Consider the following 121,896-nt stretch of genomic DNA (forward strand, 5'->3'; position numbering starts at 1 on the left):
GGCAAGGGTGGGAAAGACAGAGCGCCCCAGGTGGTGACTGTTGTCTGGGAGACGCTGAAGAGGGAGGAGCTTAGAGGACCCACAGCTGGGGAATCAGGTCGCTGTAGTGACCAAGGTTACAGGGAACAAGCACAAAGGCTTGGAGAGGGATCCTTGGGGTGATGAGGAGCCCATACAGAGATCTGGGACAGCTTAGCACATGCGGTCCAAGGCTGATGGGAACAGCAGGGAAATGACACCATCCCTTCTCAGAGATGACTCCCGTGTGGCCCGCCCACACAGCCGCTTCTTGTCCACCCCATATCATTTCTCCCTCTCTCCCTTACTAACAGAATCTGTGGGATTCAGCCTGGAATAAAGTCGATATTTCCCAGCCTCCCTTGTAGCTGGTTTGAGCATGAGACTAAGGTCTGTCCAATGAGATGTAAGTAGAAGTGGTATATGGCAGCTTCCAGAAAACTCTCAAAAGACAGCTGGCATGGGCCTTTTATCTCCTGTTCCTCATTTCCTCCTTTCTGCTGGCTGGACTATGGATGTGATTGCTGGAACTCAAGCAGCCATAACAAACCATAAGGTAAATACATGTTTGAAATGGCAGAGCAGCAAGATAGAAGGAGCGTGAGTCCCCGATAATCGTGCAGCTGCCATCCTAGCTCCAGACTGTCACCTTTCTACTGCATATCTGTGAGCTAAGCCTCTGTTTTGTTTTGTTTTGTTTTGTTTTATAGTTTGTTAGCATTAGATCACATAAGCCTCTGTTTTAGGTCATTAGTATTTAGGACTTATGTCACTCTCAAGCAAATCTAGGTCTAATTTAGGCCCACTATGGTCAAGTTTATGCTCAAACAATGAGAGCCAATGTCCAGGAAGCTGGGGAAACGGAAGCTTCCTCCCTCCCTCCCTCCATTCCTTCAGTTCTTTACTCTGTCCCCAAACAGGTGTTCGGTATTTTCTGTGTTCTCCACCCTGAGCAGGCACCTTACCTGTGTTAGGTAAAAAGACGTGATTCCCAGCTCAAGCTGGGAGTTGGTAGAAATGTAAATAACATGGCAGACCAATATGCGTGTTTGTGAATCTGTGCATTCTCACAGATATTACCCAAACTTCTCCAGAAGTTACACAAATGCACCCATTTTCTCTCTCTGCTGTCACTCCTCAATGCCTGTGTGGCCGAACCCCAGCCATGCTCAGCAAAGCATGTCACTTTGGAGCCAACAGCCTCCAGGCTCCTGATCACAGCGTCTCCAGGGCTACAGCCCAAGCCTGGTCTAGACCAGGAATGGCAGGATGCCTCCAGCCTTCTCTGTCTCTCAGCAGCCCAGATTTGACTCCCCAAGGCTTGGCAAAGCTGCCCCCTGGAGATGTCTTCCCAGCTTCTTAATCTGTGAGGCTTCCGGCACCAAATAACTACGGAGAAGCCTGAGGTTCTATAGACAACAGATGATTCGCAGGGTCATCATCATCCCCATTCTACTGATGAGAAAACTGAGGCTCAGAGAGGGTAGTCACCGGGGTCATTAATGTCAGGACTGGAATTTGACCTCTGTCTTAACTCCCAGCTCTTTTCCTACAGACATACAGGCTGCATGGTGGAGACCAGGGATTCTTCTTATGCTTTTTTTTTTGAGACAGAGTCTCGCTCTGTTGCCCGGGCTAGAGTGAGTGCCTGAGTGCTGTGGCGTCAGCCTAGCTCACAGCAACCTCAAACTCCTGGGCTCAAGCAATCCTCCTGCCTCAGCCTCCCGAGTAGCTGGGACTACAGGCATGCACCACCATGCCCGGCTAATTTTATATATATATATATATATATATATATATATATATATATATATATATATATATATATATATATTTTTTTTTTTTTTTTTTTTAGCTGTCCATATAATTTCTTTCTATTTTTAGTAGAGACAGGGTCTCGCTTTTGCTCAGTCAGGCTGGGTCTTGAACTCCTGAGCTCAAACAATTCGCCCACCTCGGCCTCCCAGAGTCTTATGCTTTTTTAATAACCACTTATTAAACACTTATGTATTGAGTGTGCTAGACACTGTGCTGAATTCTTTACATAAATTGTCTCATTTGTTCCCCACAACCCTGTGAGGTTGGATTCTTCCCACTTTGTTTTATTTTGTTTTTTAGAGACAGGGTCTCACTCTGTCGCCTAGGCTGGAGTGCAGTGGCACAATCATAGCTCACTGTAAGCTCAAGCTCAAACTCCTGGCCTCAAGCGACCCCCCCGCCTCTGCCTCCCAAAGTGCTGGGATTACAGGCATGAGCCACGGCACCCAGCCTATTCCCACTTTAAAGATAAGGAGTGTCAAGGAAGACCAGCCTGCCCAAGGTCACCCAGCTTCTCCAGAGCAGATTGGGATTCACACTCCGGTGGTCTGAGCTTGAAGCCCAATGAACCCTGATGCTACAGTGCCTCCCAGGTGGGGGCAGGGTTCATTTGAGGTTCTTGAAAGGTCGCCAGGGGTTCCTTGAAACCTTTAAGAAGCACTTGGGGGTCTGTTCAGCAGTCTTTCAAAGGGACCCTAGATCCAGGAAGGCCCAGAAGCGCTGATACTGAGTAAAGCCCTTGGCCCTCTGGGTCTGAGTTGCTGTGGCCTTGGACAGGTCAGGACAGGAGCGTGAGTTTTATCTGGGAGTGTGTTGGGTGGATATTTCAGGTTATTTTGTTCATTTGTTTAGTTTTTAACATTGGCCCTTAGCCATCAACAGCCAGGGAAGGCCACACCCGCAACTCTGCCAGGGGCAGCAGTTTGGTTGTTTGATCTGGGACCCTTCAGAGCCTGGAACCATTCCTAGGGCTGGCCCTTCCCCCCCCACACACACACACTCCCACCCCAGCAAGCTGAGCCCTGTGCTCAGCAGCCAGGGCCACTGAGGCCCAGGCCCCCCTCCACCCACACCCTGGCCCCTACCAGGCTGTCCTAAGGGCCACCTAGGCCCTGGAAGGGGCCTGGCCTAGAGGACCAGACAATGACAAGGGACCCTGGAGGGGATGCTTCCTCTCAGAGGCCTCACTGGGCCTCAGCCGGCCCAGGTAAGAGCCTGGGAGTGGAGGAAGCAGAGGTGACTGAGTGACAGAGACGGAGGCTGGGCTTCCCAGTAGGAGGAACTGTCAGGGCAGCACGAGGTTGCAGGGACAAGGAACAGGGTACACAGCCCGTGGGGTGGCTGTTCTGCACCACTCCATTTACTTATGCAGACACTGAAGCTCACAGGTATCCTTGTGGGAAGCTCCACACCTGTTGCCTCATTTTTATAGGGACAGAATTAAGAGTGATGGTATCCGGGAAAGAAGAGCCTTTGCACCAAGCGCATGGGAGAGGACAACACTGCAACCCAGAGTTTGGCAGGGGGAGAAGAGGTGGGCAGGTTACCAGGGAAGCTAGAGGTGCAGTCAGCCCCCAGCCCTGTCCCCGCCCAGACCCCTGTAGGGTGGCAGGTTGTGGGAGAAAAACAGAGGGACAAAGGTGGGCGGGCAGATCAACTCAGGCAGGCTGAGCACCTGGAACCCCAGCAGGGAGGCTGCCCCCCGCCATTGGGCACATGGACACACCATCACCACCCAGCCCCTTATACTTGGGGGGTTCCCTGGATTCACCCTCCCTCCCAACACATCCCACCCCCACCTCCTTGGCACCCTGTGATCACGGATCCTTCCCTTCGATGCCCACCTGGTGCCTCTCCGTGTCTCCCAGCCACACACAGCAGCCCCAGTGTGAATCTGACCCGTGACGGAAATCCTTTGTTGGGACCAAGAGAAAATTTCCCCTTTGCCTTCTGAAAGTTTGCTGTAAAACCAACTCACAAAAGGCAGATTAATCAGAGAACAGGCATATGAATTTATTTAACATGTATACATGGGAGACTGCAGATTGAAAACCCAAAGAAACAGTGGAAATTTTCCATTTTTATGCTCAGGTTCAACAGACTATGGACAGCCGTGTAGAAATACGATTGGACAAAAAGGGTGTGGTTCGATGCTAGTGGGCTGAGCAGAGAAAACCAGCAAGGCCTGTCTAGATTCTTCCGGGACTCTACACACACAATTCTTCCCTCTGGGTGTGGGCTGGGCCCTCACTGGAATGAGGCTCTTCTGACCTTTAACAAACAAGGTGGGTCAGATAATTTCTTTTTTTTTTTTTTTTGAGACAGACTCTCGCTCTATTGCCTGGGCTTAGAGTGAGTGCCGTGGCATCAGCCTAGCTCACAGCAACCTCAAACTCTTGGGCTCAAGCAATCCTCCCGCCTCAGCCTCCCGAGTAGCTGGGACCGAGTAGCATGCACCACCATGCCCAGCTAATTTTTCTATATATTTTTTTAGCTGTCCATATAATTTCTTTCTATTTTTAGTAGAGACAGGGTCTTGCTCTTGCTCAGGCTGGTCTCAAACTCCTGACTTCGAGCGATCCTCCCGCCTTGGCCTCCCAGAGTGCTGGGATTACAGGCGTGAGCCACCTCACCCGGCCCCTCAGATAATTTTTTTATGGCCATTTTTATGCACAAAGGCAGAGGGAAAGTTAACAGTAGTATTTTCAGGTTTCATGGCTGGCTTTGAGGAAAACGGGTTTTGGTGTTTACGACCTGCCCTGGGCAGCTAGGATTCCAGTTTTTATGGCCAGCCTCCGGGGAGAGTGTGACTGAGAGGCAGGAGGCAAAAGGTCAGAGGAAAACTTGTTTCTGAGGCTGCTTCTGAGGACTTCATTTTGGGGTATTGTTCTGAGCCCCAACACCTTCAATGGCTGTGGCACCCGTGAGGCGGAAGGCAACCCGCGTACAGGCTTAAGAGGCCCAGCAGACCTCCGGCACCCCTCGCCCGCTGCCAGCGCCCCTGGCTGCTCCACCCTGTACCCCTGCAGCTGTTCCCTCTGCTGGGAGCACCGCTCCCACTGCCTCAAGGGTCATTTGCTCTAAGAGACATTCCTGGCTTCCTCCCTGACCTCCGACCTCCATGAGCGTGGCCTGCCCTCACTGCTCTGTGGGCTGAGCCCCTGGAGACCACCAAGCAGGAAGGGCCACCGGGGCCTGGTGCTGACGAGGTACACGGCAGGGCAGCTCCGCACGGTGATGAAAGCACATGCATGGATCCCCCCGCAGTGGCTGAGAGACAGTAACAGCCCACACCCCCTGGACTGCTGCGAGGGCTGTCACCACACAGCACTGTGCCTGGCACACGGTAAGTGCTCTGCATGTGTCTGCCCCCCTGTGAGCCCCTAAACACAGAGGAGCCTAACAATCACTGACACGCACACAGCTTCCCAGGGCCTGCAAATGGCAAGGCCCCCAGCCCCAAACCCTGCTGGCGTCCATGGCTCCTGGCCCCTCACCTCCACCCACCACTGGTCAGGCCTCACTGTCTTCTCCCCTCCTCAGCCCTGGACTGAGCAACTGCTGACTCCACTGATGGAGCCCTTTCTGCCAATCAGATGGTCCCAATGCGCCAGGGGGGATTCAAATCTGAAAGGAAGGTGGGGCTGGGCCCGCCCCAACAGGGCTACCTAGAGCCAAGGTTCCTACCCTGGGGTTTCCACCCTAAATGAGATCAGTTGGCACCAAGAGACCAAGTACCAAAGGCCACAGTGTATGCCAAGCTCGTGCCTGCCTGGGCCTGGAACTACATGCTGGCTCTGCATGGACTTCCCTTCCCTTGCCCTCACCACTGGCTCCTTCTCAGCTCCCGGACTGATGCTTAATGACCCCTCCTTCATTAAGTCAGGATCCCCCATGTTCTCCCTTTCAACCCCTCCCTGCTGTTCTCACAGCTCTTGGCTCAATCTGTGACTATGTCAAGAGCCCTGGTGCTCAGCAAGGCAGCAATTCAAATCAAGGAGGCAGACATGAACCAGAAAGTGTTTATTGCAAAATCTGGCTAAGGTTCCAACTGGGTGGCCCCAGCTGAGGCTAGGTTGGGCCCCTCTGCCTAGGGCCAGCAGGTGAGATGGGATCGGGCAGAGGGAGCAAGCCTGGGACTGGGGCCTCAGAGCTGCGACATGACATTAGGTGCCAAGCTGCAGGTGAGGCCTGTGCCGTCCGGTTCCACATTGAGGGTCTTCACTACACCATCTTCTACTACCATGGAGAACCTGCCGGAAAGAGAGGCGGGCCAGCTGCAGCAGCCTGGGCCTGGGGGCTGGGATGGAGACAGGAAGGGAGGCTGGAGCCAGAGTCCCAGGAGAACACCATGGAGGACCCACCACTTTTACCTCTTAAGCCGTCGATTCCCAAAGAGGGACACTAACGAGTCATCTAGTAGTAAATCTGTCTCCTACGAGGAAACACAGAGAAAAGCATCAGGAACCTCCAGAACAGGCCAAGGCCTTGCTGCCCCCCACACTGCCATGTCCCTCCAAGTCCCTGCTTCCAAGCTCTGGCAGAGGAACTGCTCTGTAGGGTGGAGGTCAAGGGCACACTCACCTTCCCAAAGGCCCCAGTAGGGTCAGCCAAGAGCCGAACCTGAGAGAGAAAGCAAAAGTCACAAGAACAATCTCCTGCCAGGCCCCAAGCCCCTGCAGGCCCCACACCTCACCTTGCCTTCCGTCTTGTGGGCTCGTCCCCACTCACCAGTCACAAAGACATCATTAACACTCAGACATGCCACCACCTGGACCCCCTTGGCCTTCAGAGCCTCAGCCTGCTCCACAAACCCCGGCAGGTGGGTCTGAGGAGGGGAAACAAAGGGTCAGAAAGGGATAACTGATCAGACAATGAGAACTGTGTAAACCATTCTATTTCATTTTTGCCTTCGCCACTAGGAAGCTCAGATCTAAACTTAATGTCCTATCGTCAAGACCATGAACATACGTGCAGGACTATGTCTTATTTACCTGAGTCCCAAGTACCTTCCACAGTGCCTGTCACTCAGCAAGACCAGTGAGGGGTATTGGATTTAACTGCAATACCCTTTCCTCCAACATTCTTGGTACTATTATTACCTTTCCAGAGCTTCTGCTTATTTTATGATCACACTGAAATGCTCTTCTAACTGTAAAATGAGCACTATGTGGAGGACTCAATACAAAAGTTCCCAATTCCTGATCCTCAGAAGAGCAGGGCCTCACCTTGGAACAGCCAGGGGTGAAAGCCCCAGGAACTCCAAACAGTACACCCTTCTTGCCCTTGAACAGCTCTGCCAGGTTCACCTTGTTTCCCGGCTCCCCTTCAAACACCTCCACTGAGGGGATGGCATCTCCCACCTAGAGGGAAGGACTCCAAGATGACCGGGGTAAGGGAGGGATGGCAAACCAGAGCCCGGGGGACAGAGAGCCTGGCAACTGAGCCTGCTGAAAACTGGGCTGAAACCCAGCAGGAAATTCCAGCCCTGTCAGAGTTTCCAAGGGTCCCTCCCTGTCCCCCCCCCATCTGGTTACCCCACATCCTCCAGTTTTCATGGTGGCCTGCTCCGCTTAAGGGCCCATTGGTGACAGAGAAATCGAGAGAAGGCCTCCCCAAGTGTCGCAAGGGGTTGCATAATATGCTGTCTAGGTTACAGGAAAAGAGTTGGATAAGTGGCCAGAGACACGGCACAGAGGAGGCCGTGACAACAAAGAGGGAGAGGATCCTGGCCAGGCCTGAGTCTCCCACCCCCACTAAGAGCAAGAGGGATGGCAGCAGCAGATGGGAAAGTTAGGGGAGGGTGTCCAGACCCCTACACCCAGGAGATGTAGAATAAAGGAATCTCCTGAAAGGGGAGAGACCCGTCCACCTGGGAGTGTGGGAGGGGGCCAGGGGAGTAGACAGGAGGGAGAGAGTCACAGGTTGGGGAGAGTCTCTGAGGAGCCCAGAGGTTGAAGGTAAAGGGGTCTAAGAAGGGATTGAGAGGGGAAGGGGGCAAGGTCCAAGGAGCTGGGGATGGTTCCAGAAGGGTGAGAATCAGCCATGAAAGGAGGGGAAAAGGTCGTGGAGTCGAATGGAGGGAAGACACCATTGGGGCTCTAAGGGACAACAACCCTTTCAGAAGTTAGGGTGAAGTGATGCCCCAGTACTATCCCAAAAGCGGGGGGGGGGGGGGGGGGGGACGGGAAGTTGAAAGGGGCTCTGCAGCAAAGGAGATAGTTCCCGAAGGTGAGGAAGACCATGGCATTCAATCGCCTGAAAATGGTGGAGACCTGTCACAGAGTGTCGCAGGGCCAATGTGAAAGGACTCAAGGGGAGAGCCCAAGGCCCCTACAATTGGCGAGAACGGTGGAGCAGCCAACGGGTCTTGCCGAGGGGATGAGTGGGACAAGGGTCTCTAGGGCGGCGAGGAGGCGTCCAGAAGCCAGGAAAAAAGGCGACACCCCCAAGACGAGCGGGAGAGGGGGCGGCCTTGAAAAGACTGAGGGAGTGGGGGAGGTCGGGGGCAACGGTCACCTTGATTGGGGCCATGGCTGCGGCGGCGCTGCTGAAACTGTGGGCCCCGCGAGGCACCCACCCTCCCGCTCCTTTCGGTTGTCGTCTTGCTGCCGCCGGTGCTGCTGTCGCTGCCACAGACTCGGCGGCCGCACCAGCGAATAAGCAGCCAGCTCGGCGACTCAGGGCCCACAGCCCCGCGACTCCCCCTACGGCCACAACCATCCCGCCCCCCAGGCCCGGACCGCCGCAGGAGGCGGGCCTGGCCCCAGGCGCAACCGCGGCGTGTAGAAAAAGGCGGAGCCTGCGCCCGGCCAGCCGCCTCCACGCCGAGGGCACAGGCGGCAGCGCGCCCGCGGAGCTTCCGGGCCCCCAGGTGCACTTGCATTGGGGGCGGGGCCACGACGCGATCACCAGTGGGGAGGGGCCTCGGCGGCGGCGCGGCGAATTTACATACGGGAAGGCGGTGCCGCGGTTTTGCGGGGCCTAATTTACAAATGGGGCGGTGCTCCTTAACTGAAAGGAGCAGAGGAAGACGGTGGCGTCGGGGCCGGTGAGGGGCAAGGCGTGTTTATTTTGCATCCCGTGAGGTCCCGCCTTGCAGCTGCCTTACATCTCACTCGCACTTTACGCACGACTGGCGGCGAGCGGAGTCTGAGCCACAGCCAGCGGGCGTGCTTCGGAGCAGTCCCCCGCCGAGACGCCTCCGCTAGCAGCGCGTGACCCCATAGGTCTTTGCCTCCGTCGGCTCCCGCAAGCACGAGAAGATCCAGCAAGGTCGCCACTTCCGGTCCCCCGGCCATCCAGTAGTATAGCAAGTGGAGCAGCCCCGGAAGTGACGTGAGCAGAGAGGCGGTCTCTTTCCGCTTCCGGCCTGGCGAAAGCACGTTTGGCGACATGAAACTGCTCACTCACAATCTGCTGAGCTCGCATGTGCGGGGGGTGGGGCCCCGTGGCTTCCCCCTGCGCCTCCAGGTAACGGCAGGGAGCGGTTTCTCCTCTCTCTCGGGTGGGGTAGGGGAGCTGGGGTCCGGTCCCCGCTAACTACACCCCCATGCCCGCAGGCCACCGAGGTCCGCATCAACCCCGTGGAGTTCAACCCCGAGTTCGTGGCGCGTATGATACCCAAGGTGGAGTGGGCGGCGCTCCTGGAGGCCGCAGATACCGTGAGGACCCTCCCCCGGCCCGTGCATGCCTTGGGAAGGGGGGCGGGCTCACCGCAGCCTCTAGTACCGCGCCTCGGAGCCCGGCCTGAGGCGGAGGGTCAGGGATGCCCAGAGATGATTTAGGTCTCTTGCCCACCCACAGTTGCACCTGGTCGAGGTGCCCAAAGAGCCGATTCAGGGATATGAGCATGATGAGAAATTTCTGAGGAAGATGCACCACGTCCTGCTGGAGGTGAGAACCGGCCGGTCGCTTCCTTACCCAGCCACCTACCTCCCACAGAGGCTGCCAGTGCTCAGCTCTGTCCCTTCCCGCCCGCAGGTGGATGTGTTGGAGGGCACCCTGCAGTGCCCGGAGTCTGGACGTCTGTTTCCCATCAGCCGTGGGATCCCCAACATGTTGCTGAGTGATGAGGAAACCGAGAGTTGATCATGCCAGACACCAGTTTTCCATTTCGTGACTGTGTGTGTCTTTGTTGATGTATGTCTTGGTTACTAGTTCTGCCATGTATGTCACCAGCTCTTGTCCTCATGACAAACTGAACACACAGTGTTCTTGAGCTTGATAGTATATATTTTTTTCTCATTAAAGGTTCAAAACCAAAAGCGGTTTCTCTTTGCAGCAAATATACATTAAAATAGAGTCTCTGTACAGCCCAGGGCTCTGGGCCCTGGCTTGCCCCATGTCCCTGCGCCTCCCTGGCCAAACCCAAAAATAAATATAGTGTTATTGCTGTGCAGGGCATAGAGGCAGTGCTCTCCCTACCCCCTGAGGAGGCTGGTTGGGAGCTGATGGGGGGCCCTGGCCACCCCAGGGGTCCAGGGGCTGGAGCCTGCTTGGAGTTATTGCTTCAAGGGGGGGGCACTAATGCCCAATGCAAATGATGAGGAAAGGAGCGAAGGGGGCAGGGGCCTTTGCTCTCCAAGTCCCCCTCTGCTCTGGAGAGGGGGTAGGATTAAGCAGCAGCAAAAGCATCACCCACTGGGAGACTCTGGCCTCCATCCCCTTCCCTCCCTGAGTTCAGGCTTCTGCCTCCCACAAATCCCCTGCAGCCCCCTATGGCTTCCGCAAGGCCCCCTACACTCTGGGGGAACATTATGGCTTGCAAGGGGCAGCACTGTGCCCAGAGCCTGGGCATAAACCTTCCCAGCTTGACACCCCTTAGGAGGGGAGGGCGTGGGGCCTGCTCCCAGGAACTGATGGCATTGCCCTGGCCCTGCCAGCAGGCTGTGGCACTGCCCAGACCCCAGCTCTGCCCCCTTGGGGCTGACTGCATGCTTGGCAGGTCCTATAGCACCCCCACCAGTCCCACCCCTGTCTCAGTCCATCATGGCCTCAAGCATCTCCAAGAACAGCTTGTGCATGGGCACCTTGCCCTCCAGCTTCACCCCATAGAAATGGGCCAAGACTTTGCCCGCTGTCTGGCGGAGGAGGGGTAGTGTGAGCAGCAGCCTTCCTGCCCGCCGCCACTCAGCACCCCCTCCAGGGCCGGCCCGGCCGGCTTCATACTCCAGCAGGGCCTCGTGCAGGGCTTCTCGCAGCTGCTCCACAGCCTCAGCATCTTCGATGTGCACAGAGTCTGCAAGGAGAGGGAAGGGAACTATTGAACTGGGCCATCTCTGGAAAGGGCAGAATCCACACCTTGCTTGGACACTGCTGGATGGGGCCTAAGGGGATGCCAGACAGATCTGCCGATAGGCTGACCTAGGGGCACCACCCAGCGCTCTGCCCATGAACCAGGGCTCACCCTTTCTCCCTCAACTGTGCCACTTCTTACCCTGCCTACTCTCCCTCCCCCTAAACTGTTTACCTTTGCATGGCACTAGGGCTCAAAATGCTGTGCAGTTCAGGGCCTGCCCTTGGCTTGCTTTTTGACTTTCAGCAAGTCATTGTTCTTCCCTAAGCCTCAGTTTTCCTTATCTGCAAAATGGGACTGTGCTACCATCACAGAGTTAAAACCTAGAAGGCCTCACGGAGAGACCTTTCAGTGCCTGCCCTGGACTCTCACCCGAATTGGCAAGGGCCAGGGCCTTCAGCAGGACGTACTCCTCTCGTTCCAGCCGTAGGGCCTGCAGTCGCCGCACCAGTTGCAGCAGGGCAGCCCCCAGTTCCCCCAAGCCAGCTGCCCGTGCCCCCTCTTCATCCAGGACCAGGTCCTCAGCAAAAGCCAGCTCATCCTGCAGTGGTAGTGAACGCTGGGCCACACCCAGCACCAGTACCTCCATCCATACGCTCTGCAGTACTGACATCTGGTCAGACAGCGACAGTGATGAGAAGCCTAGAGGGCAGTGGGGAGCAGGCCTGGCTGAGCAAGTGCACCAGAGCCAGGCATGGCCTGGCCCACTCAGGGAAGCCCGAAGTCACCTGGGCCCTTTACCTGGGATGCTCTTGGCCCAGCTGATAGTGACAACGATCTCTCGGTCAAAGAGGTCACAGAGGGTAGCCACAGCTGGGAGGTGTCCATCAGGGCCCGCCGGGTCGGGCATGGCATATAGCTTTTCAGGTTCAACCACTAGCAGGTGAGACACCAGTGCATTCACCGGGGCTGCAGCGACAGTTGGAGGACTAGAGTCAGGAGCACTCCAATCCATAAGGCCTCGGGGGCCATGCATGTTCCCAGAGTCAGTCCCCTGTGGCTTTCCTCAATAGCCACTAGTCTGCCAGGCAGGCACCTCACTGCAGGGAAGAGCGTTCACTGTCTCCCAGGGAAAGCCAGTCTATTTGTGGACAGGCTCTGAGTGTTAGAAAACCTTTCCCTGTTCCCAGTTGGACTACTTGGTGTCTGATGCAAAAAAAGGCACTTTCACATTTCTTGGGGAAATGAATAAGATAAAGAGGAAATCTGGGTCCCAGTGCTCAAGATGACCACTGTGCTGGGCGAACAATGCCAGACAGGCTTCCCATGTCCTAGCCCCACCCCAGCCCTAGAGCTGTAGGAACCCCCCGCACCCCACCTCACCTGTCTTCCGGGGGCCTCCAGCTACTGCCAGGGAGCCGGCAGGGAAGGGGCTTGAGAAGGGCAGCGGGTCCACCTCTGGCCGCCGCTTGTACTTCTGCCGTCCACCCCGGACACGGTCCAGGCGCACCCCTTGAATTGTAGGACAGGACTGTGTCTGTGGTGCTGGGAGTGGGCTGAACCATTCTCCCCAGTTCCTTCACCAGGACTTCCCAGTCCTTGCCCCCACCCAGCCCCACGCACCCGGCTCCCCCAGCCCTCGCCCAGGCCCCTGCCCAGTGCTCACCCTCCTTGAGCATGCCCACCCGCAGGCACTTGGTGAAGCGGCAGGCCTGGCAGGCCTTGCGTCTCCGCTTGGTGATCTCACACTCGTTGGAGGCCGGACAGCTGTACTCAATGCTCCCTGCCAGGAAGAGGCAGGGCTCCAGTGGCGGCCTCCCAGGGCCAGGAGGGGGCCCAGCTGACAGGAAAGCCCTGACTGGCCCAGGGCAAGCACAGGTCTGGGGGTAGGGGGAGGAAAGGGAGAGCAGGACGCCATGAGCAGGCGGGGAGGGGAAAGGCTGCTGGGCGGGGGCCCTGTCTGGACAAGGGAGGGGGTGGGACCAGGCAGCAGTCAGGCTGCACCTCTGCCCCAAGCCTCTGGTCAAGCCAGGTCTCTGGGCCACACTGCCCTCTTCTGATTCCAGCAAGGGCCACAATGACCTCTACGTTGCTAAATCCAATATTCAATTTTTGGTCCTCATCTTGTCCTAAAAGGAGCATCTACCACCACCAATCGCTTCCCACTCCTAGAAACACTTAAACACTTTCTTCTTTTGCTTCTAAGACACCACACACTCCTCCTGGTTTTCCCCCCACCTCACTGGCCACTTTGTGGTTTCTGTGAATCTCCCCGAGCTCTTCCCTTGAAGAACTCCAGGGCTGTCTGTATACCTCATTTCCACTCACTCCCAGGCAATCTGACCCGGTCATGGGGCTCTCAAGTCCGCATCTCAAGCCTGAACTCTAGACTCACATACCCAGGGGCCTCAACAGCCGGCATGTCTAGAAGGCAGCTCAAACCTAGCATGTCCTAAATGGACTCCATCTGTGCAGTTGCTCAAGCAGAAACCTAGGCAGTATCTTAGCTTCCTCTCATACCAACCCACCCACAAATTCTGGAGGGCTTTACCTCTTCCTAAGTCCAGAATCTAACTCCTGCCCCTGCAACTGACACCACCCTTGACCCGAGTCACTGTCACCTCACCCCTCACTGGCCTCCTGCTGACCCTGCCCCCTATTCCCAACACAGCAGGGTCCTATTAAACCTACATCATAAATATTAACTTTGTTCTGGAAAAAAAAAACCACATTAGATACTATCCATCCTGTGCTCAAAACTCTCCAGTTATCTCCCTTCTCACAGTACAAACCAAAGCAAACTCATGGCCTGCAAGGCCTGCACCCCTGCTCCGTCACCTTTTTGACCTCTGCTCCCTCTCTGGCCTCCACACGCCTCAAGCAGGCCTTTTTTTTTTTCTGAGACAGAGTCTCACTCTGTTGCCCGGGCTACAGTGCCATGGCGTCAGCCTAGCTCACAGCAACCTCAAACTCCTGTGTTCAAGTGATCCTCCTGCCTCAGCCTCCCAAGTAGCTGGGACTACAGGCATGCATCACCATGCCCAGCTAATTTTTTCTATATATATTTTTTTAATTGTCCAGCTAATTTCTTTCTATTTTTTTGTTTTTAGTAGAGAAAGGGTCTTGCTGTTGCTCAGGCTGGTCTTGAACTCCTGACCTTGAGCGATCCTCCCACCTCGACCTCCCAGATTGCTAGGATTACAGGCCTGAGCCACCACACCCGGCCTCAAGCAGCCCTTGCCTCAGAGCACACTGCTCCTGCCTGGAGCTCTGGTCCTGACATCTACACGGCTCCCTTACCTCTCTGCTCATAGTCACCTCAGGGAGGCCAAATCCCTCTGCATATTCCTCCTGGCCTCTGAGCCCTGCTTTATGGTTTCTCTTAAGCTTTCAGCACCATCAAACATGCTACAGATGTACTTCTTTATCTCTTTTATTATCTCTCTCCCACTTCAGTGGCAGCTCCACCAGGGCCAGGACTGTCCCCAGCACCAGTAGCAGGGCCTGGCACATAGTGGGCACTGGTGGCCCTCCCAGCCTCACAGGGTCCTGCAAGGACCAACTGAAACAACCAGCAACAGGCCATCAACACTTTCTCCTGTGCCCTATGCAGGCTTCTGCACTCAGCTCAAGACATCTTCTCAGGGAAGCCCTCCCTCCAGAACCCCAGCCCCAGCCTGCTCCCTTGGCACATACCACAGCTGTAATTGGACAATTCTGTGCAATTCATTGTTTCCTTGGTCTCCGTTTTGCTAAAATGTAGACTGCTTGAGGACCGCTCTACCTCAGTCCCAGCTATGTCCCCAGGGCCTGCAACACTGGCCAGGGCAGCAAGGCACAGGTGTGTGAAGCAACAAGGGTTCTGGCTACCGCTTACCAACTTTATGACCTTGGGCAAGTCTCATAACTAACCTCTTGGACTCAGTGTTCCCAGCAGTAAAACCGGGATGATAAAAAAAAATCATATCCACAAAAGCAGGTTGTGAGAATTAAGGGGATAATATGGGCAAGATGTTTAGCATGGTTCACGGCATTTCAATGCTCAATAAACAATTACTATTTATAGCTAGCACTAAATAAATATTTATCAACAATCAACATACAGTGACGGGTTCCAGGGTGGGTAGGAGACACCTGCACCTGGACCTGCTGCCTCACTGGTCTTCAGAGCCAGAAGGGAACACAGGGTTTTTAGACCAGTGGGTTTCAGCCAAGTCAAAACTCGCTGGAATGGCACAATCAGTCGTGAGGCATCTGTCCAAAGTTCAGTTATTAGTAATAAGCAGAGGCAGCAGTCTGGTGTTTAAGAGCTCAGCTCTGGATCTAAACTGACCCAAGTTCAAATCCTGGTTCTGCCATTTTCTACCTGTGAGATTTGAACAAAGTTTCAAAAACCTTTCTAAGCCTCAGTTATGATAATACAGATGACAACTTATAGGGTTGCTGTGGGGGAGCTAAGAACATAAAAGGGCACAAGGTAAGCTCTCAAGAAAAAAATTTTAAATTATATGTGTTACGGAAAAACACAAATAACAGGCCCATCCCAAATAACACTTCTATGAGTATCTTGATCACTCCCTTGAACTTTGATATGCTTTCCTGAGTGAGAAAAAAAATCATTGATTGTTAAGAGCAGAGATGGGTGCTAAAATTTGAGGTACCCCTCTCAGATGCCCACAAAAAGCTGCCTTGTGTTGGTGCAGCTTTGGGGAAATTGAGAAAAAGGGGGCATGTTCTATGCTGGGGGGAGGTCAGCAACTGCCAGAAGCAAGAACAAAGTTTAGGAACAGGCAGACGTTGCCTCGGAATTTTTCAGAGCCACTTGTAGAAGGTGCTGGGCCTGCACTACCCAGAAACCCAGGTGGCATCCTCAGTCCGCTCTCACATCCCACTCCAATCCACCAACACATTCTGGTGGTTTTATCTAACTTTTAAGGAACAGAGTGTTTCTGGGAGGTAAAAGGGCCTGGGAACACCAGACTGCCAACCTCAAGCAGTGCCACGGCAGTCTGGGGGCCTACTGGCACCCAGTAGTGTACCCGTTGGGTGGTGCCAGGCCCAGAGGGTACAGGGCAAAGGCAAAAGGGCACAGGAGTAGGGTAGGGGCTCACCCTGGATGGTCCTCTTGAAGAAGGCTTTGCAGGCCTCACAGGATGCCACACCATAGTGGTAGCCGGAAGCCACATCCCCACACACCAGGCAGAGGCGTTTGGGCAGGGAGCTGAGCACCAGCTTCCCACCACCTTGCTCGCCAGGCCCAGCCCCTTCCCCATCCTCCTCCTCCTTGTGGCCTGGGTGGCAGCGAGTGGGAGCTGGACCAGGCGCCAGTGCCACAGAAGGCTCAGTCTCTGTCTCCGAGGAACCCTTTGGACTGTCGGGGCTGGCTGGCTCTGCTTTGATGTAAAGAGGCTCAATGCCCACCACCTGGCTGGACATGGCGCTGGTCACCTGCAGGGAGAAACCGGTCAGTTTGCAGGAAGGCACCAGGATGGGGGATGGAGAGACACCCTGCCACATGGGTTGCCCAACCCCGGGCCTGGGGCCAGGCTTCCAGACTCAGCGAGGGGGTGGAACGGGGGACAGAGTCCAAGGAAAGGCTGCCCATGAAGAGGGCCCTCCCAGCTGTTGCCATGGGAACAGAGTCTCCAGAGCCTCCAAGGCCAGTAACTGACAGCAGGTCTTCCACTTGGGAACCTAGGGAGGCTTGGAAAGCCCCTACTCCCACCCAGGCAGGGGAACAGGGGAACTTTAGCACCCAGGCAACCTTCAACCCCACCTGGAATGCCCAGCCAGAGCAGGATACCTCCCAATTTTCTCCAGATGTTGGGAGGGAACCTTAGTAATCTCCCCTCATCTGTGTATTCTCCATTCAAGTGAGCACACTGAGGCACACAGACCCAAGGGCAGCTGATGTCCTCACACGTGTTCATATACTCCTGTTCACCTGGGTGCTCAGGTGTCCCCACATGTCCATACATGATCAGAACTTTCACACTCACACACGGCCTTTCTGAAACCCCAGTCCTCACTCCAGCTCACACTTGTCCTCACACACTCCTCCTGAAGCGCACACCCCATGAACACACTCAAACTCTCACTCTCACCAAGTCCCATGTTCACACACACAGGCACAGACTGGTGAAAATACCTTCAGATCTTTTCACACCTGACACACTGCCCCCCTCCTGCCCCAGCATGCCCAATCCCAGCCGCACCGGCGGGCGCGGCTCCACCTCCTGGCACCCCTGCCTGCACGGTCACTCTTACACTCCGGCTGCCGCAGAGTCCTCCACCTCCCGGGGCGCCCCGCCCCCCAACCTGCGCACACCTATGGGAAGTTGCCCAAAGTTGCTACGCCTCCCCCGCCAAGTCCCCGGCCCGTGGGGTACCTCTATCAGGTTATCAGGAAGTAAATGCGGAGAACCAAGGAGGAAGTTCTCCCCTGCTGGTGCGATGACCTTTGACCCAGAGAGGAGGGTGGCCCAAGGCCCCTTCGAGCGCCCCCACGTGGTCTTCAAAGCCCCTTCCCCGACTGAGAACCCTCCCCATCTCCCACCCCTGCCCGCCCCTGGGACTTCGGCGTGCTCTCAGTGCCGGATTGAACCCTCCTGCCCCTGGGCTCGACCCCAGGCCCAAGCCCGACCCAGGCCAGGACCCGTAGCCAGAGCCAGACCCTGACCCAGGCTGGCCCACCAGGACCTGAACGCCGATCCCGCCTGGACCCTGACCCCGTCTGGCCCTCGATAGGGTCCCGACCGTGACCCGGACAGGCCCCAGAGCCGGACCCCGCCTGGAGCCCGCCCTTCGCCCGCCTCCCTGCCGCGCTCGCACATGGCCCCCACAGCGGCGCTCCCCTCCGCCCCCAGACCTGGGGCTCCGGCAGGGCGGGCGGGCAGGCATGAGGGCCGAGCGGCCCGGAGTGCCGGGGTGAGCTGGGGTCCCGGGGCGGCCCCTCCTCCGCCGCCTCCTCGGGCCGCGCCGCCCCACCGCGCCGCGTCCCCTCACTCGGCGGCGCCGCTGGCTGCTTGTAGGACACAAAAGGACATCGCGGCCGCTTCCTACTCCGCTTCCTCCAGCTGACAGCGGGGGCGGGGCCGGCGGTGCGCATGCAAAGCAGGGGGCGGGGCCCGGAGCCCTATGGTAATCAGACAAGTGCGGCGGGCAGCGCCTGCGTGCCCGGAGGTGTAGGGGCGGAGCCGGCAACACCAGTGGGCGGACCTTCGCGAAGGTCCCGCCCCGCGGCCGCGGAGCCTCGGCGCCGCACAGGCGTACGCAGCCGCTGGGGGGGCGGGGCCAGAGAAGGGGGGCGCCGGGAATTAGAGCGGGAGTTGGAGGGAGGGTCAGAAGCGCTCTTTCGTAACGGAGGAGGTGGGGTGCGCTGCGTGAGAAGAGTGGACGAGGTCGCTCAGTGGCCGCAGCTGCGGAGCTGGGAGACTACATACATATGAAAATAAGAGGGCGGGAGAGGCGGAGAGGTTGGACTATCCACCTAAACTTGAGGGGCGGAGCCTAGCAAGCCCTCGCAAACGGGGAGGCGCTCCCCCTTTCTCTCTTCCCTTTCCCCCAAGGTAACGCCAACGCGGCGCTTGAGCCGTAGACCCAATGTTCTCACTAGCCTGCGGAGCCCGGGGTAGGAGAAGCAGACCTAAAACATTCAAGAAGCTCTGGATTGCAAGTCCCTGGAAGGTAGGGCCTATAGGCCCGGACGGAGAAAGCTCAAGGTCACTGCGGTGACCGAATGAAGGTCACGGGAAAGGGCGGGGCCACGTGCGTCCGCCTCACGCGGGTTTCCTTGCACTGACTCACGGACCGTGCACAGACTCTTTTATTTATCTAGGGCTCAAATTCCACGCGGACAGGGTCGGGCTTGGGTCTGGGGGCCGGGTAGGGCACAGCACGGGCTGCTGCTCGAGCCTGAGGTGGTGTTCTTAGTCTCAGATGTTCTGTCCTGTGTCCTGGCGCTTCTTGATCCCATCGATGTATCGCTGCAGCTCCTTGGTCAGGAAGTGTTCCCTGCCGATTCCTGACCGGTAGCCTAGGAGAAGGGCCAAGCTCAGCTCAGGGCAGTGGGCATCCACAAGGCTTCCCCAACCGCGAGAGCCACATGTGTGATTTGAGGTACTGCAGGTGATTTGGGGTGGCAGCAGCGAAGGGTGCTCGGATCTGTATTAGTTTGGGGAACTTTGGTCTCTAAGGTGCTGGGTATTAAGGTGGAGGGTAGATGAGGGCAAGGTTAGAGAAGATGTTGCAGGCAGTGGTAGGGAGCAGTTTTGGGACACCTTCTGGACCCCCCACTCTAAGCCAACAGCTGGCCCTTTCTCCCTGCTGGACCTTCATATCATAAGCAGAAGTTTACCCAAGTAATCCACTGTCCAAAAGGCTCCTCACAGCTCCCCCACCAACTGAGAGGGAACCAAGGCCATACTAAGACTGTCATCCCATTGGGCAGGTGGAGAAACAGCCTCAGAAAAGCCCCATCAGCTAGAAAGGGGCTGCACTAGGGCTAGATCCCAGGCTTCTGACAGTTACCTGATGCCCTCCCCACTTGGTCTTCCTGTGTTCATCCCTCAAATTTTTTTTTTTTTTTGAGACAGAGTGTCGCTCTGTTGCCCAGGCTAGAGTGAGTGCCGTGGCGTCAGCCTAGCTCACAGCAACCTCAAACTCCTGGGCTTAAGCAATCCTACTGCCTCAGCCTCCCGAGTAGCTGGGACTACAGGCATGCGCCACCATGCCCGGCTACTTTTTTTCTATATATATTTTTAGTTGGCCAGATAATTTCTTTCTATTTTTAGTAGAGACGGGGTCTCGCTCTTTCTCAGGCTGGTCTCGAACTCCTGACCTCGAGCGATCCACCCGCCTCGGCCTCCCAGAGTGCTAGGATTACAGGCATGAGCCACCGCGCCCAGCCCATCCCTCAAATTTTAACTTTTATGGGGCCCTTGGAATATTTGTGGATGCCACGGAGGTCTGATAAGACATACACATCCTGAAACCCCAACCCCACCAGGATCTCTTGTGAAAGGTTGAGGGGGACTCACTCCGGAGGGCTTTGTTGAGGATTTCCAGAGCTTCATTCTTCATGAGCTCCCTCAGGGGCAGCGGCAGCTAGAGAAGTGCAAGAGGCTCAACCCGATCCCATCTCTGCCCACAGCTGACATGCCCCACCTGCTCCCTGCAGCCCCGAGACCGCCAACCAGCCTACCTGCCCCTCCACCCTGCAATCCACTCCATCCTTTCCCTCCTTGCAATCCCCAGCTTGCCTATCCCCTACCCCACCAAAACCTCCAGTCTCCCTGGACCCTTCCAACCCTGTTCTGCTGCTCTGCCCAGTAGGCTAGATGGAGTGAGTGCGTGAAGCCTTCCACCGATGACACTGAGGAAGGTTTTTCTGAGAGAAGAGAAAAGAGGTCAGTCATCTGCAAACTCCTGCGTCCTCCCTGGAGTAGAGGAGATAGTAGGCACTCAGTAGGGGGGGAGTGGCCTTCAGAGACCAATTTCAGGTGCTACTTGGTTAGAGTCAGCATGGGACACCACCGGTTACAACCCCCGGCTTTTGAGTCCCATCCTCCTGGGTTCAGTCTGACTCCCCACTGTGTGAGACTGAGCGCCAGAGACTGAAACTTTCCAGCCCCCAAGTTCTTCATCAGTAAAACGAAGGGTGTGAAGTTTAAAGGTGATAGGCAAGGGAAGCCCCATGCCTGGCACGCAGCGAGCGCTCAATGCCTGGCTATTGTTAGATTGTTATGGGTTCCATTCCCTGTGAAGGGCGGGAAGGGGGAAGCAAGTGCCAAACAGCGCCCTGAATATAGAAAGGGCTTAAAAATTGTAACCAGTGACTAAATGAAGGGCAGACACCCCCTCAACCAAGGCGAATCCTCAGGCAGGGAATTAACACCCTTCCGTCAGCTGGCGGGATGATTCCATTACCGGCTGCCTTTGCGTGCCTTCCCCGCCTGGGCGTGCCACGGCCGGAAGGCCTGCTATGACGCCTGCCCGGTAGGGGGCGCGCCAAGAATGCCTGGTTGATTCAAAACGCAGAAGATTCGCCCTGGTGCTGGTCCCTGGGAGTCCTAGAAACTTGGATCCCCCAATCAGGTTCCCCCATTTTACAGCAACGGAAATTGGGGCCCTGGCCAGCCCCCGCCCTGTGAGCGTCCACGGCCTGGCGAGGCCACACTAACCGGCCTTGATCTTGGAATCGTCTCCCTTCTCCCCTACATGGGGCTCCGTGGAGCTGCCTTGGTGCGGTTCCTGCTCCGGCAAGGTTTGCTCGTCCAGTTCCTCTGGGTAGCTGTTGCCCTCGTCCTCTTTATCATCCTCCCAGCTGCCGTTACGTCTGTACCACTGAGTCTTGTCCACGCAGATGCCCTCTTCGTCGAAGTTCTCGCAGACCTCGGACAGCGGCAGGTTCAGCTGTGACTCCGACAGTGTGGCGGTGGTCCACAGATCCCGAATGTCGCTGGACGGGTTCACCTTGCCTGAGCCACGGTGGTCCGAAGACTCGGGCAACACCTGTGGGCCACATACAACGAGGGAAGCCAGGGGTCGCGGGGAGCTGGGGCGGGAAGGAAGAGCAGGCTGGGGGCGGGTGTCCTGAGCCAGGCCGGGGTGGGGACTCTGTCGAGCGTGGGGATTGGTGGGAGCCGCGGGAAGCCAAGGCTCAGTGAGAAGTCATGCCAAGGGCCCAGGTCGAACCTAGGATGAGTCTGGGGGCCGACCGTAAGGGGACCTGGGAAGAGTTCTTACTTTGCTAAGCTTTTCCTCCATCGTTCTGCCCCCAACGGACCCAGCCCGCCACAGGCCTCGGGGCTAGGAGTTGGGGGGGGGGGGTGTCAACGCTCCAGGAAGGGGGGAGGGGCAGGATCTCCCAAGTGGTGATCGGGCCGGTGGTGATGGGGCTCTCGCGCCGGTAGAGTTCAGACTACAGCCCTCCACACCAGATGCTCTTCTCTCTCCCCCATCCCTCTCTCCCTCCACCCCTCCCGCCAATATCTGCTGAGGGTGGAGACACGCAGCCCATCTTGGACGATTCTGAAGCCAGACCCTACCCAGTCGCCTCCAGGCAGAGAGGCGGGCCTCGGTACCGCGGAGAGGGCCACGGCTCCCTCCGCCTGGGGGTCAGGGAAGGCCCGACGTGCCCCTGCGGTGGCCGGAGGAAAGCACTCCAACACCCACTCGCGCTCACGCCCGCGGCGGTGCAGACTGTTTTCGTTTATTAATGCAGGCTTTGAGGCACAGTCGTGAGGTATTGTGAGGGACCAGCCTGGCCAGGGCAGCGAGACAGAAAGCCTTGGGGGGTCTGGAAATGGACGGAAGTGAGGATGGGGGTGTAGGGGGTAGCGGAGTGGCAACCAGTAGCCTCCTCCCCAGGCTTCAATCACATCGACAGAGGGCTCTTTGGTTAAACAAGCCAAGCATGCCGGGGAAAGAGGAGGAACGAGGCCCGGCCGGGGATCCTGCCCCTACACGGGCACGCCTTTTTCTCGGGGACGCCCGGGGCCTCGGGGCCGCGCAGGCTTCCTGGCGGGGTTGGGGCGGCGGCGACCTGGCGGCGCACGGGGCAGCGCGCAGCTGCGCTCGCTCTGTGTGTCCGAGGACTCATCGATGAAGGCCAGGTTCTCGCTGGGGTAATCCAGGGCCGAGGCCGTGGGCGGGGAAGGCGGCTCGACCTTCTCTGGGGGCGCGGGGGATCGGGGCCTGCCGACCGGCTGCACGGGACAGGGCGGTGGAGGCAGGAGTGGCCGCTCCTTCTGTGGAGGCGGTGCGGTGGGCCCAGCTCGCTGGGTCACCCGCGCAGTCACTGTGCCGGTCCAGCTGGCAGCCTGCGCGGTGAGGCCGCCCATCTGCGCGGGGAAGAAAGGCAGCCCTCGACCAGGAGTCCTTGACCGACTCCGCAACCCCAGGAACCTCCCCCTTCACCAATTAATTAGGCATCAACTCTCTTTTCCGCGGCTTCCAGCCTCAGCGGGCGCAGACGCAAGGGTTCCTCACGCCGGCGGCAGGCTCTCCCCCATCCACACCAAAGCACCCCCTTCTCCAGGGTCCTTTCTAGAAATACTCAGTTTTATTTCAGCTCTCCCTCTGGTGCTCCAAGACCTTGCACCTTTATCTGGTTCCTCAACTGGGTGCTTCAAGTAGGGTGGCAAAACACAGGTAGCTCAGTTAAGTGTCAATTTCAGATAAGCAACCAATAAAATTTTAGCGTAAGTATGTCCCGAATTAAATGTGCATTTCAGATAAGCAACGACTAAAACTTTAGTATTATAAGTATGTCCCTGAGAAAAAGAAGGCATTGCTTATCTGAAATTCACAGTTAACTAAGCTTTTTGCATTTTTTTTTTCTGACTCTGGCAACCCTATCCATAAGGGCAGAGGTGGTGGAGTCACTCCCCAACCTATCTGAGCTTACCACTCTGTTCCTGGTGGGGTACACAGAGGGGCTTACTCAGTCCCTGCCTCGAGGAGCCCACATTCTGGAAGGGAGACAGACTGGTCAACCAGCTGCTAGGGTACAGCGCATTAGTGCCACAGTGCACGCTGCGCCAACTCAGGGGCCCATACCTCTGCCCGTGTGCGGCGGGACACTACTCGCAGCCAGTTCCCGATGGTGGTGAGCACCGAGGCGAAGTAGGCCAGGCCAAGCAGGATCCAGAACCACACCAGCGGCTGGTAGGCTGGATAGTCCTGCTTGGGGTCAGCACCTGGGATACCATGAAGGAAGGCAGAAAGAATTTGATTGTGGGGCAAGCCTGTGAGCTGCTGGCTCACTGCCCTTCTTCCCAGCTCATTGAGAAGGCTTGCCCTCCCCAGGTCCTAGAGTGTCCAAATGCATGCAGGAAGATGAGTGTGATGAGTTGAAGGTGTGCAAGATAAGAGCATGCAAGAGGGGGGCTCACCTGCAAGGATGTGATGCATATGAGAGGTGCACTTAATGTGTGTGTGAGCATGCATGAGACGCAGGCATGCAAGAATGTAAGTGCATGAGGTGTTGCATTCATGCAAGAGTGTAATGGTGCATTCCATGATAGCTGTAGGGGTTGGAGCGATCACATGTAAGTGCAGAAAGGCCACATGGAATTTGGAGGGAGGGGTGAGAGTGTGGACTCCCTGGACAGGAATAAGGAAAGTAGATAGGGAGGTGCAGTGCAAGAAGGGCAGCCTCACCAGCCACATAGTCACCGAAGCCCACGGTAGTGAGCGTCACTATGACAAAGTAGATGGCCTCCAGCTTGCTCCAGTCCTCCATATAGCAGAACACGAACGTGGGCGTGAGGACAAAGAGCAGGCAGCCAATCAGCAGGAAGAGCATCGCTGATAGCACTCGCACCAGCTCCGGTGGCACGTGCCACTTCTGCGGGGAGGAGCGGTAGGCAGGACCGAGGAGACACCAACAACTTCCACTCCCATACTCCCCACTCCCACCCCAGGGGCCTGCAGGAGAGGCTTGTGCAGTGTAGGGGCGCGCGCTCACGTGCCAGGGACAGAGACAAGGGTATCCAGAGCCCAGCACAAGGGCGTGCAGGGCATGGAGCAGCTCACCAAGAAGATGGCTTCGATGTGACCGATGCCACGGCGCAGGGAGGAGCCCAGCCGGTCCCCGACCCCTGCCAGCAGGATCCCAAACAGCGGGATCCCCACCAGTGCATAAAAGATGCAGAAGAGGCGCCCAGCATCTGTGCGCAGGGCCACATTGCCATAGCCTGAGCAGAGGGGTGATGCAGGAAGTCTAGGGGCCACCTGGCATCCCCTACCTCTCCCTGCACCTGCCCCCTTGAGAAAGCTCCTTGCCCCTTACCCCCCTCCACATGCCCCATCCCCTCCCCCACCGATGGTGGTGATGATGGTCCCTGAGAAAAAGAAGGCGCTGCCCAGGTCCCAGGTTGAGTGGCTGCTGTTACTGGTCGAGTTGGTTTCTGGGTTCGCACCCCCTCCCAGGGCATCAGCCACCTCCTGCAGGACAAGGTGCAGAAGGAGGAACCTCAGTTCTTCCCTCCTGTCCTGGTCAGCTCCCTGCCCCTCCAGTCTCTAGGGTGGTCCCTTCCCTGCCCCTCTCAGCTCACCCCTTTCCTCTGTCTCCCAGAAGGTAGTCCCTTACAACAGAGGATGGAAATCAGGTAACCTAATCCACCTTTGGGCAAGTTTGTTTGATCTCCACAATGCTTTAGAAACATTTGAGCTATCTGCCCCCTAATTTCAGACAAGGACCAGACTGCCTGGGTTGCAATTTTGATGCTACGTGACCTTGGGCAAATTAATACTCTGTGCCCTGGGTTCTACATCTATAAGATGTGGATGATGGTAATAGCACGTACTTCATAGATTTGTCGTGAAGAGTTAAAGTATATGCAACAAAGTAAGCACTGTGTGTCTGTTAAATAAGTTTTCACCCAGTGATCATAACCTGTGATTTCCACAGACCCTGCCACTCCCATTGCCACTATGGAAACTGAGTTTCAATCCTTTGCCTTAGAAAGTCTAATGAAAGTTAGGGACTTCCCCTCCAAGAAGGTTCATATACCACCAAATTTCACATCCAATTGTAGGAGGGTCTCACACACACACACACACACTGTCCTGAGGAAGTCCAAGCCAAACCCTCTGCTGCATAGTAGGTGCTCAATAATTATTATTACATGAATGAAATGTCCATGTGTCTGCCCCTCTTGCCAGCCTGCAGGTCCCTCGATGGCAGGATCTGTATTTTATTGTTTTCATTATTATTATTAACATTATTTTAGAGACAGGATCTCCCTCTATCAACCAGGCTGGAATGCAGGGGCATGATCATAGCTCACTGCAGCCTTGAACTCCTGGGCTCAAACAATCATCCTGCCTCAAGTCTCCTGAGTAACTGGGACTACAGGTGCACACCACCACATCCAGCTAATTTTTCTTATTTTTTGTAGAGATGTGGTTTCGCTATGTTGTCCAGGCTGGATTCAAACTCCTGGGCTCAAGCGATCCTCCTGCCTCAGTCTCCCAAATAGGCCGGCTCGGCCGGGCGCGGTGGCTCACGCCTGTAATCCTAGCTCTGGGAGGCCGAGGCGGGTGGATCGCTCAAGGTCAGGAGTTCGAGACCAGCCTGAGCAAGAGTGAGACCCCGTCTCTTCTAAAACTAGAAAGAAATTATCTGGCCAACTAAAAATATATATACAAAAAAATTAGCCGGGCATGGTGGCTCATGCCTGTAGTCCCAGCTACTCGGAAGGCTGAGGCAGTAGGATCGCTTAAGCCCAGGAGTCTGAGGTTGCTGTGAGCTAGGCTGATGCCACGGCACTCACTCTAGCCCGGGCAACAAAGTGAGACTCTGTCTCAAAAAAAAAAAAACCCAAATAGGCCAGCTAGGGTCTGTATTATGAGAGTGCTTGCCCTAAGTGATAGGAGGTCAGAGGAGCTGTGCCCCAAGGAACACAGAGGCAAGGCACAAGGCCAGGGTCTATGGGAATATCACAAGCCACCTCTTTCCTCCTGACTATAATTCATTAGCAGGACCCACTCCAAATTAATCTTCCTAAAGTGACTACTCAAAACCCTCCATGGCTCCCTGCTGTCTGCAAAAGCATCTAAACTCCCCAGCCCAGCATTCAATCCCTTTTCCAAACCGGTCCCAACCTCCCTTTCCCCAGTCTTCTCTCCTGCGACTTTAATTTGGCACCCCATGTTACAGCAATCTTTCCCTCAGATTTTCTGAGACAATTCCATTTCCCATAATAATTTTTAATAAGGGCAAGAAGTGAAATATCTGATTCAAAGTGATTTAATTTGTATTTTGCAACACTTTTTCCAATAAATTCACTACTCAGGGGAAAAAATCCTTTGTCATCCTGTGTGTTCTAATTTTTGCTTCAAATGACTAGGCATCTGCTAACTCCATGTTCTGCAAAACACTCCGGAGCTTTCCAGCTTCCACAGCTTTGTCCATGCTGTTCCTCTGCATGGGAGTCCCTTGCCCTCAATCCCTAAACTCTACCCCTTTCGCCTGGCTCATTTCAATTACCAGCTCTCCCCAAAGACCCCTGGCATTTCCCTTCTTGGCCCCAGCAACTAGCTCAGCACATATAGGTGCTTAATGGAGAAGGAAGGAAAGCTTCCTTTCCACTGCATCCTACAGTGATCTGTCACCTCGCCTAAATTTGACATTTTCCAGGGCAGAGTCTGCATCTGCTCCACCCCAATATTCCCATCCCATGGCATATAACACTACAGCACCTAGCACACAGTAGGTGCACGATTGATGCACAACTAATTCAGGGACTGAATCTTACTGTGGAAGAGAAATAAAGCAGCTGTCACCCATCCTTCTGGGTCCTGCCCCTCCTTTTCTTATTTTTTCTTAAGAAAAAAGCTATTCCATTGTGAGGATAAAATAGGTCAGATTCCTTCCCTCCCTCTGCCCTGTGGTCAGGCCGGACACACCCTCTGTCCAGGCCTCTCTGAGCCACCTCCAGCATTGTGAAAGTGTCAGAGATAATGTTGGGTGACCTTGTCCTGGCTCCACCCCACACTCATCTCTGCCCGGGGTCCTGCTGCCTTGGGAATCAGGTGGAACACTGAGGCTTCCATGCCATTGGCCCCCTCCCTCCACAAAGAACAGGCAGGGAACAAGGGGTACTCTTCAATCAAGTAATAAACATTAATTTATTACAGTTAAATCTTTTTTTATGACAGTGGTTTGTAAATCAGAGAAAGCAACAGAGGTGCTCTCCTGGTCTCCTTACTGCACCCCAGAAGGCTGAAGCTCCAGCACTTTCTGCAGTCCCCAGTGGAGGCTGACCAAAAGTGCCTCCAGGAAGCCTGTCTCTGACTGGCCCACTCTCCTTCCTCCCAAGGTAAAGATGTGTCCTGGGGGAAAGGGGTGCCTAACCTGGCATCTATGGGATCCTGGAACCCTGTACATGTTAATATGCACACTTTTCCAGGGCAGAAGGAGAATGTTCACAGTGTTTGGGGGCTTTTCTAAGGCATCATGATTCCATAAAAGTATAGGAACCAGTGTAGGCAGGATTACCGGATTTAGCAAATAAAAATATTGCATGAGACATACTTATATTAAAAGGGCATTTGTGGTTTAGCTGAAATTCACAGTTAACTGGGCATCCCAAATTTGATCTGGCAAGCTAAACCTGTGAGTTAGACCTGTGCAGAGGTAACATATCCCATGTACCACAGCCATTCATTCATTCATTTTTCCTTCATTCAACCACCATCACATATTGAAGGAGACACTCTAGAAGCACAGTTCTGTGCCACCACATGGCAAGGAAAACTAATGGCCCCATGGCTGCCATATTGAAAATATAGAGACCTGGATTCCAGCCTCTGCCCCACAGCACCCAGCTGCACCGGGTCCTCAGGGGTATCTGTCAGAAAGCAGCACTCCAGCATAGGGCTTCACTGGCATGCAGCTACCACCAGGGGGTCATAGGTGACTGCTGAAGGGGCTCTGGCCCACCCACGCACCTTGATGAAGAGCCCCAACTCCTGGTCGCTCACACACGGATGGGCCCTCAGGAACTTCTCTCGGACCTCCCCCAGCTCCCACTGGGCCTGCTGCTCGTGGGGCTGCTCCAGGGCCTGGAACACCAGGGCACCAGACACCAAGTAGAGCAAGACCAGCGCCAGCAGGGCCAGTAGCGTGGTGCTGCGCATGGCGCGGCCCGGTGCCGGGCCAACTCCACTGCTCGCCTGGAGAGGCCGGGCGGGGGCCTCCTGGGGAGCTGTGGTCACTGCGGGCAAAACCATGGATGCTGGGGTCAATGAGATGGCCTGACACCCATGCCCTCCTCCTGGATCCCCTACACACCCAAAGATCCCTGCTGCCCCCTGCCCTGCTTTGCACAGATGACCCCCATAGTCCTCTCGCTGGACACTTGGTACCAGGGCACACCCAGACCCCCCACCTCGGGCCTCCCCCTTACCTCCCCTGCCCGGCCCCGTTGGGGTTGGGGACTCCCGGGTGTGAGAAGAGTAGAGGGCACCGGGAAAGGAAAGGAAGGCGAGAGAGACTGAGCCTGCCTAGGGAGAAGCAGGGCGGCGAAGCCGCGTGGGGGACCTGAAGGGAGCTTGGGGAACCGGCCCTCGAGGAGGGGGCCGAGGGGGCGCAAAGGGAAAGCAGGAGGAGAGGCCGGACCGCGCAGGGCGGGGACGCGTGGTGGCGGGTCCGGCTCCCCGGCTGGGGCTGTGGCAGCATCCTCGCGGCTTCTCCCTCCCCTCTCATCTCTCTGTGCTCCCGGCTAGTCGCGATAGGTCTGACGCGGAGCCTCAAGGGTCCCCCTGCGCCCCGCCGGGCTTTCGAGGAACCCAGGGGCGGGTCCTGGCCGCTGTGCAGAAGCGAGGACCGGAGGGAGGGAGGGGGAACTCCCGGTTCCGGGAAGGAGTGGGGCGGGGGTCGTCAAGGGCCAGAGCAGTGACAGCTGTCAGTCCCCGGGACAGCGGGCGGCGGCGCCCACGCGCACACACGCCCTGACACGCGCCGCCACGCGCGGGCACCCAGACTTGCGCGCCCACGCTCCACCCTGCGGCCCCAGCCGCCCGCGCCGCCCAGGCTGCCTGCTCGCGCCGCACCCGCAAGCTCCCGCAGACTCCCGGCACCCGACCCCCATGGGCGTGCCGGCCGTGCACACGCCAGACCACAGGGCCGCCGCGTCCGCCGCCTCCCCCCGTCCTCACGCCGACGCCTCGGAGCGTGACGGGCGGCTGGATGCACGGTGACACCACTCCCCGAGGCGCCCACACGCGAGAGGTGGGCGCTCCGACCAGTCCGTCGCCCCCCGGGCGCCCCTGCCAGGGAGTCCTGCCCGCGTCCCCGCGCCCGCCCTGCACTTACTGTCGGCCCCGCTGCGGCAGCGGCTGCAGCCCGGGCTCCCACACGGCCTCGCCGGTGCCGGTGCCGGCTGGGCCGCGGAGGCGGCAGGGGCGGAGCGGGCGGCCGCTGGGGCTGGGACCCCCCCTCCCGCCACTAGGAGCCCCCCTCCTCCCTAGTTTAACCCACCCATCGCCGCGCCTCCCTCCGTTCAGCGCCCTCGCCGCAGGCGCCACCCTCAAACCTTTACCTGCCGCCGCCCGGCTCCCCAATGCGGGGGGGTGGCAGTGGAGCCAGAGAGGGGTTGCAACTGAGTGCAACCTTCTAGTCTCGGACCGCAGCCCAGTGGCGTGGCCAGCGGCACGGCCCTGACCTGGGCATCAACTGGTCCACCTCTTCGGACAGGCATCACACTAATCTCCTGGCATCTCCCAGGCCCATTACTGGATTGGGAAGGGCCCTCTTATCTCCGCCCCTGGGGACAGCCTGGCCCTTGGGCTCAGCACTCAAGGGAGCCCCCCCCCACAGCCAAGGGTTGGGGGGTATCTCGCTGAGGCCACCTGGAATAGGCAGATGTGGGGGTTGGGACCAAGCTTTGGAAAGTCACTGCTGGGGCACCTCCTGTCCCCACTCCCATATCCCCAGCTTTTGGTCCTCACCTCTGTGCCCAGGGATCAGCCCCAGCGGCCTGGGCTAGAGCTGCCTGCCAATCCCAGCAAGGAACTGTAGTCAGCTTTCTCTCTCCCACTGTCTGAACAGCCAAAGCCCTGGTGGGTCCTGAACCCACCCTTCCCTGCTCTCACCCACTTCTTTACAATCTCTGATCTCTCCAAAGACCCTCTTGCTTCCTGGGGTCCTTGGCTCTCATGGTGGGTGGTTTTAAGCCTGAGCTTTAAGGCTGACCACCCCTACCAGTAGGGGACCTGGACAGGTTACCAAACTGGAGTCTCCCTGTTCCCACTTACAGAAAAGGGATGATTAATCATCACTTCAGGGTGCTGTTCTGACGATTAAAGAGGTCAGTGTTTATAAACGTTGAAAACAGAGCCTGGCTTGCACAATACAGTGCCCTACAAATGCAAGCAATTTTCCTTTCAACAAAAAATGATCGCCCAGCTTCAAGCTGATTGTCTGTGATGCCTTCTCTAGAGGCCCCGCAGGTCTGGTGCCCAAGATGATCCCAAATGAAAGGTGTCAAGGCAGGCCCAGCGCTAAGCCCAGGGAACTCTGAGGAGCTGGGCCAGCCAGGTTATGTGCACAGGAGACAGACCCTCTAATAAATGACTCCCAGGCATAGGACAGATCTCTCAGAGCTGTAGGAGCAGAAGGCAGTGATAGTGCTACTGGAGGCAGTTGGAGAAGGGGCCCCCAGGACCACCAGGCAGACTCAGCATGGTGGCCACTTGCTCACCTGAGCAAACCACACCCTGGGAGGGAGATAGGGGCTCATCAGTCACAGCAACAATTCCTTTGCAGGCCTCAGACTAACCCTGGGCACCTGGAGACCAGGTCAGGGCGGTGACAGGGATACAGGGCCTCCAGAAAGCCCAATCCAATGGGGTTAAGACTCACAAGAGCCACCTAACCATGGTGCTGTGGAACTGAACCCAGGACAGGGGCCACGGTTCCCTGACCAGGAGGCAGACGACTTCATCAAGGTGACGTATGAAGCAGGTCTTAAGGACAAAGTAGAAACTGCTGGAGTGGGTAGGGGTCTGGAGTGAGTGGGGCTACCCTGGGCCTTTGTGGTCTCCCTTCCCTGGCAGACTGCAGGCCCCTCCGTCTCTTGGCTCACCAGCTTTGACGGGCATAAGTGGCCCTTGCCCAGACCAGCAGCCGCTTCAAGGGCAGTGTCTGGTCAGCCTTGGGCTACATAGACAAAGAGGAGGGGAACACAAAGCATATGACCAACAGACAGGTGGCTGGACGTGGGGCACAGACAGTTTATTGAGTGGCAGGCACAGGAGAGGTAGCTGACTCCGGTGTGGAAGCGGAGGTGGCAGGTCATGCCAGGGTGCTGTGGGCATCTGGCGGCTAGGGCCATGCCCCCTATCCTAGGGGGATGGCACAAGCTCACTACAACAGGAGCAGCAAGGAGCCGGCCAGAGGAGGGGTCGGCCATGTCCCTCAGGACCCTGGGCAAGAAGCGGCAGATGAACTTGGCACAGGGGCCTGGGGTGAGGGGGGCTAGGGTGTGGGTATTTGGGAGGAAGGTTGGGGAATCACGTCTGTGGGGTGGAGTAGAGACTGTGGTGGTGGCCGCCTGGTCCTGGCACCTGGGAGAAGAGCAGAGGAGTGGTCCTCGTCTGGCTGCCCTCACACCAGCCCGGCTCGCGCCCGATGGCACCATACCAGCTGCCAGAGCCTATGCTGCCCGACATGCTGCAGGCAGAGAAACAAGATCAGTCCTATGGCAGTGACCAGAGCCTCAGTCCCAAGAGTTGGGGGAGGAAGACGGGCTTAGAACAAAGCCCCTGTGACCTGGATATCCTGGGCAAGGGGTAGGGGCTTTAGCACTAGGAACCCAGAGGAGATCTCATCTAGTACAGACAAGGAAATGGAGGCCATGGAGGAGACAGGGGGCGGGGGCAGCAAGACCTGGCTCTTGGTCCCCCATGGCTAGAAGGAGCCAGGGGGCCCAGGGGTCCTAAGGTGGGGCCAGGTCTCCTACCTGGTGCTCTCGCCCCGGCTGTGCTCCCAGGAGCAGCCCTCGTCCTCACAGTGCCCAGCCCGGTCGAAGAAGTAGGAACGGGAGCCAAAGACCTGCCCATTGAGGATGTGGCTGGTGCTCTGGGGGGAGGAAGCTGCCATCGGTGCTTTCTCCTGCCCCCCACTGACCTCCCACAATCCAGATCCCAGACCTGATTCCCAGTGTCCACCCCTCTCCAGAGGACCCACAGAGGAGGGTGGAAGCCCTCACCAGGTCCTGTGGGGGCCGGTGCACCCGGAAGAAGCCCACCAGCAGAGTGGTAGGCAGCAGCTCCCACACGAAGAGGATGAGGCCAAACACCAAGTAGCCTTTGTTTCCCAGGTCATTTACCAGGTCCGCCTGTGGGAAGGCAGGGGCTTATGCCAGTCTGCAGTCATGCTAATGGGGCATGTGGACAGGACCCAGGCCAGCTAGGGGATAGGCATCATGGCTACTAAGGGGGTGGGAGACATGCCAAATGCCCACCTGGTCAGATACATTGTACCAGTCGTAATCGAAGGCATCTAGCCGGCTCCGGGGGGCCAAGGCCAGGGCTGCCAGGTTGTAGCAGGCCCGGCTGGCATAGAGCAGGACCATGGCACCACCCATTGCAGCTGCCTGGCACACACTGGTCCCCTGGCACAAATGACAACAGAGGATCCTCAGGGAAGGAAGGCTCCCAGCTTCCTCTATACCCTGAAGACTGATGCCCAAAGCTCCCAAAGGACACCTGGGCAACAGGGCTTGTGGCCCTACCTTGGCTTCCAGGTAGATGCTAGTGGAGGGGGCCCGCCGGGCGACAAGGCAGAGGCAGGCGGCAAGAGAGAGTGCGCAGATGACGAAGAGGGAGTCGCTCACCAGGACTCGAACCAGCAGTAGGGCCCAGGGCTGTGCCCGGCGCCGGCGGGAGAGCACAGCACACAGCACATTCACCAGCAGAAAGAGCAGCGAGGCCCCCACAAAGGCCCCTCGGACGGCCAACCTAGAGCCCACAGCACAGTCAGCCCCAGACCACTGACTGCCCTTGGCACTCCCCAACCACCCTACCTCCCCCAGGAGACCCAGTGTCAATCAGAACTCAGATTATCCAGTCTGAACTCTGTTCCTCCCGTCTTGCAGATGGGGAAACTGAGGCCCAAAGAGGTCAGAAGGTGACTGACAGCTGTGGTACTTTGGAAAGAGCACCAGATTGGGAGTCAGAAATCTGGGTTTTAGCCCTAGCTCTGTCTTCTTCCAGCTGTGTGACCTTGAACATGTTGCTTTAGCTTGCGGGAGCTCAGTTTCTTCACCTCTCAAGTGAGGATAATATAACAGCCTCTCAGGTAAATTGTAAAAATTAAAGATGTTTGTGAAAGCTCTTTATAAACTGTAAGACACTGTACAAATGTCAAGGGTATTGCTCCCCTAGGTCACCCAAAAGTGCAGTTTGGCTTTGGTGCTTCCATGGGCTGGAGCCTCCAGCTCTTTCTCCATCATGGATGACACTAGTGCCCTCTCCCCTCATAGTGTCACGACTACTGCTATTATTGTTGCCCTTCATACATGCAACGCCTCTGCTGAGCCATCTGCACCAGGGGCTTTAACTTTTCCAAGCTTTTCCACAAACATTCCCTGGGTTGTTCTTGCCTCAGCCCTGAGAGATGGGAAGGGATATCTACACGGGGCTGCTCCCCGCCCCTGACCTGGGGACTGAGCCCATCATTGTCCTGAGTACTCACAAGCCTCGGCTCATCTCTGGCCGACGCTTCGCCTTGGCCTTGAACACCACCTAGGAGCAGAGATGCCCATGACTCCCTTGGGTCTTTGGAGCTTGCCACCCCCACCCCCCTACCCATTACCATGGTTACCTGGGCAAAGTAGAGGTTCATAAGCGTCAGGGTGAAGAACTGCAGGCAGACAGGGCAGCAGTAGAGAAGCCAAAAGGGCAAGGGCCCCAGGCGGTTGGCTCGGGAAGTATCTCGGAAGTAGAAGGAGAAGAGGGTGGTACGCAAGGCAGCCCAGAGCAGACAGAGTGCCAGGAACACCGTCTGATAGCTGAGACGCTTGTGCCCATACAGGAGCACCAGCCAGAGCTGGGCATAGACGGAGAAGAAGAGCAGGGCATACAGGGTGGTGTAGGCCGCGGTCAGTCCCAGGGTCACCGCGGGTGGCAGCGCAGGCACCAACCCGGCAGCAGGCACCAGGCCAGACAGGTTACTCTCCATGTCAGGAAGGGAGGCCTGAATCCCAGAAACAGAGATGGAGGGGCTGGCAGGGTGCCAGGGAAATAAATACTGAGGGGTGGGAATTGCACGGTGCAGAGACAGAGATGGGGAGCTCAAAAGGAAAGAAGTTGTGGCTGCCAGGCCCCTCCTCCTCGACAGAGAGAGACCCTTGCCCTTGGGGAGCACGGGCAGCCTGGGCCTCCAGCCCTTCACTCAGGGGAGTGGAAGGGCAGTTTCTCCTCTCCTGGGCAGACAGGGTGGGAGTTGGGGGGTGTCTCCTCTCTGGGCCGACCCCAGTGCCAGGGGTGGGGAGGGTGCAGAGGCCAAAGGAGAGGAATCTGTGGCCTTGTTCGCTCGTGTCGTCCTGGCAGGAGGGGGAGAGCCGACCGATGCCCGTAGGCTAGGGCAGCGGCCTCAGCGGGGGGCGCCCAACGCCCCGCTCTCCCCCTCCTCAAGCAGAGGGGGCTCTCTCCCCAACAATAATCCTGATGGGGAGCCTCTGCCTTCTGTCCTCGGGATTGCGGACGCCGGCCCCACCCTACCCCCACCGCATCCACTCTCCAGCCGCAAGGGGCAAGAGGAGGCCGATGCCTGGTCCTCAGGCCGCAGCTGGGGGAGCCGGCTCCGGCCGCCGGGACCCGGGGCTCCGGCTCCCCAGCTCCGGCTGCTCTCGCTGCTCCGCCCCCTCCTGCGCCTGCGCGGGTGCGGTTAGCTACGCAAATTGCGCAGGGGCCGGCCTGGCTCCGCAGCCCAGCGCCGCACCCGGCGTGGGGTTGTTCGAGAATTGGCGCGAGCTGCGCAGCCGGCGGGCGCCCAGTGTTACGCTAGGCTGCAAGTGGCCGAGTTGCGAGGGGCCGTGCGGCAGCCAGCCAGCGACAGGGTGGGCTGTGCCCGGGCCGCCGACCCTCGTTTGTTCGGGAGGCCGCCAGTTCCCACGCTTCTCTCCCCCATCTCCGAACCGGGATCGCGTCGCCCGGCTGGGGGCGGCAACGACTTCCCCTCACTCGGTCTCTGAAGGAAACTTCCGCCCATAGCCAAGATGGTCTCCGGGCCCCGCCCCCTGGGCCTTAACCCGCGGCCGAGTCCCGGGGCGCGTCCCCCGCCGCTCCCGCTCACCTGAGCGCGCCGCCCGCCGGGCGCCAATGCCCGCCAGTGCTACGGTCCGCCCTCGCAGGGGCCCCCGTCCTTTCTCCCTCGCTCGGCGGTCATCCTACGCCAGGGAGGAGCCTCCTTTCTTATCTCCAGTGCCCCCGAGATGGCGCGGGGAGATGTCCCTGATGCGGGCGGCGCAAAGCCTCCACCTCGGGGAGGAGGAGGAAGCGGGACTTCCCGACCGGGTCACCCGGCCCGGGCGGAGCAGTAACAATAACAACAATAATTGTATCCGACGGCTGAGCTTCAGTTGCGGCTTTGCAAAGTGCTTTCACCCACAGTAATCATTTCTTTTACAAAGTTTTCACTGGCTCACAAGGGAAGTGTCATAATCCCCATTTTACAGGCGGGGAAACTAAGGCACAGAGGGGCTGAAGAACTAGACAGAAGAAGCGAGCCAGGTTCCAAATGGGGACCCTCGAGAAACCCTCACCTGCCCCCGCACAAGTCCAAGGCGTGAGGAAGCCGAGAACTGAGCCGCGGGAGACGAGGGAGGGACAGAGGAGAAAGGTGATGGGCGCGCAGTAGGTCCGACGGCGAGGGCGGGCCGGGCCTGCGGCGGCCCCGCCTCCAGGCCAACCCGAGTGACATTTCGAGAGCTGATTGGGCCGGATCGGTGACAGTTCCCGTTACCCAGGTAACTAGGGCTGGGCGCCCTCAGTACCGGAGGGAGGCGGCGGGCCGGGTCAGGGGCCTCGAGATCGGGCTTGGGGTGAGACCTGGGTGCCGTCACCACCGGCGGGGCGGGCCAGGGCGTGCCGGGGCCTGGGTAGGAGGCTGGGTCTTCCCCATAGCACAAGGGCTCTGAGGGGATATTTAGGTTCTGGGCGGACAACCTGAGTTCCCTACTGGGCCAGACTCAGCAGGGAGATGAGGGCCTGTGAGGCCTGGGGGCACTAGGGTGGGAGAGGGAGCCAGGGACACCTGCCTCTGCCTCCGACAGCCACCGTTTGCCCCAGTTGTGCCCTGAACTACCTATCATCTTGTCCGCACAGCCCAGAGCATGTTCCAGATCCCAGAGTTTGAGCCGAGTGAGCAGGAAGACTCCAGCTCTACAGATAGGGGCCTGGGCCCCAGTCCCTCAGGGGACCGGCCCCCAGGCCCCGGCAAGCATCCCTGCTCGGCTCCAAGCTTCCTGCGGGACGCCAGTCACCAGCAGGGGCAGCCCAGCAGCAGCAGCCACCATGGAGGTAAGTACCCCCAACCTGCCTGTCCACCTTATCCCCAGCCCATTAGCTCTCTCCACCTCAGCTGCATCCACACCCACTGACGGCTTTGGGTAAGAACCTAGCCTCTCTGACCCTCTGTCTCCTTCCTGTAAAACAGACCGATTACTCACCACCATTACAGGACTTTTGGGTTAATTAGCATGAATATATAGGAAGCACTTGATTATAGAGCTGGTGCCTGGTAAGTGCTCAAAAAAGCTAGCTGTTATTGTGGGACCAGGACATAAATAAGAGGCAGGCAATGATCGAGAAAGGAAAAGTGACTTGCCTAAGGTCACATTTGCTTGGCATTGCCTTTCTGAGGAGGCAGGGCTGGAAGAGTCCTTGGTGCCCTGCCCCAGGCTACATACGTTCCCTGGGATTGGGCCTTCCAGCCCCTGGGTGTGTTCTTTCTCACCCTGTGGTTTACACCCACAGCAGGACTGTCCTTGCTCAGTTTCCAGGAGCAGGTGACCCTAAGGGGCAGACAGCCCTCCCAGGTCACAGGCCTGTGGGGGGGCGGGAGGCACAGGCACCAGCATGGAAGGACTGGCATGGAAAGGCAGTGGCCATTTCTCAGTAATATCCACCTCCCCCATGCCCAGCACCAGCCTCAGCACCTGGAACAACCACAGAGATCTTCTGAGAACAAAAATCAGGTCATGTCACTTGACCCCTGAAGCTGTCCCCCCTCCCCATTTTCAGGAGTGGGAAGGCTTACCCCATCCTTCCCTTACACACTCTGCTCTCCCAGACTGGACCCCCCCAGCTTTACCTTCCAGATCTTGCACTTGCTGTTTTTCTGCTCACAACCCCCACCTGTTCTCCCTGCCGCCTGGCTGTTCTGACCCACCTGGTGCTCACTTCCTCCACACAGTGAGTACTTGTAATTTGCTGCGGGCCGAAAGGAGTCAGGAATCCTTGCCCCTGCGGAGCTTACATGCTAGTGAGGTGGGAGACAGGCCAGGAGCAAACAAACAAAAAAGTACATTCTATAATGTGACAGAAGGTGACATGCGCTGGGGTGGTGGGCAAGACGGTACAGAGAATCCAGAGTCGTGGGGGCTGGGGAGCGATCTTAACCGAGGTGGCCAGGGCCAGCCTAGGTAAGAAGCGACACTGGAGCCAAGGCGAGAGGGGAAGAGTTCCAGGCAGAGGGAAGGGCAAATCCAAAGCACTGGGGCAACACCTGTCCCAGGCCAGTGTGGGCTGAGTAGAGAAGGGGAAGAGTAGTTGGGGACCTGAAGTTGAATATCATTGTAAGGACTTTGGCTCTGGCTTTGAGTGAAAAGCAGGGAAGGCTTTGAGCAGAGATGGCATGGTCTGACTTAGGCACGCCGGGGATCATGAGGGAGGTGGTGAGAAGGAGCTGGACACTGGGCTGAGTGTGCCGGGAGGGCTGGCAGGACTTGCCGACTGACTGGGTATGGGGTGCGAGGGAGAGAGGAGTCCAGCCTGAGCACCCTGAAGGATGAGCTTGCCCTTAACAGAGATGGAACACTGAGGGCTGGGGGAAGATCCAGAACCCCATTTGGGCCATGTCAGGCTAGAGGTACCTTTTAGGCTTCTAGGTGGGATTTCCAGTAGGGTCCTGGTGGGAGCTGGCAGGGCAGTGGAGTCCACCAGGGCCATGCTTGTCTCAACCCAGTGTGGGGCCAGGGCTGGAGCAGGTGTGGGAGGGAGGGGCAATGGGGGGTGCAGGCTGGCTAGGGGTGAGGAGAACAGCAGGCCGTGGGAATCCACGCCATCACTGGAGTTGGGGTATTGAGGGGTGATCTGGACAGATAGAAGGCAGTGGTCAGCCCGTGGGCGTTATTTGGTGGTGACAAGGTCTAGGTTGTGGCCATGGGGACGAGAATCTGAGGGGAAGGCACAGAAAAGCTAGGAGGTGGAGGACCACTCAGGTCCGGTGGCAAAGACAGGACTGGTGGTGGACAGAGCGGCAGAGAACAGGAGTAACGTGTCTCAAAAGCAAGTGATTTCCTATAAAAGTTCTGCAAGTGCCAATGACTTGCCAGAGCCGCAAGGCCTCTGCCACCTATGTGGGCAGGCAACTCACTCTTCGTACTCCCTGCCACCAGGCCCTGCTGGACTGTAAGCGTCCCTGGGGCAGGGACTGCAGCCCAGTGCCTAGGATGGGCATGGGTGGTGGAAAGGGGAAAAGGACTGTCGGTAGGCCAGACTGCAGGGTTCAAAGGCAGCTCTGCCCTTTAAGAGCAGGTTGAACTTGAGCAGGTTAATTAACTCAATGTGCCTTAGTTTGCTTATCTGTAAGATAAGAATAGAAGTAGTCCCACCTCATAGGGTTGTAGTGAGGACCTGATGAGTTAATATAGGAAAAGTGCTTAGAAACAGTGCCTGGCACAGAGGAAGGGCTGTGTAAGTGTTTGCTAGTCTTACTGTTACTGTGGTCGTTATTATTGTTACTATGAGTTGGCCCAGGCTCTGAGCAGACCCGGAGGTGCTCACGCTTAGCTCCTAGGGGCCATTCACCCAGTGGGAGTAGAGACATGAATATCAGTGCTCTCCTGATGGTGGACAAGTGAAATACAGGTTAGAATTGGAACATTAGGGCCTTGAAGGCCACACCAAGGGTTTGGACTTTATCTTGTAAGCAAATAGGGAAGGAACCATTGAAGGTTTAAGGTAGAGGACAGACACACATAGTTGGGTCTTAGACCAAAGGTTGGCAAACTATGCTGCAGGCTAAATCCCTCTGTTTTTGTACAGCTCCTGAGCTAAGAATGGTTTTTATAGTTTTAAATGGTTGAGGCCAGGTGTGGTGGCTCCTGCCTATAATCCCCATACTTCTGGAAGGTCAAGGTGGGAGGATGAATTGAGGCCAAGAGCAGGACCAGCGAGAGAGAGAAAAATTAGCCAGGCATGATGGCGAGTGCCTGTCGTCTAAGCTACTCTTTTTCTTTTCAAAGAAGAAAAATAAAATGGTTGATAAAAATCAAAAGAACAATATTTTGTAACACATGAAATTCAAATTTCAGTGTCCCTAAATAAAGTGTTAGTAGAACACTAAATACAGTGTGTTCATTTACATATTGTTTATGGCTTCTTTCAAGCTATGATCACAAAGTTAAGTAGTTGTCACAGACACGTGTGGCCCACTGAACCTAAAATATTTACTGTCTGGCCTTTTACAAAAAATGAAAATATTTTCACCCCATTTTAGAGGTTTTTAGAGACAGGGTCTCACTCTATCACCCAGGCTAGAGTGCAGTGGAATGATTGTAGCTCACTGTAACCTCCAACTCCTGGACTCAAGTGATTCTCCTGCCTCAGCCTCCAAAGTAGCTGAGACTACTGGTGCATGCCAACACACCTGACTAATTTTTAAAACTTTTTTGTAGAGACAGGGTCTCACTGTGTTGCCCAGGCTGGTCTCAAATTCCTGGCCTCAAGCGATCCTCCCAAAGTGCTAGGATTACAGGTGGGAGCAATGCACTGAGCCAGAGTGTTTTCTGATTTCATCAGCTCTGAGCAAGTTGGGGTGTGTTCTAAACTGGCCTGCCAAGGGACTTGTGTACTGAAACGCTTTAGTCGGCGGCGAGGCCTGCAGGCGCTAGAAACTGACAGGCAGTGAATGCCTCTGGGGCCGCGGTAGCATGGGCCTCCCTGATGGTCTGCCAGCAGAGTTTGCGTAGCCTGCATGTGGCAGAGGCAGGATACAAACCTAGCCCTGCCTCCTGGCACAGCTTCACTGCTTTGAATGCTAGAACACCACTGTTTTAATTAAGTGTGCAAAGATGTTCATGGAAGCATAAACGGGAATGTGTTCAGCCCCATCCATTCACCTGGAAGCCCAGTGAGTAAAGAACTTAAAGCTGGAGGTGCGCTGCTGGGGCCTGGGCACACACACCCCTATCCCCACCCCCAGCCCCAGGCCAGACTCTGGGAGGATAGCTGGAGTGGGTAGGCCTGGGCACCCACCCCTGCTCATACCCAGATGGGAGCCACACCCTTTCTCTTCCCCAGAAAGGGGAGAGTCTGGCCCAGGCCCTGCCCCACCCATCCCCTTAGCCCAGGGAGTTCACAGAACCTCCACTCTTGGGTGTTTTCCAGTAAATAGGATACTTTTTAAAATTCAGTTTAACACAAATGGGTGTCATTTTAATGATGGCTTGCTAAATCCATGGCTTTGGTAAGAATGCCCCACCCCACAGGAGGGGCTCTTAGCAGAGCCCACGCTAGCAGGAGGCCCAAGGGGGTATTCCTTAACCTAGGCCCCCAAGGAGGCCCGTGGTGCAGCTGCAGGGCGCCTGGAGCGTGAGGGTTAAGTACGAACCCCCTGGAGCCAGATTGGTTGGACTTGGATGCCAGCTCTGCCATCTATCTACTGGCCCTGTGACCTTGGGTGAATTACCCTTTCTGCCTTAGTTTCCTCCTCTGTAAAACGGTGACCATGAGGAACCTCCCTGATAGGGTGTGGTGAGGACTAAACAAATAAACACACAGGAGCGCCTCCAACCTGATCTGGCCAGTAGTACTCTTTTACTTGTTCTGATTCCTGCCAGGGGTGGTGCCCAGGCCAAATGTCCACCTGCAGGTCACCCACCCTCCAACTGTGGGCCTTGCATCTGTCCAGTGCGGTGGTCCTGTGGCCTTACTGAGAACTAGTAGAGAAGAACAGCTGCCTTTTCCTCAGCACTTAAGTGGCCAGGCAGGGTGTACCATCTATGTGACCTCAGGCAAGTTTCCGGCCTCATGGTGCCTCTGTTTCCCCATGTATAAAAGAGGGAGAACTTGGTATCCGCCTCCCTGGGAAGCTGAGAGGCCCCAGGATGGGAAAGGGGTAGGGCAGGGTGCTCTCCTGGTTTCATTTGTTCTCGAGGTGGTCCTGGGAGATGGCTGACTGCCCCCATTTCACAGAAGACACTGATGCACCCAAGGGGTTGGAGACTGGGCCCACCTAGCTACTGACCCCTGCTCCACTGTCCAAGCCCCACGGGACTGCAAAGTGCTCTGCAGACAACAGGCCCGTTCCCATCAGGGCTCTATCTATTCCTGGCTCTCCAGCCTGGATCCCCCAGCCTGACTCCCCACTCCCACCCACGCTACTCCTCCAGGGCCTTGAGGTATCCCTACATTCCCCGCCTGACCTCAGGATGAGTCTGGGCTTTGGTAAAGCTCAGAACGGCCAGGTACTCTGATCACACACTCTTAGCCTAGGCCTTGTGGGATCCTCTCGTTCCCTTCCTGGCTTCTCAGTTACTGGCCCACAGTGCTCTGCCGAAGGTCCTTTCAGGGAGGAGGCAACCTGCTGTTTGTTATCCTCAGCTTCAGTTCCTGGTCTGTATCCTACCTCCTCCAAAAAGTCTTCCCTAACAGACACACCTTGCCGTGAACACTGAGCATGTTCTCCTGTTCTGCCTGTCTCTGTTACTTAGCTCTGGGCTGTCTGCTCCTGGGAGTGGTTCTCGGTCTTTGTTGGTCTGGGTACAGTTGGCAGGAATCAGGGGATGGTACACAGATAAAACAGACCACAGTAGAGGTGCCTCTAAATAATACCCATAGACAGGGCACTTGCAGCCTACAAAGCACTTTCAAACTTTTTTTTTTTTTTTTTTTTTGAGACACAGTCTCACTCTTGCTGGGGCTAGAGTGTCATGGCATCAGCCTAGCTCACAGCAACCTCAAACTCCTGGGCTCAAGCAATCCTGCCTCAGTCTCCCAAGTAGCTGGGACTACAGGCACATGCCACCATGCCTGGCTAATTTTTTCTATATGTTTTTAGTTGTCCAACTAATTTCTTTCTATTTTTAGTAGAGACAGCGTCTCAGCTCCTGCTCAGGCTGGTCCCAAACTCCTGAGCTCAAGCGATCCTCCCGCCTCGGCCTCCCAGAGTGCTAGGATTACGGGTGTGAGCCACTGCACCCAGCCACTTTGAAACTCTTTATTTTATGTGACCTTTTACACTGACTAGTAAGGGCTAGTCAGAGTTGAAAGGTTGGTTGGACAAGGGAAGAGGTGCGTGGCTCAAGGGAAAGTTGCTGGACTCTGGATTCCACCAAACTTCTAGGGACTTCCAGTTTCAGGCCCTCGCAACTGTGTGACCCTGAGCAAGTCAAACTCCCTAAGCCTCTGTCTTCTCATCTGTAAAGTGGAGGCAATGTTAGTATCTACCTCCTAGAGTGGTTAGGAGGCTAATGAGGGACTATCAAGGCCTACCACATAGTAAATGCTCCATAAATGTTACCTAAAAAAGTCAACAGACAATTCCAGACATTTTCTCCAAAGCAGGTTCTGTGGGGGATGCAGACACATAAGCTGACAAATGTTCTCCAGGGGCCCCTACGGGTCCCTTGCAGAGCTGTTCAGTCCTGCCGGCTTGGGCAGGATGCCTCCCTATCCAGAGAATTGGTTCTTCTGTACAATGGAGATGATGAAATAGCTACCTACCCAGCGCTTGCTGGGAGGCCCCATGACGGTCTTGCACAAATAATTATAGTCACTATTTCTTATGCCCTTATTTTGTGCCAGGCACAGTGGAAGTTCATTTTATACTCTAAGGGTCTCATCCATTATTGGCACTCAATAAGGATTTGTAGAATTAATAAGTGAATTTGAATCTTCACAAAAACGCCTGAGCTTCCCTCGATTTCTGTATGAGTGAACCTGGGGCTCTGAAAGTTAGAAGTGCCCACGAAGACATTAGCGGGCCAGCGGCGCAGAGGAGCTTAGAGTCTGGTCGCCCACCAACCGCTGACCCTCTCTGCAGGAGCTGGGTCTGTGGAGACCCGGAGTCGCCACAGCTCGTACCCTGCGGGATCAGAGGAGGATGAAGGCATGGAGGAGGAGCCCAGCCGCTTTCGGGGCCGCTCACGCTCGGCGCCCCCCAACCTCTGGGCTGCACAGCGCTATGGCCGCGAGCTCCGGAGGATGAGCGACGAGTTCGAGGACTCCTTCAAGGTGAGCGTCGATTCTAGGCCGCTTCCCACCGGTCGGTCCCTTCCGGATCCCAGGACCCTTCCCCTACCACCGGTGAGTCCCAGGATCCCGCCCCTCCCACGGGCCTGTTTCCTCCGAGTCTCAGAGCATGCCGGGATCGGTAGATTCAGGCTCCACCCAGCTTGTCTCGTCTGTGTCCCAGGGCGTGCCGGGACTTGTAGTTTCAGACCCTCCTCCCGCCCCACCAAGTTGTCCCGTCTGTGTCCCAGGACGCCCCACCTCCTCCGCTTGTTTTATTCATGCCCCAGGGCACGCCAGGAGTGTAGTCCAGATCCCGCTCCAAGCCAAAGGCCCCGCGTTCCTGGGCTCTAACCAGGCCCCACTCCTGAAGGCCCAAGCGTCCTGTCTCGCTTCCCTGACCACACATGTGAAGCAAGCTGTGACCTCACAGGTGGGGCCTGGCTCTAGCCGCCAGGGTAATCTAACGCAGTTAACCCTTTCGCTCTCCATCCCAAAGGGACTTCCTCGCCCGAAGAGCGCGGGCACAGCGACGCAGATACGGCAGAGTTCCAGCTGGACACGCGTCATTCAGTCCTGGTGGGATCGGAACGTGGGCAGGGGAGGCTCTGCCCCCTCCCAGTGACCGTCCATGCATTCCCTAAACTCCGCCCGCTGCCGGCGCTGTTGGCGGCCATCTTGGGTGTGGGCGGAAGTCTTTTCCGCAACTTTTATGCAAAGCGGATCCACTCTCTCTCTTCCGAAGGGAGGTTTTCTGACCCAGATTCCCTTCCGGTGCGTGCGAGAGCCACGGGCGGTTTGGCCCCATCGGAAGTTTTGAAGTTTTCTAGCCCGTAGCCGCCGGAAGTGGCTTCGTGGCCCCGCCCTGTGGCTCTGGGCTGCCCCGAGGCGCCTGCGCCAAGTCGCGATCGGGGGTTAACCGTTGCGTCACCAGAGCCCGTTCCGGCGCGTTTCCCCTCGGGCTGGCGGGTAAACGTGCTAATAAAGTCCACGTCTGTGCCCCCGAGTCTCGTCTGTCCGTCCGGTGGGTAGCGCGATCACTGGTAGTTTCCAAAGAAATCTCCGCTTTACGCATATGGGGAACAGGCTCTGAGTGGCACCAGCCGCGGAGACCGGGAAGGGCTGGGAGCGGCAAGCGGAGCCGGGGCTGCTCGGCCTCCGGGAGGCGGAGCGTCGCCGGGCCCCAGGGCGCCAGCTCTTTATCTCTAATGCGGTAATTGGGAGCCGCGGCCCGGCTGGCTGCCGGAATTCCGCACTCTGCAAACCGTGCCGCGGCTCCCCGGGGAGGGTCATTTGTTCCTATTTAGGTCAGTCTTTGCGAGCAGCTACTGTGTGGCCGGCTTGGGGCCAGCGCTGCTCAGGGACCTGGCAGGACACGCGGGCGAGGGCGGCGGAAGGCTCTGCTGAGGGCTTCACATGAGGACCCGGCGCGGGGCTCGGGCTCAGCTCGAAAGAGATTTATTGGCGCCCAATGTAGCCCCGGCCCGGGCTTCGTGGTGCGCGTACAGAGATGAATTGCGCCACAGCCTCGCTCGGAGAAGCTTTCCGGCGAGGATGGAGAGCTAGAACAGAGGGCCCCGACCTAGGTGAGAGAGGCTCTCTCCGGCGGGGAAGTCAGGGAGGGCTTCAGGGAGGAGGCGAGTTAGAGCTTCGACCAGAAGGTGAGGTGAGGGATGGGGCCGTCACTCCCAGCATGGGGGACAGTGGACCCATGGAAGGACCAGAGGGAGCAGCAGAGTCCAGGCTTCAGAAGGGCTGGAATGTCACCCCCAGGAGTTGGGAGCTTAGCTGGTTTTTGAGGACCCGGAGGCCCACATGGAGTGTTTCCGCAAATGGAGGGGAGTCAGGTCAGGAAGGTGGACGTTGACTGCTGTGGGGCCTGGACACGGAGTATAGGAGGGTGGGCGGATTTGGGGCTAGGGCAGAAGCACGTAAGGCTTGGGCAGTAGTATTGACCCTGAGGGAGAAGGGCCCAGGGCAGAGGTCGAGCCCCAAGAAAGTCCTGCTCTGGATGAGTTTCTCTGGCCTCCCCACCCCATCTGTTTGCCTGAGGCTGCAGCAAAAACAAAGCAAAGCAAACACTCAATTGGCAGGAGATAAGCCAAGATAAGAGGCTGCCTTCCTCTGGAGGGGGGAGTCCGTCAGCCCTGGACAGCCAGGAAGCTGGGAGAGGCCTTGAAGAGGTGCCAGCCTGACCCTGCTGCCGGGGGCCCTGCCACGCCCTGGAGCCCTGGCTGTGGGTTCTCCATGGCTCTGCGCTGTCCTGAGGCATGGAGCAGGTTCACCAGGCTGGCCGGAGACAATCTGCCACAGAGGGTCCTGGCCTGCCCTGCCTCCAGGTCAGGACATCTTAGCTGTGGCCTGGCACACGTGACATCGCTCTGGGCTTCCATTTCCTCATCTGTAAAACAGGCATAACATCTCCCTCACAGGGATGAGGGGGATGCTGGGCATCCCAGCCCCTGCGAGTGTCTGCGACGCTCAGTTTCCCTTGCTCCCAGGGGTCACCGGCAGGCTCACTTCCCACCTATCTCTGAAAGGCCAGGTCCCTTGGTGTCGGGCAGGTTCAGAGCTGCCCAGCTCCACCCCAGCCGTCCATCCCAAGATACAGAGTAGGCCATCTGTGGGGGCCCGGAGCAGCCCCGGCAGAAGATGCTGGGTGTTTGGGTCATATCAGGCAACAGGAAGGGGGGCAGGGAGGCTTCCTGAAGCAGAGGCCTGAGCCTCTGTGAAGGGAGGATGGGGAGAGCCTAGGAGGGAGGAAAGCAATGGGTTGGGGGGTGGGGTGGGGACCAGGAGCCACAGCCAGGGGTACAGGGACACAGTGAGGAAGGTTGCTGGGAAAACCTGCAGGCCCTGGGTGAGGCTGTCTCAAGTTCAAATCCAGCAGCCCCTCGCTGGGGGGCTGACCTCAACCCCACCAATGCCCACAGCTCATTTTATAGATGAGGAAACAGAGGCCCCAGGGAAAGTGGCAGAGCCAGAGCCAGGGCCCAGTGCCTCTTACCTCAAACCACACTGCACACAGGGTCCCTGAAATCCACTTTTTATTCATGTAAAAAAAATATCCCCAAAGAATAGAGAAAGAACGTGACCCCGACTTCCCAGAGCTCCACGTCTCCAGCCAGTGCTCCACTGGGAAGTGCGGGAGATGCCACCCACTCTGGTGTGTGGGTGGCAGGGGGGGCAAGGCCCGGCCCAGGCCCTTACCTAGGACTGAGGGCAGGAAGGAGGGCTGGGGGCTAAAGGGGCACCAGGAGGATGAAGGAAAGGGGTTAGTGTGGGATAGTCGTCCCAGGTTTAAAAAAATAAAATTTCTAAAGATAAAAAGTTAAAAAAAAAAAAAGCATTAGTGTCTTCACCTCCTGCCCTCTGCCCACTGCCCACCCTGGCCCTGCGGCCACCTCTTGCTCAGAAGTTCAGAGCTGCGTGTTCTCCTCCTGGCTCTCCGAGTCAGCACCAGACAGGTGCCCGCTGCTCTGGGGTGTGTGACCGTTGCTGGCACAGGCCACCAGAGGCCCGTCCCCTAGCCCCTCCGGCGTCTCGCCCAGCAGGCTCCGGCGGACCTCCTGCGGCAGCCTTGCCCGCTGCTCCTGGCACTCCTGGGCCAGCTGGGCCAGCAGCTGTGGAGGAGGACGGGGATCACAGCGAGGCCAGGCCGCCCAGCACCTGCCTGCCCGCCGGCCTCACCACGGCCTTACCTGGGGCTCCTCTTCCGCCAGCTGCTGTAGGACCTGCTGCTGCCCCGCCACAAGGCGGTCATGTCGCTGCTTCTGGGCCTCCTCCAGCTATGGGGGTGGGCAAGGGCTCAGCTGAGGAGCCCTGAGGGAGGGGCCAGGGCCCTGGGGTTCTGGCTGGGCACAGAAATCAGGTGGGTGAAGGCTCCTAGGACTGTGTGGCCAGGGTTGTGAGATGGCTAGGCCCAAGGACTCCAAAGCCAAGGGTACTGTCACAGATGGTTGGCTTTGAATATAATGTGGGCACCAGGGGGCTGTCGGGCCTGTGGAAAGGCTCTAGAAGCCCCTTGAGGGTAATGTGGCACCAGGCCAGGCACCAAGGAGATGGGTGTCTGATGAAGGAAGGAAGGGGGTGGGGCTAGGGTGGCCCATGAGCCTCTCTCACCCGACGGATGGAGTTGACTGACTCAGTGATGTGCCGACGGTTAATCTCTGTCAGTTCCCTGTGCAGGAGCAAGGCAGGATGGGCTCGGTGCCCAGGCGCCCGCCTTGCCTCCCCAGCACCCAAATGGCTCCCGGTCCCAATGCCCTTACGCCTCCTTCTTGTGTTTCTCCCTTGTCTTGGCCTCCGAGATACTGTTGTGGCGCTTCCTGTCTAGGATCTTCTGCAGCTCCTTCTTCTCCCTGGAGAAGCCAGCAGGGGCAGAGCAGGGGTCGGCGGCAGGACCGGGGACTCCCCCTCCTCTGGTACCAGGGAGTCCCCTCCCCCCCCACAAGATCCTCTGCCTTCACCTCTCATTCATCTCCTTCAGCCGCTTCAACTGAGCCGCGTGTGTCTCCAGGACGATCTCCCTGAGCCGCTGCTGAGCCTGTGGACACAAGTAGCCAACAGGTGACACAGGGCTGATGCCAAGCAGACCCTCCCTCACCGCCGAATGCCCCCCTCACCTGTCTCAGGTGCTCCAGCCTCCGCTCAGCCTCTGTGTCTGCCTGGGCCTCCTTCAGCTCCAGCAGACATTGCACTTGTCTGTTCTGGAACTCTTGGTACCGCTTCACCTCTTCCTCCTCCTCCTTCATGTCCTCCACGTCAGTGGCCCCACCCCTGCGGGGAGACCCCTCTGGGCTGATGCTCAGGTCTGCCACCTGGACTTGGGCTGGGGGCGGGGAGTAGGGCACATCCCAGCAGGCAATGGTAGGTGCCACCCCATGGGGCCAGGTCTGTTATGTAAACCAGGAGGCCCAGTTAGCTCCGCCTGAATGATGGGAGCCTGTTTGGACAACAAGCTCTTCATGGGGGACATCCAAAGAGGTGTCACTCCCTGGGGGAAGAGTGGACCCTGGTACGGGAAGCCTCCTCTATCTTCCTTGCACCCCACCCTCCCCCCCCAGGGGATCAATGAGCAGCCCTGCCATCTCCCTGCCCACCTGGCATGGAAACCCACGTGCACACGCCCCTCACATTCACAGCACCCACAGCACACAGGCAGGCTGGACACTCACCGGACACCTGGCCGGTGGTGGCACCTGCTCTCAGCCCGGGCCTGGGCCAAGGCGTCCAGCACGCGGCGGGTGAGGGGCACGGCCTTCCGCTGATGCTTCTTGCGCAGCTCTCGCAGGTCTCGCTCGTGCCGGCTGCGGAGCTTCACCAGAGCCTTGTGGCTTCGGAGCTCATCCAGGGGGGTGGCGGCCACCTCTGGGAGCAGCAGAGCAAAGGTGGGCAGGGTGGGCCAACCTGCAGCCCCACTCCCACCAGGCGGCCCCACCCCGTACCTGAGAGGATGCTGGCGATGAGGTCATCCCGCTGCCCTGGAGAGCAGAGGCCGCCTGTGAGAAGCTGGAGAGGGTGGCACGAGCCACTCCCCTCAGCCCACCCGGGCCCAGGCCGCTCCCTACCTGGGCTGCTGAGGGAGGTGCTGGTGGGGGAGGTGGTGGGGCCTGGGGGCCGGCGGGGAGAGGTGTCCAGTGGGCTAGGTGTGGGGCCCAAGGGCAGCTGAGACCCCAGCTGCTGAGACTGGCTCTCCTGGCACATCTCTGGGCCAGCCTGAGCCTGTGGGGAGAAAGCAGAATGCCGTTCCCCCCAGGCCCTCTGTCCTCCGCAACCTCCCAGGGCTCCCCAGCACCCTGGTCAGCCTCCGTCAGCCTGTGTGGCTGCTGGACTCATCTGTAACACGGGGCTGTCTGGACACCTGCATGAGAAATAAGAGCTATACAAAGTAAGCCTTTCTAAACCCCTGTTCCACATGGGGTGTGGGGACGACGGTGTAATGCCAGGCCAATTACATGTGCTCAAGAACTCCCAGATTGTTCTGAAAAGGCCTGAGCCAGCCCCAGGTCTCCTCCCCTCTCCGCGTCCCCCCACCCTTGCCCACAGTTGCTCATCTTCCTTGTTGCTCAGCTCCTGATTAAATCAACGAAGGCAGCGACCGCAGAGTGGGCACCAGCCTCTCCCGCTAACAGCTCTGAGCAGCCCTAATTGCAGTCATCTCTCCCCCGCCCGCCGCAGGCCCCGCAGGGACTGGGCCTGGCTGTGCTGGTGAACCTCTACTCCTGACCCCTCCCCACGGAAGCCACTGCCCTCCGCAGAGCTCCCAGGACCCCACATTTTAAAAGCTTCTGTGGCTTCACACCAGCCTAGTGAAGTGGCCAGGAACGCCTGCAGCCCAGTTTGTGCTGCTTGCAGCTGGGGGAATTCTAGCCCAGGTCTGACCCGACAGCCTCTCAAATGCAAATGGGTGGTTTCCATCGCTTCAAAATCCCAAAGCTGCTATGCCTACTGAGCTTGAGACCAGAGCCCCTGCCCTGCATGCCGTGGGAGTAAGGCTCAGCGCTGGCGGCACAGAGATGCAGGGTCCAGGCCTGGGCCAGGCCATTTTTGGGCTGAGCGATCTTACACAAGCAACTCAGGGCCTCAGTGTGCCCATGTCTACATCGGGGATGGCAGCCCCAAACTCAGGGGGTCGGGGGCTTAAATGAGCCAAGGAAGTGAAAAGGCACACACCAGGTCTGGCAGAAAGCCGGCGCTCAGCATTAGCTTGGTTTTATGTTCTGGTTTGGATGGGACAAGAATCCAGAAAGGGGAACAGGCTCCCCTGGCAGAGGGCACGGGCGTGTGAATGTGTGAGGCTGGGGTCTGCAGTAAGGCCCTGAACAGCCCAGCCCGGGGGAGCCAGGCGGGGAGGCGGGGAGCTGGCCGGGACAGCACAGCGGGCACCAGGGCCTTCCCCACCAGGGCTGGGCCCAGAGTCAGCCCACACCCCCCCCACTCCCACAGCAGTCGTGTCCCTCGGTCCCCAGGGTCACAGCAAGCCCGAGCCCTGCCCAGCCAGGCCTGCTCACGGCGCTGCCTGGCTCACCTCGCTCTCCCCGATGAGGGCAGCCAGCTGCGTGGCCCTCTGGTCCATCAGGCTGACGTGCTTAATGGGGTTGATCAGGGCCTCGGCGTAGTCTGAGGGGAGGCAGAGAGAAGGGTCCCAGAAACAGAGCCCCTGTGCCACACTGTCCTTGCCAGCTCTGTTCTCAATGAGGGACTGAAGAACCTGTGCTCAGGTCTGTTCACACCCTGAACTGGGGCCACCTGGCTCAGCCACACCCAGGCCCTGGTGGCAGCATTGTCCCCCGACCTTCCCTGGCCTGCCCACCCTCAGCTCACCCTGGTGGTCGTCTGGAATGTAATCAGAGGCCTCCGTGTAGATGAGCAGGGCCGGCAGGCACAGTGGCTGGTTGGCCTCGTTCCGCAGGCAGACGTAGTGGTACCCTGGAGGGGGAGGGCAGGGTCACTGGGCCCGGCCAGGTCCCCACATACCACCCGCTGTGCTTCCCAGAGTCCAGCAAAGCCTCACCTGAGCGGATGGCAGCGACAGGCAGGACGCGGTGCCCTACAAATTTGCCGCCTTCTTCGAAGGCTGCGATGCGAAGTGAAGCCAGCGTGGGCAGCACCACCTGCGGGCCCACACTGGTGCTGAGCCATGGAGCTGACCCACTGCCACCATGGCCACTGCCACAGCTGACCACAGCCACCAAGGCCGAAACACTCAGAGCAGACCCTCGGGTGAGCTGACCAACAACTGACCATCAGTCACCATCACCACTGAGCTGACTGCTGACTCACACCTCTGTGGCCTGGCCCATGGATGACCAGCGGCCATCAGGGTCCTGACCCAAGAGGACAGGCAGACAGACCCCCTCAGGGCCACCGTGGGCAGGTCTGGTCACTGCCAGCTTAGAAACTGCAGAGTGAGCCGGGAGCCTGGACTGAGAACACCCCAGCCCAGGTCAGGAGCAGAGGCCCTGGCGCGTAGGACTGTGAGTGGCCTGGAAGAGCCCGCGGGAGCCTGGGGTTGTGATCTCAGGCCAGTCCCTCCTGCTGGGAGAAGGGCAGGTTGTGTCCACTCCTCACAGGGGCCTACAAGACCTCCTGCTGGAATCTGCCTCCCTTTCTGGGACATGCAGGGCTGGGGAGGTCCCTCGGCACCCCAACTTCTTATCCTGGTCACCACCAGTGTGCCTGGTTCCTGCCTCCCATCTGAGCCCGGGCAGGTCTGGGCTGGATCTGCCTGCGCCAGGTGGGCACGGGGCCAGGCTCACCTTAGGGAAGTCGAAGGGCTCCTCATCCCACACAGGGTTGAACGAATTCCCCTGAGAGGTCCGAGTGCGGTACTTGCGCCGGGTGTCCACAGGGAGACCAAACATGTCCACCTCCACATAGATGCCCACCTTCCTGTCAGACAGGAACTGCCCGGAGATCACCTGGGGGGCAAAGAGGGAAAGGTGGCTGCTGAGATTCCTGTTCCTTGGACACCCCAGCCTGAGCCTTCCAGGGCCTCACCTTGACCCGCAAGGCATTGGCCACGATGCCGTCCACGATGACCTCAGTGAAGGGATCAAAGGACTTGTCTGGGCGCCGCATGAACTCGGGCTTGAGCAGGTACCCGCTGCGCCCATTATACTCGAATACACCCGCGTTGAGCTGCATCGCCACATCTGGGGGTGCCAAGGGGAGGGCAAGAGTCAAGCAGGACAGTGCCATGGGGGGGACCAGGGGTTGTCAGGGGTCAGTGGAGTCCAGGGTCCAGGCTCGGGGTGGGACCAAATGGCACCAGGGTCCAGATTCAGGAAAGATCAGACAGGTGAGGGGCTGGAGTCGGTCAAGGCTGGGAGCTGGGGTTAGCCAAGGTCTGGGTTAGGCCAGGGGACCTGGGATCAGATAGGGTCAGAGGTCCGTTCAGGCAGGACTAGTAGGATCACGGGTCAGAAGGCAGTAAGACAGGGGGCCGGGCTCACCCAGGGTCTGGAAGTTGAGAGCAACGAGCTGGCAGCCCACGTTCCAGAAGAGCTGGGGCATGTAGTTGGAGGAGTCCACGCGGGTACCCTTGGGGTAGATGCGGCTCAGCTGCTGCTTGTTGTATCTGAGGTTGGCGGTCAGGGGCCACGCATGTACCAGTGTCCAGCCTTCTGCCAGCCTCCACCTCCAGCCAGGCCCACCCCTCCCGTGACTCTCACCCCTTTTGGCCGGCCTCTGCTTCTCCCCTGGAGACTGTCCGGACCTGCCCCGGCCCCAGGTGGGGGTGTGAGAGGGCCAGGACCCTGCCCAGGTGGCGAAAGTGGGAGCAGAACATCTGAGCCAGCCCCTGAGCATCCCGCCCTGGCCTGCCTGCCCACAGCACCTCAGAAGGATACTCCACAAATTCCATGGGACTCTTGGTCAGCTGCTCCATGGCCTTGGTCTCCACGAAGGATGACATTTCAAAGCACTTGTTCCTCTCTGGGGAGTGGGCAGTGAGGGAGTCAGGCCTGGCAGGAGCCCGCAGGCCAGATCCCACCCCTGCCGCCCACCCCCACTCACTTCGAGCAGCCTCAAAGGACTTGAACTTGACAGGCTCAATATAGTTGACTAGCGTCGACATCTCCTCAGTGGCGTTGACTTCGCTGCTGGCCGTGCCCTGAGGCCCCAAACCCAGATCATCAGTGATGCCCCCGGCACCAGCAAGAAGTTCCCTCGCCTGCCCCCTCAGGACAGAGCCACTGACCCTCTGCCAGCCCTGCAATCACGCTACCTCAGCACGGCCCAACAGCCTCCTCTCTGGGGCCTCTCTGACACACCCAGGAGGACCCCTCCACAGCCAGTTCACCTGCTGCCTCCTGATCACTCCCCTCTTCCCTGGTCCTCAGACGCTGGAACCCCTCACCCAAACCTAGGGGTTCAACTGCCCACATGCATGTGAGCCCCAGATTTCATTCCAGCCATTCGTTTCAATCACCTTGCCATCCCCTCCTGGTGGCTCAGGAGCCTGGAACCCTGCCCACAGCCTCCTCCACTCTGGGCCCCTCTCAAATTTGACCTCGTAGGACAGCCAGATTGGCCTTTTCTGTGCCACTCCTCACAACTCCTCAACGCTCCCCATGGCAACACTCCCCCGTCTTGCCCTGGCCCTTCCTCCTGCACACTCTGGCCCTGGGTCCTTGCACCTGCTGTTCCCGCTTCCTCAGGCCTGTCTGCCCCAACCTCCCTGCCCAGGTCCCCATCCTCCCCCAGTTCTGCTCCCCAATTCACCCCTCCCCAGCCCATATCACGAGCACAACCGTACACTTGTTTCCCTGCCTGTTCACCTAAGACCCCTCCTCCCAGCGTCACACACAGACACCGAACCCCAGGAGGGCAGGGATGATGTCCACGGCCAGACCAGCACCCGGGGCCTGAGCACAGTGGGTGCTAGCAACCACCCTCACCTTCCCACCTATGGGCCTGACCTCATCTGTGGTTGGCTTTTTGGGGTCTGTCTGCTCCTCCTCGTCCTCATCTTCCTCCTCATCCTCACGGTCAGCCGGTCCAAAAGCATCGGGGCCCCGGTTCAGGCCCTCCTCGCCCAAAGACTTCCGAGGCTCTAGGCTGAGCTTCTCCAGCCCTAGCTCCTCCCCGTTGCTCAGGCCCGGGCAGCTGTCTGAGCTGGGAGACCCTGCAGAGGACAGGGCCACCAGGGGTCAGGGGTCAAGACCACACACCGATGTTCACGAAGCCCAGAAGGGTTATTCCCAGTGTGTGTGGAGGTAACTTAGTGGGGAGTCAAGGGCAGTGTGTACTCTCAGGGCAATGTGGCTTGGGGAGAGGCCAGAGGTCAGATGGTATTAAACTCAGTGGGAGTTCAGAGGGGTCACAGGTGGAAGGTGAATGTCTGGAGTTATATGGAGCAGGGAGGTAGGTAGGGTCATTCAAAGGGGTGAGAAATCCTTAACAGTGGGGGTAAAGGATGACATGGTGGGGTTACAGGTCAGGGGTCAGTCAGAGACATAGTCAGTGAAGAGGCTTAGTGAAATGAGCAGTCAGGCATCAGGTCCAAGAGGGACCTCAATAAAGTAAGGTCAAAAGTTAGTTGAGATTATAACCAATGTGGCAGGGGCCACAGGACAGGGGTTGAGGTCTTAAGGACACACCCAAAGTAGGGGATGTGGGTCACTGAGGTCAGAAGTCAGAATTTGGAGCAGTAACCTGGTTGTGGGAGGCTCTGTGAGGCGGGACTGAGCAGCCAGGAGTTGGGGCGTGGCTCAATGAGGTGTGTGCCTGGGGTCAGGGGTCAGAGGTCCCTTACACAGCTGAGAGGTGGTGAATGGCTTAAAGGGAGGGGCTGGGGGTTGGGGCTCAGCGAGGTGGGAGGGTTGGGTGAGAGGCCGGGCACAGCCGAAGGTCAGGCCATACCGAGCTGGGGGGAGGAGGGCTCGGTGGTGGCGGAGCTCTCGCTCAGGGCCGAGTTGCTCTGCTCCAGCGGCCGCTTGCGCACGGAGCTGCTGGGCGCGCTTGTGCTGGGCCGGTGCCGCTTCTTGTTCTTCACCAGGATGCGGCCCATCAGGTCCTGGGGGCTGGGCAGTGGGATGCCCGGGGCCAGCTGGGCAGGCACGGCAGGTCAGGGTCTGCAGGCACCCCCATCCCCGCGTCCCCGCCCCGGCTCTAGGCCCCCATACCGGGTACTTGTCCAGTGGGTCGATGAGCAACGCGTCTCCAAAGATGGAGCGGCAGTACTCAGCCATCTTGGCCTGCTGCTTTGCCCTGTGGGGCCAAGATCAGAGGTCAGAGGTTCCTGGGGGGAGCTGGGATCCATGGGGCAGGTCAGAGGTCACAGGGTCAGTGGCGATTCCCAGGGTTGGAGGTCATCAGAGCAGTTCCACAGAGCCATGGTAGGAGTGCTGTCCCTGGGTCCATCGGGTCTCCAAGCCAGGGTCCCACTCACGAGTCCACGTGGTTCTCGAAGGAGAGGATGACAGGGTAGGGTGAGGTCTTGAAGGCGGTCTCTGCGATGGCCTCGAGCACGTCACGCAGGGGCACCTCCGTGGTCATGGTGAAGCCGTGTGTAATGAAGGGCTCCTCCTCGGGCGGCCGCCCCTTCCACACGTCCAACTCCACGCAGCGGCAGCCCCACAGCAGCGCCTGGCGGTACATCTCTACCGACGAGGTCCCCGCCAGCTGTCCCGCTGGGGGTGAGGCTCCATCACCATGGCCGCCCGCCAGCCCGGCTCCACACAGAACCAGGCCATGCTGGGGAGGCAAGGGCCCCTGCGGCAGCCCAGTCCAGCCCCGACGCACTCTGTCTAGCCAGCCCTAATCACTCTTTAATTCACTGTGGAACCAGCACCATTTTCCCCAAAGTCCCCCAGGGCAGGCCTATGTGCCGCCCCCAGCCCCTGGTGCCCACCCTAAGTAGGCACAGAGCAGGCATCTGCCAGTGCTCTGCCAGGTGGGTTCCTCCTCCAGGGATCACCCTCTCTCAGACAAACACCCACCACCCACCCATCCCACCAGCCTGAACCGGGGGAGTCACCCCCAGCACCCACTATAGCTCCCCAGGACCCTGCTGATCTCTCCCTCTCCTCACTCCCTCTGCCCACCTCTGCCTTGGCACAGCCTCCACCGCCTCCCCGCTGGAGGACCGTGGGCCCTCCCTGCCTCCAATCCAATCTCTACAGAGCACATCACCTCCTCTGCTTCAGACCCTCCCCAAAGCCCTTCCCTCCCACTCAGAATAAACCCAGAAGCCGTCCATGCCCCTGCCACCCCTCTCACCGTGCCTCAGCCCACTCCCCATCCCACCCGGCCTCCTTTTTGCTTCTTCAAATCACCAAACAGTCCTGCTCCAGGCCCTCCCACAGGCCCCCCTCGCGGCCAGCTCTTGCAGGCCCCAGCCCTTCCCCAGGGAAGCTTCCTGAGTACCGAGACAGGCCAAGAAGCCCCGCTCCTCGGGGGTGGCTGGCTGCTCCCTGCCTGCTTACAAGCAAATGAGCTGAAAGAATTGCACCCCAAGAGGAAGAGGGGCAAGCCAGAGGGCAGAGGTCACAGGCACCACCCTCTCCGCGCTCACCTGTGAGATAGGTATTGTGCGAGGAGTTGATGAAGTATGAGCTCAGCGGCTGGGTCATGTCTGCACTCAGATCCAGGGCTTCCAGGGGCAAGATGCTGTTCTCCTCACCTCCGAGGTAGCGGCTGAAGCCCTCCATGGACATCTGGTCTGGGGTTGGGGGGAGGCAGGGTCAGCTGGGGCACCTCCCACCCACCTCACCACCTGCACCCGCACCGCTGCTGGCCTCTTACCTCGCTCCAGGAACTGCTGGTTGGGCTCATACTTCTCAATGAGCAGCCGGGCCTGCGAAGGCCGCAGGGGCGGGTACAGCACTTCGTTGAGTCTTGGGTCCCGCTGCTTCTGGTTGATGAAGTCCATGAGCTGCTCCAGTGTCAGGTATGGCTTGCCCTTGGCACCTCTGGAGGGGCCGGAAGCCAGGCTGGAGCCTCAGCATTCCCCACCCCCACACCAAGCCCTCACCTGGGTCAGGGCGTCAGAAAGCCTGCTCCCGGCTCTGGCACCCACTGAGTAGGACTTGGGGCAAGTCACTGCCCTCTCTGGGCCTCAGTTTCCCCTGCACTGACAATGCTAGCTACTCGGCATTGTCAAGGCAGCAGACAGAAGTGGCACTGGCGTAAGCAAGGGCTTTGGAAGCTGCCAAGTGCTCAGCCCATGACCCTGTGCTTCCAAACCCCAGACCCAATCTCAGCTCTAGCCCTCACTGGCTGTGTGAGGTCAGGCAGGTCCCACAGCACGTCTGAGCCTCGGTTCTCATCAGCAGACGGGGCTGATTAAACCAGCCCTGGCAAAAGCTTGGCCCAGAGCCGTCCGTAACAGCTGCAGAAACGGTGGCTGTGAGCAAGAGCACATCAGCGACAGGCTCTCCACCCGCCCCACCCCACCCTGGCGCTCTGAGATCCGGCCACCAGCTCCTCTCCTCCTCACTGGGCTACAAGGCATACTAAGCAGAGGCCAGACAGGGGCATGGGAGCTGGGAGGGGGCCCGGCCCTGCTCACATCTCCAGTAGGATCTTGTCAATGTCTGGCCGAAGACACAACTTGTTAAGGAACCGCTCGAAGATTTCCAAGGAAAACTCATCGGGCCGGATGGACTCACTCTGGGGGCCAAGGAATGTGGGGTGAGACCCCAGAAGCAGGAAGCCCCAGAAGGATGGGTGCCCACCACGATGCCCCACCCGCCCCTGCCCCCACCCCACATACCCGGTTGAAATTGAGGCCACAGGATTCCAGCGCCGTCTCCACCCGCTTCTTGTCAGCTGAGAACATCTTCAGGATGCTGATGCAGGCAAGCGGGCAGAGTCAGTGGAGGGGCAAAGGCTACCAAGGTCGGGGCAGGACAGAGGTGCTGAGGGGAAGGGGTGCTCACTTCTTGACCGGGATTCGTCCGTCCTGGTTCACTTGCAGCTTCAGCTTTGTGTATCTGGGGAGGCGGGTGAAGGGGTCACACCCTGGGAAATGCCACCTGAACCCCCGACAACCCCCCAGGGCAGCCCGGGGCTCACGCTTTGCGCAGAAAGGTGTTCCGGGAGGCGTTCTGAGCCAGGATGTTCATAGCTAGCTTGAATAGCTCCTCGGACCAGACCTGGGGGGTAGCACACATGGAGAGGGGTGAGTAGGGGACGCAGCAGGCTGGCCTGGCCACAGCCCAAGCCCAGACCTGGGTCTGATACACAGTAAGTCAGAGAGCAGCCCAGTAAACAACAGATGCTCAGTAAGTGATGGCCAATTGAGCAAATGAGGCAGTGACCCCTGGCCATCTCCTCGGCCCAAGCCCACCTTGGCCGTGTCGTCCTGCACAGCCATGAAGTTCAAGAATACTGTGTTCACTGGGTCTGGCCCAGCCACCACTGTCATCAGCTTCTCCTCCAGCCGGGCATCAGGGCCCCCAAAGCCTAGCACTTCCCGGATCTTGGGGTCCTGCATAGGTGAAAGCCAAGAGTTAGGAAGGGTATCCAAGTCCCCATGCCTTGATCTGGTCCTTAGACTTGGGCTCCATCACTCACCTTGGGTAAGCGGGCATAACGGCCCGTCCGTGTGTCCCGGATGGAACTGATGTCCAGTGTATCTACCTCCTGGGGAAACCAGATGCCAGGGTGGGTCTGAGAGGCTGCAGGCTGAGCCCCCAAGCTCCCCACCCAGGCCAGGGAGTGCCCCCTCCACCCCCCGGCTGCAGCCCCAGCTTCAGCCCCTGTCCTTAGCACTTCCTGTCTGGGAAGCCATGGGAGAGTTCGGCCAGCAGCTGGGCCCCATGGGCAGGGAAGGGGCGTGGGGCAGGCACGTGGGGCAGGGCCCTTGGCCTGAGCAAGCTGTACCAGTGCCTGCCCTCACCATGTTGGGTCCTGTCCAGTACAAGAAGAAGCCATTGGAGTCCACACGCAGAGTCACCAGGTTCCGACTGGAGGTCTCCTGGGGACAGCACAAGATAGCAGGGGTCAGGGAGTGAGGGCTGCAGCCCAGGCTTGGGCCTGAGACCCCTTTAGTCCTCCACCCAGTGTTCCTGCCAGTGAGCTAAGACAAAGCTTTATCTAGCCCCCAGGTCCTCCGCAGCTGCCTACAGCCCTCAGGACAAAGCCAACGCCCTCAGTGTGACATTCTGCGTCTGCAAGTTCTGGTCCCAATGCCTCTCCCAGCCTCACCTCCCACTTGCCCTAAGATTCTGCCACATGGATGACTACCTGTCCTCTCCCCATCTCCCAGCCCTTGCCTCACTGTCCCCTTTGCTAGGATGTCCTTTCCTTCCTTCTGTACCCATGAAATCTGACCCACCTCCTGGGAAGCCTCCCCAGGCTCAGTTTCCCCAGAAGCTCCGTGATGGCTGGAGCCCCCACAGCCGCCCAGTTAGCCCACTGCAGAATGTTTATGGGACGAAAGTACAGGGTTCAGAAGTCTGACCCCCATGGCCCTTCTGCGTCCCTTGGGATACCATGATGACTGGCCACCTCTCTGTCTGCCCCAAGGTCCATTGTCACTGTCCTGCACCTCCTGGGATCCTCTCGGCCTCAAGACTCAGCCCCACTTCACAGAGGCACAGAGGCCCTCAGCAGGGACTCCTCCTGGCCTCAGGACTGGGCAGCGAGCTCTGTCCTCCTCAAACAGCCCTGCAGCTGGCAGGGGCAGGGAAGTGTGTGCCAGCCCCATTTTCTGAGGAGAGTCCGGTCCCTGGCACACTCCCAGGGCCACCCCTGTGACTCGGGAAGCAGCCAGAGGGGGTGTCAAGGGCTTAGACTAGGGCCTGAGTAACCAGGTGACCACAGGTAGAATTCTCCTGCCTCAGGCTCCTCCAGCCATAAGAGGACCCCACCTCATCCTGAATGCCACCCCCAAACTGCTACTGTCTGGTGGCCAGTACTGTCATCATTAACACAACTCACACACACACGTGCTGCCCTACTGTGTGCCAGGTACAGTTCTAAGCACGGAACATGTATGAGCCCACTTAGGCCTCCTAACAACCCTACAAGGTAAGTGTTGTCATCATGCCCATTTTACAGACAACGAAAGTGAGGATGCTCCATAGCTTGCCCAAGGTCAAGAAGAGGAGCCAGAACGTGCATGTGGGCAGTGTGGGTCCAGCGTCCTGTGACCTGGGAAGTGGGGAAGCAAGACTCCTGCCAGTCTCCTGGCTCCTGGCCTCAGCCACACCCCACTGTGGGGCCAGGGTAAGTCTCCACTTTCTAGACCTCAGTTTCCTCTTCTGGAGAATGGGGATTGCACCAGCCCCACCCATTGCAGGCTTTGCTTACAAAGGATGGGAGTTGATCTGGGGACAGAAGGGACAGGAAGCCCCCAGACCCACTTCAGTGTGCTGATGCCCATCCCCAGCCCCTCTGGGTATTCCCCACCCTGCCCTGGGTCTGAGGCCCCCCAAGAGTGAGAGGAGAGGGGAGTTTTGTGGGCACTGCCCCCAGGGTCCCTCCCTCCCCAGGGGTCTGGCCTTCAAAAACAGCCCAGCCCCTCTCTCCAGCCCCAAGCCTTTGTCAGCACCCCCACCCCACCCCAGGGCCCTCTCCCTGTTCCCACTTCCTTATTTGGGTTTATCACACTCAAAGGAAAAGGAGAAACTTTTCCCTTCAGGCCCGCCTGTGGGGAGGGGTCTCCCCTAGTCCCTGGGGTGCCCAGGCACCCCTCCTCACACACCTGCCACTTCAGGCCACGCCCCCAGCCCCTCCCCCCAGCTCCCACGCCTACCCGCCCCACCCAGCCGGAAAGGAGCCCAGAGTCTTCCAGGCCTGTGGCCTGACTGGGAAGGAGCTGCGAGGAAGCTCTGGCAGGCCTGGTGGAGGCCCCGGGGAAAGAGGGGCCCAGGGGGCAGAGGAGGGGGACAGGATAGGCATGGGAAGCCACAGGTGGGGGCCCCAGCACCTAGGATACACCAGGGTCAGAACAGGTAGAAAGTGGGGGACACAGGATTTATTGGGGTTCAAAGTCCCAGGCTAAGGAGTGGGGAGCAAAGTTCCCAGCGATGGAGGAACTTGGGGGGCAAAGTCTCCACTAGGGTGTGAGTTGGTGGTCCCATCTGAGCAGGGAGCTGGGCTGGGATTCAGAAGCAGGACGAAGGGGTGCAGCCAGAACAGGGTGAGAAAGTGATGAATGGAAGAGGATTGTTCAGGCTGGAGCGCCGGCGAGAGCAGGGTCCCAGCGGCACCCACCCAGAACGAGGATGCCCTGAGCCAGGCTGGCGGCCGGAGTCCTCCAGCCAGGGAGCGCAGTGCCCGGCAGGGGTCTGGGGACCAGGCCAGAATCGGAGAACCAGAATTAGCCTAGCAGGGAGTGGTGTGAGGGGCGAGTGCAAAAGGGGGGGGGCGGGATTATTGGGGTTCAAAGTCTCCGCGCCAAGGAGTGGAGAGCCAAATTTTCCAGAGCTGAGGAACTGGGGAGGACAAAGTCTTCATTACCGGGAGGACTAGGGACTCAAGTTTCCGGAGCGCGGCCAGGCTGGGATGGGGGCCGCCATGGTCAGGCGAGGCTGGGGGGGGGGTCCCCGGCGTCTAGTCGAGCTTGATTGAGGAGTCCCCGGATCCGGGCGGAGCGGGGGCCGCGGCGCTTACCTCGTCCCATTTGATGAACTTACTCCCGCGCCGCAGGGTCTCCACTACGGTGGGCGGCTCCAGCTGCAGCGTGTGGACACCGGGCCTGGCGCCCGCCATTGCCAGGCCAGGGGCGGGTCGGGGTCCCACGGAGCCCCGACGGGGACCGACGGCACCGCTGCTCCCACCGCGCGCTCCCGCGCGGCCCGCTCCGACCCCCCGGCGTCAGCGCCCGCCGGCCAGTCTGTCCCGGACCGACCGGAGACTCGGCGGGGCCCGGGCGGGGCGGGGCCCGGGCGGGGCCGCGGGCAGCCCCGCCCCCTCCCACCGCGTCGGTCCCGCCCGCCCCGCGTCGGCTCCCTCTGGCGGCCGGGGCGGCGACTGCAGCCGGGGGGATTGGGACAGGGGTACCTGGACGAGTAGGAGGCTTTGCAGGGGGTTCAGCAGCACCTGATTCTTGGGGCCTGGGGGGGGGGGGTTGGGGAAGGGGGTGTTGCGGGGGTGCAGCTGGAGGGAGTGGGTGTAAAGTGCGCTGCTTAAGGCGGACCGGGGTCAGCTCGCTGAGATTTCTGAGAGACTGGGTCTGGGGTACTAGTGGAGGGCAGAACTTGGGCAGGGGGTCGCGGAGCCTGTGCTCCTCCCCGCTACTGTCTCACTAGCTGAGTACAGGAAAGGCCACTCCCACCCCCCATCTGCCCTCACTTCGCCTCACTGTCTCCCGCAGCAGCGCTATCCCCCTCCCTGGGAGCACTTAGCCGGCTAATGGGCCTCCCGCCGGCAGGCGCCCCTCCCCCGTCCCTAGCCCTCGGAGGCCGTGCGCCTGCTACCTCCTTTGAGGACCCAGGCATGCTGGCCTTCCAGAGCGGACTCTAGAACAGCCCACTTCTTGTGCCAGAGACCCTCATAACTGGAGCCCGTCTATGTGAGCCTCTTGGCTGAAAACTGCGGAGGGAACGCTGGTTGTCTGCCCAGAGGGGTCAGAAGCCTCGTGGGTGTCCCCAAAGGAGAAGGGTTGAGGAGGGGCTCTGCGGTGCCTGGCCCACAGCAGGTGCCCTGAAATCTGTGTTCCAGGGATGGGAGGAGGGGAAGGCGCATGGGCACTGGGATGGGTGGGGGCTGCAGCCCCTCCCGCAGGGCTTGGCTGTGGGGGGGGTTCCTGCCTGGGGGCCCCTGTGGGAGCCCCCCCAATACAGAGGCAGTAGCAGCAGCAAGTTTAAAGTAGAACTCATCCAGAGGGGCCAGCCGAGTCACCTAGAAACCCAGAAAGAGATGGAGCCCGTTCTGGGGGAGGAGGGTCAGGCAAGGAGGAGCTGCCCTGCAGGCCCCTTTACCCCAGGCACTCAGACCCCCAGAGGGAGCCCTGCCAGGCCCTGGCCTTCCTCCAAATCCCCACCCACCGTGTTGGCCACCAGCTCTAACCTAGTGAATCTCCTTGCCTTTGGTGGTGGCCCTGTGAGGTGTGATTATTATCTCCATTTGGGGCCCAGAGAGGGGAAGGGACTTGCCCAAGGTCACACAGCTCTGTAGGAGGATTTCAACCCTCCAACTTCCTGCCTCCACTCCCTGCCCTTGAGGAGACAAAAAAAGGGGGACAAGACGTATGATCATCTGATCCTCCTCCTCTCCCACCAGGCAACAGAGCCATACCCCTCAGAAACCTAGGGACCAGACCTTATTGGGAGAACAGAGCCCTGCAGGGCAGAGATTGGCCTCTGCTCCCACAGACCTGGGTTCAAGTCCAGCTCTTGCTAGTGGCAGAACCTAGTCCCTCTGTGCCTCAGTCACCTTGTCCAGAAGTTAGAGGTTGTCAGAGAATAAATAAGCAAATGGGTGGGAGATGATACCCCCTCTTCAAGCAGCTGGGTGCATGTGGGCACATTAGGGAGGAAGGAAAAAAGGGCATAGGTCAGCTCTGGGGCAAGGGATCCTGCCAACCTGCACCAGGGCTAGCAGAGCCTGGAGCCAGGGCCTGAGCTTAGGGGGTCCGAGGGCAGGGGTATTTCACAGAAGCATTGGGCAGCAGGCTGTTCGGAAAAAAACAGGATGGAAGCCTGTTTCCTGGGCCAGAGCCTCTTCTCTCCACCACCCTTGTGTCTCCAGAGGCCAGGACAGCCCCCATTAGAGGGCTCCTTCCTTCTCACTTCCTTCCAGCCTTAGTAATGGTAATAGGGTTTCTCAGCAAGCAGTAATGGTGGAAGGAAGGCTGCCTTTCTGGCCTCTACCCTCGATTAAGGGAGCAGTCTTGGCCCACAGGACCCTCCCCAGGGCCTTTGCTTCAGGGATGCACTCTGGTGGAATGGGGGTGAGACCTGGGAGGGGTGAGGGTGGGAGGGCACAGCACAGCCTGAGCCTGGGAGGATGAGGAGCAAGCACACTCCACTCAAGAAGGGCTCAGGCAGGAGGTCTCTGGCTGGGCACAGGCCCCAGAGCACTGAGCTCTTTCCCCCATCCACCGGGAGGTCAGGATCATCAGCCTCCCGGAAGAGGTTCAGGGCAGGTGAGTAACTTGCCCACAGCCTCTCAGCCTACTGGGCAGGACCAGGACTTGAACCAATTTCTTCCAGTCCAAGGCTAAGGTTCTGTGCAGGGCAGCTAAGTCTCCAGGAAGGCTGCAAGTCAGCGTGGCCATTTCCACCGGCTATTCTTGGGGTGGGTGGCCATGGGAAGGGATGGAAGGAACAGGAATTTGGGTGTGCCCTGGGAGTGGAGGAGGTGGAGAGAGGAAGAGTCAGGAAGAACACCCTGTCCAGGGAACCCTCAGAGGGGTACCCTGACATTTGGACATGACTAGAGACCTTTACACCAACCCTGAGGGGAGGAGGGACAGGAAGGTCTAGATCAGGGTCAGGATCACAGTATCTTGGAGGCAGAGCTGGGGCTGGAGGTCTTCATGGCCTGCAGGCCCCGCTCCCACAGCAGTTGTTGGGCATTAGGAGCTGTTGAGTGTGAGTGTGTCTCCCCTCTAATCCCAAGACCCAAATGAATGCTTGGATTCAGAGAGAGCTGACTTGCCCTTTGGACCTGTGTAAAGTGAACCTTCCATGAAGCCAGGCTTGGAGCAAGAGGACAGGGCTCCTAGTGGAGAGGGTGAGTTCTGCCTAATCGCAGAAGCAAGGGTCAGCCCTTCCCTGGCCCCCAGGCTGGCTGAAGGAAGGCTAAGCCCAGAGGAGGGGCCAGAGAGGGAGGAGGCATCAGCTCACTCTACCCCCTCCTGGACTGGGCCCTGTGAGCCCACTCCCCACCAATGCTGTCAGTGACAAGCCCACCTCACCCCTCATTCCCAGCATCTGTCTTCTCTTCGATTCTTCTCCCTGCTATAGGGTAAAGGAGGAGCCTAAAGTCCTGGGTTCCAGTTTGGATGCAGCACCAGATGTGCCACCCTGGGACAATCCCAACCCTTCTCTGAACCCCACCTGCTGCAGATGGCTTCTCCCACCAGCATCAAAAGAGAGGGTGTCTATGAGAGGCTGGAAAGGAAGCACTGCCTTTCAGACCCCGAGACCCTGTTTGGAACCTGTGAGCCTGCTGTCCATGGAGACATCCCAGGGAGAGCTGCACCACCTTGCTGGGTGGTGTCCACAGGAAGTGGGGGGATGAGTAGAGACTTTTTGTCAGGGGTTTGAGTCACACAGCCTAGGTTCAATACACGTGGGTTTGAAGACCAGGCAGACTCAAGCCTGGGCATCAGCAGCAAACAAGGTTCACACAGATCTCTGCCCCATGGAGCTCACAATCTAGAAGCAGGAGACATACAGTAAACAATGAGTGAGAAAATTTAAAGATGCAGAAAATCAAATAGAGTGAGGGAATGGGATGCACAGTCGGCTTAAGAGAGGTGGGCCAGTGTGGTGTGAAGGACAGAGGAGCTGCAGGGCGAGGATCTGTGGGAGATCCAGTGCGGTGTCCTCAAGGTGGAACCTACTGGGTGGGGGTCCCGATAAACGCTCATTATGGGCCAGCTGTTATTATCACCTTTATTATAAGGAGTCCCGGCTCCCTCACTTCCCAGATCTTTGTACACACAGGGGTTGCGGGGCGCGGAGGGCCGCACCCACTGGTGGCTAGCCCTGGGAGGGCGCCCCAACAAGTTTGCGCTTCCGGGCTCGGACTCCGCCGCGGGGGAGGGGCGGCCATGCGGGGCCGGACCCACGAACTACATTTCCCACAATCCCGCTTCCCGCGCCATCTTGGCCAGTGGGCGGTGGTTGCCTCGGGTCTAGCCCTTCAGGCCGACCGGCTGGCTCAGCTCACCCCCAACTCGTGGGGGGCGTGGGACCCCGCCAACTAGGGCGTCTGGGGACCTGGGCAGCTCCTGCCCGCCTTTTGCACTCCTCCATCCCCGGGAGCCTGGTCCACGTGTTGGTCCGTGCGAAGCCCGTTCGCCCCTTGCTGACCAAGGGCGGGAGGACCCAAACATCGGGGGCCCCCATGTGTCCTCACCAGACCCTCTCCTTACACGTAGTGTCCACTCTCCTCCATTCTCAGATGGCTCCTATTCCTGCCTCAATGAGGACAGAATGAGGAAGGGTCCAATGAGGACTAGGCTGCAGGTGGGAGCGCAAATTCTGGTACTTGGCCCTTAGAATGCCTGGGTTCGGGGCTGGAAGGTTATTTAGGGGGGTGCGGACTGCAAGACCCAAACCCCTGCGGACTAAACCCCCTCCTAGTCCTTTCTTGGGGGCGGGGTGGGGGTGAGGGGCCGGTAGCGGGGCTGGCCCTTTAAGGGGGTGTGGTCGGGGGGCGGAGGAAGAGAGCGAGACAGAGAAAGCGGCTTCGGTGGCGGCGGCTCGGGCGGCGGCCGCGGGGGACAAAGGGCGGGCGGATCGGCGGGGAGGGGGCGGGGCGCGGCCAGGCCAGGCCCGGGGGCTCCGCATGCTGCAGCTGCCCCCGGGCGCCCCCGCCGCCGCCCTCGCCGCGGAGCCGCGCGGAGCCGAGCCCCTGAGCTAACCCGAGCCAGCCGCCCGGAGCCAGCCGGCGGGCGTCCCGGAGGCGGCGGCGCAGGGAGGGGCCCGACGCGCGCACGTGGCCCCGGCGGCCGCCATGGCGGACAGCGGCCCTGCGGGGGGCGCGGCGTTGGCGGCCCCGGCCCCCGGGCCGGGCAGTGGCGGCCCAGGGCCCCGCGTGTACTTTCAGAGCCCCCCTGGGGCTGCAGGTGAGGGCCCTGGCGGTGCGGACGATGAGGGCCCAGTGAGGCGCCAAGGGAAGGTCACCGTCAAGTACGACCGCAAGGAGCTACGGAAGCGCCTCAACCTGGAGGAGTGGATTCTGGAGCAGCTCACGCGCCTCTACGACTGCCAGGTGTGTTTCCCACCCAGCGCCGACACCATAAAATCGGTCCCGGGTCGGTCCGCCCAGGAACCCCACTGTGAGCCCTCCTGTCACCGGAGTCCATGGGCGCTCCTCCTCTGCGCGCTCCCCTCTGCACTCCCCGCCCCCAATGTATGCTCTTTCTTGTCTGACCTAAGTCACTTCTATCTTCTTCACTGCCACAGACCCTGTTTCCCTCATGTCACTCTCCAAGTCAAGCTTGGTGTCCTCCAGAAGTGTCTAGGGATAGTCTGGACCTTGGGCAGGAGGCAGGGGGCTAGCCTGGGCTGGCAATGAAAGGAGGTCTAACCTGCCTAGTGCCAGTGAGCTTAGATCTTGGTTGGAAGGCGCTAGTCTGGTTGGTGGGGGCTGTAAAGGGTCGTGGCTGTTCTAATGAGCTAGCCCGAAGTTCCACCTTAGCATGTGGGCAGGCTAACCGGCTCTCTGGGCTCTGGTTCTCCACCCCATGACTCCCCGGTTGCTCAGATGGTGACTCAGGCCCCGGGGGGCAGGGTGGAAGAGTGGGCTTGCCCTGTGCTGCCTACCCTAGCCCAGCCCTGGAATGTAGCTGGCTCCAAACAGGGTAGCAGCGTCCCTGGGGGGCGGGGTGGTGGGCACCCCCTCCCTCGCCAAAGCATGGGCTCTTTGTTTCCCCTTTACCAGGCCTGGGTCCTTCCCACTGACCCCTCACCCTTCACTTCCTCCTCACTCCCGGGAAGCTGTGACAGGTGTTTGGGGGAGGAGGGGGGGTGTGATGAGCTGGGACAGCTGGTTTCACCGGTGCTCATCTCACTGGTGAGATGGGGGGCCCGGATGTTGGGGAGACATATCTGCTGGGTTCCCAGCCCTGGCGGCTGTCTGGCCTTGTCTGGCACCCCGGGTGCCCACTGGCAGGGACAGGAAGCTCCCCCCACACTGGGCAATTTGCCTTGGCACGAGCCTGATCTGTTTTCTTCCTCAGAGCAGCTGCCGTTGTCTGCTGGGCAAAGAGGGCTGGGCTCGTCCTGAGGTAGGCAGGGACCTCAACCCAAGAGCCCCACTCACACCCTCTCTCCCAACTCAGGCCCTTGTCTCTCCCTCCTCCCCCACCCCCACCCCAGGAAGAGGAGATCCCAGAACTGGAGATTGATGTGGATGAGCTCCTGGACATGGAGAGTGACGATACCCGGGCTGCCAGGGTCAAAGTAAGAGAGGGGCTGAGGTGTACCTTGGTTGCAGGGCTGCCTGGAGACACTGCCCTTGGGAAGCAAGGCTCTAGAGCATGGCCTTCTTTGGTCTGAGTCAGCCAGCTCTGTGGCCATGAGCCTCAGTTTCTGCCTCTGGCAAATGGGGCTAATGCTACTTGCCTAGCCATGTGGCTGTGGCATCTACTGTGCCTTAGGGTGGCCCCAGTCCCTTGGAAGTGGGTATAGGTAAAGTCTATGCTCCCTTCCTGAGAACTCACTGTATACTCATCCCTCCTCTCCCTCTCCCCAATGCCCCACTAGGAGCTGCTGGTTGACTGTTACAAACCCACTGAGGTAAGTGGTTCCCCCAGAATGTGGGGTAGGGGAGCCCAGGCTCCTGTCATCTTGGGGTCTGGTCTCCCTAACGTCCACCCTCCTGTCCAGGCCTTCATCTCTGGCCTGCTGGACAAGATCCGGGGCATGCAGAAGCTGAGCACACCCCAGAAGAAGTAAGGGTCCCTGACCCAGGTGAACGGTGGCTCCCACAGGACAATCGCAGCCCCCCAACCTCGTAGCAACAGCAATACCGGGGACCCTGCGGCCAGGCCTGGTGCCATGAGCAGGGCTCCTCGTGCCCCTGGCCCAGGGGCCTCTTCCCCTGCACCCTCAGTTTTCCATTTTTGGGGTTTTTTATTGTTATTAAACTGATGGGACTTTTTGTGTTTTTATATTGACTCTGCAGCGCGGGCCCTTTAATAAACCTAGGATATGCCTTTGGTGCAGCTAACAGGCTTGGCTGGTCTCTTTTAGGGGGGACACACTGCTCTACTACTGCTGCCAGCTCAGCTTCTCCCCAGGTGACCACAAGCCTTCCTGAGGGCCACGTAGTCATGGCGATAGCCCAGTGCTGGCTCCCAGACCAGGAGCTGGAAGAGGCTGGGGAGCTGTGGGGGATGGGAGAACAGTGTTGCTGTTGGCAGGCAGGAACACTCCTCTCTGGGCAAGGCCCACCATGCCATTGAGCCTAGACTCCTAAGGCTCTGCAGTCAGGAAAGGAGAAGGGGCTGAGGGGTGTGCCAAAGGAGAGGGAAAGCAGGAGCTCCAGTCTGAGTCTCAGGGCCCACAAACACACACAGGCTCATTTCTTGGGCTTTTAAAGAGTTTTTTGTTTTTTGTTTTTTTGAACAGTCTGGTCCCTGATGGGGGCCTCTCCCCTCTTGCTCCTCCCCAGTCTGGCTACAGTTCTGAACGTCGCTCGATTTTGAGCAGCTCCACCTCGAACACCAGCGTTGCGCCACCTGTGGGGGAGAAGTGAAGTCAGAATGGGAACCAGGGCCACAGGGAGATGGGATGGCTGCGGGAGGTGAGGCAAGAAGGTATAATATTACCTGGAATCTTTGGGGGAGCTCCCCGCTCTCCATACCCTGTTGAAGATACGTGAAGAAACAGTCAGCTATGGCCAGGCTCCCTTCTAGCTCAGGCAAAGCAGGGGGGCCGGGGGAGGGTGTTCTATAGGCAGCCAGGCTTCTGTCCCCCTCAGCAAGAAGGCCAGAAACAGAGAAGGTGTCATGGACATGGGAAGGTGATGCCAAAGGCCTGGTACAGGGCAGAGGATGGGCACTACAGCCGAGTACCCCAAGGGTCTTGCCCTGTCCTCGCTGGCATCATCAGACTTGGAAGACACAGATATTGTGATAAATGAGTGGGGCGGAGGCCAATGAGAGGCTGAAGCAGTCCTTCACTCTTCCCAATCACACCATAACCCCTACACACCTCAGGCAAGGACTCTTACCCAGCTCTGATGGGATCACCAGCTTCCGCTTTTCCCCCTCACACATCCTGCAGGATAACACATGCTCAGCAAGTGGGAGCCCCCAGGCTCCCTGCCCTGCCTCTGGGGCTTGCCTCCCACAGCTCACCTCTTGGACCATGGCCACACACACCCCTCCCACCCCACCCCGGCCCGGCCCCAGACTCACCCCAGCAGCCCCTGGTCCCAGCCCTTGATGACCTGGCCCGTGCCAAGGGAGAAGACAAAGGGCTGGTTCTGGGGCAGGCTGCTGTCAAACTCCGTCCCATCTTCCAGCTTCCCCTGTGGGACCATGGGAAGGCCAGTGAGGAGCAGAGGACCACCCCAACCCCCCTCAGTTGCTCTCCCCATCAAGCTGGCCCCCATAGCACTGATGGTCATAGTCCTTGAAGAGGACAGAGCCTTGGACAGCTCAAGGGATACTGTCACAGCCTGCTGATGCCCACCTGGAGAGTAGACAGTGAAGGGCAAGGTGGAAGCATGGAAACTAGCTTAGAGAGAGGGGAATGGCCCAAGGTCACCCACCTGGTTGGTGGAGGAATCAGACTTCCAAGTCCTTTCTGGTCCCCAGGAGCCCCACCCACTTCCCAAAGCTCCACCCCCATCACTCACCGTGTAGTGCATGTGTAGAACATCCCCTTTTCTAGATTTGATGGGACAGTGGTCCACCCGTTTCTTGACCCCAATCTGCAGTTTCCGTTTGCCTTCTGCCCCTGTAGCCGTGGCCAGGGCACTCAGGCAGATGGACAGTACTGTCAGGACCCAGCTCAGCCTCATGTCTCTGCAGGCACAGACCCTGACGGACCGACTGACCAGGAGGAGGGCAGGGAAGGCATGGAACGTGGGCAGGTTCCAGGATTCCACCCCACCGTACCTTGCCTGCCCCTGGGGATTCCCTCTTCCCGGGTCACCGCCCTCTCCCCTGGGCTCCACGGCCACACTTACCAGTCCAGAGAGAAGGGGGCTTGGCCGAGGACCCCAGCAGCGGGGGTAGGGGGTCAGGGGAGGCCACAGCAGCCAGGGCCCCGCCCCTTCACTCACCCCCATACCTTCCCTCCCTCCCGGTTCCCACCTCCCCTTTTCAGTTCCCACCCGTTCCTTTACGCAAAGTCCAGACCCTATCTGATTGCGCAGCAGTTGCCCCGACTGGGCGGCCCCACTCACGCCACACCCAGCTGCCCCCGGCCCAAGACACCCACACCTCTGCGGCCGCTGCAGGGGGTCGGCCCCGAGGCACCCACACATCCCCGCTGGGTGGCTCCGAAGAGCCCCGGTCCTCTGCAGGTACCCCCCCAGCCCGGCCCTGTGCCTCCGTCCGGGGCGCCGCCCCAGCTCTGAGCCCTCGGGGGTCTCCGGGGCACCCAGACTGGCCCTGTGTCTGCCGGTCGCCGGGCCCGCTCCACCCATACCACCTCTCCGGGAGGAGTTCTTGGCCTACCGCGTCCCCAGGCCCGACCACCACGGAGGCCGCCCCCGCGTGGACGCCCGGGGCCATTACTTGGGCTTAGCTCTTCGCTTGGCTCCTTGGCCCCGCCCTTTACTGCGCGTGGTTCCGCCCCTGGCCCTGCGGCCCCGCCCCCGACAGAGCTAGACCCCTCTTCCGGAACCGTAGCCACGCCACTCACCGGCTGAGGGCCCGCCCCCAGCGCCTGCGCTCCGTCCCCTTCTGTCGCCAAACCCGAGACTCCGCCTTCCACAGGCTCCAGCTCCTCCTTCTCGAGCCAGGCACCGCCCCCCAACCCTTCTAGCCCCGGCCCCAGCCGCCGGGCTCCGCCTTCCACTGGCGCGGGCTCGGAGGTCCCACCCGTCTCTGTTCCTCGTCCCGCCCCGAGTCCCAGGGCTCCGCCCCGTGCGGTGTGAGAACCCTCCCCCTGCGGCATCTCCAGACAGCTCCGACCCCCACCGCCAATTTCCTCGTCACCTAGCTCTCGTTGACACTCGGAGCCCCGGCCCGCTTCTGCCCGGTCTGATCCAGCCTGCCCTCTTGCACCCCGGGTCCCCCTAGCCCGGGCTGTGGCCCCCTCTCACCTCCTCGCCGCGCCCCCGGAGTCAGCCCCGGTCGTGCTGCCGCCTCTGCGCAGGCGCGTCCTCGTCGCTACCAGGCCGGGCCACGCCGCCCTCCCTCATTGGACCGTGCAAAACCCACGGCTGCACGCCCGCTGGCGCGGCTTCTTCCCTAGCTCCGCCTTCCGTACCGCCACGTGACTTGCGTCACTTCTGGCGGAGAGGGAGTGTGTAGCGGAGACGTCCGAAAAGGCCGAAGGTACTTCCGGCCGAAATGACATTAAGGTCAGATGGGCTTGGATTCCTGGAGGTGGTCTCCAGGCGGCATTTTCCGTCGCCCCCAGCCTCTCCCACGGCGCTCTGGCTGGCCCCTGGCCTCCTCATGGCCCACAGCCCTCAGTGATTCGCTGTGGGAAGATCCTGGGCTTCTCGGAGAAACCTAGGTTTGAATTCCAGGTTTGCCACTAATTGGCTATGTCACCTTGGTAGAATTTTGTGTCCAACACGGGTCTGGTAACACCCACCCCACAGGCCCCGCGTAGGACCGAGATAATGTGCGGCGCCTGGCCCTGGCCTACAGCGGACGCTCCTGCCCGCTGCCCTCCCTGGCAGCCAGGCCTACCTCCACCTGCGACTGCGCGGCAGGACTGGAACGGTCTGCCTCCGCCCATCCCCTCGCCAGACTGTTTTCTGGCCCGCCAGCTCCCACGAAACATCTGTCAGCTGAAATAATGAACCTGCAGTTGAGAGGCAGCTAAGCCTAGGCTGAGGGTTAAGGAGACTGCCTACAGATCCCCAGGCCAGATATCCCTTATGACTGTTTCCTCAATTGGAAAAGGAAGACAGGGTGCTGGCCTCAGAATTGAGGAAGCAAAGGGGTGCAGGTGAAGCACTGTGCATGTCTGGCATTGCTCTCATCTGCCTCACTCCAATTGGCCCAGGGTGCGATCAGTGACATCATGGCTGAGAAAATGGCTGGAAAGTATTAATACTGTCAGGAACTGTGTCTTTTGGTTTAACCTGCTCCCTCCAACCCAACACCTCAGAGAAAGCCTCCAGTAGGGTGGCGGTGTTGAGTTAGCTCTACCTCTGAATGTCCTGCCACAGCCGGGCAAAGCCTTGGTGCCAAGGTTGGCCTGTCCACCATGTCAACACTCAGCCCTGGGCACTGGAGTGCAGGGAGAAGGGTGGACACTGAGCTTGGGCTGGGTGGGACAAGCCAGAGGTCTCAAGCAGCAGCTGAAGAGGGGACAGCACGAAGGAGGTGAATGCAAGGTAGACTGTTGGGCTGGGATGAGGGAACCCTGTCTCCCAAACCAGGCCTGCTGGCCACAGACGCTTGGTGCTTCCCTTTGGGAGGTAGGACTGAGGTGTGTGGCTTTAGTGTTAAGCTATCGGGAGCAAAAAGCAGCAAACACTGAAAGTGCCGCCCAGCAGGGAAAACAGGTGTTTTTTTCTATTACGTAAAGAAAATCTTAAATTTCTCTGGAGCCCAAGGTCCCCAACCACAGCAGTCATGTGTTCCCTCCATGTGCACATGTGGAAAAAGGCTCAGAGAGACAGGGGCAATGACAACCAAGGTCACTCAGCTGATCTGAGTCCCACATCAAGTGCACTGGCCTAGGAGGCCATCTCCTTCCAGCAAGGAGGAGCTGGCCTTGTGATGAGCAGGCGCAGGCCCCCTGCATTGCCTGGGCCCTCCCTGCCCCCAGTGCCTGGCAATAACAGCATGAAAGTGAGGAGTCCAGGATTCTGGATGCCTGGGCTCTGCTGTGGGCCTTGGACCTCACTTCCTCCATCTGCATGAGGGATTAAGACGAGCTCTGGTCTCAAAGGCGGTGATGCCCAAACCAGCCAGCCTGGACAGTGACAAATGACACAGGCAGGGACATCTCCTTTCATGTCTTTTATCAGGGTTGGGGGGGGTCCACAGTTCTTGTACCAAAGCCCAAATCCCATTGTTTGCAGAGGTTTGAGGTCTTCTTAGTGAGGGGAGCGGGGAGCTAGTTGTAAGCTGTTCACTTGTACAGGATGGTTAAAAACTGAGACAGTACCCCATTCTCCCCTAAGCTGGGATATGACCCCTCTTGCTGCCTCCAAGTCTCCTCCTCCAACTCTGCCTACCCTGTTAGATGACAGCCTCGGGGAGACAAGGGATGGCAGGGGAGCCCTCTGAAAGGCCCAGGTCGTGGAGCAGCTTCTGCCTGGGCTGAGATCTTGGGGGCTGGACTATTCTCACCAGGCTCCCCTCTCTTCCCCCACTGGGGTGTGGCCTATGAGGCAAGTGGCCCCGCTGAGTCTAAAAAGCAATGTGTCACCTTCGCGGCTTCCGGCACCTGAGGAGAGGAAGGAGTCCGTTTGTGCTGGTTGGAGCTAGGCCCCGGTTCCTCTTGCTTTACTCCCTCCTTAGCTCTGTGAGCCCCGTTCTCTCCTGATGCTCCTAGGAAGCCCCCACTGGCCTGGCCTCACCATGGGATGCAGGGGTAGCAAGAAGCACCACAGACAAGGGTTCCACTATGCCCCCTCACCTCTCGGAGCTCATAAGGTAGAGCAAATGTCTATCGCAGGGGTAGACATTTCCTTTGCAAATTGGAAAAGCTGTCTCCCTCTGTTCTATTCCAGGCAGATGTCACTTCCTCCAAAGATCTCTGACCTCTCAAAGATGAGGTCAGGTGCCCCTCACCACAGCCCTGAACGTCCTCTGCTGGCACCACCTCCCTTCTTGTCCGACTCTGTGTTAGAATGTGAGCCTTGTTCCTGCTGAGCCCAGTGCCAGCAGACGCTTGGTAAATATTTGTCCAACACATTCAACAGCTTCCTCTTCTCTGGCCCTCCTCCCACTGGCAGGCTCACCCTGGACGTGCTCCAGGACAGGGCCTTCATGCCTTCCCAAACAAATGCCATCCCGTAGACTCCTCACCTGCAGGTGTCTGGGTTGAGCTCTAAGCCCCGCCCCTGGCAACGGAGGTAGCTGTGGTGTCGGCAGCGGCAGCGGCAGGTCCGGGGGTCAGGGCGCTGGCGGCGCTGGGTGCAGCGTGGGCAGAGGGGCCTGGGGCTGGAGTGGGATGGGTGATGTCAGCTGGGGAGGGTGCTCCAGGGACAGGGTCCCAGCCCGGAACAGAACGGGGCTGGGGACGGTGGTGGGGAGTGGCAGCCCTAGGAGGAGAAGCAACATGTCTGGGGTGGGAAAGAAGAGTCTTCCAGGAGCTGGGGTCAGGGCAGAGCACACAGACTTGGGGAGCAGAAGAAAAAGGGAAAGAGATAGGTGAGAAGAGGAGGAGGGGAGGGGACCACAACTTCCTGACTCAACTGGTACACCCCCTGTTCCCTCCTCAGTTGGAGTCGAGAGACTCACCTGTCTGGCTTCACAGCACTGTCTTTTTTTTTTGGTCTGAAAAATAAGAGACAGACAGCGACAAAGAGGAGGAGGATCAGGAAATCCAAGCATCCTACTCTCTTGCCCCAGAGCTGAAGCCTACCCCCTGGCTCTATTCTTAGAAACCTGGTCCCCACTGCAGTGAACCACCATACCCGACACCCCCCAAGCTTGGATTCTGCGAGCTCAGAAGTTGGGCCTGGCTGGCACCTGCATTCACATTGGCTGTGTTCTTCCAGGGACATCTCCCCCAGCTGACTGCTCGGGTACCGGATCATGAGGATCTGTGCTCAGGAGAATGAGGAGAAAGAGAGTGAGGGAGAGGGAGAGAGAGAAAGGGGACGCTCCAAGGCTGGAGGAAGAGAAGCTTACCCACCAGCCAGGACCCTGGCCACTGACCCCTCAGCCTCCTGTGCCTCAGTCTCTGGGCTGGCCCAGCCCCCAGAGTGCCAACATGCATCCCAGCCTGTGGCTCCACCTGCCCCAGTACCTGCATCCGGACCTGGTGCTGCCCAGTGGGCACACACTCCAGGCCATCGTCAGGGCAGCAGCCACCGCAGCGCTGCACTGTCACACAGCTGGGCACCAGTTGTTTGGCCACAGTGCCCATAAGTTCCACAGTCAGGGGCACCACCACCTCCCGTGGCTGACAGGTAGCACGAGCATACACGTCTATCCATGATACCACTAGGGGCAGATGGGAAAGGGTTAAGTCCACAGTGGGTCTCCCGCAGCTGCTCCCAGCAGCTGTCCTCCTCAGTCCCCTCCACTAGCCCTCCTGCATCTCCCTTCTGCCCTCCCAACCTGGCTTCCCCTGTCCTGTTTATCCAGAACCCAGTAGCCCCACTGCCTCAATTTCCTCCTCTGTAAAATGGGCAGAATAATAGTTTCCTCTGTGGGAGAGTTGTATTTACACAAGACGATGGAACAAGGAGCCTGGAATCAGGGCACGTGGCAAACCCTCTTACTGCTGGCTAGCGCCAAGTTACTGTGTAACCATTACCTTTCTTCTGGTGGCCAGGGGCATCAGGCTGGGAGAGAGGGGCCTGTGGGAGAGAAGAGACCTGGACCCAAGGTGCCCTCCAGGAGGGGCTAGCCCTGTCGCTGTCCCCAGGGCTCTGCCCTCACATCCGGAGGCTTCACCACCTCTCTGACATCTTTCCAGATTGCTCTGTTCCTGGGCCACTGCTCTAGCTTTACCAGTCCTCTCCCGGGCACCTGGGACCTGCCCTGGCCCAACACCCGACAGACGTGCTCTGCTGGCGGTGTCAAATCTCCAAGCCTCGGGGCCAGGCTTGTTCTGGGGGCAGCAGGTCAGGAGCGGGCACAGTGGGCGCCGAACCGGGTCCTGCGGGCACTGAGGCAGCTCCGCCCCCGGCGGCGCCCAGAGGACGGGGTGGGGCGGAGGAGTGGCCCCGGAGCTGGGCTGGCGGGCCGGCGGGGAGGGGCACCTCCCAGGGGATGCCTGGGCCGGGCCCGCGAGGTGCTTGCATTGGAGGCCGGGCCCCGCGGATCCCCTCTGCCGACGGCGCTCAACGCCTCCCTATTTCCGCCAACCTTGAGAGAGGGCACCGCGGGAGGGCGGGATGTCGGGACTCGCGTACCTGGGCGGGGGCCAGCTGCAGGAGCGCGGCGAGCAGCAGGCGGCGGAGCAGGGGCCTCATGGTGCCCGCGGGGGCAGCGCGCCGGGGCCGCCGGCATCGCCCTAGCCCGGCGGCGCGGGGGGCGGCGGCAGCCAGAGCCCCATGGCACGGGCCCGGGCGCGGCGGGCGGGGGCCGGGCGCGGGGGGCGGCTCCTCCGCGGCCCCCTCCCGAGCCCTGGGCGCAGGCAGCGCAGCGCAGCGCAGCGGCGGCGGCCGGAGGAGCCAGGCGGGCGGGCGGCCGGTGGCAGCGGGCGGCGGCGGGGGCGGCGGGGACGGCGGGGGGCCGGGCCCGGGCTGGCGGGCGGGCGGCTCATGTGACCCAGACACGCGCTCCCCACCGGGCCGTGGGGCGGGGGCGGGGCGGCGGGGGGGGGCGAGGCCGCCGGCGGGGCCCGCCCCTCCACACACCCCCTCCCGTCACTGCGGGGGAAAGGGGACGCACCGCCCAGGGGGCCGGGCTCCCAGGTCGCCGCCGCAAGTACCCGGAGGTCGGGGCGCTGCCCCAAGGCGAGGCCAGAGCGAGGGGCGCTGGGCCTGAAGGAGGGAGCCGGACATGAGCTCTGAAAATCACTTTATTGCACTCGTTTTGGGGAGTAGGGAGTCCTGGGAAGGAAGCAAGGAGGGAGCACAGAGCAGGCCCCACCCAGGTGAGCTCCTCAGGGGCTGGTGCCGGGGGTCACAATCCCAGGGCCTTGGAGAGGTCCGGGTGGAGGCGGCTGCTTCTGCAGTTGCTCCTTCTGGAGCCTGGCTCTGTTGGCCCTGGAGGAGAGAGAACCTGGGAGGTTGGGACAGGGATCCCAGAGGGTGGTGCCAGGACAGGGAGCAGGGGCCAGAATAGAGGAGGGACAGACCTTGCCTGAGCCCGAGTGTCATTGTAGATGGCTGTGATGATCCGATCCTTCTCATCCATAAAGCTACGGTGTATCTGTTCCAACTTCCTGCAAGGGGGTCACAGTTAACCCTGGGACTCCAGTCCCTCCTGTCCCTCAAGTCCTATCCCACCCCACCCCACTCTAGGGTCTCACAGCTTTACATCTGTGGGGACCTCAGCCCAACCCTGTCTGGGATAGGTGGAGACACAGAGTGGCCTGGCTTGTCCAGGGCCCAGTGGCACCCCAAGTCCCTGAATGTCCTGCCAAAGGTGGTGACAGCAGCTGTGAACATGGCAGTGCTCCTCCCAGGAGACTAGAAAGGGTTGTACCTACATCTAACTCTATCTCTGAACTAGGCAGCTGCTAGCGGTGGGCACTGGCCTTTAGGTATCTTTGCTGTAGAAAATCCACTTCATGGATGGGGTGAGAGAGTGGTGGGGAGACTGCCAAATGAATGAAGACGGTTGCTAGAGAGGCCCAGTTCCAACACATTTGCTTCTTGTACGTGATTTTGGTTGGCTGCAGCATTCTCTGGCAGCCAGCAGCAAAGATTTACATTCAAATGATGAAAAACTGAAAATGACAACATTAGCCCTTCATGCGGTGCTGCCTTTACCGAGTAAGGGGAAGCTCCAGAGACTGATTTCATGCAGTTTTTAGCCTGAGAAACACAAGAGTGCAGGCCATAGAGTGCTGTGGATAGATGGCGGACCAAACTGGGATTCACCCACCCTCCTACCCTAGGCCCATCACCCCAGGGGAGGACAGGGATACACCTGAAGGCGACATAATGCAGGCCCATGCCTGCCAGCATGAGCAGGAGACAATACCCCACCACTCGTTGGTTGAGTTTATGTTGCTGCTGCCTCGATTCAGGCCCCTGTGGCCTCACGCCATGAAACTGGGCCCAGTATTGTGCGTTGGGGGGTGCCCAGGAGCTGCTAGGAGGCAGAGGAAGGGATGGTGTGGGGATAAGCCTCCTCAGGAGACCTGGGGCTGGGAACAAGCTGGGGGCAGGACTACTGTACCTGTGTGTTTGGTGGGCAGACTTAGGGTGGGCTGTGTTTCCTCGAGACTTTGGGGGGCTGGCTGAGGAGAGCTGGTGGTCATAGCTGCGGCGGCTCTGCTCATGGCTGAGCACATGGTATGCCTCACTCAGCTCCACAAAGCGGCTGTGGAGGGTCGGGTTCCCAGGGTCCCGGTCGGGGTGCAGCTGGGGTGGAGCAGGACTCCCCTTATCTCCCTTTCCCAGGACCCGTCCACCAATAAGGGCTCCAATCATTCCCAGAGGCCCTGCCTGGCCAGTGACTCTCACTCTCAGGCCTTCCCACCCCTCCAGAAGGCCAGAGAGTCAGAAAGCACAGACCTCTGCCCCCTCCTCACCTGTCAGCCCCCTGCTCTGATCATATGCCCTGGCCCAGAGTCCTCAAGAGCAGGCAGGTCAAGAAAACCAAGCCCACCCCAGCAGACAGGACCCCTGGCTCCTGCCCCCAGCCTTTCCTCCCACCTGGCCAGACCCCTGCCCCTTGAGTGCCTCCCACTCCCTATGCAGGATGAAGGGATGTGGCACCAGCCAGAGTCACAGGTCTACTCCTGGGAACTTGGGCTCATATTTCCTTTCCCCTCTACCCATCTTAAGGGCACTGGTACCTCTTTGGACTTGGTGAAAAAAGCTCGTTTAACTTCTTCAGTGCTGGCACCAGGATGCACCCCCAACAGTTCATAATAATTACTGGGGCTGGACCTGTGGAGAGAGTCCCAAACCTCTAGGGGCTGAGGGAACCCAGAGGATATCCCTGCCCTGCCCCTCCCAGCCTCCTTGGACCACACTCTTCAATTTAGCCACCAGAAGCTGAGGGCTAAGACAGGTCCCAGGACAGATCTGCAGATAGCTCCTGTCTTTTGCAGTGTTTCAGGCATAGTGCAGATCAGGACCTCTCAAAGTGTAGTCCTCAGATCCCTAGCATCAGAAACACCCGAAAAACTTGTTCAAAAAAACAGATTCCTGAGCCCCACCCACCTCATTCCTCCAGTTCAGAATGTCCAGAGCAAGGCCCAGGAAACTGCATTTTTGTACCCCCCGCCCCCCCCCCGCAGTGAGTTATGCACAGTGATGCTTGACAACCACTAGAGTTGTGGAAAGAGCATTGCGTTTGACCTGGGCTCAAATTCCTGATCTGCCACTTAAATCGCTGTATGATCTTGGGGGTGGTCTCTTTACCTCTGATTCTCAGTGTCCTCCGCAGTTAGGGTGAAGGTTACCTGAGACAAGGCTGTAAAGCACGCTGTAAGGCACCGGACACAGAGTAGAAACCACAACGGTCTCAGTATATAGGGGAGTCCGTAACAGAAACCACTGAACCACTGGCCCCGGTCCCCAGAGCCCAACTCACCGCTGCCCGGCGGCCTCTCCGAGGAGCCGAGTGGGAGGGTTGCGGGGCCACAGACGGCACAGGCGCAGGGGCGGCATGGTGGTGGGCGGGCAGCTGGAGAAAGGAGGCCACCAAGAGTGCACTGAGACCAGGGTGGGGCCAGACTTCAGGTACCCCGAGGGCAGAGGGAAAGGGCTTGGCTCCGTTTTCTTGCGAAGGAAGATTGAAGTAGGCCCGGGGAGGCCCTCTTGCTCAGGAGCAGACCCTCGTGTCCTGGACTCGCCCCCGCCTCTGACTGGGGCGCCCGGGGCCCTTCCCCGCACTGGCCTCGGTATCTGCACAACCAGTCCGGGACGCAGCGACCCCCATACCAGCCTAGGGAGGCTGGGGATGGGTGAAGGAGGAGCTACAACCAAGCCCCGCCCCCGTCGCGCTCGGACGCCATTTCCGGCGCCCAGCCAGGCACCGCCTCCGCACCCTCATTGGCTTAGGTGCTGTGGCCACGCCCAATAGGTGGGAAGGCGTGGCGACCCCGCCCCCGTGCAGCTATTGGCTTTTGACGCCTCAGACCCACCCACCGAAGTCGAGGCCTGCGGCCTTGCGGACCTGCGCGGGCGCCCACCTGGGAAGCGACCGAACTGAGCCTAGCCGTCTGGGAGACTGTCGGCCCAGCCGCCATCCCTCCGTTCAGCGGACGTGGCTGTTGCTCTGCTCTGCAGCTAGGCCCATTTCACAAAGGCGCTTCCACCCCATAGTCGTACTGGAGCCTGGCAACAGCCTTCCCAAGTTGGGGTGCAGTGGCGTCCTCATAGCTCACTGCAACCTCCAACTCCCAGGCTCAAGCGATCGCCCTTCCGCAGCCTCCTGAGTGGCTGGGACTACAGGCATGTGTCACCATGCCCTAATTTTTGTTTTTCATTTTTTTTGTAGAGACGGGATCTCGCTATGTTTCCCAAGCTGGTCTCCAGCTCCTGGGCTCAAGGGATCCTCCAGCCTCCAAAGTGCTAGGATTACAGGCGAGAGCCACAGCGCCCTGTGTATGTGTGTGTTGGGGGGGGGTCGTGTCACTTGTCCTGTCTGTCTTACACACCCAGGGCTCTCCCAGCGTCCCCTCTGTCTCACGAAATAGCAGATGCCAACAGAATCAAAGAATAAAGTCTTTTATTGTCTTCAGAGCATTAGTGGTAGGGCTGGGGACACTAGGGCCACTCAGATTGGACTTCCATGGACCAGTTGTAGAGGAGGATAGCGCCTTTGGCGGAGGGGCAGAGCTCAGCCCACATCTCGGTCTCCTGCAATCTCTGCACATTCTGTGGGTAGACAATGAGACCCAGAGATCCAGCCTTTATCACATTTCCTGTGGGTACACAGAATTCCTGAGCCTCAGAGCCCTCTGCACTGCACTATCCCTAGGGAGACATGCTGAGTCGCTGAACAGGCCTGGACCTTTCCCTTGGGCTGAGGGCAAATCTGTGACTCTGAAGGAAACTCTGAGAGACTGGGGAGTCCCCTGTCCAACTCAGCCACTTCCTCCCCCAAAACATGCATCACCAGGACTCTTTGTGGAGCCCAACCCTGGCATCCAAGCAAGATGCAGTTTGCCTCCCCGCACCTGTGTCTCCACAAAGAGGATTCCTGTAGACTCATGGGCCTCAGGTCCCCCACTCAGGTAGTGCTTCCTCACCTGCTCAGAAGTCAGGCTGCACCTGGACAAGAACATGAGGGGGGCTTGATGGGTGACCAGCCCCTATAGGGACCCTGTGGAGCCCCAGGTGCTTCAGCCACCCACCTCCCCAAGACCCAGGATCACATGCCCCAGAGCCCACTCACTGGACGTAGAACTCAGCACTGGCTCGGCCGGCACTGGTCTCGTTGCGTGCGATGCCCAACAGCAGGGGCTGGCTCAGGGTGAGCAATGGCAGGTTCACCTGGGCCAGAGGGTCCCATTTGTCAGTGCCCACTGCCCACATCTCTGACCGTCTCAATGGAAAATAGCCTGTTGACCTTGTCCAGCATTTTACAGTTTTTTTTTTTTTTTTTTTTTGAGACAGAGTCTTGCTCTTTTGCCCTGGCTAGAGTGCTGTGGCGTCAGCCTAGCTCACAGCAACCTCAAACTCCTGGGCTTACACAATCCTCCTGCCTCAGCCTCCCGAGTAGTTGGGACCACAGGCATGTGCCAACATGCCCGGCTAATTTTTTTCTATATATATTTTTAGTTGTCCAGATCATTTCTTTCAATTTTTAGCAGAGTCAGGGGTCTCGCTCTTGCTCAGGCTGGTCTCGAACTCCTGACCTTAGCAATCCTCCCGCCTTGGCCTCCCAGAGTGCTAGGATTACAGGTGTGAGCCACCATGCCTGGCCACATTTTATAGTTTGTAGGTCAAGCACCCAGCACCACAGAATGTCAGATCTTAGGCATATTCATTTTGCAGATGAGAAAGTTGAAACTGGAGAGATTGAACAAGTTACCCAGGGTCACCCAAATAAAGTCAGTTTAGTAACTGGGACTTTTACTCCTTTTTCAACAAACTTGGGGAACAGGCAAGACATTTATCATTGTCTCCATTGTAAAGACGAAGAACCTGAGGCATAGGGCATTGAGGGCTAGAATTCCCTTCCTAGTGTGCCTAGCTGCAAACCAAGCTCTTCCCTAATGCCAGCCAGATGCCTGCAGACCCTCCTGCCAGCCCAGACCTCTGGAATTCTGGCAAGTTCTATTCCCTCCCTTCATGCCCACAACTCTGTCTAGGTCACTCTCACTCACCTCATCACAGATCTCCCGCAGGACACTGGAGAAGAGTTCACGTACCACCAATTCCCTAGGGAGGTCCTTGTGCTGGGGGCTGTCACCAGGGCACAGGGCCTGCAAGAGGTCAGGCTCAGCCCCTGCTCCCCACCTTCTCCTGCCCTGTGTTCCCCCATACTTGCTAGCTCTGAGGACGTGGCATGGGCATGGTGTAAGTCTTGGTGATACCCTAACCCAGGCCTTCCTTTTCCAAGTGGACAACCAGAGGTCCAGCTAGGAAGGGGTCACATGGGGCATTGGAGGTGGGATGGGATATCTTTTTCCTCTGCCCACCTCCCCCCTCCCCCGTCTCCCATCCCCCACCCTGTTTCCTAGCTTCCCACAGGCCTGGGGTAGGGGTCAGTGGGGAGGCTGCAGGGCTGCCCTGAACAAACTTTCAGAGAAACACCAGGCCAATTTTCCCCTTAAAGGATGAGGAAACCACAGCTGGGAGGGCTGAGAGACAAAGCTCCCGGAGCTGTCTGGGTCTTTGTGCCTTTGTCCCCAGCCTAGCACCTCACCTGAGGCTCAGGGTGCCCACCAGGCACGTCCACCAGCCCAGGGGCCTCAGCCACCTGCCGAGAGCGGCGCAGGAAGACAAGGAAGTCATCCGCAGTGGCCAGCGCAGCGCCTACCCCCAGTGGGTCTGCTAGATAGGCTTGCCTGTCACCCCAATCAGTGGCCCCCTGCTGTCGCAGCCAGGCAGCTGAGCTGGCCCAGTTGGTGCCCAGGAAGTCTCTGTAGGAAGTAAGGCCCAGGCGCAGGAGCAGCCGTGGCTTCTGTGAGCCAATGGGCACCAGGGTGGCTGAGTGCAGGCGGAACTTGGGGGCGTTGAAGAGCCAGGGTTGGGCCTGTAGCCGGGTCTCCCAGATGGCAGTGATGGCCTTGTCCCCACCTGGTAGTGGGCGACGGTCGTAGGCTGGGCTCAGCTCGGCCTGTATCTGCTCCTGGGGCAGCCCCCCCGGAGGGCACTGCAGCAGCAGGGACACCTCAGGGTCCATGGTCTGGACAGGGCAGCTCTGGGGGAGGACACAGCCAGGCCTGTCAGCCAAGGGGGCCACAGTCACCCTTGGGCGAACATCTGGCTCCCTCTGTCACAGATCTTCTGAGGGTACCCTCAACCCTTCTACATCCCCCTGACCACTCTTTGGGCAGTAACGTGTCCGACCATCCCCGCAAGAGCCCCGAGTCCCGCTGGGTACCCGGGACTCCTGTTGCTAGAAATCCCAGAGATCCCGGGTTCCACCCCCAAATGGCCATGTGCCCCACACCCAGGGGTCCTGCCTCCAACTCGTACGCGCCGGGACCCCCCCCTCCCAGGGTCCGGAAGCTCCCGCCTCCAGCAGGCACTGCCGCTCTCCGGCTCCGTCCCGCAGGCTCCGCCCCGTTCCCAAAGCGGAAGTGCCCGCCCCCTCCTTCCGCGGCTTCTCATTGGCCCGGCTGGGTCGGTGAGCCTGCTCGTGGGTCCCGCCCCTGACGCTTCCGCCCAGTCTTGCTGCGCGCCTGGGCGGGCTTTGCGCAGCACACCGGCCAGCCTGGAGCGGCAGGATCTCGGCTTCCCTGGCCTCCGTGGCTGACAGTGTGACCTTGGGCAAGTGTTGCCAGCTGAGCCTTAGTCTCCCTATCTGCACCAGGGATGTGGGGGTGGGAAGCGAATTTAGTTAGCTGTGTATCCGCCTCCCAGCTCTCTCATCCTGAGGCTTTGTGGCTTTCTAGGCAAGGTGGGAATATGGGATGGTCCTTAAAGGAGTCCCCACACGGCAGTGCTCCCCACAGGTCTTGGCCATGAACTCCTCTGGAGAAGGGAGGCAGGAAGCAGCAGGGCCCAGGGGCAGAAGGGCTCACAGACCCCGGGAACAGGTGTGTCCCTCCCCAGCCCTCCCACCCCTATGGTGGGAGGACGAGGGAGGAGGACTCTGAGCCCAGGCTTCCCGGGAAAGGCTGGTGGGGTGGGGGTGGAGGGCTGATGGTAATATTATTCTGGGAGATCACTGGGACTCTTCCCTCTGGTCTCCCTTGGCTGTCAGTCTCGGGTTTGGTGTGGACAGCAGGATAGGGTCACCATGGAGACCAGGGCCATCTCTGGGCTTTTTCAGGACCGAGATGTGCAGCTGTCCAAGGCTCTGTCCTATGCCCTGCGACATGGGGCCTTGAAGCTGGGACTTCCTATGGGGGCCGGTAAGTGAAGGTCTTAGAGACTGGGTGGGAAGTGGTTTGCACCCGGGGAGCAATGTGAGCCTGTCTGTGACGTCTCCCCCATGGTTTCCACCACTGCCCCATGAGGAAGGCACAAAGGGCACATGCTCCCCATGCACAGAGAAGACCTAGGCCCAGAGCCCTGTATCATGTCCATGGCAGACTGGGAGAGGAGCCTTTGTCTGGGCCAGGCCTGGTGATGCCCCCTCTAGCCAAATGGCTCCATAAACACTTATCCCAATGGTGTGCACTGGTGGGTATTGGCATCTGATGTTATTGAGTGTCCGCTCTAGGCCAGGTGCTGTGCTAAACACTTTATCTTTGTGCCCTTCATGAGGCAGGTCCACTTTCCACATAAGTTGAAAACACTGAGGCCCGGAAAGGGGAGACTTTCTAAAGGTCACAAAGATGAATCCCATGTGATCCCCAAGCTGAGGCTTTGTTGTTCCAGTTGCCCGTGGCTCTCCCTGTTAACCCTGGCCCAGGCCAGAGCAAAGTTGTCTTCTGAACACCCTGTCTGCCCACAGATGGCTTCGTGCCCATGGGTGCCCTCCTGCAGCTGCCCCAGTTCCGCAGCTTCTCAGCTGAAGATGTGCAGCGTGTGGTGGACACCAATGGGAAGCAGCGGTTTGCCCTGCAGCCGGGGGATCCCAGTACAGGCCCTCTCATCCGAGCCAATCAGGGACACTCTCTGCAGGTGGGAGGTGAGGGGACAAGTGGGAAAGACACATGCGACCCCTGCCTATGAAGGAGGTCTCACTGCTGCCCGTTCAACCAGGTACCTGAGTTGGAGCTGATGCCTCTGGAGACGCCGCAGGCCCTGCCCCTGATGCTAGTCCATGGTACATTTTGGAAGCACTGGCCATCCATCCTGCTAAAGGGCCTGTCCTGCCGGGGAAGGACGCACATCCACCTGGCCCCAGGACTGCCTGGGGACCCTGGTGTCATAAGTGGTCAGTGCCTCCCTGCCAGCTATTCCCATCCACAGTGCCCTCCCAAGTCCCTTCCGAAGGTCAGAGCCTCCCTTGTCTGAGGTCCCCCTATGCCCTGCATGGAGCAGCACCCCCTGCCTCCCAGCCCAGGATCCCAGCCTGCCCAGGTTTGCTGACTGCTTCTCAGGTGCCCCAGGCCCCAGCTTCAGTTGTCTCTGCAGGCATACGGCCAAACTGTGAAATAGCTGTGTTCATCAATGGACCCCTGGCCCTGGCAGGTGAGTCTGGACACAGTAGGGACTGCCCTAGGCCTTTAAGGGCATGAGTCACATCTCTAGCTCCGTCAGCAGATGGAATACCCTTCTTCCGCTCTGCCAATGGGGTGATCCTGACTCCAGGGAATGCTGATGGCTTCCTGCTTCCCAAGTACTTCAAAGAGGCCCTGCAGCTCTGCCCCACCCGTGAGAACTGCTCCCCACCCCCATTTTTTGTGCCCAAAGCCTGTGCCCTTCTGCCCTAACTTCTTTCTCAGCCTCTACCCCCAGGCTGACTTAGGTCTCCCTTTCTGTCTCTCAGGAAAGCCCCTCTCCTTGGCTGGTGATAAAGAGACAGAGGATCAGAGTGGCCCCAAGCAGAGCCCCAGAGGAAAGAGGATGATCCAACAATAAAATATTAATTTATAAAGAAGAAATTTTAAAAAGTAACAAGAAAGAAACTCGTTTGAAACCATGATTCATCATCCGGTAGCTACATCTGGTCTTCCGTGTGTGCTCAGGGACTACAGATAGGTCAGGGGTGTTGACCTCAGCCACTCAGACAAGGGAAGGGGGGATGCTGCACAAGCTCAGGGCCCCTTGTCCCTAGCCTGGGTGATGGCAGAGTCTAGCACAGCCAGGTCCCTGACCTGCACAAAGCTGGTGACAGCAGGTGAATGTGCCCAGCTTCAGTGCCTGCCTGGAGCAGGTATGGGGCAGTGAGTCCCAGTGAGTGTGGGCTTGGGAGTGGCCATGGCATGTGGTGAGCAGGGCAGGGCAGTCAGACAGCCCTTAGAAGGCCTCATGGCCCCCCGTGAGTTGCAGGAAGAGGTCCTCATCCAGCTCCTCCCCACGGGCACGTTCCCGAGTCGACAGGAAAATGTAGCCCCCAATATACTCGTGCACAATGCGGCAGCTGGCAGACACACAGCTAAAGGCCACGTTGATGTGCTCATCAAACTCGATGGCCACCTGCAGGGTGGGCAGTCAGAGGGGATATGGTGGGTGGGATAAGGGAGCAGCCCCTGCCCTGGCTGGATCTGGCCCAGCCACCTGTCCCCATCCCTACCCTCACTCTGAGCCCACCTGCCGGATGTCCCAGTTGACATTCCACTGGCGCATGTTGCTGAAGCGCCAGGTCTTGACCACATCACCCACGGCCAAGTCGATCCGGATCAGCCGGTTGTTGGCGATGCCCAGGATTTCATCTTTCCTGCTGCCCTTGAACCTGGTCTCCAGGAGGAGAGAAAGTGAGCAAGTGCTCCACCCTGCGTGGTCTGGAGCCCACCCAGAGCATGGCACTGTGCTCCAGAGCCAGCACGACGGAGTAAGAGCTGCGTCCCTTTCCCAGCTCTGCAGCTCCCCAGCTGTGCAACCCTGAGCACGCCATTTAGGTCCCCTCATCTGGAAAATGAGGGTTAATTGATATAATCACTATAACAGCATTTAGCAGCATCAGACAAACAGTCCATGCCTTTAAATAATAACTTTTTTGAGGTTTTGGTATCATCAGCATCAGCTATTGCCTCGCTCATGTCTTTGCAGTTTGGGAACTGAAGAATCAAAGGGGGCCCCTGTCTGGAACAGCATCCGCCGTTAGCCCTGTCCTGCAGACCAGCTAATGGGCCCAGAGAGTGAACGGTCCGTGGCACGGTGGGGCAGGAGCTGCGTCTCCTTTCCTGGCCTGAGCTCTGTTTCTTGTGTTTGCTGTGGGGGTGCAGAATGGGGGACCCCACGGGCGGCCCTCAGTAAGGTCTGCCCACAGAGGACAAGGGAAGGGAGGCTTTGGGGTGCCTGCCCAGGACTCACTCTTGGGATGTGGGTGTGAAGCCGCCAGGCAGCAGCTGAGGGCAGAGTCAGTGCTGGGCGGGGCAGGGCGGGGCTGAGGATCGCACCTGACCATGACATAGGAGATGCCGAAGTCGGGCAAGGACTGCCAGGCCTGGATGAAGCGCAGCTGGGCCTCGGTCAGCGAGAGCTGGGCCACGTTCTGGTGGGCTTCCAGGATCCGAGGGGTGAGCTGTGGGACCATACTGGTGAGGGGCTGCCTGGCTCTCTTCCCCTCCCCCAAAGTCCCTGGGACAACCCTCCCTGTCCCGCCCACCTGCCCCAGTCAGGGAGACAGGATGCTGAGCCTGGGAGGGGACAGTGTCCCATGTGGGGCTGTGAAAATGCAACCTCTCCCACTTGGCAAGGGTGGGCTGAGTCGGGCTCTGAGGTGGATGTGGGCACTGGACCGTGACCCCTCCCAGAAGTTGGGGACCAGCCGCACAGTCTCAGGGACACAGTCGGAGAAGGAATGAGTGAGCACGGCTTTCCCGAGGAAGGCTCAGTGAAGATCCAAGGGTCAAGGGTGGCTGGGTAAATGCTGTGGTCATTCCCAACCCCCCACTCCCTCTGGCACCTGCTTGGCCTTGAACTTTCGCTGGAAGCGGGGGGCAACAAGGCCATAGGGGTTGAGGCCCTCGGGAGAGGCGTCAGAGCCCTGGGGGTGGTTGCCCGAGCCCCCGCCGCCTGTCCGCTGCAGGCTGAGGAAGGCCAGGATGGCCTGCACCTCGCTGGTGTAGCTGCTGTCCGCCATGGTGCGGCCCTTGGAGGCCAGTCGGCAGCCGGCCATCCAGCGGGCGTACTGCTGCTCCTGGGCAGGAGGGACAGAGGAGGGGGTGCTCGCCAAGCTCTGGTCCCCCCCGCCATCCTTAGTGCCCTTCAGCCCTGGTGCCAGCCCCTGCCCCAGCACCCGCCTTCATCCCTGCTACGGCCCCCTGCCCAGCTCTCACTCACGTCCTGGCACCGCAGGTAGATCTCACTCATGCCCTCAGGTGAGGGCACTAGGAGTTTGATGCAGAACTTCTGGCCCGAGACATTGACATCAGGGACCACCTCACAGCCTGGAGGGAGAGGAAGGGGTGGGCTAGGAGGCTGGGGAGGGGGACAGCTGCCTGAGCGGTCCCTGTGTGCATGCAAGCCCCACACAGCCCCCTCAGGACAGAGGGCATCTTCCCTGGTCCCCAGGAAGAAGCTGAGGCCAGGTGGGAGCACTCACCTGCCCAGCCCATAGGCCGGCCAGGTGGGCCCCCCACCAGCCCCTGCCCTGTTAACTCACCCTTGAGGTTGAGCTGCTGAATGGGGTCCCCTGGGGCCTCGTCCTGGTTCTTGTAGTAGGACAGTGTGGTCTCCTTGAACACCACCCAGTACTGGCGGTAGCCCTTCAGGGTCAGCTTCCGGGGCCTGAGGAGCAGGGGGTAGGTTGGTGAAAGGCCACGCTCCTCCTTCCTTCCTTCCCCCCGCCCAGACTGGCTTCTCCAGCAGGGCTACCAACTCTATGCCTCACTCACCGGAAGATTCGGAGATGGTCCTTGAGCTCTGGGATGGCGGTGAGGCTGTCCTGTGGCAGGAGAGGAGTCAGAGGGAACCTGGGTCCCAGTGCTTGGCCCTGTCCCTGCACCTGTCCCAAGTCCCTCCTCACCAGCACATCCGTGGGCGCTGATCCTTCCAGCTTCACCTCCAGGTTGCTCAGGGCTGCATCCAGGTCGTCCAGGCCTAGGTCTGTGCCAGCCGGTTCGCCCACCTCCCCACTCTGGGACAGCTTGTTGACGTGGTACTGGGTGGGGCACGTGGCCAGGGACGGCTGAGTCTGGCAGCCCAGTCGCCCAACAGTGCCCCCTAAGCTGAGCTGCCCCGGAGACTGGCACCACTCTGGAAGGCCCTTCCTGCCCTGGGACTGGCCCGCACCCCAGCCGCCCCGAGACGCCCAGGCCCGCCTGGCACCTGCAGGGCTGCGAACACCATCATCTCTTCCTCGGTGCAATCGATCTCCTCCAGCAACAGGTCCCACCGAGCCTGCTCGTACAGCTGGGTCAGCCGCACAGGGTCTGTCTGCAGCCACGGGGTCGGGGAGGGGGCTGGTCAGATGCCCGCTGCCTGGACAGCACTTGCCTAGCCCCTGCAAGCCCCGGCCCTTGGCCCTGGGCAGCAGACCCCTACCCCTGCCTGTACAGCCTGCCAGCTCCCTGCTGCCCAGGCAAGTGGTGCTGTTTTCCCACTAAACCTTTGCTCTGTTGTACAGATGTTTGCTGTGCGCTAGCACACTGCCAGGGGCACATGAGTAAACCAATCAGTAAGTAAAGTAATTCACAAGTGTGATAAACACTATCGAGGAAATAGCTTCTACAGAGAAGCTCACTCATGCCCTCGGTCAAGGGCACCAAAAGTTTGATGGTGACAAGAGAGAATGGAACATGGGGAAGCATTCCGGGAAGGCTTCCTTGAGGAGGTGTCATGCAGAGCAGAGAAGGAAGGATGACAACGGGCCACTAAAGGGAAGAGAGAAGGAAGAGGATTCCAGAGAGAGGAAACAGGGAGGGCAGAGACCCAAGGGGCATCCCAGTTACCGACAGAACCAGCGCTCTCTTGAAACCCAACCAAGTTGATAGCAAGGGCATAAAGGTAAACCCAACAGGCCAAATGAGACAGGGCCTAAGCAGGCGATGTGTCAACAAAAACTTGGAAGATGGGAAGCAAACCGTAAAAGGGACCTGGGTTGCAGACAGAGCTGGGATTACACGCCTTTTTCCTTCGCCTGTTCTCTGGCAAAGCCACCAGTGAGTTTTGAGAGCAGGCAGGAAGAGCACAGATCTGCACGAAGGCATCAGCTCTCTCGGCAGCCCCTGGACAGGCCCTGCGGGATGAGAGCTGAGCATGAGGACTGTAGAAAGTCCATGAAGGAGCAGGGCCCTCCCCAGTTCCTCGCTGCCAAGTGACAGCAAGCTGGAACCTGGAGGAAGCCTGGAGACTTGCTCTCTGGGGATGCCTGAACCAGAGGTGCCCCTACATTTGGTACCCCAGGCACAGCTGGGTAGGGGGTGGCACTGTACTGAAAACAGGTGAACTCTTTTTTACTTTTTTTTTTTTTTTAAATATAGAGACAGGCTCTCGCCCTTGCTTAGGCTGGTCTTGAACTCCTGAGCTCAAGTGATCCTCCTGCCTCGGCCTCCCAGAGTGCTAGGATTACAGGTGTGAGCCACCACGCCTGGCCCAGATGTAGTTTTTAAAGTTGGCATTCTGAAGGGTGAGACACCCCAGCCCAGCTTTTCCCACCGCAACATTGGCAGAGAGCCTTCGATCCCCGGTGAAAGATTAGAGGGTTGGCCACTGAGAAGCTAAGCAGCCGGAGAGAAAGACCCAAAAAGAGCAGCAGCCCAATTGCATCACCCCGAGGAGGCCCCCACTATGCCAAGCCCTGTTCACACACTCAGGGTGTCCAATCGGCTTCTTAGGGCTTCACTTCTAAACATGAGTGACCCGCAAGGACTGCCCGCACGTGAGGACGGCTGCTGGCATCAGCCACAGAGGCCAAGGCGAACGAGAAAGGAAAAGCTCAGAGGAAATAAAGACACGATGGGGACAGAGGAGAACCTCGAACCCAGTCGGAATCCCTGTAGAGATGAAGCACTGCACCTGCAGAACAAGACCAGGATGTCATTTTTTAAAGGAATATAACTATAAAGCTATAGGAATGAAGGCTGTGTGGCGTTGGCAAAGAGAGACAAAGTGACCGACAGAAGTGAAGAGAGTTGGAGAAAGATGTTCACCTGACCTAGGACAAAGGTCACACTGCAGGTCACTGGGGAAAGGACGCTCTTTTCAGTAAGAGACACTAGGTCAACCGGATAGCTGTGTAGAAGAGAATCTACATCCCAGCACGTACAAACATGGATTCCAGAGGGATTGCAGGTCCACATAGGAAAGTTAAAAGAATACGGCTTTTAGAGAAAAACATAGGGCTGCATCTTTGTGATCTTAGAGTAGAAAAGATTTCTTAAACAAGACACAAAATGTGTTAAATCATAAAAGAAAAAACATAAATTGGGTTATATTAAAATTAAGAAGTGCAGAGAGAGTGAGTGGGTGAGCAAGAAAAAAAGAAGTGCTCGTTGTCAAAAGAAACCATTAAGAGATGAAAAGGCAAAGCTCAGAGTGGGGAAATATACTGAGAATATATTTATCTCACGAAGTGCTCATGCCCAGAATATATAAAGAAGTCCTACGAATCAATAAAGACAAACAACTCAATGTAAAAATTGTCAATAAACTTGAACAGAAACCTCACAAAAGAGGATATCCTAGTGGCTACTAGCCATGTGAAACATTGTTCAACTTTATTAGTCATCAGAGAAATGGTTTTTTGGTTGGTTTTTTTCTTTTTTTTAACTATTCAGTCCCCGTAGGGACCGTCAAAATTGCCAATGCCGACTGTATTGCAAGTCGTCATGGCAGGGTACTAGGAAAAGTTTACAATTACCAATAATCACACCTTGGATAAACCTCGTTGGCTACGATACTGCCACTGCGCAAGCTTCAGGGAAAGGTAAATTAAAATTACATGAAAAAATAGATCCGTGGTTGTCTGGGGTTGGATGTGGGAGGAGGAATGACAGCAAATGTGCGATAGTGAACTTTCTGAGGCAGTGGGAACATTCTAAAACTGGATTGTGGTGATGGTTGCCCAACTGTATACAGTTACTAAAAATAATCAAACTTACAATGCTTACAACGGGTGATTTTTATGGTAAGTGCTATCTCAATTAAGCTATTTAAACAAACAAAACTATGTGAGATACCATTACACACCTATCAGAATTGCCACAAAAGAAAAAATAGAAAATAACAAATGTTGGTGAAGTTGTGGAACAGCTGAAATGCTCACACACTGTTGATCGGGGTGTAAAATTGGTACAACCACTTTGGAAAGCTGTGTAACCATTACCTACGACGGCTAAACTAATGCCTGCTCCATGACACAGCAGTTCCACCTCTGGGTACATGCCCTACAGAAACATGTACATATGTTCACCAAAATACCTATATTGGCATGTTCATAGCAGCTCTATTCATATTAACCCCAATATGGAAATTGTACAGTGTCCATCAACAGCAGAATGAATAAATTCATTGTGGTATATTGGCATAATGAAACTTACACTAATGAGAAAGAATTTACTACAACCATGTGCCACAAGGATGAGTCATACAAACATAATGTTGAAAGACGCAGACATAAAAGAATATAGACTGTATGACTTCGTTATGTAAATTTCCACGGCAAAACTAAACTCTAGTGTTAGAAGTAAAGTTAGTGGTTAGCTCCTGTGGGAGATATTGCCTGGAAGGTCTATAAGGGGGGCTTCTGTGAAACAGTAGTTTTGTTGCTTGATGTGTTAGTTACAGTTGTGCATTTTTCTAAATGTATGTCATACTTAAAAACCTAAAAAGAACACTCAAAAAACAAGAGCTTTTAGAACTTGAGACCAGCCTAGGAAACATAGCAAGACCCCGTCTCTTAAAAAAAATAAGAAAAATTAGCCAGGTGCGGTGGTGCACACCTGTAGTCCCAGCTACTTGGGAGGCTGAGACAGGAGGATCCCTCAAGCTCAGGAGTTCGAGGCTGCAGTGAGCTATGATCATGCTACTGTACTCTAGCCTGGGTGAGGGAGTAAGACTCTGTCTCTAAGAACAAACAAACAAACAAATATACATATACATATACAGTTGCAGAAATTAAAAATTCAATAGATATTTGGGAAAATAAGGAACTCCCCAGAAAGTAGAACACAAAAAGACAAGAGCTGAAAAATAAGAAAGAAAAGAAAAATGTCTATTTTTTTCTTTGAAGAATCAATCCAGGAAGTCTAATATCTACACAATGGAGTTCCAGAAAGAAGGAACAGAAAAACAGATGCAAGGAAATTTTTAAAGAGATTATACAGGGCATTTGTCCAGACCTGAAGGACCTGGTTTCTGACGTTAAAGGGCCCAGAAAGCAAGCAAGCCAATGAGTGAAGACAGACGCATACTAGGACATATTGTTGAAAGATTTTTGGAACACGGGGGGATACGGAGAAGATTCTAAAAGCTTCTAGTACCTCCCCTTCCGCTTCAAGAAAAAAATGAAAGGGTCACATATGGAAGGATTGAAAATAAACTTCTCAAGAGCAACACTGGAAACCAGATGACAGTGGGAAGATGGCTCCAAAATTTTGCAAGAAAATGCCTCCAACTAAGAATTCTACACCTAGCCAAACTGTCATGCAGGTGAGAGTAGAACTTTTCAGACATGCAGGATTTCAAAACCATTCAGATCTCATGTACATTTTAGAGGAAGCTGTTGAAATATGAGCTCCATCAAAATGAGGGGGTCAGTGAAGGAACAGGGTCATAAGGCTCCAAGAACAAAAAGTCCAATGGAGGAATTCCCAGGAAAATAGTGAAGGGAAGTCTTAGACCACAGTCACCTCTAGAGTGTGAGCGATTCATGGTTTGGAGAACGAAGTAACACTGATCAATATCCCAATGTGATCAAGCATTTTGAAAGGAGTGTTGTGGTTGGGGACATGGAGGGGCTTGGTGCGGGAACATCCCTCCTGATCACTGTACGACCCTCACGGGTAAGCCATAGCCCCACAGAGAGTGTCCAGATAGCCTTTTGGGGTCCCTCTTGTCATTGTGGACAATTAATATAAAAATAAGTAAATAAAAATACAGCATTTATGAACAATTTATAATAAAAATTTTGACCCAAGAAAGGAAACATAATTATAGTTACACTGCAGCTTAGCTAAGAACACTATTTTTATGTGTTACTATTTACAACCATAATCATGTTGTTTTAACCAAACACTATAAATACCACTGGCTTACAAAGTTGCAAGGAAGGATGTGTCGCGTGGGAGGGGAGAGAACAGAAGGCAATGAAAGCTTTATCTTTTGTACGAAGTCAGTGGTAACGTGTGAGATGGCAAAATCGAGAAACAGACATGTAAGCATGTCGTATGGAGGTAAATACTAGAATGAAAAGCTACAGTCAAAATTCACATTCTCCAGGAGTTGGAGATCTGGGATAAGGAGAGGTGGGCGGGGAACTGCTTTGTTGCTGTTACAAACTTGCTGGGACTATTTAACTCTTTAAGCCATCATATATTACCTCATCTAAAAATACATTTTAATTTAAAAACCACAAAGAGAAAAGAAAATAAAAACCATAGAGAACAACAAAGACCACATGGTTTTTAGATCTTGGACAGCAGACTGCACACGGCAGTGACCCCTGAGGGAAGGGAAAAAAGGTAAAAGATGCCCCAGCTCACTGCCTGGAGAGAGTCCCCGGGCTGCAGCACAGGGAAGGGGAACCCAGAGCCCAGAATATTCCTCCAGGTGAGGCGGTGGAGTGGAGAATCTGGGGGAGTCCAAGGCAGCTAGAGTTCACAGGACGGAGCACCGAGAGGAGAGAGCTGCACAGAGGGAAAGTGCTGGAGATGAGGGGGGGCTTCTTCTTGGGTCTTCAGCTGAGCATTGGCCAGGATTTGTCTGTCAGGAAACTGCCCACGGCTGGAGACCAGAACCCGGGAAAGGAGGAGGTGGAAGATTTGTGGGAGCTCATGCAAGGTGGGAACAGTTCACATTTCCAACAGCGGGAGGAGAGGAACCTCACAGCGCATGGGGTATCAGAGAGAGTGCTCAGAAGGAAACTGGCTCTGTAACGGAGTCAGTTAGCCCTAGATTAGGGGATGCTCTAGTCCTGCCTAATTCACGTTAAAAGCAAGTCTGGAAAGGATCAAACTGTTTCCAAGTATCTTGACTTCATCCCCACAAGATTTAAAAATATTTCCAAGGCACGGTGGCTCGCGCCTGTAATCCCACTACATTGGCAGGCCAAGGTGGGAGGATTGCTTGAGGCCAGGAGTTCAAGACCAGCCTGGGCAACAGAGTTTCACAAAATAAAGAAAAACCAGCTTAACCAGACATGTGGCACACACCTGCAGTCCCAGCTACTTGGGAGACTGAGGCAGGAGGATCACTTGAACCTAGGAATTTGAGGCTGCAGTGAGCTATGATTTCACAACTGCACTGCAGCCAGGAAAGCAGAGCAAGACCCTGTCTCAAAAAAAAAAAAAAAAAAATTTAAAGGACTCTCAAAAAAAATCCAGCACCCAAGAACATAAAAATTTCAGTGTCTGTCATCAAGTAAAAACTTACTAGGCATGAAAACAAGCAGAGAAACACAACTCATAATGAGGAGATAGTTAATAAAAATAAATCCAGAAATGACACAGATGATAGAATTAGTGGACAAAAACATGAAGAACTGTTATGACTTATAAGGATCACTTGAGCCCAGGAGTTTGAGGTTGCAGTGAGCTATTATGTTGCCACTGCACTCTAGCCTGGGTGACACAGTGATACCCTGTCTCAAAAAAAAAAAAAAAAAGAAACAAACAAATAAAAGAAAATATAGCAATAGAAACCATAAAAATGAAACACATAGAAAAGTAAGACTAAAAAAAAATGTACACAGCATCAGTGAGTTGTAGGACAATTTTAAGCAGTCCAATAGTCATGTAATTTGAGTACCAAAAGGGGGCAAGGGCAGAAAAAAATTTTTTTTTAAAGTAATGGCCCCCAAGGCCGGGCGCGGTGGCTCACGCCTGTAATCCTAGCTCTGGGAGGCCGAGGCGGGTGGATCGCTCGAGGTCAGGAGTTCGAGACCAGCCTGAGCAAGAGTGAGACCCCGTCTCTACTAAAAATAGAAAGAAATTATCTGGCCAACTAAAAATATATATATACAAAAAAAATTAGCCGGGCATGGTGGCTCATGCCTGTAGTCCCAGCTACTCGGGAGGCTGAGGCAGTAGGATCGCTTAAGCCCAGGAGTCTGAGGTTGCTGTGAGCTAGGCTGACGCCACAGCACTCACTCTAGCCCGGGCAACAAAGTGAGACTCTGTCTCAAAAAAAAAAAAAAAAAAAAAGTAATGGCCCCCAAATTTTCCAAGTTTGATGAAAACTACAAACTCCCAGATTCAAGAACCTCAATAAACCCCAAACATAGAAAATCTGAAGCAAACCAAGGCACATGATAATCAATTTGTTTAAAACCAAAGATAAAGATGTAAAAGCAGCCAGTAAAAAAGACAGCTTGCGTGCGGATGAACAAAGAACGACAGCAGCCCTCTCACCGGGAGCAGCGTGAGCAAGAAGATTGCGGAGCAACATCTTTAAAGCACAAGAAAAAACCTGTCAACCAAGCATTCAGTAGCCAGTAAAAATATCTCTCAAAATCGATGGCAAAAGAAAACTTATACAGACATACAAACGCTGGAAGCATTCATCACCAGGAGATCAGCACTGCAAGAAACGTTAAGGGAAGTCCTTCAGGGGGGCAGAAAATGATACCAGTGAGCAATCCAGCCCTCCACACAGGAATAAAGGGCACAGGAAATGGTAAGTGTAAGGGCAAATATAAAAGACTTTTTCCATATTTTAAAAATGTCTTTAAAAGGTAATTGGGGCTGGGCATGGTGGCTGACGCCCATAATCCCAGCACTGTGGGAGGCCAGGAGTTCTAGACCATCCTGAGCAACACAGCAAGACCTGTCTCTATAAGAAATTGAAAAATTAGCCCAGTGTGGTGGCGCACACCTGTAGTCCCAGCTACTCAGGAGGCTGAGGCGCGAGGATTACTTAATCCCAGGAGTTTGAGGCTGCAGTGAGCTATGATGATGCCACTGCACTCTAGCCTGGGTGACAAAGGGAGACCCTCTCTCAGAACAAGCAAACAAAAACTGGTAACTGGCCCATGGAACTGTTCTGTATCTTGACGACGTCAACGTCAATACACTGGCTGTGATGCTACTGTTGGGGACCGGGTCAAGGTGATCCAGGTGTCCAGGATCTTTGCGTCTTGCTCCTTACAACTGTCTGGGAATCTACATCGTCTCAAAATAAAAAGTGTAACAAAAAATAATTGACTGGTTAAAGCAAAAACGTAAGGACAATGGTGACTGAACACGTACATGTGTATTCATAGAAGCATTATTCATAATAGCCAAAGCATGGAGAAAAAACCCAAATGTCAACAACCGATGAACGGATAATTAACATGCGGCATGTCCATACAATGGAATATCATTCAGCGATAGAAGGGAATGAAGCATGTACACATGCCACAACGTGCGTGAGACTTGAAACTATCGTGCTGAATGAAAGGGGCCGGTCACAAAAGCCACATGTTGAAGGATCCAGTTCGTATGCAGTGTCTGGAACAGGCAAGTCCATAGAGACAGAAAGCAGATTAGGGGCTGCTGGGGGCAAAGGAGCGACTGCTGATGGGTGTGGGGGTCGTTCTAGCGCGATGAGAGCGTTGTAGAGCTCTGTGGTGACAGCTGCCCAGCTCTGTGAATACACTAAAAACCACTGCATTGTACCCTTTAAACGGGTGCACTGTATGGTATGCGAATGGTTTCTCAGCAAAGCTGTCATAGCAATAACAACAGCGACGACGACAACGTATTGTAGCTTTGACACAGTTAGAAGAAAAGAGCACAGGGACTGGGGAGGGGAGAGGGAAGTATCTTGTTGTAAGGTCCTTAAACTTCAAGAGAAGTCGGGTGATGTTACCTGATGGCGATGTTACCTGTGTGCTGTAACCCCTAAAGCAACCACTGAGGATGGAAGAAGTAGACCTAATAAGGTCATATGAAGGACATAACGTGGAATCCCAAAAAATATTCAACCCAAAGAAGGGTGGAAAGAGAGGGAAAAGGGAACAGCAGAGTCCCAGGAGGGAAGCGGCACAGGACACGAAAAAGCAGACAGCAGGAAGGGGTGAGCAGGGACAGAGGGGTGCCCAGGCCCAAAGCAGGCCAGGCCTGCGAGCCCTGGATGGGGGGGACCTTTTGTAGTGTCCATTCCAAGGTGGGGGAGGCCAAGGGGAGAGGGGACCTGGAGGAGGAGGCCACAGTGACCACTCGAGAGGTGCCTGGGGCTTGGACCAGGACAGATGAAGGCACAGAGAAAAATGGGTGATTCAAGATCTTCGTTGGAGGGAGGATCAACGGGACGCGATGAGGGATTGGGTGGGAGAGAAAGCGAAGGGTCCAGAGTGGCTTCAGTGCGGGGCTTTTGCAATGAATCGGCGGGAGGAGCCCGTGGACAGGCTGCGCCATCAGGAGTCTGTTTCAGGTAGGAGAAGTTTGAGGTGCACCCCTTGACCCGAGGCCAGGCCCTACGTCCACAGCTTAGGGGAGAGGCCTGTGGGCTGGAGCTGACACACTGGGAGACACAAAGAGCACGCAGAGGGGGTTGGAATCCACGAGACTGGAGATTACTGGAAGAAACAGTGAAGAGAGGACGGGGACCAGGGTGGAGCCCCGGGGCTCGCCCACGCCAGGAGGCTGTGGAGAGGAGGAGGGAGGTGAGGCACCTGGACGGAGAGGCTCACGGGGAGGAGACACCTGAGCAGCAGACCCCTGGCGCTGCAACGGGGAAGATCCTTCCAGAGGGAGGGTGGGTGGTTGTGTCTGTGCCACAAGTGGATGCCAAGGGACTGCAGGGCGGCATGGAGGCGGGGTCACCTCGCCAGCTGCAGCACTTCTTGTGTGCAGATGGGGCAGAAGACACCAGAATAGCCGCAGCTGAGGCGCAAGAGAGGGTCAAGGGGTGCCCACGGAAAGCTTGCAAACAGGAGGCAGGATTCTGGGAGCAAGTGTTCTGTAGGCAACTGTGACGTCTTGCAGGGGAGCAGAGAGGTGGGGTCACAGATAGAGCAGCCTGTGAGCCCCTGGGAAGCTTTTGAGACGGACACAGGGAACACATGGGTCACCATCAGGGATGTAGGCAGGGAGGGAGAGTGGACGGGGCACCCTGGGGCCAGCCTGCAAAGCCTCCTTCCTCGCCTGCCCCAGTCTCTGTAGGCCCAAGTGCTGCCTCCTCCAGGAAGACTTCCCTGAGTTTGCAGCCGGGGCCTCTCCCACCTGAGCCCCAGACTTCCCAGGGGCGCCCACCGCTGGCTACGTCGGCCTGTGGTCATTAGCTCCCCGACAGCTCCTTGAGAAACAGGCCCGAGACCTGTTAGTCTCTAATCTGCCCAGGGCCCAGCACTCTGTGGAGTCAGTAAACAGAGGCACAGACGGGCAAATAGGCAGAGGACAGGCCCCTACAAGTCACTAACATCCCAGAGCCCAGGCCTCTGACCTGGGTGCCATGTCTATGGACCCCACAGCCCCACTTCTCCCCGACCGTGGCCCACCTTGGGATCCAAGTCGAAGAAGCTGTAGTACTTAAAGCGCAGCCAGAGCATGTCCCCGGCCTTGACGCCCTGCTGCATGAGGCACCGCGACGAGTCCAGCCACCTGGGCCGCAACAGAGGCAGGAGTCAGGGCTCCGCCAGAGACACCCGGGGCTGGGGTAGGGGGCTGGGTGGGGGCGGGGCAGGCGCACACACGGGCAAGGTGCAAGGACACGGGGCGGGGGTGGGCCCCGGTGGAGAGCCCGACACGGGGGCCGCGGCGCACCTGCTGTGGAGCTGGGTCTTGTCCACCAGGGAGCTGGGCCGCGGTAGGTGCTGCAGCAGGAGGGGGTCGGGCGGCGGCTGGGGCCGGCTCAGCATGTGGTAGCAGGCCTCGGTCTGGGCACTGTCTGAGAAGTGAGCTGGCATCCCCCGGAACAGCACAGGTGCCACGCCTGGAGTGCAGGGTGGGAGTCACCAGGCCCATCCCCAGGCCCCGGGCCCAACAGGCCTGGCCCTGCCCCGGCCCTGCCCGCCCCAGCCTGTGCTCACCCCCAGCCAGGACCACCTGGGTCAAGTCATACACCTCCTCCTCCGGCTCCTTCTCCTTCTTTTTCTTCTTCTTCTCCGGAGCCCGCAGCAGGGACAACTCCTCAGGGTGCCGGATGCCTGAGAAGAGCTGGGGTCTCAACGAGGCTGGGGTCGAGGTCCTGCCCGGAGCCTCCCCACCTCATGCAGGGTGGGAACAAGACAGCAAGGACAGTATGACAGTGGCTGGGCTGGGCAGGGCGGGGACCTGCCCCTTGCAGCAGCCTTGGGGGCCGGCGGAGGGGCCCAGCCGGGCAACTCACTGAGGAGGCGGCAGATGGCGGCCACGGCCTGGAAGAGGGGCTTGGAGAAGCTGGCGCGGAGGCGCAGGGCGCGGCGGTTGGGCAGCCGCAGGATCACCGGCCGGTGCTGGGGCCCGAAGAAGAGGCGCGCGTCAGCCAGGATGCCGTACTTGTCCAGCGTCCAGTGCGTCTGCAGCAGCCATTGCCTTTTCTGTTCCCACCAAATGGCGTGGTCTGACCAGTCCTGCTTGCGATCTGTGGGGCAGGGTTGCACGTCGGCGTGGCAGGCCCTACCCAGCCTTCCTCCTGCTGCCCCCAACCCTGAGCACAAGCCCAGGATCAGAGGCCTGTGCTGACCACCTCCCGCCCCGCCCAAGCTCCCACGGTGCTGGCAGAACGGCTCTTCCAGGCTGGGCCCTGCTCGTCCTTCTGGGCTCAGTTGCTACATCACTTCCCAGAGGAGCCCCCCAAACCAGAGTCTGGGTGCCCAATCTCAGTGCCCCCACCTCCTGCACTCCAGCACTAGGCACCTCTTCTGTCCTGGCTTAACGACCTCTCTCTTGCACTCCCGGGAGCTCCAGGGGGAAGAGACTATGTCTATCTTTCTGCTGTAGGTCCTCAGGGCCTGGGACTGTGCCTAGCACCGAGCAGGACGTTCTCTCTCAAAATTTATTGAATACTAGCTGTGTGACCTTGAGCAAGGCACTTAACATCTCTGGGCTTCAGTTTTCTTTTCCTCATTTGTAAGACGTAATAACTATCCTGACCCCATGGACATGGAACAGTGCCTGCTGCATGGTAGGTGCAGAGTGTTTGTGGCACACTCATGCATGCACACGACTATCCACCGGTGAGCATTCAGTTAGACATATGTCCCTTGTCAGCCAGCTAGGAACCGGGGACACAGTAATGGAAGACACAAGGTCTCCTGGCCTCTCTCCAGGAGCATGAACTGGCGGGAGATAGCGCAGGGACAAAGGGAGACTGACGGCCACTGCGGCTCGGCCCTCTGAGGTGTACAAAGCCCTGTTCCTTGGGTTCCTCCCCGTCCTCCTGGTGAGTCGTCTGATTCCCGTTCCCACCTCGCACTCGTGCCCCGCCCTCCCCAGCGTCACCAGTGCTGCCAAAGCCCAGAGAACCTTCTCCCTTTTCATCTCCTCTGACCTCCCTGGGGCTGGGCCCTCCGCTCTTGGCATCCTCACTCTGTCCTTGGCTCTGTGCCACCCACTTCCCCTTCTTCCCTTGACTCTGCTCTTTTTTTGTCCAATGTGGTCCCCTCCCCTGACCTGCCCCTCCCCTGTCCTTTCCCGGGTTTGGTCCGGGACCCTCTTCTCCCTCCTCGGCCATGCCCTCTCCCTGGGATCTCCCAGTTCTCTGGCTTCAGATGCCACCTCCTGCCGACCCGCAGGCGGGGCCTTCTGACCCAGACCCTGCCCAGAGCCCAGGCCAGCACCCTACGTGCCCCCGTCTGAGGCATGTCACTGGCTTCCTTCCTTCGAGAAACTTCTGTTCACATGGCCATGTGCCCGGCACTGGGACCATAAATGCAGTTACCCCCCAGCCCCGGCTTTGAGGTGCTCAGCTTAAACTTGCTCTGCACAGAGGTGTCCCCGTCCCCCGCTCCAGCTCCTCCATGTCTCGGGGCTGGGTGACCAGGACTCTCCACCACGCATCCCATTCACTTTAGTCATCACCTCCCAAACCCACCCTCCTCTCCATCCTTCCTGCCCAAACTTGGGGCCTTGCCACCTCCCTGGGATGGGGTCTCCTGCTTCTGGGCTCCCCACATGGCAGCCTTAGCACGACAGCCTCTGCCGAAGACCTTTGCTGGCTACTCTTCACGTCCAGGGCGAAGTCCAGACCCCCTGGAGGCCTTCAGGACCGTGTGGAGCTAGCCAGGGACAGCCCAGCCTCATTTCCTCTCACGCTCCAGGCATCCTCCCGGCCAAGAGGCTCTAATTCAGAGCACCCCCATGTCCTCACCAGCACTGCCCTGCTCCCCCAACTGCAGCCACCGCTCAGGACTCATGTTAGGTGGCTTCTCCCGGGAAGTCTCCCTGTCCCGGGCCAGGGGCAGCCCTGTCTTTGGCTCCAGGCCCCAGGAAAGCTCTCCCTGTGCAGCTCAGCCCAGAGGGTCGGTCTCACCTGCTGCAGGAGGCCGGGATTGGCCAGGGGCCAGCTTGGCTAAGTATCATAGATGTCTGAGCAGGAGTGGGAGAGGTGGGGACACCATCCTGCTCGCAGGGGACATAGAGTGGAAGAGACTTGCTGTGGGGGCCCAGCTGTGGGTGGAGCAGCGGTGTGCCTGTCTGTCTGACTCCATGTCAAGGCCTCTTGCATTTCCCGCGTGCCCTGTCCTGGGGCCCTCAGGTCTTCATGCCCCTCTCAGACCCAGTCTGACACTCAGTCTCCTGCTTTCACAGCCTCTTTGGGCCCTGCCTCCGGAAGCTCCCTTCGCTGCCTCAGCCTGGTGGCCGGGCCATCCTGGGCCGTCCTGTCCACAGACGGACCTTTCCCCTGCGCTGCACGTGCCGCGTTGGCTGGGTCTGAGGAAGCCTCCCCACCCCCACTCCGGGCAGCCGAGGCCCCAGGCTGGGACTCACAGGCCTGCCTTCCGCTCTGGCTATCAGGGTCCTCCTGCTGCCCTCCCGGGAAGGGGCAGTCCCCACCCCCGCAGGGAAGGACGATGAGAAGCCCCCATGTCACTGGCCTCGCGACTCCCCAGGACTAATACCACAGGCTGCCCTGCTGTAACTTCCTGTTGGGGGCAGGGCCTCCCCCCCCACCCCCAGGCTGGGCCTGTCACCAGCCTGCTGAGAGCTTCCGCAGGGGGATGGTGTGTGGGAGCAGGCCCCCAGGTCACCAGGAGCCCCCGGCCACCCTTCGGACCTCAGGAACATAACTTGTGCCTCACTGGGCCCAGGCAAGGCCACCCCTTCTGCCCCTAGAAGGGGATGAACAGGGGACTGTGGCCCAGTCTCATCCTTAGGGACTCAGCAGAACCAGCTGGAGTGGGAGGAAGGGAGGGAAGACAGTGGGTGGGAGGGGAAGTTGGGGAAATGTCTTTTTTGAGCCAAACGATTAAGCTGGTGCCTGAGTCACTGTGACACCATTATCGCAAGCTGCGCAGCAGGGTGGCCCGGAAGTGCCAAGAGTTAGGCAGATGGGGGCAGTGGGGCACTCACTGATCTCCTCCACGATCTTCAGGAGCACCCCGCCAATGTGTGACTCCCCGGTGACCCGGAGGGTGACCGACTCGGCCTCGGGGTCCTCCTCTCCCACAAACACACGCAGCTCCCAGGACGAGTCAATGTAGTCCCCGGAGGCCGTCTTCATCCCCGCCATGGCTGCGGCTGCTTCTACAGAGAGGGTGGCAGGAGACAAGGGGGCAGGGCGCTGGGGACTGAGGGGCTCCCGTGTTGGGGCAGAGGGAGCTGGGTGCCTTGCAAGGCTGGGCAGGCAGGGAGCAAACCCGCAGGCCAGGATGCCCATGACAGCACATGTCATGGGGCACTGAGTTGTCCCAGGCCAACCTTCATGGGGGTTGAGCTGAAAAAGCGCGCTCAGGGACCACGTTGTCAAACCCACTCCCATCCTGCAGATGGGAAGACTGAGGCCCGGTGACTAGGTGCTCTCAAGATCACTCTGCTCAATGCTAGAGCTGGGCACAAGCCCAGGGCTGCTTTCCCAGCCCACAGCTCATGCCCCAGGCCCACATGGGCAGCTGCCCACCCTGGCAATGGCTGTGTACTCAGGGTAGGAAGTAATAATCCTTCCAATCCTCGCTCACAGCTCAGATCCAAACATCCCAAACCAGCCAAAACCTCTCTGGGGTGGTTGAAAGTTCAGGATGCCGCGTGAGAGAGGCGCGTTGGGCAGAGGCTGTAGGGTTCTTGGGTCTCAGCCCCCGGCCCCAGCTTACCTTGCCAGCAAAGGGTCGGGGGCTGCAGGTGGGCCTGGGCTACACACCTGCTGGCGCTGTGCTTCCTGCCTCTGCTTTCTCTTTGGAGCTTCCTCCAGAGGGCAGCCCTCAGCGCCTTATCACCAGGAGGGCGGGCTCGGCCCCTCCCCAGGGCGGGCTGGCGCTGGGTGCAGGAAGCACACTGCCAGCCCGCAGAGGGTTCCAGTGGGGCCCCCGCCTTTGTCCCCAGAGAACACAGGAAGCAAAGGACTGACGGGCTTGTGGACCTAACACCACAAAAAGTCCCCCTTATTTGGGGGGAAGCTCAGTTCAAACTAGAGAAGCCCCGGGTTCAGTTCAAGGCTAGGTCTGCCTCTGCAGGAAACGTCTCCCATTGCCAACCAGTCATGACGTGGGGACTTAGGGCCACAGAACATCACTGGGGTGCCAGACGGAGAGCAGAGAGCTGAAGGACTGGATCCAGGTTATGTAAGAACAAGCGCAGGCTGTCCCATCAACCAAAGATCCCTGAGGGCTCCGAGAGAAAAGAGTTCCTTTTAAAGTTGTTCCTACCCCCAAACAGAGATATTTCCAAACTTGTCAACCTCAGAGCTGTCCAGGTGAGCCCGTGAACAGAACTGGCCCTGATCATTCGCAACCTCGCTACCCCACCCCCAGGTCTCCCGGCCTCGAGCACGGCACCTCCACTCTGTCCCTCCACTAGCAACGTTGTTTCCTGAAAACCCACGAGGCTCACTCCTATCAAGTCCATGCTCAGGGTCACCTCAGAGGATCTCTGGGGCCACCTTCCTGCCCACCACCTGCCCGAGGATGCAGCTCCAGTAGAGCTGGCAGCTGTGCACAGCAGTTGGCCTTTCCGGTGCACACTGGGTGCTGGAGGCAACAGAGCCTCAGAAGACAACAGCAACAGAACCAGAACCCCTGTGGCTGTCTCAGCCAGGCCACCCAGGTGGGGGAGGGGCCTGCCGGGGGTTCCCAGAGGAAAGCCTGGCTTATGAAACTCAAGAGGCAGAGGAAGTCCAGCCAGCTGCAGTCTCAGGGCCCTCCTAGCCCAGAAAGCAGCACTCTGGGAGCAAATAAGGAAGTTTTACTCCTGCCCCAGAAGCGTCCTCAGTGCAGGAAGAGTTTTACAAGTCTGTTGCAATCATCGAAAAGTGTAATTATTATTTATCCTTATATTTTAAGACAAAGTCTGGCTCTGTTGCCTGGATTAGAGTGCAGTGGCACCACCATAGTTCACTGCAAAAATTCCTGGGCTCAAGTGACCCTTCTGCCTCAGCTTCTTCAGTAGCTAGACTATATAGATAGGCGTGTGCAAAACGCCATCTAATTTTTCTATTTTTTGTGGAGATGTTGTCCAGGTTGGTCTCGAACTCCTGGGTTCAAAGGATCCTCCTGCCTAGGCCTCCCAAAGTGTTAGGATTACAGGCGTCACCTGGCTGAAAAGTGTCACTAAAGCTTAGTCCTTTAATCTCTGACTAAGTCCTTTAAGATGAGCCGTGAAACCATGATGCAACTCCTAAACCCGACACAGCAGCTGACAGTAGGAGTGACCTCCCCCAAGATGTCTGAACATCTCTCACATCCTTTTTGGTTCCTGGGATGGACCTAGTGTTCTCTGGATCTACCTAGTTTCCGATTTTAAGATTAGAGTGTGGAGAATTAACACAGGGATCACCTCAAATCTCCCAACCTCTTTGGTGCCGCTGGCCCTAGGGGAGCCTCCAGGTTCCCTCTCAGCTGTTCACTGAGTGACAGCACCATCTAGCGGCCGCCTTGGACAAAGCCGCGGAGTCTAGCGTTGACGATGATCCAACCTACTTCAGAACTGGAAGAAACAGCCAGGCTCAGGTTCCCAGGCTGGTCAGGCCACAGTCACACCTCTCCCAGTTCAGGGCACCATCTCTGCAGGGTAGTCTTTTGGCAAAAAAAATCACTCAAGACCAAAGTAACATGTAACCACGCCCGACAGGCTTGTTTTATTGGAGAAGGGGCCCTGGAGTTAACAATGTGAAGACAGCTGGACCTGAGGCTGGGAAGAACACCCTCCCCTCCCACACATGCCCACTGCCCCAAATAAAAAATAACCAACTATGGGAGAGCAGCCACTGAGGGGCAGGGAAAAGACATGGAACTCGAGGGCAGCAGTGAAGAGACCATGCGTGTGCTGGGAGGGCCCAGAGGCAGCGGCTGCACGAATGATGCGAGTACAAGTCTCTGGATCTTCCGCGTAGGTATGTATAAATATATAGAGATAAGCTGTTCTCTCCCCCTTCTCTCCCTTCTGCTCCGCGCTGCTGGCCGCGGTCCCAGCCCTCTTTCCACACAAGGGTGAAGGGAAGGGGGGGATGACCAAGTCATCACCGAATGGCGATCAGACCCACATCCATCAGCTTCTGGATCTTCTGTGCTATTACAGGATTCTTTAAGTGTCTGAGGACAAAGAGGCAGTTACTTGAAATGAGACTTAACCTTGCTCTCAGAGCAAGCCCCAATTCACAACCGCCCCGGAGGCACCAGGGTCACGGAGTCCGTGGAGGCGCTGCAAGGCCTTCTCCTCCACACAGAACTGCGCCACCCTCCTTCAAGCCCATGCACACGGTTTGAAGCCAAGACTTTTCTCCCAGCAAAACAGGGATGTGGCTTTTCCAAATGACCATTTAAGCTATCACGACTAACATGCAGACGAAGCCCTTCCAGCTCGCCACCCACTGCCACCCTTTAAGCTGTTCAATCCCACCCAGACTGATCATGCCCCCACCTGCCTTCTCATCTAACTGCTTTTCCTCCCGCTTCCCTGCAAGGCTGTCTCCCCCAACTCTACTTACTCGCTGAGTGCCTGGGGGTCCTTCTGCATCTGCTCCAGGATGAGCCGCATGGCCGGGTCACTCATTATCTGCTGCACCTCAGGGTCGGCCATAGCCCGCCGCTTCACATCTTCCGGGTTGTCGTGTCGGTTGTACTGGGCCATCATGCAGCGCTGGTAACCGTCTGCCGCCTCCTGCAGTGCAGAAAAGACAGAGGGGAAGGACATCAGCACTGCCTGGCTCAGTGCCTCAGAAGGTCCAAGATGCCAAAGGTAACTGAGAAGGGAAAAGAGCGCACAAGAGAGAAATTGACATGAAGAGAAATGGGGGTGACAGGGAAGATGAGTGAGTGAACGTGGAAAAGACCCAAAGGAAAACAGAGACAGGGAGAGCCCATGGGAGGCCAGAAGCAGCCCCACCTTACAGTTGGCATCCAGGTCTAGTGCCTTCTGGTACACATCCATGGCTTTTGTGTAATCCTTCATCGCTTCTAGGGCAGCTGCTTTCCGTGTATAACCCTTGACTGCAAACAGGACAGGTGAGGCATTATCCAAACACAGCCTCGCAGGTGCTTCTCACATCTCTCCGACTGTGCACCAACACCCCTCACCTCTGCTCATGCTGGTCCCAGATGCTACAAGCCCCCAAGAACATGCAGATGGACAAAGACTTGCCCTTTCCTTCTCTAATCTTTTGGCCAGAGGCAGGGGACAGGGGAGAGGCAGCAGAAAGGCACTTACTGAAGGTTGGCTCCAGCTGGATACATTCCTCACAGTCCTAGGAGAAAGCAGCAAAAAAGCATTAGGCTCCCTGCGTTAGAGAAGCGCCTCGGCAGCTCAGTCGGGGAGAATTCCCACTCTCACTGCCCCAGCACCACCACAGAGGACTCTGCTTTTGCCTCTGGTGCTCCTCAGTTCTGCCACCTGGGTTACTGAATAGGTTAAGCAGGATGACGACACAGGAGAAAGTGAGGCAACGCCACCAGAAGAGACAACTTCAGATGATGGACCATCTCACATAAGACAAATGGCCTGGACTCTGCAACAGGCTGATGTTATCAAAAGCACAAAAAGGCAGGGATACTTCTAGTCTGACAAACTAAAGAGAAAATGACAAGCAGATGAAATGCAGGCACCCTGCTACTAAGAGGTTTAACACATTGACTGCCACACTAGAAAAAAAAAATTTTCCCCTGGGGCCTCAGTGTTTTTATCAGAACAAAACCATCCTTTCTAATTTGTCAGTTTTATTGTTTTCTGTGCATGAGTTATATGCAACACAATCCATGCTTTTCAAATTAAACTGTCAATATTAATTTTAACAATAAGCAACATTAACAAGATATTCATGAACCAACTGCAGGGTTTTGCTTCACGCAGCACCGCGCTCAAAACTAGCTTAAGTGAAATTCAACTCATATGTGTTAAAATGTGGTTGTGGACCAGTGGAGAAATCTGAATGTGACAGAGAGAAGAAAGCATTAGCTCTGAGGTTACCAGGTGTGCTTGACAGCATTGTGACTAGATAGGGAAAGTCATTTCAGAAGATGCATGCACAAGAATTCAGAGGTCTAATTCCAAGTGCCAAAACACATAACCAATTTCCTTTCACAAATGGTTCGGCGAAGATGTGTTGATATTTAATTGTTCAACAGAGGTGGAGAATACACCAGGCATTCACTGTTAATTCTTCATAAGAATTATGAAGAAAAAGAATGCTATGCAATAGAGTAAGCACACCTGGGCCTAATCCCAACTCTTCCAAGAAGCTGTGAAACCACCAGTGATTGCAGCCATTCTTCTTCCCAAGTGCATAACTGGCAAAGAGCCATCCTGCCTCCCACGTGACAACCTCTATGCTTTGCTTCACAAACCAATATGCTTTTGACATTACCCCTGTACAATTCTACCAGCAGCAGTGGTGTCTCTAGGTCAGCTCCAGATCCAGAAGACAGTCACATCAAAGAGGAAAACCAACATGGACCTGGGTATGGGTGTCTCTAGACAGGTCACATTTGGTCCCCTTCCCACAACATGGTCTAGGCATATCTATCTGCTAGAAAACAGCTAAATTGCTGACAGACACAGTGGCTCATATTTAAGAGAATGATCACGACAACTCACCCACAGTGTCAAGCACAATCATATGTTACCACACACGATGTGACTGAGAACTACCTAGCTAAACTGAAAAAGCATGAGGAAGGATGGTGTGGCTGCTGCAGTAAACAGTATGGTGGTTCCTCAAAAAGTTAAACACAGATACCACATGACTGAGCATCGCCACTTCTGGGCACATACCCAGAAGAACTGAAAGTAGGGACTTCAACAGGTATTTGTACACCCGCGTTCACAGCAGCATTATTCACAGTAAGTAAAAGGCAGAAACAAAACAGTGTCCATGGACGGATAGATAGAGACAAAACGAGGCGTATACAAGTGAGAGATGATACAGCCTTAAACAGGAAGAAAATTCTGATACATGCTCCAACATGGATAAAACTTCAACACGTTATGCTAAGTGAAGAAAAGTCACAAAGACAAATATTGCAGGATTCCACCTGTAGTGGTACCTAAGTAGTCAAATTCATAGAAACAAAAAAAATAGGGGTTACCAGGGGATCCGGGATGGGGTAATAGGTAATCAGCGTCTAATGGGTACAGAGTTTCAATCTGGGAAGATGAAAAAGTTCTGGAGAAGGATGGTGCTGATGGCTGCATAATAACGTGAATGAACTTAATGCCACTAACTGTATCTAAAAATGGTGGAAAAGGCAAAACAAAAAAAACGAGAGGAAGGATAATGGGGAGGGAAAAGGATCAAGGTTCAAGGAAGGTGGAGAGGACCCACTTTCCCAAGAACTCCCAACCTCTTATAACTCCCAGGGCCAGCACCAGGTAAATACATGTCCCCTATTTTACATATATGCGCAACACCATGATGCGATCAAAGTTGATGAGAACAGGAAGAGGGAAAACACGTTCCACGCCCAGGTTTACAATCATGGCTGCCCCCATTTCCAGATCTCACCTTGAGCGCGAGCTGAAACTCCAGGAGTTTGGTGTAGCAGGCAGCTCGATTGCTGTACAATTTGGCATCTCGTGGATTCCTTTTAATGGCTTCTGTATAATGCTTCATGGCCTGGGGATAGTCCCCTGGGTAGGGAAAATAAGGACTATTTTTTAAAAAGCAAAAAACCACTATCTCCCATCAGGCCCTATTTCCCCCACAGTCAGGCATAGGAAGCACCACTCTTACCAACAACCCCACCCCAATCTGAGCTGCGGGTAATACCTTTCTGAAAACATTCATTGCCTTTGTTCTTCTCTTCCAAAGCCAAGTCAGGGTTTATGTAGGCCAGCCGCTCTTGTTCCTTCAGGATTTTCTCTGCCTAAGGAAAATAATTCCTGGGATAGTTTTAAATTCCCCTAAACATATAAATACCAGTCTAAAAAGCCTGACTAGGATTTCAATTTTTAAAGAGTACTGCTGTCAAGGTGTAACATACATCACTTTGGTTGTAGAAAAACAAGAGAATATTAGGTTACAGTAAGAACCATAACACTGCACTAGTCCACAATATTAACAAGTTTAAGGATGAAATCTTAGCTAATAAAAACAAGAACTGCAAAAAAGCTTGATCATTTCCTACATGTTGTCAACATTAAATGACAGTAGCAGGCTGAGTATGGTGGCTCACGCCTGTAATCCCAGGATTTTGGGAGGCTGACGCGGGAGGATCGATTGGGTCCAGGAGTTCAAGACTAGCCTGAGCAACGTACTAAGACCCAGTCTCTAAAAAAAATAGAAAAATTAGCCAGGCATGGTGGTGTGCACCTGTAGCCCCAGCTACTCGGGAGGCTGAGGCAGGAGGATCACTCAAGCCCAGGAGTTTGAGGTTGCTGTGAGCTACGGTGACACCACTGCACTCTAGCCTGGGCAACAGAGACAGATCCTGTCTCAAAAAAATAACAAGAGCAGAATCATATGAGATGACCAAAGTTACTACCTAAAAAAATTTAAGGCTCATGATTAAATAATGATTACAACAGCAAATGAAAGAATAAAGAACAATACTCAATTACTAAGAAAGAACAAAACACTCCTTATTCTTTTCATACCCACCTGCTGGCATTTCTTGAGCACATCTGGGGTTCGGTGCTCTGCCAGAGACTTGTTATAGAAATGGATGGCATCCTTGTACTTTTCCTCTTTGAAGTAGGAGTTGCCAATTCGGGCATAAGCTCTGGAAAGACAAGAGGGAAAAATTATTTGCTGAGGACAAGGCCAGAGACAGGATTAGACCCTGTAAAGAAAATGCACCTGCAACTGAAAACAAGGCCCACATCACTGCTAGGGCACTGTGGCCTTTAAATATCTCTTATCTGGGCTCCTGTGACCTCCTTTGCAACCCCTTCTTAACACAGCAGGCTCTGTAGCCAGCACCCCTCCTCCCCATGCAGGAAAACGTAAGTCTTGGACAGCAAACTCTCCATGCTACTCAAGGTATTGCAAGGTGGAGCATACTTGGCAATCTGTCGATAGTCTTCTCGGTTTTCTCTCCCCACTTCGATGGCCTTCTCACAAAGCTCCCGGCACTTATTGTAGTCGCCCTTTTCAAAGTATACCGCTGCCGGGCAGGATGGTGAAGAAGAACAGTCAGTCCTTGCTTCTTCCCTCAGGAACACCCAGCAACTCTCTTGCCCCTTGTTTCCGGGCCTCACCTGCTTGGTTGGTAATGTACGTCATGTTGGTGGGGTCCAGTTCCTTGGCTCTGTCGTAATGCTTCAAAGCTGTGTCAAAGTCTTTCTTCTTGTAGGCATCATTCCCCAACTCTTTCTCCTTCAGTGCCTAGACAGGGTTTGGGAGAAGTGAGCGCTGAGCAAATCTAACCCAGATGACAAAGCAAGTTTATGAATTGTCATGGGTACTGAAATGCCACATGCAACTATCGTATGGAAGCAAGTTCTCCATACCCAAAGGCCTCATCAATCAGCTACAGACTTAGCACAGTCAAGAATTAACTTATTTCATTTTTGCTTCCTCTGAAATTCCCCTCTTCCCACCTACTCTCCTGTTATCTTTGGCAGAAAGTAGAGGGCTTCTTTAGGGGAGAGGAAACCCCTTCAAAATGAAGCAACTGGTGGGGACAGTACAGTTCTGGACCAGGCTTTATTCAGAGAGGCTGCAGCAAGTAGTTTCTGTCATGTGGCTGTCTCAGGGCCGTCTTAGTTATCAGAGAACAGCAGCAGACGGGGTGGTGAGAGGATTAGGAGAAGGGGCTGTAATGGTGGCAGGAGTCTTCAGCAGAGCTCGCAACCACCCACACTGTAGGGCCTTTTTCCAGTTTTGAGACACCCTGAGCAACCAACGCTCACCCATTTAAAGGTGCTAAATTTGGCAACAATCTGCTGCTCCCGTTTACAAGAAGGGAAATAAAATCGTTTAGGCACATGCCTCCTGCTCTGGAACAATGTTGCTAAATGGACAACATTCAACTACATGCCACATCCAGCCAGGAGGCAAAAGCCCAAGGACTGATGCAGACAACGTTCTTCTGGGTCACGACAAGGACACACAACTTTACTGACTTGTCCTGACCAAGATCCAGGCTGGCAGCAATGCAGCAGCTATGGTGACTATGGAAGAGTAGCTCCCATTGCTAGAAATCCTTGAAATACATGATTCCTAGAAAATCATCTGTGAACTTGGTCTTTTAACATATCGACCATTCTAATTAATAACAGCAAGAAGCTAACATGTACTAAGCACTCAAAAATAATTATAGCCATCCAAAGTCTACAAATGTCGTTATATGGATTTCTCGTTGACTTGTTTCTTATAAATATAAGACAAGGAAGAGAAAAGAAAATGAGACCTGCTTCTTATTCTCTGGAAGATCTTCTTCCATAGGCTCTGGCTTGGTCTCCTTTTTGGGGGGAGGAGGAGGAGGTGGTGTTGCAACCTCTTCTTCCTCATCCATACTGCCCAGATCGACTCCAAGGAGGACACTGAGAGTAGTCATGACACGAGGATCTTGTAGTTTCCTAGTACAGATTGTTTTTAAAAAGAGAAAGAAATCAGCAATTATTCTTCCTCACAACCTATCTTAAACTCTCATTTACGGCCGGGCAGTGGCTCATGCCTGTATTCCTAACATTTTGGGAGGTTGAGGCAGGAGGAAGACTTGAGACCAGGAGTTCCAAACCAGCCTGGGCAATAGTGAGACCTCATCTCTACAAAAAAATTTAAAAAATTAGCTAGGCCTGTAGTCTCAGCTACTGGGAATGCTGAGGCAGGAAGATTGCTTGAGCCTAGGAGTTTGAGGTTGCAGTGGGCTATGATGAAGCCACTGCACTCTAGCCTGGGTGATAGAGTGAGACTCTGTCTCCAAAAAAAAAACGCATTCCATCTGAAATGAAGTCCCAGAGATCAAATTCATTCCTTGAGGCCAGCAGATACAAAGAGATGAGTTATTATACATATGCATCCCAATCTCATCTCAGGAGCCAGGGGATTCAGACAGAGACAGATACCAGTACAAAGTTTACAGACACATCTTTACATATCTGATGTTCTTTTCAACCTTGTTTCTACTCCAATATACCAAGAGAGACAGCAGGGCCTATGAGTATGGAAAGCAGGGGGCTGAAACACAAATAGCGAGGTGGCTTATGCCTGTAATCCCAACTACTCAGAAGGCCAAGGCAGTAGAATTGCTTGAGGCTAGAAGTTTAAGATCGGGCCTGGGCCCATCTCTAAAAGAATGGGGAAAAAAAAATAGCCAGGTGTGGTGGTACACGCGTGTAGTCCCAGCTACTCAGGAGGCTAAGGCGAGAGGATCACTTGAGCCCAGGATTTCAAGGTTACAATGAGCTATGATTGCACCACTGCACACCAGCCTGAGAGACAGAGCGAAAACTGTCTCTTTAAGAAAAAAAAAAAAATTACACGCACATATATATACAAAACAACCAACCAAACCTCTACTGTTCTTTGGAGAAAAAGCAAAGGCAGAATCTAGACCAGGAAACCCTTACCCTCTGCCACAGGGTTCCAGGAAGACAGCATAAGGTTCTCGCCAATTTCTAAAGAGTCACCACGCTATCTCTACTTACGTGCCCAAGTCAGATGGCTTATTTCGTAGTTGCTCTATCAGTTCCCGGTAGGTAGGATCACTGAGCAGTGTCCTTGTCCTAGGATCATTCTCCAATTTCTGATACAGATTGGGCGTGTTGAAAGGGTTCATGAATTTCCTCTCTGTCCAAATAAAGGAAAGCACATCACTATGAAATCGGTTCACTCATATTATTGTGCTCCCAGACCCTAGTAGACTGACATTGGGAGAGGGGGCTCAAAATTAGTCCCATTAAGAAAATAACAATAAAAATGAAAGAAGACAGTGTGTGTGGCGCCTACCTGCCAACCTGGCCTCCATGTTCTGTAAACCCTCTTTGAGCTGAGGGTTATTTGCTTCATGTTTTAAACCCTCCTCATAGGTTCGTTTGGCTTCTTCGAATCGGTTTAAGAACTCAAGAGCTGCTGCTTTTCGCGAATAGCCCTGAAATCAGCAAAGGAAGATACAAAATATGATAAAGGACACCTACAGGTAAATCCAGACGATGAACTCAAACCCCCCCCCCCCCCCCCAAAAAACCACCACCACCACCACCACCAACAACAAAAAAACTATTCCACATTTTTAGGCCAGGCAAGGTGGCTCACGCCTGTAATCCTAGCACTCTGGGAGGCCAAGGTGGGAGGATCACTCAAGGTCAGGAGTTTGAGACCAGCCTGAGCAAGAAGGAGACCCCATCTCTACTAAAAAATAGGAAGAAATTAGCTGGACAACTAAAAATATATAGAAGAAATTAGCCGGGCATGGTGGTGCATGCCTGTAGTCCCAGCTACTTGGGAGGCTGAGGCAGGAGGATCGCTTAAGCCCAGGAGTCTGAGGTTGCTCTGAGCTAGGCTAACGCCACAGCACTCTAGCCTGGGCAACAGAGTGAGACTCTGTCTAAAAAAAAAAAAAATTTACATTTTATGGAACAAAATGGATATTCACATGAAGGCCAATGAGAAAAAAGGGAGAGGAGTAGAATACAATGCCAACTTCAAGATATTTTAAGAGTTGAGCCAAAGAGCAAAGATGCACACCCTTCCTGCCCCAATTCATATTTGACCAAGTGTTGTCAGTTTCTTTGGCACCATTTTCTTCCTTAGTAGTACAACAAATAGAGCCTATATTACAGCGTGTCTTAGATCTGATGAAACATGCCGCTTTTCTGAGGAACATACTCTAATAGGGAGGTGGTAGGTGGGTGATAAACTACCAGTCTACTGGACAAACAACCAGGAAACTCAGGAGGCCTGCATGCCTCAGACTACCAAAAGACGTTTCTGGGGAAGGTCTGAAGATTCCCATCTCCCCCACAGCTTACCTTGCCCCAGTCAGGCTTCAAGTCAACTGTCTTGCAGCCGTCCTCGTAAGCCTTCTGGTAGTCTCCTTTCTTGGCATAAGCTGCAGAACGATTGCTGTAGAGCACATGGTTCTGGGGATCCAACTTAATGGCTTCGGAGTAGCACTGTAAGGCGTCGTCAATGTTGCCAGCACTCAGGGCCTTGTTGCCCTTCTCTTTTAGCTCATTGACCTAAGGAGAAAAGGAGCCCACATAGTTTCTCTATGATATGCCTATTTTGTCCCAAGTTTTTAGATGACACTCAGTCTTTTCTGTCATTAACAAATACATTACTTTATAGATAACAAGAGAGAAACTACAGGTTAATTTATTTACATTTCCCACACTTTGGGAGCCAGCAAAGAAAAAATAAGCAGGAGCAAAAAACCCATCTCTCTACTCTCCATCAGCTCCTGTGTGGATTAGTAACAACTCCAGGCTGGGCGTGGTGGCACATGTAGTCCCAATTACTCAGGAGGCTAAGGCAGGAGGATCACTTGAGCCCAGGAGTTCAAGGCTGCAATGAGCTATGATGAAACCTCTGCTCTCTAGCCAGGGCAACAGAGCAAGATCCTGTCCCTCACCCCTCCCAAAAAGGGAGAGAACTCTAAAGCTCCAGGACATATGCACAAGTTCCTCTCATTTAAAAGTAAACTCAATCACCACAGATTTACAAAGCTTTCAAATGATAAACTGAGCAAAGGCCTAGCTACTCCTGACAGGAATAAAGTGGACTGGGTGTGCACTGACACTTTCCAGTGACCCAAAGGCTTTAGGATGGCAAGATGCTCACCCGTGGCTACCACTTCCTCCCACCAGAGGAGAACCATTCTCCCATTTATCGATGTGGTAATACGTCACCATGTGGTAGATCAATGTTGTTCCTTAACGGGTAAAAGTAAAGCCGGTCCCTCCCAATCGGTTCTTGCCATGCTTAAATATTACAAAGGTGATGGAGAAGGATAAAGAAACAGGACTGTGATTTAATCTCCATCCTCTCAAACGTTCTGCATGGAAGAAGTAGGAACATAACAAAATGTTTAAAAAAGTGAAGTGGGCTTGGGCCCTATCAGAACAAGGTCCTCACTGGGGATAGCAGGCAAAAGGTCAGGTGCCCCACAGCAGCCCACCCGAGGGCCACACCTCAAAAGCTCCGAATGCGTCGATGATGCAAACACATTCTGTGAGATTCAACTACATCATTCAAGTTACTAAATCCTTCTTTCTTTATAGCTCTCATCCACCCAAAACCCAGTACATAGATGAAAGGAAGAATTTTGAGAGAAGTGATTTTTGAACCCAGAGATACACCAAAATCAGGAACTTCCATCAACCAGAGAGATCTTAGAAAGTCTCAAAGGATGAAGAAAGAAAAGGCAAAAGAAAACTGCCAAATTAAGGAAGGGATGAAAACCTTAGAGACCAAAAGGCAAAAAGTTACAAAACTCAACTGGTGTCAAGAGGCAGCTGAGAAACTGAGAAACAGCTTCAAGTTCTTACCTATTCTTTAGAAAAGCATTTTTCAGAATACTGACCTGCAGTGAGTGGGTGAGGAAATCCATTCTCTAGGTTATGATCAACATTTTAAAAGATCAAGTAGAACAGAAACTACCAACACCCAGTGTACATGATAGTAAATACTATTTTGTTAAATGTTATACAGTTGCATGTATGTACTCGGTTAAATGTAAAAAGCGTTATCACTGTGGGATTCATTTGAAAGGCCCCTATTGAAAAAAAACACAATTCTCGGACACTCAAATTTGTCCAACTTGAGTATTTCCTAAACTAGAATATGGATCTCAACAGTTCAAAATGAAAACAAAAGGTACAGAAGTCACATGTTTATTTTCTGGAATGGGTTCAAAACAGTGGATTCTAACACACCTGGGGTTAAATGCCAGGTCATCTGTACAACTGTGATGTAAATCTGCAGTCAGATGTTCACAGACTGAGCATATACTTGTAAAATACAACTTCTACAATGGGTAGTGTGATTTTTTTTAAAAACTATTTTTGTAACAGCAGTAACAGACCCTTCCTTAAATGTAAAAGACCCGTGTTTTATTCCACCTATACTATACCTATTTAATCTCAGATACAATTTATTACAAAGCACAAAAAGTTTATTAACCTCTCCATTTTCACTCTTTTTTAACTAAGTAAAAAGGTCCCAGCTTTGCCTAAAAGAGCCATTGCTATACTACAGCAAAAGGCTCAACTTTGTAAAGATCACACCAAAAAAAGTAAGTTGTTTTCTCTTTTTTTCCGATGAATCATTACAGCTCAATGACAGCTTCCAATGAAACAAAACCTCTCTAGGCCTTTCACAACTACAGGCCACTAAGAACACAACAAAATCACTGAAAACAGCAGCTTCAAACTTGGCCCCCTCAAAACGCTGAGCGGAGGCACTTAACTTCTTGCTGCTCATCTACAGAATCTAAACTGTTTGAAGTCACTAAGTCCTCCCCGTGTAACCAGAAACCGACCTTTTGGCAGCGTCGGTCCTCAGTCACTCCACAATCACACAGACACACGAGGGGAGGGCCGCACACATTTGTAAACCACTGGTAGAGATGGAATCCGTTCCAAGGACTTCTGAGGCACCCTCCCCTCTTCTGCATCAGGCACAGTCGGCCTGCTGCTCGTCAAACCTGCACTCAACACTCTCCCACCCCGACCTCCTCAGACGCAGAAAAGTAGTATTTAGCACAACCGGGTCCCGGGCTCCTAAGATCCTCAGCTACTCGCGGTGTATTACCGCCCCCACTCCCTCAATTCCTCCAAGTTAATCGTGGCCAAGTCCCGGGTGGCTTCTCCTCGGCGGTCTCAGATCCCCCAAATTGCCACTTCTCCGGTGACTCCGGTCCCTCGCCCACCTCCACCCCTCCCGGTGCGGCCGCACCATCCCCCCGCTTAGCCTGCCGCCACCTCTCGGGTACCTCCCGGGCCCGGCCACGGCCCGTCTTCCCGCCCGGCAGACTCTCCCCAAACTGGGGCCTCCTCGCCGAGGAGGAGACGATGGGCGCTGCCCGAGGCCGGGCCTCACGACAGACCCCTCCTGCCCGCCGGCCGCGGCCTCACGCTCTCGCCTCCCCACCGCAGCTCCGTCCGGCCCCGGCACCCCGCCCAGGCTCCCCCGATCGGGCGCCCGCCCCGCCCCTCTACCGCGGCCTGGCCCGGCCCGGTCCCGGAGCAGCGCCCGCGCCTCAGCCCGCCCCTCCCCCTTCACCTGCTCCATAGCCCGGCCCGGAACCCCGTTGAATCGAATCCGTCCGATCCGCGTTCCCAACTGCACGCGCCGCCTTCTGGAACCTACTAGAAGCTGCCGGGACCCCGGCTCCCGCCCCTTCCTCGCCTCCTCACTGGTCGAACTTTTCTGGGGGACTCTCTGTGCTCCTCTACTATTGGCTTGAAGTGCAGCCTATCACGTTTGCTTCCCTCTCATTGGACATCGGAGAGTAATTCCTTCAATCCTGCCTCCTCCGCACCTCGGGATTGGGAGCCCGTCAATAAGCCCCGCCTAGATCAGGCTGTCCGAATGGAGCGAAGAGCAGACTTCTGCGACACGGATTGGTCGCTTGGTCCGCCAATCGTAACCGAGCTGGCCGCGCCCATTGGTCCTGTTCTTTCTGGAAATTTCCACCTCTCCCATTGGGCTGCTGGACACCATGTCGGAACTTCCCTCAGAATAAAAGGAATTTCAATTGGGCGGAGAGTTGCCAACACTGTGCGCTGATAGGCTTAAACTGCTGCCCTTCAAAGGCGGGTTAGTCCTGCCAGTGGTTTATGGAAGTCCGGGCTGCAGGCGTTCTCTGTCGCTGTGCTTCCCGCAGGTGCGGGTCCCGGCGTAGCTTCCCGCCGCGCCATGCCGCGAGTTCCAGCCCACGCGATCCTTTCCTCACCGGCGGGAGGGCCGGGCCTGGCCTGGCAGTCGGCCTTGGGGTCCCAGCCGGTGGGTGACCGTCTCGGCCAGCCTCAGGAGCCCTTGGCCCTTGACCGCTAGGTGCCCGCGCTGTCCGGCGCCCCGGCCTCGGCCCTGGCCCTCCCCGCATCCCGGCTGTTGGGTTCTGCGTGTTCCACAAATGCCGCGCGGCTGTGAAGGCGCGGAGGCTTGGGCTGGACAGGCCCGGGATCCCATCGCGGCGGGGCGGGCTGGGCTGCTGGGTGTCCTCAGTGGAGCCGCACGCCCTCTCTGAGCCCTTGGGGAAATAGTTTGGTAATGTAGGGCCCAGGGGGGGTTCTTGCGGGAAGCACTTTATGAAAGAGACTTCCCTCCCCCCGTTATTCTAGCGTAAAAGGGGCAAAGGAAACAAAGAGCCAAATGAGGTACTTGACCACCTACTGCCTTGAATCCCAGCCACAAATGTCAGAGGCAGGGCCGGCAGAGAGGTGGAAAGGCGCCAAAATAGATGGGCTTGCAGGATTAAAATGCTGCATCTGCTTCTGGGGTCAGCGTGTGGTTCGTGGATAAAGGACCCCCATAACTGGGGTTTGGTGGGGGTCTTGGGCCCTGCCGTGTCATTCTGCCCCATCTCCGTAATGCTGTCTAACAGGGTTTAAAGTGCCCTCTATGCCAGTAGCTCGTCTCCGCAGCTTCCTCTTTTATCCCAGATGTATCTTTTTCATGTTGCACACTGCAACCAAGTGACAGCCCATCCGCATACCTGGTAATCCTCGTATAGGAAGGACCCTTCTAGGCTGTAGGATGGGGCTCAGGACCTGTCTTAACGTGGCGGGCCTGCTTTTCTCACCTTTCCTCAGACCCCCGGTGTCCGCACCAAACTCCAGCCACACTGACATCTCTTCCTTGAACTAGGCGGGCTCTTTCACTCTGTTCCCTCTGCTGGCGTCCCTCTTCCACCAACTCTCCCACCGTCCAGGCTGAAATGTGCTATCAAGCTTCCTTGACAACCTGCCCAAATAAGCACCCTAATTTCTGTCCACTTGTTATTTGCTTTCATAGCACTGTGAGCTCTGCATGTATCCAGTTACAAATTAAAT

General features: G+C 56.8%; 16 protein-coding genes, 1 long non-coding RNA gene and 1 other non-coding gene across 54 annotated transcripts; 5 read left to right on the forward strand and 13 right to left on the reverse strand.

The window, feature by feature from the left end:
* Positions 1–5,844: 5,844 nt before the first annotated feature.
* PRDX5 (peroxiredoxin 5) lies at positions 5,845–8,772 on the reverse strand. 2 transcript variants are annotated; one of them, XM_045556177.1, is made up of 6 exons: positions 8,356–8,772; positions 7,065–7,199; positions 6,533–6,664; positions 6,421–6,459; positions 6,210–6,271; positions 5,845–6,089 (listed from the first exon to the last, which is right to left on the reverse strand). In XM_045556177.1, the coding sequence occupies exons 1-6, from the start codon at positions 8,557–8,559 to the stop codon at positions 5,984–5,986; spliced, it is 678 nt and encodes a 225-aa protein (XP_045412133.1). In that variant the 5' UTR covers positions 8,560–8,772; the 3' UTR covers positions 5,845–5,983. The 2 variants fall into 2 exon arrangements, with proteins under 2 accessions (XP_045412133.1, XP_045412132.1); XM_045556176.1 differs by lacking the exon at positions 7,065–7,199 and having other exon boundaries at positions 8,356–8,685.
* Positions 8,773–8,842: 70 nt separating this feature from the next.
* TRMT112 (tRNA methyltransferase activator subunit 11-2) lies at positions 8,843–10,103 on the forward strand. Of its 2 annotated transcripts, none has more exons than XM_045556180.1 (4): positions 8,843–9,309; positions 9,399–9,464; positions 9,643–9,732; positions 9,820–10,103. In XM_045556180.1, exons 1-4 carry the CDS (start codon positions 9,232–9,234, stop codon positions 9,925–9,927), a joined length of 342 nt encoding a protein of 113 aa, XP_045412136.1. In that variant the 5' UTR covers positions 8,843–9,231; the 3' UTR covers positions 9,928–10,103. The 2 variants fall into 2 exon arrangements, with proteins under 2 accessions (XP_045412136.1, XP_045412134.1); XM_045556178.1 differs by having other exon boundaries at positions 8,848–9,309; positions 9,399–9,500.
* Positions 10,054–18,156, reverse strand: ESRRA (estrogen related receptor alpha). Its single transcript, XM_045556175.1, has 7 exons — positions 17,943–18,156; positions 16,186–16,522; positions 12,741–12,857; positions 12,458–12,586; positions 11,876–12,043; positions 11,507–11,776; positions 10,054–11,077 (listed from the first exon to the last, which is right to left on the reverse strand). The coding sequence occupies exons 2-7, from the start codon at positions 16,508–16,510 to the stop codon at positions 10,818–10,820; spliced, it is 1,269 nt and encodes a 422-aa protein (XP_045412131.1). The 5' UTR covers positions 16,511–16,522; positions 17,943–18,156; the 3' UTR covers positions 10,054–10,817.
* Positions 18,157–18,886: 730 nt separating this feature from the next.
* On the reverse strand, positions 18,887–21,913 carry CATSPERZ (catsper channel auxiliary subunit zeta). The gene is made up of 5 exons (XM_045556187.1): positions 21,821–21,913; positions 21,256–21,586; positions 20,383–20,462; positions 20,113–20,179; positions 18,887–19,109 (listed from the first exon to the last, which is right to left on the reverse strand). The coding sequence occupies exons 1-5, from the start codon at positions 21,839–21,841 to the stop codon at positions 19,009–19,011; spliced, it is 600 nt and encodes a 199-aa protein (XP_045412143.1). The 5' UTR covers positions 21,842–21,913; the 3' UTR covers positions 18,887–19,008.
* A 357-nt stretch (positions 21,914–22,270) lies between these two features.
* KCNK4 (potassium two pore domain channel subfamily K member 4) lies at positions 22,271–30,383 on the reverse strand. 2 transcript variants are annotated; one of them, XM_045556185.1, is made up of 7 exons: positions 30,127–30,383; positions 28,535–28,800; positions 24,901–25,024; positions 24,614–24,774; positions 24,239–24,425; positions 23,636–23,775; positions 22,271–22,917 (listed from the first exon to the last, which is right to left on the reverse strand). In XM_045556185.1, the coding sequence occupies exons 2-7, from the start codon at positions 28,721–28,723 to the stop codon at positions 22,537–22,539; spliced, it is 1,182 nt and encodes a 393-aa protein (XP_045412141.1). In that variant the 5' UTR covers positions 28,724–28,800; positions 30,127–30,383; the 3' UTR covers positions 22,271–22,536. The 2 variants fall into 2 exon arrangements, with proteins under 2 accessions (XP_045412141.1, XP_045412142.1); XM_045556186.1 differs by lacking the exon at positions 30,127–30,383 and having other exon boundaries at positions 28,535–29,073.
* A 1,416-nt stretch (positions 30,384–31,799) lies between these two features.
* On the reverse strand, positions 31,800–36,439 carry GPR137 (G protein-coupled receptor 137). Of its 4 annotated transcripts, none has more exons than XM_045556182.1 (8): positions 35,886–36,439; positions 34,413–34,784; positions 34,284–34,333; positions 33,322–33,547; positions 33,052–33,201; positions 32,797–32,925; positions 32,548–32,666; positions 31,800–32,258 (listed from the first exon to the last, which is right to left on the reverse strand). In XM_045556182.1, exons 2-8 carry the CDS (start codon positions 34,767–34,769, stop codon positions 32,099–32,101), a joined length of 1,191 nt encoding a protein of 396 aa, XP_045412138.1. In that variant the 5' UTR covers positions 34,770–34,784; positions 35,886–36,439; the 3' UTR covers positions 31,800–32,098. The 4 variants fall into 4 exon arrangements, with proteins under 4 accessions (XP_045412138.1, XP_045412137.1, XP_045412139.1 ...); XM_045556181.1 differs by having other exon boundaries at positions 34,413–34,812; XM_045556183.1 differs by having other exon boundaries at positions 36,355–36,376.
* A 109-nt stretch (positions 36,440–36,548) lies between these two features.
* Positions 36,549–45,053, forward strand: BAD (BCL2 associated agonist of cell death). Of its 3 annotated transcripts, none has more exons than XM_045556188.1 (4): positions 36,549–36,633; positions 36,917–37,111; positions 43,860–44,122; positions 44,547–45,053. In XM_045556188.1, the coding sequence occupies exons 2-4, from the start codon at positions 36,925–36,927 to the stop codon at positions 44,670–44,672; spliced, it is 576 nt and encodes a 191-aa protein (XP_045412144.1). In that variant the 5' UTR covers positions 36,549–36,633; positions 36,917–36,924; the 3' UTR covers positions 44,673–45,053. The 3 variants fall into 3 exon arrangements, with proteins under 3 accessions (XP_045412144.1, XP_045412146.1, XP_045412145.1); XM_045556190.1 differs by having other exon boundaries at positions 36,576–36,633; positions 43,860–44,050; XM_045556189.1 differs by having other exon boundaries at positions 36,624–36,690.
* Positions 45,054–45,489: 436 nt separating this feature from the next.
* On the reverse strand, positions 45,490–62,393 carry PLCB3 (phospholipase C beta 3). Of its 4 annotated transcripts, none has more exons than XM_045556193.1 (32): positions 62,117–62,393; positions 59,397–59,474; positions 59,072–59,140; positions 58,845–58,985; positions 58,571–58,650; positions 58,435–58,488; positions 58,269–58,344; positions 58,065–58,165; positions 57,299–57,465; positions 57,069–57,215; positions 55,944–56,184; positions 55,678–55,762; positions 55,415–55,601; positions 54,472–54,677; positions 53,567–53,663; positions 53,401–53,485; positions 53,005–53,129; positions 52,550–52,704; positions 52,309–52,470; positions 51,564–51,663; positions 51,374–51,478; positions 51,078–51,169; positions 49,618–49,771; positions 49,495–49,530; positions 49,225–49,417; positions 48,673–48,826; positions 48,517–48,593; positions 48,319–48,408; positions 48,170–48,227; positions 47,749–47,835; positions 47,452–47,670; positions 45,490–46,448 (listed from the first exon to the last, which is right to left on the reverse strand). In XM_045556193.1, the coding sequence occupies exons 1-31, from the start codon at positions 62,213–62,215 to the stop codon at positions 47,467–47,469; spliced, it is 3,705 nt and encodes a 1,234-aa protein (XP_045412149.1). In that variant the 5' UTR covers positions 62,216–62,393; the 3' UTR covers positions 45,490–46,448; positions 47,452–47,466. The 4 variants fall into 4 exon arrangements, with proteins under 4 accessions (XP_045412149.1, XP_045412150.1, XP_045412147.1 ...); XM_045556194.1 differs by lacking the exon at positions 45,490–46,448 and adding an exon at positions 47,078–47,364 and having other exon boundaries at positions 62,117–62,328; XM_045556191.1 differs by lacking the exon at positions 45,490–46,448 and having other exon boundaries at positions 47,078–47,670.
* Positions 62,394–66,967: 4,574 nt separating this feature from the next.
* PPP1R14B (protein phosphatase 1 regulatory inhibitor subunit 14B) lies at positions 66,968–69,355 on the forward strand. Its single transcript, XM_045556196.1, is given in 6 exon segments — positions 66,968–67,001; positions 67,004–67,110; positions 67,112–67,393; positions 68,503–68,586; positions 68,890–68,922; positions 69,013–69,355. Coding segments are annotated over 6 exon segments (609 nt in total). The 3' UTR covers positions 69,082–69,355.
* A 358-nt stretch (positions 69,356–69,713) lies between these two features.
* On the reverse strand, positions 69,714–72,513 carry FKBP2 (FKBP prolyl isomerase 2). Of its 5 annotated transcripts, none has more exons than XM_045556204.1 (6): positions 72,407–72,513; positions 70,991–71,186; positions 70,548–70,660; positions 70,361–70,407; positions 69,957–69,992; positions 69,714–69,866 (listed from the first exon to the last, which is right to left on the reverse strand). In XM_045556204.1, exons 2-6 carry the CDS (start codon positions 71,153–71,155, stop codon positions 69,805–69,807), a joined length of 423 nt encoding a protein of 140 aa, XP_045412160.1. In that variant the 5' UTR covers positions 71,156–71,186; positions 72,407–72,513; the 3' UTR covers positions 69,714–69,804. The 5 variants fall into 5 exon arrangements, with proteins under 5 accessions (XP_045412160.1, XP_045412159.1, XP_045412161.1 ...); XM_045556203.1 differs by having other exon boundaries at positions 70,991–71,159; positions 72,407–72,509; XM_045556205.1 differs by having other exon boundaries at positions 70,991–71,174; positions 72,407–72,503.
* An 84-nt stretch (positions 72,514–72,597) lies between these two features.
* On the forward strand, positions 72,598–75,188 carry LOC123641435. The gene is made up of 2 exons (XR_006736295.1): positions 72,598–72,667; positions 75,005–75,188. It is a non-coding gene; the product is annotated as an uncharacterized LOC123641435 (long non-coding RNA).
* On the reverse strand, positions 74,276–77,678 carry VEGFB (vascular endothelial growth factor B). Of its 5 annotated transcripts, XM_045556199.1 has the most exons (7): positions 77,363–77,678; positions 76,762–76,804; positions 76,249–76,445; positions 75,969–76,042; positions 75,738–75,773; positions 75,303–75,437; positions 74,276–74,718 (listed from the first exon to the last, which is right to left on the reverse strand). In XM_045556199.1, exons 1-7 carry the CDS (start codon positions 77,420–77,422, stop codon positions 74,697–74,699), a joined length of 567 nt encoding a protein of 188 aa, XP_045412155.1. In that variant the 5' UTR covers positions 77,423–77,678; the 3' UTR covers positions 74,276–74,696. The 5 variants fall into 5 exon arrangements, with proteins under 5 accessions (XP_045412155.1, XP_045412157.1, XP_045412154.1 ...); XM_045556201.1 differs by lacking the exon at positions 75,738–75,773 and having other exon boundaries at positions 77,363–77,473; XM_045556198.1 differs by lacking the exon at positions 74,276–74,718 and having other exon boundaries at positions 75,303–75,538; positions 77,363–77,672.
* Positions 77,679–77,955: 277 nt separating this feature from the next.
* On the reverse strand, positions 77,956–81,062 carry DNAJC4 (DnaJ heat shock protein family (Hsp40) member C4). 6 transcript variants are annotated; one of them, XM_045556212.1, is made up of 6 exons: positions 80,667–81,057; positions 79,924–80,017; positions 79,302–79,486; positions 79,050–79,211; positions 78,253–78,339; positions 77,956–78,160 (listed from the first exon to the last, which is right to left on the reverse strand). In XM_045556212.1, the coding sequence occupies exons 1-6, from the start codon at positions 80,741–80,743 to the stop codon at positions 78,058–78,060; spliced, it is 708 nt and encodes a 235-aa protein (XP_045412168.1). In that variant the 5' UTR covers positions 80,744–81,057; the 3' UTR covers positions 77,956–78,057. The 6 variants fall into 6 exon arrangements, with proteins under 6 accessions (XP_045412168.1, XP_045412169.1, XP_045412167.1 ...); XM_045556213.1 differs by having other exon boundaries at positions 79,104–79,214; XM_045556211.1 differs by having other exon boundaries at positions 79,050–79,214.
* A 589-nt stretch (positions 81,063–81,651) lies between these two features.
* On the forward strand, positions 81,652–87,269 carry TRPT1 (tRNA phosphotransferase 1). Of its 6 annotated transcripts, none has more exons than XM_045556225.1 (8): positions 81,665–81,682; positions 85,207–85,290; positions 85,527–85,608; positions 86,154–86,323; positions 86,405–86,579; positions 86,780–86,836; positions 86,906–87,019; positions 87,135–87,269. In XM_045556225.1, the coding sequence occupies exons 2-8, from the start codon at positions 85,216–85,218 to the stop codon at positions 87,224–87,226; spliced, it is 765 nt and encodes a 254-aa protein (XP_045412181.1). In that variant the 5' UTR covers positions 81,665–81,682; positions 85,207–85,215; the 3' UTR covers positions 87,227–87,269. The 6 variants fall into 6 exon arrangements, with proteins under 6 accessions (XP_045412183.1, XP_045412181.1, XP_045412180.1 ...); XM_045556224.1 differs by lacking the exon at positions 81,665–81,682 and adding an exon at positions 84,920–85,021; XM_045556222.1 differs by lacking the exon at positions 81,665–81,682 and adding an exon at positions 84,921–85,021 and having other exon boundaries at positions 85,147–85,290.
* NUDT22 (nudix hydrolase 22) lies at positions 81,790–84,829 on the reverse strand. 4 transcript variants are annotated; one of them, XM_045556218.1, is made up of 6 exons: positions 84,728–84,828; positions 83,952–84,449; positions 83,410–83,508; positions 82,476–82,573; positions 82,258–82,351; positions 81,790–81,955 (listed from the first exon to the last, which is right to left on the reverse strand). In XM_045556218.1, exons 2-6 carry the CDS (start codon positions 84,429–84,431, stop codon positions 81,845–81,847), a joined length of 882 nt encoding a protein of 293 aa, XP_045412174.1. In that variant the 5' UTR covers positions 84,432–84,449; positions 84,728–84,828; the 3' UTR covers positions 81,790–81,844. The 4 variants fall into 4 exon arrangements, with proteins under 4 accessions (XP_045412174.1, XP_045412176.1, XP_045412177.1 ...); XM_045556220.1 differs by having other exon boundaries at positions 84,715–84,811; XM_045556221.1 differs by lacking the exon at positions 84,728–84,828 and adding an exon at positions 84,633–84,659.
* Positions 87,216–105,756, reverse strand: FERMT3 (FERM domain containing kindlin 3). 4 transcript variants are annotated; one of them, XM_045556214.1, is made up of 15 exons: positions 105,624–105,756; positions 104,887–105,060; positions 101,723–101,956; positions 101,424–101,540; positions 101,158–101,326; positions 100,893–100,995; positions 90,581–90,688; positions 90,279–90,413; positions 90,148–90,197; positions 89,916–90,040; positions 89,594–89,700; positions 89,217–89,450; positions 88,708–88,832; positions 87,899–88,040; positions 87,216–87,784 (listed from the first exon to the last, which is right to left on the reverse strand). In XM_045556214.1, exons 2-15 carry the CDS (start codon positions 105,044–105,046, stop codon positions 87,605–87,607), a joined length of 1,989 nt encoding a protein of 662 aa, XP_045412170.1. In that variant the 5' UTR covers positions 105,047–105,060; positions 105,624–105,756; the 3' UTR covers positions 87,216–87,604. The 4 variants fall into 4 exon arrangements, with proteins under 4 accessions (XP_045412170.1, XP_045412171.1, XP_045412173.1 ...); XM_045556215.1 differs by having other exon boundaries at positions 105,671–105,716; XM_045556216.1 differs by lacking the exon at positions 87,216–87,784 and having other exon boundaries at positions 87,947–88,519; positions 105,624–105,728.
* Positions 93,031–93,170, reverse strand: LOC123643021. The gene has a single exon (XR_006736599.1). It is a non-coding gene; the product is annotated as a U4 spliceosomal RNA (small nuclear RNA).
* Positions 105,757–107,572: 1,816 nt separating the features above from the next.
* Positions 107,573–120,267, reverse strand: STIP1 (stress induced phosphoprotein 1). 2 transcript variants are annotated; one of them, XM_045556228.1, is made up of 14 exons: positions 120,125–120,267; positions 116,872–117,081; positions 115,850–115,991; positions 115,549–115,690; positions 114,309–114,477; positions 113,155–113,281; positions 112,958–113,060; positions 112,556–112,676; positions 111,725–111,821; positions 111,461–111,585; positions 109,171–109,207; positions 108,850–108,953; positions 108,452–108,624; positions 107,573–108,056 (listed from the first exon to the last, which is right to left on the reverse strand). In XM_045556228.1, the coding sequence occupies exons 1-14, from the start codon at positions 120,131–120,133 to the stop codon at positions 107,984–107,986; spliced, it is 1,632 nt and encodes a 543-aa protein (XP_045412184.1). In that variant the 5' UTR covers positions 120,134–120,267; the 3' UTR covers positions 107,573–107,983. The 2 variants fall into 2 exon arrangements, with proteins under 2 accessions (XP_045412184.1, XP_045412185.1); XM_045556229.1 differs by lacking the exon at positions 120,125–120,267 and adding an exon at positions 117,751–118,061.
* Between the last annotated feature and the right edge of the window lie 1,629 nt (positions 120,268–121,896).

The sequence above is a fragment of the Lemur catta genome, chromosome 7 (genome assembly GCF_020740605.2).
Source record: "Lemur catta isolate mLemCat1 chromosome 7, mLemCat1.pri, whole genome shotgun sequence".
In the NCBI taxonomy this organism is placed as follows: Eukaryota; Metazoa; Chordata; class Mammalia; order Primates; family Lemuridae; genus Lemur; species Lemur catta.

What these genes read in the sequence shown, in the direction of transcription:
- VEGFB (XM_045556198.1), bottom strand. Translation starts at nt 77,422, where the DNA reads ATGAGGCCCCTGCTCCGCCGCCTGCTGCTCGCCGCGCTCCTGCAGCTG. An exon ending in CACAGCCAATGTGAATGCAG is followed by an intron (nt 75,774 to 75,968) that starts GTGCCAGCCAGG and finishes CTTATTTTTCAG; the next exon opens with ACCAAAAAAAAAAGACAGTG. An exon ending in AGTGCTGTGAAGCCAGACAG is followed by an intron (nt 75,539 to 75,737) that starts GTGAGTCTCTCG and finishes TTCTCCTCCTAG; the next exon opens with GGCTGCCACTCCCCACCACC.
- CATSPERZ (XM_045556187.1), bottom strand. Translation starts at nt 21,841, where the DNA reads ATGGAGGAAAAGCTTAGCAAA. An exon ending in CGATTCCAAGATCAAGGCCG is followed by an intron (nt 20,463 to 21,255) that starts GTTAGTGTGGCC and finishes CTCTTCTCTCAG; the next exon opens with AAAAACCTTCCTCAGTGTCA. An exon ending in CCTCAACAAAGCCCTCCGGA is followed by an intron (nt 19,110 to 20,112) that starts GTGAGTCCCCCT and finishes CCCTTCTCCTAG; the next exon opens with GCTACCGGTCAGGAATCGGC.
- PRDX5 (XM_045556177.1), bottom strand. Translation starts at nt 8,559, where the DNA reads ATGGTTGTGGCCGTAGGGGGAGTCGCGGGGCTGTGGGCCCTGAGTCGC. An exon ending in CAGCCATGGCCCCAATCAAG is followed by an intron (nt 7,200 to 8,355) that starts GTGACCGTTGCC and finishes CCTTCCCTCTAG; the next exon opens with GTGGGAGATGCCATCCCCTC. An exon ending in CCCACAAGACGGAAGGCAAG is followed by an intron (nt 6,460 to 6,532) that starts GTGAGGTGTGGG and finishes TTTCTCTCTCAG; the next exon opens with GTTCGGCTCTTGGCTGACCC.
- FERMT3 (XM_045556214.1), bottom strand. Translation starts at nt 105,046, where the DNA reads ATGGCGGGGATGAAGACGGCCTCCGGGGACTACATTGACTCGTCCTGG. An exon ending in CGCCATCTGCCGCCTCCTCA is followed by an intron (nt 101,541 to 101,722) that starts GTGAGTTGCCCG and finishes AGCTCTTCTCAG; the next exon opens with GCATCCGGCACCCTGAGGAG. An exon ending in TCAACTGGGACATCCGGCAG is followed by an intron (nt 87,785 to 87,898) that starts GTGGGCTCAGAG and finishes CCCACCCTGCAG; the next exon opens with GTGGCCATCGAGTTTGATGA.
- GPR137 (XM_045556182.1), bottom strand. Translation starts at nt 34,769, where the DNA reads ATGGAGAGTAACCTGTCTGGCCTGGTGCCTGCTGCCGGGTTGGTGCCT. An exon ending in TGAACCTCTACTTTGCCCAG is followed by an intron (nt 34,334 to 34,412) that starts GTAACCATGGTA and finishes CTCTGCTCCTAG; the next exon opens with GTGGTGTTCAAGGCCAAGGC. An exon ending in GCATCTACCTGGAAGCCAAG is followed by an intron (nt 33,202 to 33,321) that starts GTAGGGCCACAA and finishes CATTTGTGCCAG; the next exon opens with GGGACCAGTGTGTGCCAGGC.
- NUDT22 (XM_045556218.1), bottom strand. Translation starts at nt 84,431, where the DNA reads ATGGACCCTGAGGTGTCCCTGCTGCTGCAGTGCCCTCCGGGGGGGCTG. An exon ending in GTGGGCACCCTGAGCCTCAG is followed by an intron (nt 83,509 to 83,951) that starts GTGAGGTGCTAG and finishes GACCTCTTGCAG; the next exon opens with GCCCTGTGCCCTGGTGACAG. An exon ending in TCCTCTTTGTGGAGACACAG is followed by an intron (nt 81,956 to 82,257) that starts GTGCGGGGAGGC and finishes GTCTACCCACAG; the next exon opens with AATGTGCAGAGATTGCAGGA.
- TRMT112 (XM_045556178.1), top strand. Translation starts at nt 9,232, where the DNA reads ATGAAACTGCTCACTCACAATCTGCTGAGCTCGCATGTGCGGGGGGTG. An exon ending in TCCTGGAGGCCGCAGATACC is followed by an intron (nt 9,501 to 9,642) that starts GTGAGGACCCTC and finishes GCCCACCCACAG; the next exon opens with TTGCACCTGGTCGAGGTGCC. An exon ending in TGCACCACGTCCTGCTGGAG is followed by an intron (nt 9,733 to 9,819) that starts GTGAGAACCGGC and finishes TCCCGCCCGCAG; the next exon opens with GTGGATGTGTTGGAGGGCAC.
- FKBP2 (XM_045556207.1), bottom strand. Translation starts at nt 71,873, where the DNA reads ATGGCCCCGGGCGTCCACGCGGGGGCGGCCTCCGTGGTGGTCGGGCCT. An exon ending in CAAGAACTCCTCCCGGAGAG is followed by an intron (nt 71,160 to 71,790) that starts GTGGTATGGGTG and finishes CTGTGCCTGCAG; the next exon opens with AGACATGAGGCTGAGCTGGG. An exon ending in TGGGACCAGGGGCTGCTGGG is followed by an intron (nt 70,408 to 70,547) that starts GTGAGTCTGGGG and finishes GTTATCCTGCAG; the next exon opens with GATGTGTGAGGGGGAAAAGC.
- DNAJC4 (XM_045556209.1), bottom strand. Translation starts at nt 80,743, where the DNA reads ATGCCGCCCCTGCGCCTGTGCCGTCTGTGGCCCCGCAACCCTCCCACT. An exon ending in TTTTCACCAAGTCCAAAGAG is followed by an intron (nt 79,487 to 79,923) that starts GTACCAGTGCCC and finishes GCTCCACCCCAG; the next exon opens with CTGCACCCCGACCGGGACCC. An exon ending in TCTGCCCACCAAACACACAG is followed by an intron (nt 79,215 to 79,301) that starts GTACAGTAGTCC and finishes TCTGCCTCCTAG; the next exon opens with CAGCTCCTGGGCACCCCCCA.
- STIP1 (XM_045556228.1), bottom strand. An exon ending in AAGCCATCTGACTTGGGCAC is followed by an intron (nt 114,478 to 115,548) that starts GTAAGTAGAGAT and finishes AATCTGTACTAG; the next exon opens with GAAACTACAAGATCCTCGTG. An exon ending in CAATGAATGTTTTCAGAAAG is followed by an intron (nt 111,586 to 111,724) that starts GTATTACCCGCA and finishes TTCCCTACCCAG; the next exon opens with GGGACTATCCCCAGGCCATG.
- ESRRA (XM_045556175.1), bottom strand. Translation starts at nt 16,510, where the DNA reads ATGTCCAGCCAGGTGGTGGGCATTGAGCCTCTTTACATCAAAGCAGAG. An exon ending in GGTGGGCATGCTCAAGGAGG is followed by an intron (nt 12,587 to 12,740) that starts GTGAGCACTGGG and finishes CTACAATTCAAG; the next exon opens with GGGTGCGCCTGGACCGTGTC. An exon ending in CTGGGCCAAGAGCATCCCAG is followed by an intron (nt 11,777 to 11,875) that starts GTAAAGGGCCCA and finishes ACTGCCCTCTAG; the next exon opens with GCTTCTCATCACTGTCGCTG.
- TRPT1 (XM_045556222.1), top strand. Translation starts at nt 85,165, where the DNA reads ATGGTCCTTAAAGGAGTCCCCACACGGCAGTGCTCCCCACAGGTCTTG. An exon ending in CTCACAGACCCCGGGAACAG is followed by an intron (nt 85,291 to 85,526) that starts GTGTGTCCCTCC and finishes GGGCTTTTTCAG; the next exon opens with GACCGAGATGTGCAGCTGTC. An exon ending in CCTGCAGCTCTGCCCCACCC is followed by an intron (nt 87,020 to 87,134) that starts GTGAGAACTGCT and finishes TCTGTCTCTCAG; the next exon opens with GAAAGCCCCTCTCCTTGGCT.
- BAD (XM_045556188.1), top strand. Translation starts at nt 36,925, where the DNA reads ATGTTCCAGATCCCAGAGTTTGAGCCGAGTGAGCAGGAAGACTCCAGC. An exon ending in CAGCAGCAGCCACCATGGAG is followed by an intron (nt 37,112 to 43,859) that starts GTAAGTACCCCC and finishes CCCTCTCTGCAG; the next exon opens with GAGCTGGGTCTGTGGAGACC. An exon ending in GGACCCTTCCCCTACCACCG is followed by an intron (nt 44,123 to 44,546) that starts GTGAGTCCCAGG and finishes TCCATCCCAAAG; the next exon opens with GGACTTCCTCGCCCGAAGAG.
- KCNK4 (XM_045556186.1), bottom strand. Translation starts at nt 28,816, where the DNA reads ATGGTTTTGCCCGCAGTGACCACAGCTCCCCAGGAGGCCCCCGCCCGG. An exon ending in CTTCGGTGACTATGTGGCTG is followed by an intron (nt 23,776 to 24,238) that starts GTGAGGCTGCCC and finishes ATGGTATCCCAG; the next exon opens with GTGCTGACCCCAAGCAGGAC. An exon ending in CCCGCCGCACACGGGCAGAG is followed by an intron (nt 22,918 to 23,635) that starts GTATGGGCCCCT and finishes TTCCCCGCGCAG; the next exon opens with ATGGGCGGCCTCACCGCGCA.
- PLCB3 (XM_045556193.1), bottom strand. Translation starts at nt 62,215, where the DNA reads ATGGCGGGCGCCAGGCCCGGTGTCCACACGCTGCAGCTGGAGCCGCCC. An exon ending in CACCTCCCTCAGCAGCCCAG is followed by an intron (nt 49,531 to 49,617) that starts GTAGGGAGCGGC and finishes TCTGCTCTCCAG; the next exon opens with GGCAGCGGGATGACCTCATC. An exon ending in CATCGCCAGCATCCTCTCAG is followed by an intron (nt 49,418 to 49,494) that starts GTACGGGGTGGG and finishes TGCTGCTCCCAG; the next exon opens with AGGTGGCCGCCACCCCCCTG.